Here is a 111,032-nt window from a genome sequence, read left to right on the forward strand (position 1 = left end):
ATGCTTACCTCCGGCAATGTTTTTTACCTCAATCGGAAAAAGGAGACTTGGAAATTTTCCGGGACGTGTTTTTCCACTGAAAACCACATTGATTAATAGAGCAGTAACAAGTGATGTTGCCGTGCCATGTCCAATTGCACGAAGCCCTTTAAATGTTTCGCATGGATATATAACACCGTCTTTGTTTCTATCGAAGAATGCAACATGCTTCTGAAGAACACTCTGACTATTGTTCATAAGGGGTTCTTCACTCTGATTACTGGAAGTAGCAGACATTTAAGAAAAATATACAAGTGTAGACACCGACAGACAGAAGAAAATATGGCTCGGTGGTTTGTCATTTTTAGTTTGGATATGATGTTTTGTAGATAAACTGAACAGTTGACCCACTGTTGTCAATAAAGACCTCTAGGTGGATGTAGTAAATATCTATAAAAGGCTAACCGATTTAATCTGGAGATTAGCACCTTTGTGTACTTTTTTTTTTCTTTTTTTTTTTATCAATTAAAAATTTAGGGATTACGAGTTTCCATTGATTATCATCACCCGACAGACTTTATGATTATACTAGTATAGTAACATATATAATGCTACCACGTTTTATTACTCACGTAATTCCTCGGCTCGGCTATTGAGTCCATAAAACACAATAAGATGAATCAAGATTAAGAAGAAGCTCCCTTGTCTCTTTTCTATATAGCTTGTGTGTTCTTGCATTTTGTATTTTGATTTGTATGCAATATATTCGAATAGGTCAGTCCATAAAACACATCAGTTTCTAAATACCCATTTTGGGTTTATTGTGTGATCTGTGCAACAGACTAACGAGTTGCAATGAAAACCTAGAGTGCTGAGATTTTCTTGTACTTAAGATCTAAAATAGCCACTATCAGAATCAACCTTGGAACGACCTGTCGATCAACCGGCGGGCAGCTAGCTAATATCATGCGCCATATAAAATTTCAATTGTTACGTGCAGTTTATTTTTTCTTTTCTTTTTTTGATCGGTAAAAAATTTGGTGCTGAGGAGTTTCGTACTCAGGTTATTGGTATCATTTTCCATTGACTTTACCACTGTACTACAGGGACACCGGTTACATGTGAGAATTTTCATACACTGGATATCTGGGCGGTGGGTATTAACTATAGAGATTAGTGTAGATCGATTAAGCCCCGTCCCAATCCTAACCGGACCATATTACCAATCATGATACGACATATGACTAAAGAAGGATTATTATATAATTATTGTAAACTGGAGAAAGGGAATAGGAGACACAAAGTAGAGGGAGAGAAGAGAGAGAGAAATTCTATTAATATGTGTGTGTTTACAAAGGTTTGGGACTCTATTTATAGAGTGTACATACTTGGTTTCTAAGTAATGGGGTCCCACTAAAGTGGGCATCTACCAAATAAACTTCCATTTATAACACTCCCCCCTAGATGATCACTGTATCTAAGCTAATTTCCTCATTAAAACTTTATCAGGAAAATTCAAAGGGACAAAACCTGACTGAAGGGAAAAGAGTACAATTATGAGAAAACTTAAAACAGAGTTGGACATGCATATGTTGCCTCGTTAAAACCTTGACAAGGAAAACCCAGTTGGACAAAATCTTGGCGAAGGAAAAAGAGTACAACGTGATAGTCCAGTAAAATACCTTTTACTATGATGCTCCCCTGATAGGTACTTCATTTAAGTCTTGGCTTTCAAATCTTCAAGTCGACACTTCCCAATTTCGATAAACGAATTTCTTGAATGCTGGAGACAACAATGCTTTCGTGAGAAATCTTCCAGGTGATGAAGTTTTCTTTTGCGTTAGTCTTCTAATAATCGTGTTCTCGAGACTTCATTTTTCTTTCAATACATTAAGTACTTGTGTCTTGGATTGCTAATTTCTTGGAGATGACTTGCAGAAATAGTTGATGTAGTTTCTTCAACACAGTGCCAAGATAGAATACCTTATCGTATGTGAACAAAAATCGTATTTGTGAGAAGGAAATCCAAATTATTAGGAGATGATTAAGTTGATTTGGTTTAATCAAATGTGGGCATCCACTAAACAACCAAAATTTATACAACTCCCCCTTGGATGACCATAATGTTGAATAAAATTTCCTTACTAAAACCTTGCCAGTAAAACCCGATGGGAAAAAAAATTTGGGCGAAGGAAAAAGAGCATAAATATCAACATTTTCAAAGAAAAATAAACGTCAATGAGATGTTTCCTCGTTAAAACCTTATCAGGAAAACCACATGGGACAAAATCTGAATGAAGGAAAAAGAGTACAACGGTTGACAAAAATATAGATGTTAACCCAACAATATGAGTTTTACAGCATACAAACATCAAACAAATAACTCTAGTCTATCTCAAAGAAGAGTTTAAGCTAGCATAATTCTAACTGCGGATTTAAGGAAAAAAATAGAATATATGCTTCTTAAGCGTGGATTTTTTTGTTATTAAGGACTCCTCAAGAGACCTGTAAATTTGATAACATCAACTAATTAATCCAGATTTTTGGTTCGTATCAAATTTCTAAAAACACATAAAGGATTGTTAAACCTGACATAATCGAGTCAGGTGGTTGCCAGAATATAATTTGAATCCTACAACGATTACAGATTTAAATATGTTGCCAATAACATTTCTTGTGTAAATGCAATATGAGCCCTTTAAGGACTACCACGCCAAATGCATCACATATGGAGAACAAAATTTTATTGAATCAATCCTAGGGTATGACCAAAAATTCAATCCTCAAATCGTTTTTACAACGAACATATTTCTCCTACAACACATTATAACTACGCCAACCAGTAATTAATAGGCTTGGGAATTGTAAGGTGTTGAGTCTTGGATCCAAAATCGCGTTGATAGAGAAATTAAACCAATCTAATTTTAGATTTGTATGCTAACCAATCACATTTGTCGATATTCCTCTGCAGAGGGGTTCAAAACCACCATCATTTAATAGCTACTGTAAATGAATATTCGACAATATTAACTCACTACGATCCTACACAATTCTCAAGTGTATGTACATCTTGAAAAAAATCACAGAGTTGCTGGTACAAGCGCCCGCGGGCATTATAATCTCCTTATCTTCCAGTGAGGATACGTGAATCATGAGAATGTGGATCTAATTTTAATAGACTCAATTGGAGCTACAAAGTTCATAGATGTGACTAGATTATCCTCTTCAAGAGGAAAAACCTTAATAAAAGCAAAATGAAGTATTTTCGTACATATTTGAGATGGCAACCTTTTTCAATTATGATTGGAGAGAAATATAACTTTTAAAGTTAGTGAACACCGACTTTTAGTGGTGTATAGTCCCCCTGATTATGGCGGAAATATTTTCATCACATATACAAAAGAAAACTTCATAAAGTATTATCCGATTAATTCGAGACATATACTTACCAAATAAAATTGTAGTCTACTTGACATACAAATTTAACATCAACCATGGATTGCATTGGTTACAACCAAAATATGCAAATAAAATCTCTAATAAATTTGTGAACGGTGAGATAATCATTTAAAAATTGTGGACACTTTCTTTGCCAAAAGAAAATTAAATCAAGATCAATATAGTCACTACAAGGACTAATGTTATTGGCGAACAATCCGGGTGCGCACCCATTGATCTTTGGTGACCGACCATAATTCAATTATAAGTGGAACAAATCCTAATTTTGGAGATTATTACCGAGAAAAATTAATAAAAATTAAATTTACTCAATATCTTTAAAGAATGCAGCAAATTCTCGTTTATCGGTATTTATTGGCTTATACCATAATAACGATATTTCATCATTTAGGGATCGATTGATATAGATGAAATAAATTCTGACCTAATTATATGTTTTTCTTTAAGAATATAAAGAAATCATATCGCTAGTTTTCTATGAAGAGATAAAATCCACTCTTCTTAGTTGAGAATGGTTTCATGTAAAGGAAAATGAAAACCAATGATTTATTATGAGATAACTCGTATATATTTGATCGTAAAAATTTGTTTGTAACGATCAATCTTTCTAAATAGGGAAAAATCAAACTACTATTTGCAAAATTTTAAAAATTATGCCAATCTATTTGGCCAGTGTTATCCCGCACAACGGAAGTATAAGCTAGCACAATGGAGACACGTTGGATTATGAAATTATGCATCTCTATGAAACAGATACGTGCCAAATAAGCCCTCGGTACCTACCAGTTTAATTAAAACTGATCCTTTGCCTATTACAGTTTCCAACGCGACGTCAAAGTACTTTGATGAATTCCTTTTTATTGGAAAAACTAAACTCTTGATATTATTCTCGGTTTTCAAACTTGCTTATACATAATTTAAGGTTTATTTGATGATCGAAATTGTTGATTATGGTATTACATAATGCAAACAGATGTTGGATTTAATTGATATCGTAGGGATATGATTTAATTGATAACTAGGGTTCTGTCAATGAATCTCAAATATTGAACTTACAAACTTTAAATATATTCTAAGGGAAACGATCTTAGTCACGAAAATTTTAACTGATAAGTAGAACAGATATTTATCTCTGCTGTCAGGTTAGAAAGAGGGACGAATATCACTGTAGAGAGACAGAAAGCCAATTTTAAGAATTATCCTTCCGAACAGGGATGGATCCAGGAAGTATAAGTTTTTTTTAAGACCCGAACTAAAAGCTTGCTCGACCAAAAAAAAAAAAAAAAAATGAACTTGTGGACTAGCAAGACCACCCAGGCTTTAGTCCCCTTTAGTCCAGGGATAGGTCCGTCCCTGATTCCGAACTGATAAGCACCATAGGTAATTTTAAGTCATTCGTTTTCATAACACAATCCTTTATTTTTATTACTTCATTTGTTATGGTGGTTGATATGAAGTTCAGATTCCCAAAATCGGATATATCAAGGTAGACAGTTGTACGATGGCCCGAAATTGGGGAAAAGAAGAAGGTGATGATACATCTGTTCATGTAAATTAATTTATACTCAGGTAGTCAGGTAACAAATTTAGATAAGTGGAAGGATTTGTTTGCAATTAAGTTTTATGACAGCTGTTTTGCTATCTAAAAGTCAAAACAATAAAGGTCTTTATTGAATCTCACCGTGTTTTTAATGAAAACAAATCATCCAATGGTTTACAGGCCGCTAGCTTATAATTCCATCACGCGCGGCAGTGCGGGATAGCATGGCTCAATCTATTTTCTCTTATCTTATAAAAATCAATGAAAAAATTCACAGAAATTGGTTTTTATGATTTATCAAACTCGTATCCACAAAATAAAAGTATTGTCGTTTTAGTTATCGCTTAGGAAACCCATTTTAAGGTTGACGGATGGTTTCTTGTATAAAAATAAATAAATAAAATAGAAACCATATATGTAAATCACATGATCCTTTTCTAAAAAACAAAGATACCAAATTTAATTGGCCGTAAGTTTTTCAATCATGCATATGATTAGATACCATAAGGCAATCGATAACACAATTTTTTTTGTGATTAGAATTTCATTAAAGGAATAGAAACTCTAAACCATCCTTCAATGAGGTTTTTATTTCTTTTTTCTTTCTCTATAAAGGAGATTAGAGAAGGAGGAAGATCGAACTTATTTGGTAAGTTAATCACCCACATCCCCATAAATAGACTTGGGAATATATAGAAAAGGAAATCCGTCAAACGATACAGCATGTTGGGTGTAGAAAAGGAAAAATAGCATTGACCGTTAATGGCTATCATTAACTAAAAGAAGAAAAATAAAATATTAATCACGTAAATAAAACAGTTAATATGCCAATAAAAATAAGCATACACGTCAGTGTTTGTTGGCGTTTTGATGTCCTTGTACTCGAGACATACTGTTTGAGATAACATGGATCTTGGTCCAATTAAATCTACAAAAGATTAAAATAACGTTAGTATTGATATCAAACGTGAACCAACATTTAACTAATGCTACATTCTTTGTTCACATGATAAAAGCCTGTAAAAAAAAGAACTTAATGTTGGAAACAGTGAACAAATAATGAAACCGAATCTCAAACAGTTGAGTCGCGTACTAGGTTGTTATCTTTAAGGTATTTCGCAACTATGTTTCTTTGATTGTGCTAGCAATTAAAAATTGTCGAAAACCTATGGGATAAAATAGCTGATACTCTCTTATCCGATTTCTCTGCACTATGAGAAATCGAATCACAATAATCTTTCTAACACTTGTTCAGAATCACAAAAACAGATTACTTTCTCTTTTCACAAAACCAGACTTATAACAGCTTAAGAGAATCAATTAAGATTAATGAAAATAAATTCTGATTAATTACCCAAAACTAATCTTCCGTAACAGTCAGAAAGCGGGTAGAATATAATACCAAAATTAATGAGAATTAATTAGAAAATAATTTCCTTAAAACGTTTTTGAAAACCAAAAGTCAAATCTGCAAAAAGTTATTTTTTTTAAGTCACCAGACCTCCAAGGCCCCAAGGAGCCGCTCTCCTGGACGTTTGGTAAATAGTATATATATAAATAATATACCTAGTCAAATGCAAGGGGTGAGACTTGAACCCAATCTATAGTGTGGGAGCCCAAAATAATACCACCACATTATTTCTCTAAGTTTGATTTAATATTACAAAACTATGTTTTAAATATATATATCTCCCAACACTTAATATGAAAGGTTAAGAAATCTCTCCGTTTTTTGTTCCGATCCGAATCTCTTGGTATTCTCCAACTAGTAGAGCAACTTGCGTGATAACATATTGTAAACTAGAGAAACGGAGAAGGAGACACAAAGTAGAGGGAAAGAAGAGAGAGAAATTCTATTAATATGTGTGTGTTTACAAATGTTTGAGATTCTGTTTATAGAGTTTACATACTTGATGCCAAATAATGGGATCCCACTAAAGTGGACATCTACCGAATAAACTTCCGTTTATAAGAATAATAAGATTTTCATTATGTTTTTACTTACCAACTACGTCGAAGAAGTTTGGTTGTGATTTCTTCACGTCACGTGTGAGAATTAATATTCTTTTGTTTCTCACGTAAAAGAAAAATTTGCTAACGGCCAAAGGTCGCACGATTTTTTGTCGTATTTTAATTGATGTTTTAGTATAATTTGAGTGATTATCAAATTATGAAACATTTTAATTAAGCTAAAAATGATGTTTATATCGTTTTTTTATTTATATATTTAGTTCATACCTTTGATTTTTTTTGAAGCATGTTCATACCTTTGATGTCTCTTTATTTATTTTGTACCCGTTTTTATAAGGAAAATTTCTTGTTTGGTCCTAGGCCCATATACTTATTTATAGTAGGGTCCAACCGGATTTTTTTTATCCGGAGGTCCAAAATTAATTAAAACATGGAAATGCTCATAATGCCCATTACTACCAAACGTGTGTGTCTACACTGCTTACAAATTTGAGTACATATCTGATACACTGCTTAAAAATTCGAGTACATATTTGCTACACTGCTTACAAATTTGAGTACATATCTGTCGCCCTTCTTAGAAATCTGAGTACATATCTGTCATACTGCTTACAAATCCGATTATATATCTGAATGCTTACAAATTCGAGTACATTTTTGTTGCACTGCTTCCAGGTAGAGTACAAATCTGTAAGAATCAATGATAAATAAATTAGAAAACGTGTTACATCACATACATTGTGATGATTATAATTTTTCTTCGACTGTATTGCCATGCTTCTGGAGGCAAAGCAAGGATCTTCTATTATCGTTTTCTTCTTAACTGCATATAGATTGACTCGCTTTACGTACTGCTAGTGTCAATGCCTGCAGACACACAAAAATTAAAACGTTCATCATAGGGGTCATAACTTATGCCCAAACATACAGAGTCTAATTTGAGGAACCATACAAACCAATGGAAATAAAACTCATAATGCACGACAAATGGTCTCCACCAATAAATCCAGAATTTAATGAACCTGAAAAACTGTGGGCTGCACGGTGATATTACTGACTGAGCCATCCTGCTCTGTCGCGGTCTCCACCAATAAATCCTGCAGAAATACATCGAAGTCTGGTCAACAAAAGCAACAATCTCATAGAAATCCAGTCATAATATAACTGAAAAACTATATTACTTCTGTGGAAATAAGTCGTGCAACTATGTTTTTTGTTTTTGCTAGTTTCTTACAGTTAATCGACAACCAAAAAACTAAACTGGAAGCACATAATTGGCATTCTTGATGCCCCTGCCATTAATCCAAAGCATCTAATACACAAACAGTTAATACATTAAGAAAAAGAAAAAAAACATTAGTATCAACAATGAGAAGACATTTACAGCATAAGCTGCGCTTTACCCCGAAGCTAACATTAGTAGTTTTCCTCAATCATAGCCATAAAGAATTTAAAAGGGGTGTAATTAAATTCAAATTACCATGGGAGGTTATCAATGATTTTACCTGTCGATTGTTACCACATGAGAAATTTTTTATCAGCAGTAGCTTAATCAAATCTAAGAAGAGCCGAATCTGAAACGCAGGAGAAATTAATTTAACATCTAAAACAAAAATGGTTCTAAGCAAGCACAGGGATTGCAATTCGGTGGATCAATGAAGGAACCCCAACCTTGAGTTTTACTGAGAAAAGTACACATATGTTCCAACAACAAAGTTTTCTATGTCACATTTGTTATGCAACTCAGATATGCTCACATATTAATAAATTTAATCTGCTTGCGAGGCTCTATTATTGTCATGGAAATATATACTCGATAGGATAATAAAATAGCAAAACCCAAACTCCTGAATCAGCTAATATCAATATAGAAGACAATGGTCATGGAAAAAATCAATTAATGTTCCACTGAAGAAGAATTCTTTTCACAGACATCTAAATCAATTCCTGAGTTCTACGCCATGTCTCCAATTTATGCTCATTTCCTAAGCTTTATCAAAACCATTGTTTCATCTGATGTGTTCAACTTAGTCAGCATTAACAACTGTCCAGATGATAAATAAGAAAGTTAAGTTAACATATTAACTGAACCAAATCTGTGAGAGCAATCATTCTACACCGGAAAATCCCTATTATTGTGGCGATTTTTCAATAGAATTTTTCTCATCTTTGGTCGACTCTTCCTGCAAAGTAAAAATAAAGAAATGGTTAACCATTTAGTTGTATATAGAGTTGATAAAAAAAAATCGACATTGGTGTCAGGGAGAACAGACTGGAGCTAAAATGCATTCTTAAAAACGACAATCGTTGCAAGATAGGAATATTCTTTGATAGTAATTAACTTAAGGTTAGTTATTTGTATACACGACTCATGGAGACTGTATTGGCTAATGCAAATCCATAGCAGTTGGGGCTTTAGTTCAATATTAACAGCTCAACACCATAGTACCAACTCCATATGCTCATCATCAACGGTCGGTTGTCTCCCAGCCAACTTTGATGTCGTTTGATACATATGGTTGAGAAGCAATACCAAAAGGCAGTACCAATGGAGTAACGGTGGTTTTGAGCAGCAAAAACAACACACGGAAAAATGAAACACCAATGAAAGCCTATTCTACACAGTAATCTACTTTTCATGGATTTCATAGGTACATCAGCGGGAGAAAAAGAAGCAATACCAAAAGGAGGGAAATTAAACCATGGTTGTACCTGCAAAATGGCGAGTACAAACCTGTATATGAATACGTACCGCATAAAACACATCAACAAAACTAGAATCTATTTCAGTATTTCACACACGTACTGAATCAAACACAACAAAAAGCATTTACTATCACTATGTGACATATGTACTAAAGATTCTTGAATTACAAATCAACTGCATGACAAGAATAGGTGACAGATCTATGAAAAATAAGAGAATCGAAAGACATATTACCGTATTTAACATACTTACTGAAGGATAAGACTAAAAAGGTGACAAAATTATGAATCAAACACAACAAAGAGCACTTCATATTAGTATCTGACATATGTACTTGTGGATAATAACATCTGAATCTACAAAAAAGCGTGGTTTTGAAGCGAAAAACAAAAAGATAATCAAATTAAGGAAGTTCTTTTCAGTATTTCATATATGTACCTATGATTCATAAGTAAAAATCAACTGCATGTCAAAAAAAACTTATAAATCTACAAATACAACAAAATCAAAACAGTTATATCTCAGTATTGCATATATGTACTTCTAGATCAAGCAATAAAAAATTAAAAAACTATAAATACAACAAAATTAAAGCAATTTTTATCAGTATTCCATATATGTACTGCTGATCCAAACAATTTGTAACAACAAACAAGCATGATCTGAACTATATTCATCAAAAACTACCAGTACATCATATATGTATTGATGGTTCATAAAGAAAAACAAAGTGAAAAAAATCTAAAACTAACAAAAAGAAACTAGTATAGGCAAATCTCATAACGAAATAAACAAAAAATGTGAGGATCCATCTAGATCTGACCTATTTTCACGAGAATAAACTAATCAAGCATGGAGATCGAAAAATCAAACATTAAAAAGGACCATATATATGTACAGATCGAAAAAATCACCAAACAATGCAATATCAAGAAAAAGAAAAAGAAAAAGAAAATAGGTTCCCATTCATATCATCACCATCATCATTCCCAATATTTCCAATCATTCATATTGTGTCCAGCACACAATACAACAATAACTTGATTGATGATGATAATTTCTTCCTAAATCTCATCAAATATAAAAATCTTTTTTGTTGAATACCTGGGGCTTAACTTGATTCATGTCTATGAACGCGAATTGAAACAGAAATGAGTTAAAGAGTGTGAGAGAACTTACACCGGAGTGAATCCCAGGGCGATTGGTAGTACTCTTGAAAGTAGTGAAAAGAGAGATACAACAGATCAAAAGAACAATGAGTGCAACAGATAATCGTTCTAATAATCCACGAAGTCTCCAGAGTTGTTTAAGATGTCGATTTCCTCTCCTTCCAAACACATCTCCTGCCCTGAAAAACAAGCAAATACTCAGATGAGATGAGATCAGATCTAATGAGCACTAGAATTATCCTAATACACAAAACTAGAAATTAAAGAATGAAGAAAATGAATGAAGAAAAAAACAAGATTTCCCGCATCAGTAGAGAAGAGGAGAGGGAGAGGGGGAGAGAGAGAGAGAGAGAGAAACTGAATCTGAGAAGAAAAAGAATATGGAGAGAAATTGGCTTATGTTTCTGTTATATATAGTAAAGGCTATTTTGGGAATTCTAAAAATGCACGTAATATTTACACACGTGTGCAGGACCTGGGCTTAAAAAATTAGGTCCATTTTTCTCTTTTCTTTTAATTATGGACCTACCGTTACTGGGCTTTAGTGGATGGACCTGCCACTAACTAAGAACACTAGAATAGTACCTATTGGTAATTCCTAGTTTTTATAACTCAGACAGACCTCATTTGAAGTCAGATTTCAATTCTATACATACTTGCCCCCGCAAGACATCTAAATTTCAAAATTACTATGCGTAAATTAGTCAAAATTTGAAATCCTATCCCACTTGTCTCCATATCCTCTGCCCCTAGTTACTATGAAAATTTGAGCTAAGCCTGGAAGAAAGAGGAACGAAATTTGGACAGAGTTTCCTTTGAATTTGATTTCATTATACTGATGATACTGAATATAAGGTTAGTGATTCCGTTAGTGTTCTACTTTGAGGGAGAAATTGAGATCAGTATATACACCAAAAAATTAGGTATTGTATAGGTCGATAATGCAGACGTTTGAAGCCGGGGCCGGTACGTCTCCACGCACTAGGAGTTAGTATATCTATGAGATGGCTGACCATGGTTAACCTTGGCTTTAGGCCGGTGCAAAAGATTTTCGAATCATTCATTTGTGGACTTATCTATCTATTATCCTTAGAGCCTGGACCAAAAAATAAAAACTAGCCAATCTCGGTCCGTCCCTGACTAAACTTCGATAAAATCTAATTCATGAACATCAGTTGAGTAACCAATAGCCAGATATCGTCTTCGTTGTTATTCTAATCACGGTGTATAACGATAATAAACCTTTGAACTGGGTTGTTCCAATACCGCCACGGGTGTCCGACACAGTGGCGTGTCCCGATGTCTAATACGACAGTTCTAAAAAACTATGATAGGGGACACAGCCGTATATGTTGAAGTACCGTCAACTTTTAAGATATATATAGAAATGTAAACGAGAAACCACACAACTGTATTTGTTTTGCACTTGTTTACAATTCCACAAGTGTATTTCTTCTAGCACATGCATGTTTTCCACTATAATCTTCCTTAGAGGTTGGTGACCTTTAGTTCTCAGCTGTTTCCTAGTTTATAGTAAGATAGAAGTATTTTAGGTGTGTCCGATTATGTGTGGTTGTGTCCATACAGGGTCACATGATACGGGGAGCCCCAAAAGTATTGGTGCAACCCAGCCTTTGAAGGCTATTTAATATATATATATTTTTTTTTTTTGCGAATCGGGCAACAAAATCGGTGATAAACTCGGCGACTTTTTTTATTGTCTGAATCTGAATTTCGGTGTTATTTCTTCATTAATTCAGGTGATTGTTTTTCAATTCTTCTTGTTTTCTGCTTCATAATGATTAATGTTCTTTAATTCTAGTGGTTTTAATGGAGTCGTCTTCTAAAATCAATTCAGTTAATGAACATAATTTAGAAAACTTAGGTCTTAATAATGGTAAAGGTTCAACCAACCATTTTCCTTCGATTGATTTACCATATCATCTCTTTGAAGAAGCTATTAATCCATGGAAGTTTTCTTTAATTGGAATATTAAATTTATAGATGCGACTGTGATTTTGAAAAAACAATGAAAACTAGTTGGTAACTGTAAACTCATTCCTCTTGGAAGAGGTTTCTTTACCATCAAATTAGATAAGAAAATGATCGTCAACATATCAAAGAGGGTGTATGGGAAGTTAATAATCAGATTCTTAAGGTTAGGAACTGGATTTCAAATTTTCATCCTACAAGTCAAAGAACATCAAAAGCAATGGTATGTTTTCCAGGTCTGAGTCTTGAATTATGGAAGGAGAAAATTCTATTTACAATCTTTAGAGAATTGGGAACACCTATCAAAGTTGATAATGCAACTATTAACTGTGAAGTTGGGTATTATGCAAATGTTCTGGTGGCAGTAGATTTTGCTAAATCCATTCCCCAAAAGATTTGGATAGGTACTAAGTATGGAGGTTTTTTCCAGGATGTTCTAATTCCTGATTGTCCTAAATTCTGTTATACTTGCAAAATTGTTGGTCACTTAATTACAGAGTGTAGAGTGGAGAAAGCTAAGAGTCAATCAGTTGAAAACCTACTCGGTAGAAAACAAGAGCAACTTAGCAAAAAGCTAAAGAGGTTAGTCGTACTATTGAAATGGTGCAAGAAAGTACTTCAAACTCTTTTCCCAATCATCAACAACTAACAATAGACTCAATAATTTCAAGTATTGTAACTCCATTTTCTCATCAGAAACACAGTACTTCAGATTCCCTTAAGACTGGTGGTAGATTCAAGTTTTTGGAACAATCTGAGCAAACAGATAATGACGATCTTAGTGTAGATGAAGATTTTATAGCTGAAATTGAGCCACAAAAATTGATTTATTTAGCTGATACTACAGAATTAAATAAAAGTGTAGTCAAATTTGTTGATGGTGGTTCTGGTAAAGTTACCACAGAGCCAGTTGCTTATACTTCTTGGACTTCAGTTATTAATACTTTAGAAACACAGCAATCTCCAGGTGAGATAGTTAAGAACTAGATGTCAGGGAAGAATACTTCTAATGGAAAGTTACATAATACAGTTGTTGGTAATGCTTCTCAAGGCAAGAATGATAAACCAAGCAATCCAGCTGCGGTTATATATAATCTCAGAAGAAATGTTGGTAAGGGAGGTCCAAAAAACCTCCATGTCACTCAATGAAGACTATTTATTGGAATATAAGAGGCCTTAGAAGAGCTAGGGCCCAGCAGAAGTGAAAATATTTAGTTAGTTAATTTGATCAAACTTTAGTATGGATTGTTGAACCAAACATAAAGTGTTCTCCTTCTTTTTGCAATAAATTGAATCTGCCAGGTATGCAAGAAATGGTGATTCATAATGAAACTGACAATCATAAAAGTAACATTTGGTTATTTTGGAGAAAATCAATATCTACTCCAATAGTTGTTGCAATAACAAGTCAAATGATCACAGTTGCAGTGGGTAATGTGTTAGTCTTTGGAGTTCATGCACATGTTAACATGGTGCAGAGAAGATTTTTATGGTCAGAAATGTAGTTAACTAGTGAGCTCAAGAAACCTTGGCTTATTTTGGGTGATTTTAATGTTGTCTTAACAGTGGAAGAGAAAATGGGAAGTAGATATCCTTCAAGAAGATCAATGCTGGATTTTAGTGATTGTTTGAACACTTGTGAGTTACTGCAAGCTCCCAAAATTGGACTGGATTTTTCTTGGTCTAACTGTCAGCAAGGTCACAGAAGAGTTTTGTGCAATCTTGATAGAGCAGTTTTTAACATGGAATGGTTAAATGTATGCAGTGATTGGGGATACAAAGTGGGAATTAGAATAGCTTCAGATCATTCCCCTCTACTGGGAGGTTGTGCTAATATACCAAAACCATGCAATGTTCCTTTAAGATTTCAAAAGATGTGGTTAGAACACCCTGAATTTATGAAAGTAGTTGAAGACAGTTGGTCTGCATCCTTAATTGGTGATCCTCCTTATGTGTTCATGCAAAAGCTGAAGAGATTAAAACCAACTTTGAAGGAGTGGAACTGGAATGTGTTTGGAAATGTTCATGTAAAAATCAAAGAAGCAGAGGGAAATGTAAAGGAAAAAATGCTCATTTCAGATAGAAATCCTAATGATGAAAATGCTATGCAAGATTTGGTTATAGCTGAGAATGAATTCAACTCTAGAGAAGTTCAATATAATACAATGATGAAGCAGAAATCTAGAATACAATAGATCAAGGAAGGATCAGTTAATACTAATTTCTTTCATTCTAATATCAAAATTAGGCAAACAAAAAACATAATATGTGAATTGGAAGATGAATCAGGTAATCTAATATCAGATCAAAGAAAAATAGCTGAAACTCTTGTTCAATTCTTTGAAAAGAGATTTCAATTTCAATAAGTTCAAATAAATAATTCACCCATAGAGGTAATTCCTAAAATGGTTACAGATACAGATCAAGCAATGCTTGATGCAATACCTGAAGTGGAAGAAATTAAGAAAGCAGTATTTGATATGTACTCAAACAGTGCACTAGGGCCTGATAGCTTCTCAGGCATGTTCTATAAAGCATGTTGGAATATAATTCAAGCTGATTTTGTTAAAGTTGTTCAATACTGTTGGAGAAGAAGATACATTCCAAAGGGCCTCAATTCTAATTTCTTGGTATTATTACCTAAAGTTCAAGGAGCAAAGAAGTCAAACCAATTCACACCAATTGGTTTAAGCAACTTCAGTTTTAAAGTTTTCACAGAAATTCTCTACACCGGAATGAGGAGTCTAGTATGCAAGTTGGTATCTCCACAACAAGTAGCTTATATTCAAGGAAAAAGTATTCATGAACAAATTATGGTAGCTTCTGGATTAGTTAATGAAATGAAAAAGAAGAGAAGGGGAAGAAATGTAGGTTTGAAGTTAGACATTTCTCAAGCCTATGACTCAGTAAGCTGGAATTTTCTATTCAAAGTTCTTCAACAGTATGGCTTCTCATCTACTTGGTGTGAATGGTTGAGAATTTTATTTTCCTCAGCAAATATTTCAGTGATGGTTAATGGAGGGCCAAATGGCTTTTTCTCAATGCAAAGAGGGATTAAGTAAGGTGATCCACTATCACCTATCTTATTTGTCTTAATGGAGGAGGTTTTGAGCAGAATTCTAACTAAACTTGTGGAAACAAATCAAATGCATCCAATGGTGACAAGAAATGGTATCTCTCCTACTCACCTTTTATTTGCAGATGATGTCTTCATCTTTATCAATGGTTCTAAAAAGAGTTTAATTAATCTGTTAAAATTGCTAGAAGAATATCAACAATGCTCAGGGCAGCAAATAAATAAGTTAAAAATAAAATGTTTTGCTGATGGATGTACTCCTTTAAGAAAATCTCAAATATCAAGCTTAGTACAGATGAAATTAACCAATTTTTCATACAAATATTTAGGAGTAATCATACATCAAGGGAGAGTTAAATCCAAAACTGTTTGGCCAATGGTGGAAATGTTACAAGATAGCTTACCTGCATGGATGGGAAGACTCTTATCTTTTCATGACAGATTGGTTCTAATTAAGTCAGTTCTTTGCAGTATTCCTATCTACAATATGGCAGTTTATAAATGGCCAAGCTCTGTTATCAAGGTGTGTGAGAAAATTATAAGAAATTGTCTCTGGTCAGAGGACAGTGAAGTAAGAAAATTTGAAACTTTGGCTTTGAATAAATTTTGTACTCCCTTTCAAGAAGGTGGATTCGGAATTATAAGATTATCAGACATCAACAGGGCTTTATAAATGAAAATGATGTGGAAAATACTTAATTCCAAGGAAGAATGGCCTTCGTTCTTTGCAGCAAAATATAAAAATAAAAATGGGTAATGGAGCATTCAATGAAAATTATCTTCTGTTTGGCCTGGATTGAAATGAGCTTGGAAGTCTCTTAAAGTGGATGTCAGATGGATTGTAGGAAATGGAGAAAGCATCTCAGTCTGGTTTGATACTTGGATAGGAGATTTTCCTCTCATAGAAGTTCTGGGATTCAACACTTTTGTCACCACCAATTTGCATATGAAAGTGAGTAAGCTTTTATATAATGGTGTTTGGAAAATTCCTACAAAATTACAACACTCATTAAATATACCATTACCAGTTGCAAATGGTGATGAAAATCAGATAATATAGAGTAGTGACTTAAAGGGTAAGTTTTCCACAGCTGCAGCAGTGCATAAGATCAAACACAAAGAAGTGAGAGCTCATTGGCTTTCTCAAATATGAAAATCTTTTCTTCATCCATCAATTGCAAGCAATGTCTGGAAAAATTCAACAAGATGTCTTTGTGGATGATGAGAAAATGATAAGTACGGGTTTTTCTTTAGCTTCCAAGTGTTGTATTTGTCAGCAAGATCAAGACAGCATGGCTCACTTACTATGGGATTATATCTTCAGTAGAAGCATATGGACATGGCTAGGTAACATTTTTAACTTTCCTAATCCATTCTCTTTTGTTGGCATTCTAAAATTTGTAAAAAATAAAAGCCCAATAGTTAAGGAGGCATGGCTAACTGCAGCTCTTTCAACAATGAGAGAGCTTTGGTTTCAAAAGAATAATATCATGTTTGATAATGGTAAGCCAAATGAGAATAATTTCAAGAAAAGAATTTTGAATTTAGTTCACTATGAAGGATACAGAATGCATGGTGCTAGATGGGGGCAGGTTTATGATTCAAACATTCTCAACTTCTTCAATTTAAGTAACAGAAGGATTAGATTCCAAGCCATTAAAGAATGTTACTGGTCAAGTCCTAAAATAGGTTATGTATTGTTTTGCTGTGATGGAGCTGCAGCTGGTAATCCTGGTATCGCAGGCTTTGGTATTATAACAAGAGGTTGTAACTGTGAAGTGATAGGGACTGTATCTGGAGGATTAGGAATAACCACTAATTATATAGCAGAAACTCTGGAAGTTATATAGGCCATTGAATGGACAATTAAGCTTCATTGTAGCAAGATTATTATTAGGTCTGATTCAAAAACTGTTGTAGAAGATTTTATTAAAGGTGCAGTGGCCTGGTGCTTCAAAGCAAGACGGCAAAAAGCTTGCAAGGCATTAGCTGAGATACATTATGAGCACTGCTACAGAGAACTCAATTTCACAGTTGATGATTGGAACAAAGTTACAAATGGGAGAAGTCATACAACATGTTGGAAGACCTACTAATTTGATACAAGTGGAAATTCCAAATAGGAAATACTACAGATTTTGTTAGGAATTTAGTTCTTCCGTAACTTCATTTATCTTTACTTTGTGTCTCCTCCTTTTGTAAACTATTTTAGCTTTTCTTATTAATAAAATGGGTTATTTTGTTTTTGGTACTCAGGTGTTGTCCAGCTTTTGAGTTTGGTCTAACATTTGTCCAGCTTGGTGTTTGGTACTTGAAATTCACGTTGACCCTGCTTGACTGTTTGTGACCAAATTTTAATTAATTTTTTAAACAAATATTACGTTTACAAATTTTAATTAAATTTTTTAAAATATAAATATCAAGTTTACAGATATACCCTGAAATAAACCTGGATCCAACGGTTCTAATGAAACTATGAGATAAAATAACAATTAACCCTATTGCCTTTACTCTTCTTCTTCCGTCTGGATTGCCGTGAATTCTCTTCTGCAAAAACACCAATATCATCTCACATATGTTCTTAATCTTTTGTTCTTCTGGAATCTACATTAACCTTATGGTCACGATTCAAGACACTCAGTTCGACCTAATTAATTTTCACTTCATCTTCTTTCTCCCCCATTGTTGAACACATCTGCATCCACTACTCTGCCACCCTGTTGATGATGAGCACCTGAATTAGGAATATTGAAATCTATCCAAACTGATTCAACCAAAACCTAATCAAACCCGATCAAAACTTAATCAAACGGATCCATTTTTAAAACGTTACAAATCATAAACTAATCGTCCCCTTTATCTGAATCTAAAACCTTAATTAAGGTCCATTAGTTTTTTATTCCAGCTGATTACGAATACAATTCTTAATCAAACTGATTCCCTTGGTTAGTTTTTAATATACTAATCCATCCTCTTGTAATCCTAATTCTTAGTGGAATTTGAAAGTTCTGAATTGACTTCATTTTTTTTTTCTTTTTGAGGAACAGTTACCACAACCCATGAATAGGAACACCATGGATCCACTACCGAGCATACCTCATATGTAGAAGTCCGACGAGAGCCCTATTAAGAGACGACCAAATTGATTGACCGTGACTTTGTCTTCTTCAATGCTCATGTGGAAAGATGGATGTTTCACGGGTTTGTATTTGTAGTGGTAGTCACAGAGAGACGGTGAAGTTGATTGTGGTGGTGGCTGGTGGTGATGTGTTTGGGTGAAGGAAGAGGATATGGATTCTGTCTATCTCTGATAATAATGTAAATAATAGTAAAGTGAAGGGCACTGTAGTAAATTAGTCTAATAATTAAAAAAATCACAAAATTGGTTAAAAAGACCAAAATTAACAATTCCTTGGTGAAAAAAACTTGTACATTTTGATACTGTTTAAATAGCCAAAAATTAAAAAGATATTGTTCAAATGGACAAAAATATAAAAATAGCCAGGATGTAACCAGTTTCATCCTACCAATTTTCAAATACTTTTTCTTATTTTTAATTTATATCAGGATGCATCCAGTTTCATCCTTGCTATTTTTTAAGTTTAAGCCGCGATGAATCCAGTTTCATCCTTGCTAAAAAAATTTGTCCATTTCACCCATACTAATTTTTACTCGTCCATTTCAACCATGTTTCAAATTTTTTTGGACAAATGACCCATTCTCCGTAAAAAAATTATGTTTTTTAAAACGGAAGTCAAAACTTAACCAAGTCAACGTGGGTCAACGTCAATTCCAAGTACCAAACGCCAAGTTGGACAAATGTTAGACAATCTCAAAAACTGGACAAAACCTGAGTACCAAAAACAAAATAACCCTAATAAAATAGAGTGATTAAGCAAAAAATAAATAAATATTTAATCTATTTTTTCTTTTGGCTAAAAGAAAAAGAGAATATAAAAATACAAGAACGAGAGCGACGGAACTGGGAGGTAGCTAGGTGTATCCTCCAGCTTTGGAAAATGAATATAATACATGTGACATATGTGTTTTATTTGCTTAACAAGAATGACGATTGAATTGGAAAAAGAAACTATTGAAGAAATGCAACTTGTTATCATGGGGTGCTTGTTACATCGGCACCTAGATTTAAAGAAATCCAACTTGTTGTTTATACCTAATCCTTGAACCTCAGTTGAGTAACCAATAGCCAAATATAATCTTCATTGTTATCCAAGTCATGGTGCATAACTATAAAAAAAGCCTCTGATGGAAAATTAATCAATTTTTTCTTTTGCAAAAGGAAAAGAATTCGATTTTTGTTAAAGGGAGAGCAAAATGCGATCCGAGTAGAGCAAAAATCGCAGTCGATTCATTAACTAGGTTCGTTAGGATTTATTTTTCCAACTCAGTCCAAAATACCCTTACTCACCGGGGACTCAGCGGGGACTCACTTGTATCTTTTTAAAAAGTTTGTTTATAGATGATTTTGAGTCAGAAGGTGATGTTAAATTATTGGATATGTTCAGTCCGAAACATTGCTGGATAGTATACAAATCCCTTTCCCACTCCGTATACCAGAATGCCAATGATGAGATATGAATGATCTAATAAGTCAGTTCAAAAAGTTTCAGAACCTATCTTAAAGAAGTTTTTGTACTTTCAGTTTTAAAATTATAATTTCTAGGGTTCATGATCAGTTTACATGAAAGAGAAGACGGTGAACAAGAAAAGGAAAGTTGTTTTTGAACACGCGTCAAGAATATGTGTGGCTAGTTAGGATATTTTTGACCGAGTTACAAAATTATATCGAGTTGGCCCTAGTTAATGAGTTGACCACGATTTTTGCGCTCCTCGGATCGCATTTTGCTCTGCCTTTAACAAAAATCAAGAATTCAAAGTCTATGTACATTTAAAGCGAGCAGCGACTGACTGGGAGGTAGCTGGGTGTATCCTCCAGCTTTCTCAAATGAATTTAATAATGTGACGTTTGCTTACGATGACAAGAATGACGATTGAATTTGAGAAATCAACTATTGAAGAAATCCAACTTGTTATCATGGGGTGCTTTTTATCATTGGCTAGTTTTAAAGAAATGCAACATGTTGCTAAACCTAATCCATTAACCAAATCAATGGATATCGTACGAGGAATAACGCTGTTCTCTATTTAACAATCTTCATGCCAATTTGGTTAAAAGAGTGGTACTGAACTTAGATGGATCATTAAAACCCAAGCCTCCAGTACCATTTGGGTTTCATTGCCATGACTTAACAAGGCAATGAAAGAAATGCAACAAGATGAAGACTCTGATGTGTTGGCTTTTTGCACCAATACTGACGTTGAATACTTTCAACTTGTTGAACAAGAGCCTAAGGTATTTGGAAACACCCATAGAATGATTGGCCATGGTGCCTAGAACAGCCTGAATCTGAATTGCTCTAGTAGCTTGAGAGATCATCTTCTCCTGCCAAACACTAAGCTTAGATGGGACCTTTTTTTCCCTATTTTACTGAAAACGATGTCACTGTAGTAAGTGGAATAAAGATGACGCTGCCGATGTCATTATAGTACACAGTTGTAATATTATCAGATGATAAAACTAAAGACGGTACAAATGCAAAATTACTAACTCTTCAGCAGCAAGACATGACGGTATTGCACGCCTCGTTCGCTGTAAAGATTGTCAGGTGATCATCGAAAACCTATATTTTGACTTGTTCTTAGTCTGAACACCTGACCTCCAACTCCAACTTTGGGAGGTGAATGGTCTTCACAAATATAGGATCGAGAAGATAATAATTCATATTATGATGTTAATAATAATTCTGGTTACACAGCTCTTGAATATATAGAGCAGAATATTATGATAAAGCAAAGATTCTATATACTAGGAAAGAATACATATTCTTAAATGAGGATAATATTAACACTCCCCCTCAAGTTGGTGCATAAATATCACACATGTCCAACTTGTCAAGAAAACTCAAGTACTTCTTGCTTGACACTCCATGTGTGAGAATATCTGCAAGTTGTTCTTCAGACTGAACCGGTGGCAGCTCAATAATGTTGTTGTCCATCTTCTCTTTGATGAAGAACCTGTCAACCTCCACATGTTTAGTACGCTCATGCTGAACATGATTATGAGCAATATCACGCGCAGCTTTGTTATCACAATACAGAGTAATAGGATCCTTGAGAGGAACCCCCAAATCCTTAAGGAGAATCTTCAGCCACAAAGTTTCACAAATGCCATCTTCCATACCTCTGAATTCAGCTTCTGAACTTGATCGTGTAACAATAATTTGTCTTACTTCTCCAAGTAACTAAGTTACCTCCCACAAAGGTAAAGTAGCCTGCAGTAGAACGTCTGCCATCTATTTCTCCTGCACAGTCAGAATCTGTATATGCCACAACCTTTCTATAATCTTCATTTTTAGAGAATAAAATTACTTTTCCAGGAGCAGACTTCAAATACCTAAAAATACGTAAAACTGCATCCATGTGTTGTTCACCTGGATTGTGCATGAATTGACTAACAACACTGAGTGCATAAGCAAGATCTGGCCTTGTGTGAGATAGATAGATCAATCTCCCCACAAGTCTTTGATATCTCCTTTTATCAGTAGAAACTTGATCAGGTTCAATACACAAATTTACCTTTTCTTCTAAAGGTGTATGGACTGGCTGACATGCCAACTTCTTTTAGAAGATCAAGAACATATTTCCTTTGTGACAAGAAAATTCCTTCACCAGATCGAGAAAATTCAATCCCAAGGAAGTATTTCAACGAACCAATATCTTTCATTTGAAATTCCTTTGATAAGTATCTTTGCAAAGATTTCCTCTCCTCTGGATCATTTCCTGTCACCACCATATCATCTATATATATATGATAAGAGCAGTAATTTTATCCTTCCTTTTATTTATGAACAAAGTATGATCAGAATTACTCTGACGATATCCAAAGTTCCTCATAGATTTGGTGAATCTGCCAAACCAGGCTCTTGGAGATTGTTTTAGTCCATACAATGATTTGTTTAGCTTACATACCTTCTTACCATGAGATCCTGGAACTGAAATACCAGGTGGGAGCTCCATGTAAACTTCTTCAGTTAATTCACCATGCAAGAAGGCGTTCTTTGCATCAAACTGCTGCAAAGGCCAATCCAAGTTTGCAGCAAGCGATAACAAGACTCGTACTGTGTTCATTTTCGCTACTGGAGCAAAAGTTTATGTATAGTCGATACCGTAAGTTTGGATGTACCCTTTAGCAACTAATCTTGCTTTATAACGTTCAATCTCAACATTTTCCTTGTATTTAATAGTGAAAATCCAACGACACCCCACAATCTTTCTTCCTTCTGGACAATCAACATAATCCCAAGTACCATTCTGTAAAAGATCCCTCGTTTCTTCTTCTATAGGTGCTCTCCATTTTGGATCATCTAATGCTTCCTGCACATTGTTAGGAATAAAAACAGTAGATAGTTGATTCACGAATGCCTTATTAGCTTTAGACAAACGGTGGTGAGAGACATACTGACTCATAGGGTACTTAACCTTACTAGAGATTTCAGGTTCATATATGGGTTTAGGAATACCTCTGTTTACACGTTGTGGAAGTTGTTTCCTTGATTCTTCAAGAACATCCATAGCAGAAAATTGGTTCGGTGTTTCATCTTCTTGAGGTAACGTAGACTCTTGAATCTCTTCTATCATAACTCCATCTTGAATCTCTATATCATGATCCAATATTGTACTTCTTGTTTCTTCCCTTGAAGAACCTTCATCAACAGATTCTCTGACCATATAATCAGAGTTGTTAATAACAGATACATCAATTTCTGATATATCTTCATCATAGTTAAGAGTCTGAATTTCCTTATGGTACTCCCCCTGAAGTTCAGACTCACATGAAAAATACATTTAATCTTCATGAAATACAACATCTAAAGTAACAAACATTCTTTTGGTTGTAGGATGATAACAACGATATCCCTTTTTTGTTGCTGCATATCCCACAAATACACACTTCAAAGCTCTAGGAGCCAACTTATCACGTTGGTTCTCGTGTATATGAACATAAACTACACAACCAAACACATGAGGAGGCAAATTCGGAACAGTTGGAGCCACAAATGCTTCAGCAAGAGCTTGATGGGGTGTTTGAAACACAATGGTACTAGATGGAACTCGATTTATAAGATATGTTGTAGAAGTAAGTGCCTCACCCCAATACATCAATGGAATATGTGCTTCTATCAATGAAGTACGTACCACTTCCAGTAAATGACGATTCTTTCTCTCTGCTACTCCATTCTGATGAGGCGTATTAGAGCAAGTAGTTTGATGAATAATTTTGTGTCCCTCTAAATAATGTTGAAGATAAGAATCCATATATTCACCACCATTATCACTACGAAGTACTTGAATCTGTTTTTTGTACTGAGTGTGAATCATCTTATGGAACTGTTGAAACAAGGCAGTAACTTTACTTTTGTTTTTCATAAGACACACCCACGTCATCTTAGTGCAATCATCAATAAAAGTAACAAACCATCTTGAACCACCAAGAGTAGTAGTTTTAGATGGTCCCCAAACATCAGAGTGTATGATCATAAAAGAAACTGGACTCTTATTGAATGATAATGGAAAACAAGCACGATGGCTTTTTGCAAGTTCGCATACTTCACAATCAAAACTAAAAATATCAATTTTTGCAAACATACTAGGAAATAATTTTTTCAAATAACCAAACGACGCATGTCCTAATCGTCGATGCTATAACAAATTTGAGATTTTTGTCTCTCCCCCTCAGAACCATGAGCAAGAAGAGTTTGACGCAGCTTATCCGAACTACTAGACACCAAATCCTTAAAACCATAACCAATCGTTTGCTTCGTTTTGATGTCCTTAAAAACACAAAAGTCAGGCCAAAATATTACTACACAATGTAAAGTATTAGTTATTTGGGAAACTGATAGGAGATTACAGACTAATGTAGGAACTATTAAGACAAAATCTAAGTTTAAAGTTTCACTGAGAGATATTGACCCTTCACCAGTAATTGGAGCTTGTGAGCCATTTGCAGTAGAGATTATTTTTTGTAAGGTTGGTTTAAGGGAAGAGATTTGTTTAGAATCACATGCATATGGTCTGTGGCACCAGAATCAACTATCCATGAATTATTCGAAACAAGTGAAGAAACATTTAAAACCTTACCATCGTTACCTGCCCTTGCTACTGATGCAGATGTTACCATGGAATCCTTTCCTTTATTTGTTGAAGCTGAGCACCAGAATTTTTCTTTATCTCCTTCTTCTTCTCAAGATGTTGATCCCACCAATCTGGATATCCAACCAGCTCGAAACACGTGTCAATTGTATGTCCAGATTGATTACAATGTGTACACTTAAGTGATGACTTTTCCACCTCAGTCTTTGAGTATCTCTGAAAAGACCCTTTCTGATTGTACCGGTTTCGAGTTGTCATAGCAGCAGGTTCAACTTTTTTTGATTCTCTTGCCATCGTTGTACATTGAATGGATTCACGACGAACAAGTGCATAACATGATTCTAATTCAGGAATAGGATCCTTTCTCAAGATTTCACCACGGATCTGCTCAAAACTTTCATCTAATCCAGCAAGGAAGATATGCACCCTTAGGCGCTGAATTGATTTTCGATAGGCTTTAATATCATTTGGATTCTCCATAACCACCTTGTCACGATGATCCAGCTCTCCAAAGATTTCAATTAGTTCCCCATAATAAATCGAGAGTGCTCTGCCATTTTATTTTGCCGAAAACGCTCGTCGATTTAGAGTAAATACCTGCATCTCATCATCTCCATCATAAAAGTCTTTGGATAATGCATCCCAAATCTCTCGAGCAGTAGGTAACCGAATATATCTCTTCATTATTTCTGGTGACATAGACATCAACAACCATTTCTTAACCTTTTGATTATCTTTGTGCCACTTCTCATATCTCGGATCTTCCTCAGTTGTTTTTTTTGTCTTTCCCATAATAAAGGAGCTTTTTTCTTTTTCAGCGATATGCATCTCCATGATTTGTGACCACAAATCATATTTTGTTTCATCAAGAACAATCCCTGCCTTGAATGTTGCACCTTCAGATTGAACGATAATAGGAGAAGATTTGTTTTCCATCTGCTCTTTTTGTTTTGGTTTATTTTGGTCAGATGATTCTGAATCACTACCCATGATTCAAGAACCCTAGCTCATAGATAACATCTTCACAAATATAGGATCGAGAAGATAATAATTCATATTATGATGATAATAATAATTCTGGTTACACAACTCTTAAATATATAGAGCACAATATTATGATAAAACAAGTATCCTATATATTAGGAAAGAATATATATTCTTAAATGAGGATAATATTAACAAATGTCATGTCACTCCACTAAATGAAGGTTCCTCTATTTATTTTTTCCTTTTTGCATTTTTGGTAGTGGCGTTATCATGAAATTTAGTTTAATACCTCAGGAGTCACCAACTTGCAAACGTGTTAACACATGCAGTAGTATTAAATTAGTAGCACCAGTTAAGGATAGCACAGTCAAACTAAAAACCCCTATTTATAGATGTGAAGGACTTCATACCATGCTTCAAAACAAATCTAGGTGAGAAACAAAAAAAGCATATGAATTCCTCGTATTTGAATATTTTAGTGGTGTTTCTTTACCTTGTCTTAATAGGTAATGTATGGTGGCTCCAATCATCAATATTAACAGTAACATTCCTAGTACTGTTAATCATCACAGAAATAAGCAGAAAAATGAAGAGGAGGCAGAATAGTGCTAGCTATTATAGACTACCACCTGGTCCAAATGGGTTACCAATTCTAGGAAATCTTCATATGTTAGGCAAACTTCCACATCAAAATCTTCATAAATTATCCCTAAAGTATGGACCTATCATGAGCATAAAATTAGGTCCAGTTCCGGGTATCGTTGTTTCGTCTCCAGACGTGGCAGAACAATGCCTGAAAACCCACGACATTAGTTTTGCTAGTAGACCAAGACGACGAGTGTCAGAAATCATGTTCTACAAAACTAAGGGTATTGGTTTTACTCCTTACGGTGCATACTGGAGATATGTCAGGAAAGTTTGTAGCGTACATTTACTGAATAATTCTAAGATTGGATCTTTTCAACCTATTAGAGAAAAAGAAGTGAGTATCGTTGTGGAGTCGATTCGTTTGTTATCCATGTCATGTGAAGTGGAAGTAGATTTGAGTGAAAAAATTGGAAGTTTAGTGGAAGATATAAGTCATATAATGTTTTTTGGATATAAGGATGGTGAAAGTTTCATTCCCATTCTGCACGATGTTATGAGAATTCTTGGAGCTTTTAATGCGGCTGATTTTGTTCCTTGTATTGGTACACTTGATCTTCAGGTATGCCTTCTGTGTAGTTAATGTTTGGACCATATGTGTTCTGTCATGTTATTGTATGTAATTGTGATGCACAAACCATTAATACCTTATATTTGGCTACACTGTTATCAGGGATTGGATCGTCGTGCAAAGGCATTAAGCAGACGTGTCGACATGTTTATCACTAGAAGCATCGATAATCATGTGAGAGAAAGTGTTAAACAAGAAAAACATCACAAAGACATCATTGACATTCTATTATCCTTGATGAGTGATGATAATGATACTGCTCAACATGAAGATGAAAAGCTAAGTAGTTCCTGCATCAAGGCCATCGTGTTAGACCTGCTAATAGGGGGAATAGACACATCAACTGCAACGATTGGTTGCGTTCACAGAACTCCTAAGAAATCCACATATTATGAAACGGGTTCAAAAAGAGTTGGAAACAGTGGTAGGGATGGATAGGCTAGTGCAAGAGACCGACCTAGTGAAGCTGGAATACTTGGATATGGTAATAAAAGAGACCATGCGACTTCATCCAGCGGCTCCATTGCTTGTTCCTCATGAATCGATAGAGGAAGTCAAGATAAACGGCTACGGCATACCTAAAGGATCATGTCTGATGGTGAATGTTTGGGGGATCGCTAGGAACCAACAAATATGGTCACAGAATGCTGAAGAGTTCTACCCTGAGAGATTCATTGAGGTTGATATAGATCTGAAAGGGAAAGACTTCAGACTTATACCATTTGGGTCAGGTCGTAGAGGATGTCCTGGTATGCAAATGGGTCTTACGGCTGTCCGGCTGATACTGGCTCAACTTGTGCATTGCTTTGACTGGAAACTCCCAAACGGGATGTCAACCGGAGATTTGGATATGAAAGAAAAATCCGGCTTATCAGTTCCAAGGGCTGAACACTTGATTGCAGTACCTAAATACCGCTTATACTCAAATACCCGCGAAGAGTGATACGACTTACGAGTACTCTTTTGTGTTTTTGTTCTTGTTGTGGCGTGGACTGCAGTCCAAAACGTTTGTAATCCAATAAATTAATATTGGCATAGCGATAAGAAATCCCAACTTATCACTTAGGATTCTTAAATTAGGGGGAATCTTGAGAGGTTTTTTCCCGCTTTTACTCGATCAATTAAGTTCTCTAGCTGATTCTTGTGAAAATAATCCTTTGTAAAATGAGAGATTAATTATAAAAAGTTTGATGAAAACTTCAATGTTTTTTACCTCAACCGGAAAAAGAAGACTATGAAATTTTCTGGGACGAGTTTTTCCACTAAACCCTCCTCATCTCTCTACTATGAACGTGTAAACCTATGTGTTTCCATAGATAATTATATGAAACAGATAGATAACGGGGCCGGTATAAAGTACTAAATTTATCTTTATACCTTACACTCGCACCTAATCCAAAATTTAGTGAATTTTTAAAATATTTACTCATGAATAATCTCCATCCATGTCCACTCACCGAGCGGGTGGATTGGATCGGGTCGGCGGATTGGATCACCATGCTCACCCCTAGATTAGGGGCAGCTTCACCTTCAATCTTCCCTTAAATGTTAGTTAGGTGACCTATAGGCATACTCTAGGCGAAGGGGAGCACGAAATAATCTGTTTGTTACATTTTAATTTGTCCAAAACCTTGTGATTGGAGTGGTTTCAATTGCATATATAGGCTAAACAAAATTAATTTTAAATACATTATAAGAGAGTTATAAACTGACTGAGAAATCACCAATAAGATTTCAATTTAAATTGGATTATTCGGTTTTATAATCTGACCCTTAATGTATGTTTGTAGATCGATGCTTCTGGGAATAACTCCTACCAATGATTATCCAACCCTGGATTACATGCTTATTCCAATCTTCCAAACGTTAATCTCGTGGTTGTCATGATGCATATCATTCGTAGCAATTTAATTTCCTCCCCATCTAAAATTGCGAAGATTTAAAGTGCCATTTAACAATTAACTAGATTACCGCGCGCGGTGGGGGCCGACCGAAGACTCCATCAAAATTCTTTTCGATTCTTTTTCTTTGCAACGGAAAATCTAATTAGGAACACATATATTTGTTACTAATTGTTTTTGTTTTGTATCACATTTTTTGTGCACCACACTTTTTCAACTTTTTGGTTTAATTTGAAGTAATTGAAGGTAAAATTGTGCGGATTCATCCAATTTGATGGAGTTGAAATATAAATGGAGACCCCAAATCATTGATTATCAAATCAATTTTGGAGAAGGACGATAAATTTCGATCCAATTTCGTCGAATTGAATGAAATTATATAAAAATATGGTAAATTAGATTTGGCCACGGTTTTTTCAAGGATTTTAGCTCGAAATAATTAATATCCAGCTTGCGCTTTGATCTAGTTGATGGTGCTTATTTGTAGTTGGGTATCATAACTCTTTGATTATGAAATCAATTTTGGGAAAAGACGATCAATTAATGTTAAATTGAATCAATCAAAAATTTAGAAAAAGCGTTGCATCTAATTGTATTTTTGGCCTCCATTGTGATCACATAGAAGGACTCCCTTCGATCGTCCAATCATGCCCACAACTATACAACGTTTAACTCGATGCAATCAAGACCAGCAAACGAACGAATTTATACAAAACAGAACATGTGATTCTAATTTTAGAGTTTTCTGGAAACACACCATCTCATATGGTCTGAGACCACATGACATTCTCATTGGAACTAACTTTCCTTTTTTCTGGCCAGGAAAAAAAAAATTAAAACTGTACTTTTGGTTTTCCTTTTTGTTAGAGGGAATGAATACTACATGACAGAATTTGACAATCAACTAAATGTCATGGTACCGAAGTCCTACATCTGACAAATCCAAGTAATTACCAAATTACAACTAAATATTCAATTATACTAAAATACTCACTCCGTTTTTTTTAATAGGCTGGTTTTGTTTTTAAAGAAAGTTAAAGATATTAAGAGAAACTAATCATTGAAAGTGGTCCTCATAACACTTGTCGATAAAAGAAGTGAAATGAAATGATCCAGATGACACTTGTTAGTAAAAGAAGTGAAGTGAAATGGTGCACATGACACTTGTCATGAAAAAAAGTTAAGAAAAAAGTGGTCCCAGAAAATTAAAGTAACATTTGACTTTCCCAATTAGGAAACCAGCATTTTTTTTTGTAACATTTATTTATAGAAACCAGCCTATTGAAAAAGAACGGAGGAAGTAGAAGAAAAAAATAAACACAATTTCCATCTTGATTTCTTTGAAGGAGCACAATTTCATACGCTCGCTCAATTTCAAGTTCACTAAAAGTCACACCCAAACACAAAATCCTTTTAGATTTCGAACCATCTTGCTTGCAATAAGAAAACATGTGTGGGAGTATTTTCTTAGTTTTCTTAGTCAATTACGCTTATTTGTGAGCTCTCTCCTGCTCCAACCGGTAAAAGAGCTCACCAGTGAATAATGCTTCAAGAGCTTCCCTCTGCAGTAGCCCATTCTTGTCCTTGCCAACAACATAGAGAATTTTTCATTCAAAGAAACTTAAAAACCAACTAAAGTAATCTGTAGGAACTCGGTTGGCTTTCAATAGACCCCATAACTCATCGGCTGTTAAAGCATTTGCATTAGTTTTTGAATGCTTTTGAAAAATCTCTTCAAACTTTAGAGGATCGAAGTTACCTTCGGCGTCATAAACACCACTGTCGCTGGTATGCTTACCTCTGGCAATATTTTTTACCTCAATAGGAACCCAACATGCCTCCACTGAAAAACATATTGATTAATACAGCACCACCAAGTGATATTATCATGCCTAATCCAATTGCACGAAGCCCTTGAAATGTTTCGCATGAATATATAACACCGTTTTTGTTTCTATCGAAGAACCCAACATGCCTCTGAAGAACAGTCTGACTATTGTTCGTAAGGGGCTCTTCAATCTGATTACCCGAAGCAGCCATTTAAGAAAAATATACAAGTGTAGCCAGAAAGGAAATGACAACGGCTCTGTGCGTGGTATATCATTTTGAGTTTCCATATCATGTTTTATAGACAAACTGGACAAGTGACTCCCTTTTGTGAATAAAGACCTCTAGGTGGACGACTTACCGACATGTCAAAGATTGAACCTCACATTTATGTCATGTGTGAGTTTATATATATCGATAAAATAAGGTAATCCATTCAACTGTGCTATCGTGATAAATCTTATCGGCCATATCAACATCAGTTGCCTATTTATCCTATCTTTTTGTTACATTATCGATCGAAGGTAAAACTTGATTAATTTTAACTTCGAAAAACTTGGTTAGGCTCATATAACTGTAATCGGAGTTGTCAATAAAATTATGTTACGCTATAAACGCATTCCGGTAATAGCCCTCTCTATTATTTCAGAAATGCAACACTACTATAGCTCTTTCGGTTTAATTTGACAAACAAATATCTTCTAAAGATATGGACATAACTCAGCTTAATGAAAAGAAATAATAGAGACTACGGCTATATTGCAATAATTGACTCAGCTATATATATATATATATTCACAAGAAGATGGACGTGGAGATGGCAAAAATTTTACCAAGATAAGAGATGATCTGACTGCTGAACTTGCGCTGAATTTGGAACCAGGACGGCAGGACCTATAACGCTTGAACCTTAGTATTGGACGTGTATATGTAAACTACAGTCCACCAACAGCTGCACCGTTAACACACACCTACGGCTAACCAACAAGAAAAAGTATTTCGGAGTTAAGCAGCTGAATCTGTATAAAGTCCAAGTCTTTAGTTTTACTTCCCGTTGTATTCAACCTATATTATTTGAGTCTTCTTGTATTATTTCTGAATTAGAATAACAACTCTGTACATGGAGTATTATAAATTGAATGAGAAAACAAAGAGTTTACACAGTTGTGTAAACTTAAAAGTATATCTAGATTCTTAATTATAAGATGGTATCCTTGTAGATCCTAGGAACCCTAAATTTATCTCTTCCGTTTCATCTCTGATACACAATCATTTTTTTTTATCTAGATTCTTCATCATCATCAATCCTTGTTTTATCATCATGCCTGGAACAGATCAATCCACGCCTCCTTCCCCAACTCATCACTCTGAATCATCCAATAACTCTAGGATTCTTGACCCTTATGTCATGCATTCCTCAGATAACCTTGCAACAGTTCTCTTTTCCCCTTTACTGCAAGGAGAAAATTATGGCGCCTGGGAAAACTAGGTTTTGTCGATGGATCTTTACCACCTCCGGAGGATGATCTCAAACATCGATGTTGAAAGCGCTGTGATGACTTGGTGGGAAGTTGGCTGCTGAATTCCGTCCACCCAGAAATTCGTGCAAGTTGCTTATACGCAGCTTCTTCACATGCGATTTGGAAAGATTTGTAGGTAAGGTGATGTATCTCAAACGCTCCAATAATGTTTTGTTTGAAGTCCGCCATAGCATCAATTAAGCAAGAGTCAATGCCGGTGTCCCTTTACTATACCAAAATTAAAACTTTATGGGACCAATATGATTCACTTGTGGCTTCTACTGAGGCCTGTATATGTGGCGCTAGGAAACATATGATGGAACGCCTCAAGAGAGATCGAGCAATGGAATTCTTGCAGGGCTTACATGACAGGTTCTCCAATCTGTGAAGTCAGATTCTCACAATGGAACCTTTTCCAACGGCTTTACGCATCTTCAATCTTGTGAAACAAGAGGAGGAGGAGGAGCATATCAGCCTCTCCACTGCCAGTCGTTGATTCAGCTGCCCTTAATACGTCTCGACATCTTCCATCGTCATCTCGTGCTCCAGCTAGTCACAAAAAGCGTCCAAGGCCTCACTGTGACTATTGTAACAGAGACGGACATGTTAGAGAAAAGTGCTACCGACTCCATGGTTTCCCGCTCAAAACAACACTCTGCCAATTGTTGCTGCTGCTACAGCCATGCCGAGTGATGTTGCTGCTGCTCAGGCCATTCAACCAGCGATTCCAGGTCTCTCTGCTGATCAGTATGCACGCTTACTGACTCTAATCAACCCTCCTGAACCTGCACAGCTGGAACCGCGTGCAAATTTTGCGGGTACAATTCTTACTACCTCTTTTATTACTCCATGGTTTATTTATAGTGGCGTTATGCACCACATCTGCAATTCTTTGCAATTTTTTACCTCGTATTCTCCTATTCAGTCGTTGATTCAAATGCAACTACCAGATGGTTCTTTTTCTATGGTTAAGCACATTGGCGAAGTCGTTTTCTCGCCCACTCTTAAACTGTCGAATGTGCATCCTAATTTCAAGTTTAATCTAATTTCAGTGAGTCAGTTAACTCGCCAATCAGATTGTGTTGCTTATTTTTTTGATAATATTTGTTTCTTTCAGGACCGTGTCACGAATCAAGTGATTGGTCAGGCTAATTTTCACTCCGGCTTGTATCACCTCCAAGTCCATCCGCAAATGCCAAAGACGCACATAGCCTTATGTAATAAAGTGTCTTTAGATGTTTGGAATTGCCGACTAGGACATCCTAGTTTAGATCGCTTCAAATTAATATGTCGTACTTTCAATTGCATGACTTCCAGTTCATCTAGGTTTTGTGATGTTTGTCCTCTTGCAAAACAGAGTCGCTTATCATTCAATAAAAATAAAATTTCTTCTACACGTTGTTTTGAATTAATACATTGTGACATCAGGGGTCTATTCTCGACTCCCTCTACCATAGGTGCTCGATATTTTTTAACAATAGTTGATGACTTTTCTCGGTGCACCTGGATTTATCTTATGCATGCAAAAAATGAAACTTTTAAGTTCCTCGAATTTTTAACTTCTTTCGTTGCAACACAGTATTCACACAATAGTTTTTGTGTCTCCACAAATAATTTTGTTCCCTTTTTGCCAATACTACAGCGAGTGCAATCAATCTCGTGACATCCAAGCTTGGTTTGCTGACAACGGCATCCACCATCAACGTAGTTGTGTCTCTACTCCTCAGGAAAATGGAGTGGTAGAACGTAAGCATCGTCATTTACTCAACGTATCTAGAGCTTTACGTTTTCAAGCACATCTGCCCATTAATTATTGGGGCGAATGTATTTTAACTGCAGCTCACTTAATTAATAAGATGCCAACTCTGATTCTTTCCCATAAAACACCCCATGAAATTCTATTGGGAAGATCACCTAACTATCGTCATTTGCGAGTATTTGATTGTTTATGTTTTGCTCGTTTTGCTAATATATCTTTCAAATTTGATCCCAGGGAAATTCCTGGAGTATTCCTTGGTTATCCATTTAATCACAAAATCTATATTATTTTAAACCTTGAAACAAAAACTACTTTTATTTCAAGAGATGTTATTTTTCATGAGCATTTTTTCCCATTTAAAGATGTTAATGTCACTAACAAGGATTTCTTGTTTTCCCCTCCACAGGAAGAGGCATATTGTGATGATAATGCAGCTTTATCACCTGCTTTACAGCCTCTCATCCCTGTGTCCAATTCTCATCCACGGACTGTTCCGTCCACTTCAATCTCTGACAACACTTTGTCAACAGGTGACTCTTCACCTTCCATTTCAGGTGACTCTTCACCTTCACCTTCACTTTCCACTGCTGAGCAGTCGTCCACAGCGCTCTCTCCTGCTGCTGTCTCTCTGCCAATGACGTCTGCAGATGACTCTTCAGCTTCCAATGCCGACCAGTTATCACCAGCAATCCCACCTGGTGCCAACTTGCCACTGATACCGACAGTTTCACCTGACATTTCTCAGTCTGCCAATGATCGACTGGATGGCACGATCGAGCGTCATAAGGCATGTCTTGTTTCCAAAGGCTATACTCAATAGGAAGGAATTGATTATCATGATACATTTGCCCATGTTGCGAAGTTAGTATCTGTCCGTGTTCTCCTATCTGTTGCTGCAATTAATACTTGGCATTTACATCAATTAGATGTTAACAATGCCTTTTTACAAGGCGATCTCAATGAAGCAATCTACATGAAACTTCCTCCAGGCTTTCAGAAAAAGTGTGAAACTCGTGTTTACAGGCTTAACAAATCCTTATACGGCCTCAAGCAAGCTTCTCGACAATGGTTTGCAAAATTCTCTTCTGCTTTACTTAATGAGGGATTTGTTCAATCTCGTGCTGATTATTCTCTTTTTATTTATCACTCTGGTACTATATCTATTTATGTTTTAGTATATTGATAGACACATTTTTGTGTCTAAATTGTCCTCAATGTCTGTTTTGTTGGAACTCGATTTTTGTACTAATATTGTGTTTTTATGTATTTTTAGGAAATAAATATTGTTGGAAAATTCGGCTCGAAAAGTTGCTCGGAACACCCCCGGAGGACACTTGTTATACGGAGCCCATATTTGGTTAAGGGGCACCTCAATTACTAAGGGGCAACCCAAAAAGGAAGCTGCTATTCGCACCCCACAGCTGGTTAGGGGGACACCATCTTCTTCATTTGAAACTTAAAAATTGGCGGGAAAAATGTGGCAGCTCTCTGAGAATGTTTCGATCGAAATTTGAAGATGTTCTAGGTGGACTAAAGGGCTGAAACTTCATGGGTAGTTGTGATATGTCATAAAAGAGCTGGTATGGGTGTTTGTTTCGATCAAATTTGGCTGGAAAATCCGTGACAAGGAATCAGGGAAGCCCGTGCATGAGAAGAATAGTTCACGGGTTTTGGAAGATTTATGCGTGTTCTGCTCGTGTATGATGACTCTAGCAACACTCTGGACCGTGAAGAAGATAAATGAGGAGATTTTGCAGCTGTAGAAACACGTGAGAAGCTAAAACAGGGAAGAAAATATTCCCAGAATATTTCTCTTCACTGCCGAGTTTAATGAAAATTTGTGAGAGTTATGGCGTGATATTTTGCTTCTGTTGAGTATATATAGGGTGAGGGGATCATAGAGAAGGGACACGGAGAGATTGGGAGAGAAAAAGAGCACCACAGAGCGAAAAATCAAATTTGCAGAGCTGCCATTTCTGCTGCTGCAAAACTGAAGAACACGAAGAACGGACCTGCACCAGCAGTCGTTTTTGAACAGTGACAACAACTCATTCTGTGGGTCGCAGTTTACAGGCAGACTTAAAAACGCAACAGCAACGGCTCTTTGTAACGGTTTTTGCAACAGTTATAAGCGTTGAAAACCCGATTTTTATTATAATTCTCCCTTATTCATCATTTGTAACCCTTTGAGCATAAATGAAATCAACTTTTGAGCGTGTTTCCAACATGATGAGCGGATAATTCTCTCGTAACCAAGGCAATGGAAGCTATTCACACCTGAACAATGGGTAACTATTTCATTTTCTCTAATATTTAATTATAATTCACTCAATCACTGCTTTTGCAGAGTTCTTAAAAATTTACATAATTTTCTTCATTAGTTGTGATTCAATTAGATAGGTTATGCTTTGGTTAGATAATCTATGCTTAGGGGATACAATTAATTTTTGAGAATATGTTTGATTATTTGTGGATTAAGAAATAAAGGATTAAAAGGATAATTAGAGTTATGAAATATTTGACATCATTCATGTGTAATAGTGGATTCTAGTGTCTTGGTTATTTTCCAATCACCTGAAATCAATTTTGAGTTAAGTTTTCTATATTTTTAAGTTCTATTAAGTCTAGAATTCATTGCCTTCACAAGCCTCAACGAACTCTTTACTACAACATCATTGAAAAATACAATCAAATTTTGCACTTTATATTTTGGACCTTTCTTTTGGACTTTGGACATTTGGACATTAATGTATTTTTAAACCCTACGGAAGGGTAGATTAAATATTAAACTGTTTGCAGAGAAGGACGGTGATTACGATATCACCTCGGCCCCTCGGGTTTGTACACAACATAGGATTTGTGGCCCGAGTCGACGACAACGGTTCATCCCCCGTCTGGAATGGGAGGTAAGTTTGTCGAAACACTCGTGAATCCCCTATCAGCGAGTTATTGTATTCCTTCGTTTGCATATATGCTGAGGAACTGAAAACGGCTGTTTTAAATTCCTAGTAAAGGGCAAGGACTGGCCATACAAGATAAGGTTTCGGATTTCATCACCGTTCTCATCTTACCCGCCTTAGGAAAACGAAACCAAACGCGAACCTAAGATTTAAAATTTGGAATAGAACGAGACCTATAGGGTAACGAGCTTAGTAGGAAAGTCGTTTGAAAAATATTGGTTACTCTTTTAGCATACTTCGAAGTTCATGATGGTTTCTGTGAGTTGAATGCGTGACTGCGCCGCCTTGTGATAACGGTGAGGCCTTGGGTATCAAAGCTCCACTGAGCTTCCCTCGCCAAAATTCAACTTACTTTGACTCGGATTGATTCCAGAGGGGTTTTCTTAAATTGTAACGAATTCCCTTTCGAAGGATTAGAAGATGGTCTAGAAACAATCTAAGTGGAGCCATCATGCTTTTTGTTTTCTAGAATTCAGTAGGTTTGATGTGGTGGAGTCAGCCTTGTTTGTGTTTGCATAGAACTTCCCTTCCCTTTTAGGGCTTTTCGTATTAGTTTTGTTTTTCTAGTGTATGCCCGAGGTCATTAGAGAATGGGCTTGGAAAAGAAACACTCTAGGTCGTCTGATTAGTGATAAACCTAGTAGTTCTTCTTGTGAAGGCGGGGAGCTCGAAGACTCTTTAGAGAGCCCCGTTTTTGGAAACTTCAGTTTTGAGAATCTGTTTCTTTGTGAAGAAAGTACTCCTAGTCCTTTGGTAGTGCCAGAAATGGCAACTTTAAAAGCTTTATTGAACCCAACTAGGACCTCTCGTCCGTCTTGTATCAAGTTAGCTGAAACCGAGGCAAATTATGAACTCAAACCTGGGACTTTACAGATGCTCCCAACCTTTTTAGGAAAAGAGAATGAGAACCCCTATTTTCATGTTAGGGAATTTGAGGAAGTATGTAGTACTCTGAAAATTAAAAACTTTAGTGATGATGCACTGAAACTTAGGTTATTCCCCTTTTCCTTAAAAGATAAAGCCAAATCTTGGTTGTATAGTTTGGATTCTGAGTCAATTGAAACCTATGAACAACTTACATCTGCCTTTATACATAAGTTTTTCCCAAGGAACAAAACATCGTCTTTTAGGACACAAATTTGTATTTTTGCTCAACAAGAGGGAGAATCTTTATATAGGTATTTAGAAAGGTTCAATGACTTAATATCTCAATGTCCTCATCATGGTTTAGAGAAGGTTAGGTTAGTTCAGATCCTCTACGAGGGTTTAGATTATTCAACAACAACCATGGTTGAGTACTTATGCACATGTGGGTTTGAGAATAAAACTGTTGATGAGGCAATGACATTTTTGAATGAAATCGCCAATAAGACCCAACAATGGGAAAATAATAGGGAACCCCAGAAAACAATTCTTCTAAGTAGAGGAAATGTCAATAGGGTAGAAGGATCCTATGAGTCAGATGCTAAAATAGCAGCCATAGCCAAAAGGTTAGAAGCGTTGGAATTAGGTCATTCTAGTGGTACTAGTGGTACAATAGAGCCTTTTTGGGAAGACCATACTGTTGAAGAGCAAGCCAATGCTCTTTATAACAACACTAGATTCGATAACCGTCAGAAGTTTGACCCTTATTCAGAAACCTATAACCCTGGTTGGAGAAACCATCCCAATCTTTCTTGGTCTAAGGGCCAGAATCAAGGTCAGCCTAGTAACTCTCAAGCTCCCCCAGGTTTTGGCTATCCTAAGAATCCTTCAGCCCCGGCACAGTTTCAGAACCCTTCGGATAAGAAGATTATGAGTTTAGAAGAGTCTCTTGCTTTGTTAACTCGTAACACTATGCAGTTTCAGCAATCTGTTGCTCAAGGTTTAGAAGAAAATAAGAGAATAGGTCAGGCTAACTCTCAGGCTATTTCCGAGTTGAAAACCCAGGTTAGTCATATAAATGAGTCTTTAAGAGAAAGAGGTAAGTTTCCTAGTCAAACTCAACCAAACCCTAGAGGAATTAGTGAAATGGGTGAAAGACCATCCGATCATGTAAATGCTATTAAAACCCTTAGGAGCGGTAGAGAGATAGACAACAAGGTTTCCATGCCTAATAGTGAACATGTTGTAGTTCACCCTTCTGAGCCAGAGAATGAGAAGACTGATAGAGTCTCCAAAGAGACCAATGAGGGTCCTGCTGAGCCCGACTTTGTTCCCAGAGCCCCGTTTCCCCAGCTGCTAGTTCCGACTAAGAGGGAGTCCAACTTTAATGATATATTAGAGGTTTTTAAGCAGGTTACTATCAACCTACCATTGTTGGATGCGATTAAGCAGATTACGGCTGATGCCAAGTTCCTTAAGGACTTGTGTACACGAAAGCGTAAGCTTAGTGTCCAAAAGAAAGCCTTCCTAGCTAGTCACGTGAGTTCCATTATTCAGAATACCACTACTCCTAAGTATAAAGACCCAGGATCCCCTACCATTTCTTGCACAATAGGTAAACACCGTGTTGAGAAAGCTTTGCTTGACTTAGGAGCCAGTGTGAATTTACTTCCATACCATGTGTACCTTAAGCTAGGACTTGGTGAGATGAACCCTACCCAGATGACACTCCAGTTAGATGATAGGTCCGTTAAAATTCCTCGTGGTGTGATCGAGGATGTTCTTATTGAGGTCGACAAGTTTATTTATCCAGTGGATTTTGTTATCCTAGTTACTCAACCTGTCCCTGACCCAGAGAACCAGATACCGGTGATTTTTGGTCGCCCATTTTTAGTAACATCCAATGCGATCATTAACTGTCGAACTGGTATTATGAATTTGTCTTTTGGTAATATGACTATTGAGATGAACATCTTTCACATTAGTAAGCTACCCCAGGAACTGGACGACTCGAGCGTAGAAGAGGTGAACATGATAGGCACCTTAGTAGAGGAGTCATTACCAAACACTTTGATAGAAGATCCATTAGAGAAATTCCTAGCTCACTTTGGGATTGATTTTGATGATGATGATGTGATTAATGAGGTAAATGCTTTGTTAGATTCAACCGCTTTGTTAGACACTAGTAATGGATGAAAACCTAAGTTCGAACCTTTACCCGTTCCCGAGTATACCCTAGTTCCTTCGTTGGAAAAGCCTCCCAAGTTGGACCTTAAACCATTACCAGATACCCTGAAGTATGTGTTTTTAGGCCCCTCTGAAACTTTACCTGTGATTATAGCATCCGACTTGGATAGTGATCAGGAAAGTAGGCTAGTGACTGTCCTTTAGAATAACAAGGAATCTTTAGGGTGGACCATATCAGACATTAAGGGTATAAGTCCTATTGATTGTATGCATCATATATATTTAGAGAGTGACACCAAACCTTCTAGGGAGATGCAACGTCGACTGAACCCTAATATGAAAGAAGTTGTTCGAACCGAGGTTCTGAAGCTGTTAGATGCAGGCATTATCTACCCCATTTCAGACAGTAAGTGGGTCAGCCCCGTTCAGGTTGTTCCCAAGAAATCCGGTATTACTGTAGTCCAGAATGATAACAATGAGTTAATCCCAACCCGAAGGACCACGAGTTGGCATGTCTGTATTGACTATAGAAAATTGAACAAGGTCATTAGGAAGGACCACTTTCCCCTTCCCTTCATCGACCAAATGCTAGAGAGATTAGCTGGACGTAGCCATTATTGCTTTTTAGATGGATACTGTTGTTATAATCAGGTTCCTATTGCCCCAGAAGACCAAGAGAAAACCACTTTTACCTGTCCCTTTGGTACCTTTGCGTATAGACGCATGCCTTTTGGCCTATGTAATGCCCCTGCGACCTTTCAGCGTTGTATGATGAGCATATTTTCTGACATGGTAGAACGGTTCTTAGAGGTATTTATGGATGATTTTTCAGTGTTTGGTTCGTCTTTCGATGAGTGCTTGCATCATTTGTCATTAGTTTTGACTAGGTGTAAGGAAAAGAATTTAGTGCTTAATTGGGAGAAATGTCACTTCATGGTTCGTTCAGGAATTGTTCTAGGGCATATCGTATATTTAAAGGGTATAGAGGTAGATAGAGCCAAAGTTGACCTTATTAAAACTGTACCGGTCCCAAAAACCGTAAAAGGTATTAGGTCACTCTTAGGGAATGCTGGTTTTTATCGTCGATTCATTAAGGATTTTAGCTTGATTTCTAGACCTCTTTGCAATTTGCTTGCAAAAGATGTTAAGTTTGTCTTTGATGATGCTTGTTTAGAGGCTTTCGAGAAGCTTAAAACTTTACTCACTACCGCCCCCATAGTCCAGGCACCCAACTGGAACCTACCCTTTGAAATCATGTGCGATGCTTCAGATTATGCTATTGGTGTTGTGCTAGGTCAGGGAGAAAACAAGTTACTTTATGTAATTTCCTATGCTAGCAAAACTCTGAATGATGCCCAGTTGAACTATACCACTACGGAGAAGGAACTGTTAGCCGTTGTGTTTTCCTTAGACAAGTTTAGACCATATCTCTTAGGTTCTAAGTTCGTAATATATACTGATCATGCTGCTTTGAAATATCTTTTGTCTAAGAAGGATACGAATCCTAGATTGATTAGGTGGATCATGTTGTTACAAGAGTTTTCTCCGGAAATTAGAGACAAAAAGGGTGCAGAAAATGTAGTAGAAGACCACTTGTCTAGACTTGTTGTGGATACCCTTAATGATTCCCTTCCTATAAGGGACAACTTTCCTGATGAACAATTGTTCTTTGTTACCCAATTACCTTGGTATGTGAATATAGTGAACTATCTTGTTACTGGTCGAATGCCCCAACATCGGGGTAAACAAGAGCGTTCTAGATTTTTAGCTGAGGTTAAGCACTTCTTTTGGGATGATCCTTATTTGTTTAAGTATTGTCCAGACCAGATTATTAGGAGATGTATACCTGAGAGTGACCAGTCCAGTATTATTTCCTTTTGTCATGATCATGCGTGTGGGGGTCACTTTAGTGCTAAGAAGACTGCTGCTAAGATATTGCAGTGTGGATTCTATTGGCCTTCATTGTTTAAAGACTCCCACAGTTACTGTGTTACTTGTGAACGTTTCCAGAAATTAGGAACCATTTCCCGTAGGAACATGATGCCCTTGAACACTATTTTAGTTGTCGAGGTCTTTGATGTGTGGGGTATTGACTTTATGGGTACGTTTCCTAATTCTTTTGGTAACCTATACATCCTTGTCGCTGTAGACTATGTCTCTAAGTGGATTGAGGCAGTTGCGTGTAAAACCAATGACCATAGGGTTGTGATTGATTTCTTGAAAAATAATATTCTTACACGTTTTGGTACACCGCGGGATATAATTAGTGATGGTGGGTCGCACTTTTGTAATGGACCTTTTAGGATTTTGATGAAGAAATATGGTATTACACATGAGGTAGCTACCCCGTATCATCCACAGACTAGTGGTCAGGTTGAGGTTTCCAATAGGAAGATAAAATGTATATTAGAGAAAACAGTTAATCCTAATCGGAAAGACTGGTCGTCTAGGCTTACTGATGCCTATGGGCTTACCGTACTGCGTTTAAGACCCCCATTGGAATGTCGCCTTATCGTCTTTTGTATGGCAAGGCATGTCATTTACCTGTCGAGTTAGAACATAAAGCTTATTGGGCTGTTAAGCAGCTAAACTTTTCACTTGACAAGGCAGGAGCCCATAGGAAACTCCAGCTCAATGAGTTGGAAGAGATTCGTATTGATGCTTACGATATTGCGAAGGAGTATAAGAACAAAATGAAACTTGTGCATGATAGAAATATTTTAAGAAAGTCATTTTCTCCAGGTCAAAAAGTTCTTCTGTATGATACCCGCTTGCATCTTTTCCCTTGGAAGTTACGTTCTTGGTGGACGGGTCCTTTTATTGTTCGCACTGTCTTTCCTCGTGGAGCTGTTGAGATCGAGACACCGGATGGTAGTAGTTCTTCGAAGGTTAACGGTCAGAGATTGAAACCCTTTTTAGAGCCCTTTTCCAATAGGTGATGTTGAGGAGGTCCCTCTGGAGGACCCTGTTTACCCTTGATTGACCATCGAGGCGATTGTATGTTGTATATTATTTTTTGATTTCTCTCTTCACCCAGGTACTATCTTTCCGACTTCTCTCTTTACTGATTCCTCATGATACTTTACTTTTTGGTATTGCTCTTTCATTAGAAACATTGAGGACAATGTTAGAGTTAAGTTTGGGGGCGGGGAAGAACTTTTTAGTTGTACTTTTGAAACTTCTAGCGTCACATGGTACCCGGTTAGCTAAGTTTACATACTTTTTCTCACTGAAAAGATAGAAATTGGAATGCTATGGATAACAACCTTTTGAGACATTAGAGAAAAAGACATTGAGATCCTTGAAATTCAGGAGAGAACTTGTTCCTTTTAGAGGGTAACCGTGATGGACCTAACCATACATGATGGAAAGGCAAGTAAGTCAGGAAATGCCAGAAAGACAAAGCAACCTCACAATATAGTCTTAGTTACTGGATTGCGACTCTCTCTCAGTAGAAACTTATCATCATCAACAAGCGGAGCGACATCAAAATCTATGAAGAAAGTTGAAGACGTTTAAGGTTTAGAAGCAACAATAGAAAAGAATAATTCAAAAATCAAAGTTGAAGACTTAGTTACAAGAAGTTGTAAGAACAAATGATATAAGTTGTTGGAATTCATGATACCAAGACATCTTAAGTTGCGAAGATCCAAGTTTTTAAAGTCCTTCTCTCATGGCCTTGTAAATTTTTGTCTTGTGATTTTTTGTACCCAAAAAAAAAAAATGAAAAATGAAAAATGAAAAATGAAAAATGAAAAAAAAAATGAAAAATGAAACATCATTACGTTCTTTTTGTTCAATAAGGCCAAACGGAAGTAAAAATTTATAAGTCAAGAAAGAAATCGAAGAGAAGAGTTAATTGTCAAGGTTCTATGAGGTTCGATAGTTTATCATCAACAGTTGAAGACCGAAGAAGACGTTGTTTCTACTGAGCACTATGAGAGAGTCGAAGAAAGATACATTTGGTTGCTTTGTTAGTCCGCTTTCAATCTGGCACAAGATCTTTCTAGCACTGGTTTAACTCATCACACGTAATTAGTCCAGCTGTGTAGCAGATGTCCCTCTCATCTTTATCTCTCTCCTAATCTTATCCAGTTGTAAAGCAGCGGACGCATCTTACAATGTTTATCCAGCTGTGTAGCGGATATCTCTTTATCTAGCAGTGTTGCGGATGTGTCTCCCCTTTTCTTCAGTCAGCTTTAGAGATGACACCTTTAATTTCTCTGGCATTCTAGTTACTTGGAGATAGGTTAAGAATATGTATGTCCTCATAGCTCTTTAGATACTTGTGACCAATTAGAAGTCATGGTTTTTGTGGGTACACCTCTGATAAACCCACCCGATATTAACTCGGTTTTATTCTTTTAATTTGCTCGAGACTAGCAAATAATAAGCTTGGGGGTATTTGATAGACGCATTTATGTGTCTATTTTGTTCTCAATGTTCTGTATTGTTAGTGCTCGATATTGTACTAATTATGGTGCTTTTGTGTTTGGATAGATGTTTTTGGAGAAATACATTTGTGTGGAAAAAGTGTTCGAAAAGTGCTATTTGGACCCCCGGAGAAAATTACTAAAGGCACCCCAGAAAAAGTGTTAAAACACACCCTCACTTTGGATTAGGGCACCCCCAGGCGCCCCAGATGTTAAAGGAGCCCATATTTTGTATAGGGGGCACTTCTTCTTCACGGTTTAAAAATGAAATTTTGTCGGAAAGAAATATACAGCAGCAACGATATTTCTGGGAAAGATTTTAACGAGTTCTGTTGGAGATTCTCAAAGGATTTGGACTTGATGTATCCTGTTTCGGTAAAACAGGATTGATATATGGTTTTGAAGAGTAGAACAAGGGAAAATTTCTTTCCTTTTATAGAACAGAGGAGGTGGAAATACTATCGAAATCTAGTGGAGATTTTCAATAGTATTGATTGGGAATGATTTGACACACCGAAGTAGGATTGCTGACTGGTTTTTGATCGACAAAATAGAATATTTTCGTGTATATTTGAGTCAACAGGGAAAGAATAATATCTCGAAGATTTGTTGTTACCTGCAAGTTAATGCAGTATATGGGAATATAAAATCCCCTGGGATTCGTATCTCTCAGTTTAGGGAAGTTCTGAAAGATTTTGAAAGCTCTTCTACGTGTGAAAATAAAGAGAAAATACTTGGGAGATACTTTATTAATCGTCAGAGGATGTGAGTATTAACTCGAGAGATATCCATCTGTTGGGTAGAAATAGGTGATGGGGGACACACAAAAGGTAATGAAGAGTAAGGGGTGAGAACAGAGTGTAGGAATTAGAGTTGGAGAGAGTTGTTGTTGCTGCCATGAGAGAAGAACACGAAGAACAATAGACTGCAAAAAGCAGTCGTTTTCTAGTGTCGAAAAAACCGTTACGTTTTCTTCCAGATAATACTGTTGTTTTGCGGCAGTTTTGAGCTATAGTTTTCTTGTAACAACTACTTTGTAACAACTCATTTGTAGCAGTAGGTTTTGTAACAATTATAACTGTTACAAACACACTGCTTTATATCTTTTCTTCAATAAAACACCTTTTTGAGCTATGGAAAATTATTTTGAGCGTGTTTTGAGTATGAGGAGCTAGACCCCATCGCTGAGACGACGGAGGAAGCAACTTTTCATGATTGTGGTAAATGAATTAATTCTTTTATTGACTTTTTGCATAGATTTAATTGCTTTATGATTTCTATTAATTATTTGTTATTTTGTTAGATGCCGCATGCTTAGTTCTAAATACTTTAGATGCGTCATGCTTTTAACTTACAAATAATATTTTACGAAATCTATTTTTGGCAAAGAACTAGAGTCACAACTTCTTTTGTTTGAGCTATATTTTCTAGAGTTAATGACTGAACCATAACAATATGAAAAGTAGTGGAATCCCGCGTCTCAGCGTCTCTTCATCTTGTGACAAATTGTGTATATATATTTTTCCTTATTTTCTTTATTAAGTCTTAAAACAAATTCTCAATAAATCTGAGTGAACGAATCATCTTACTATAACATCATTGAAAAATACCATCATATATGTTGATGACATTGTTATTACAGGTAACAGTGAATTGGCAATTCAGGATCTAAAACATAAGCTTGAATCCAAGTTTTCTCTCAAAAATCTTGGTCGCATACAGTATTTCTTGGGTATTGAAGTTTCTCGGTCTCCCAAAGGTATTTTTCTATGTCAAGGTAAATATATTCTTGACATTGTCCGTGATTCTGGACTTCTAGGTGCTAAGGTTGCTCTTTCTCCTATGGAACAACATCTTAAGCTTCTCCCAACTTCAGGTGATTCTCTTCCTGATCCTAGCATTTATCGACGTTTAATTGGTCGATTTCTTTATCTTCAGGTAACACGACCTGACATTACCTACTTGGTCAATTATTTAAGTCAATTTATGCAGCAACCATGTTCAGGTCACTTGGATGTTGCACACCGTGTAGTTCGTTATCTCAAAGGAACTGTTAGTCATGGCATTTTCCTTTCTGCAACTAGCTCTCTATCTCTTTCTAGTTATACTGATTCTGATTGGGAAGGTTGTCCCACTACTCGACGTTCCACTACAGGATATTTCACCATGCTAGGAAATAGTCCTATCTCTTGGAAATCTAAGAAACAACCCACAATCTCTTTATTTTTTGCTGAAGCAGAATATCGTGTTCTTGCCAAATTAACTTCTGAACTTCAGTGGTTACATTATTTATTCACTGATCTTCGTGTTGCTATTCCAAAGCCTATTCGAGTTTACTGCGATAACCAGGATGATATTCACATCTCAGAAAATCTTGTTTTTCACGAAATGACTAAACATATCGAAATCGATTGTTATTTCGTTCGTGAAAAGATTTTATCTGGTCTCATCAAACCAACTCACATTCCTTCAGCAGAACAACTAGCAAATCTCTTCACCAAACCACCAGGAGTGGATCATTTTCGACGTCTTACAAGCAAGTTGGGCATTCAAACTCATTCGTCAACCGCTCCAACTTGAGGGGGTATTGGACGTGTATATGTAAACTACAGTCCACCAACAGCTGCACCGTCAACACACACCTACAGCTAACCAACAAGAACAAGTATTCAGGAGTCAAGCAGCTGAATCTGTATAAAGTCCGAGTCCTTAGTTTTACTTCCTTTTGTATTCAACCTATATTATCTGAGTCTTCCTGTATTATCTCTGAATTAGAATAACAACTCTGTACATCGAGTATTATAAATTGAATGAGAAAACAAAGAGTCTACACAGTTTTGTAACTTAACAGTATATCTAGATTCTTAATTATAAGACTTAGTTTAATATTTAGCATTTCAATTGTTATTTTGTTCTACCAGACTTTTGTTTATGAATCATATATATTCCAAAAACTTATGGTTAGTTAAAACTTAAGCATTACATTCTAAATTACGTTTAAGTTCAACTAACAAAAACGTTCATTTAGTCATTGTATTCAACTGGTTCTTCATCTTCATCATCATCCTCAAAGTTAATAAACTTGTATTTCAATTCGTTTTATTCTTTTTCGATTAGACCTCTATAGTCTATTTTATCAAATTCCTTTTAGTACCATACACGAAATTGCACAAGTTCTATTTTTGCAGTGTTCATTGCTAGCTAGACTCCTACTCCTGTGTGTATCAGTGTAATATTTTCTTTGCGAAAGAAGGCTTTTTCTTAACTACGGTACCACCTATTCGAACGTAATCACTCCCTATAAAGAATTAATTATGGGTTCTTTATATAAAAAAATATTGTGGGTAGAAAAGTTTTCCCCTTATAAAAAACGTGCATGCCAGAGTAAATGAAGAGGTCCCAGACTCCTGCATAAATTAAGAAATTTGGTTCCTTTAATCATTTCATGATTCATGAACCCTGAGTTACAACATCCGACTAAAGAAACAATATATGATGAGATTTTCTGCAATGAAGTTCGGTTGTGATCGCTTTACGTTATATGATATTCGCTTTAGGTGACAGTTTACCTGATTATTTAAAGTCGAACTACATAAGTAAGCCGCCAGATACTGCAGCCTTAGGGTCTGTCCTCTGAAAGTCTTTTTTTTGTTGAGAAAAATCTTTTGACAATTAAATTGATTACTTTTGTGATTAGTTTGGTTGTTTGTATTCCAATTAGATTAATTATAAGTTCTCTTGTAATTAGTCTAGTTGAGTTTTCATATATTCCACAAGTTCTTGTGTTGAGTATATGAACGACTATACTAATCATGTTTTATTGGTTAATGTAGTCGTATATTCCGTAATGTTTTTCCTTATGTTGAGTATGTGAACGATTAAGTTAGTCGTATCCGTATGATTACCTTAGTCATAGCTCCATAAGTTTACTTATGTTGAGCACCTTCAATTAAATTGATCACTTTTGTGGTTTGATTTAGTTGCGTATTCCAATTAAATTAATCATGGGTTTTCTTGTAATTAATTTGGTTGAGTTTTGGATATAGAAAATCATTTTTATGTTTTTTGGTGTCCAATTTAAAAATCCTTCTTTTCTTACGAAATTAAGGTCTCTCTTGTTGTTCTTTCGGGAATGACATCAATTGGGGGAGAGTTCTTTTGAACTTGTGTTTAATGGTAATATCTTGCGGGGTGTGCGGATGTGGAATTTTATAGGGGTTATCTTGTATCTTAAAACTCCTTGATGAATGCATTTAGCTTCGGCTTTATTATTGCATCTAAATTAAGTTCGTATGTATTTTTCTTTTAGTCTATGAAATGTCTCTTGTTGAAATTTCATTATGATCTCGTTCTTGTACCTTTTCCAATTTTATTGACAAAAAGGGGGAGAAATATTGTAGTTCACACTACAAATACATATGGTTTTGTATCATTGTGTAAGTGGGAGTGGTTTCCATGATCGAGATGGAGTATTGACTAAGGGGGAGTGATACATATCACCATAGTATTATTTTTAAAGTCGTGATACAATTGGACTTTGATGTTACATAATAATACTATGACACTGTATAATAATGATCGAGAATCTCGATTTCTCTCATTGCTATAGCTACGGATCTTCAACAATGGTGATGCTAAACTTACAACCTTTGGAATCATTGGAATACTTGGAAGGACGGAGATTTCAGGGAACGTTGAAGATTAGACTATGGAATAGGATCCATTAAAGTTTATCTTTTTTGTATTCCATATGTATTAATAGTTTTGTTACTAAAATTGACAAAGGGGGAGATTGTTTGAGCATAGCTCGGTCGACCTCGAATGCGTTGCTATCTTAAGCATGTATGTCAATGTTAGTGATCAAAACTATGAGTCTTGATTTCTAGCCTACATAGATAAGTCTCGGACTAGGATAGAAAAGTGTAGTTGAGCTCAAGGACTTCATGGCGATTCATCATATAACGACGAAGATATACTCAAGGAACCGTGGAACTTCATCAACAAAAAGGTATGTGGAGACTTGAACTTATCTATCATTCAAAAGTCTATCTCTTCTATCTCCCACTTCTTATGAGACAAAATTCATATGATCATACACATTTGATATTTAGAGCCGAGTATATCTCGCCTATCTATATCTCGAAATCATGTGCTGGTAAAGCGTTTCGCTTTGATCAAGTTTATCTTCACCTAGTGACGAAAGTCATGAAAAGTTTCAATTACTTTGAGAATTGCTCTGACGCGAAACGGTCTGTGAATAAAGTCTATATAACGTCCTTTGAGAATGTCTTAATGATTGGAATGAGAGTTTAGATTACATAACCATGTATTCCTTAATCCTAAGTTTTCGAACTTTGTTGATTGAGAGAAACCGGAGGAATTGTCTTTGCCAAGTCCGCGAACTGACGAAAGTTCTTGTACCGAGAATTTCTGCTGGGATTTTCCAAAAACTCGTTTGCGTGTAAGTTTGCGAACTCAGTCCGCGAACCTAGTCCACGAACTGGCGAAAGTCTCTTTGCCGAGATTTTCTGCTGAGTTTGGAAAACTGCACCGGTTGTCTTAAGTCCGCGAACTTGTTTGTGAGCTTAAGAGGTTATGATCTAAAGATGTGCTCTGAACATGAAAATTAAATTACTAAGGAATGCTTTATGCAAACCGTGGCTATAAAGTTCATGAGATGATTCAATCGAATCGAATCATCTTTGTTTCAATTGTGTCTTGTGTAGTTACATAAGATCTCATAGCAATTGAACAACTCTCTAACTAGTTCATTTGATTCAATTGAACTAGTTATGGTGAAGAAGAACAAGGTTAATATGAAATGCTCATATGGTTAACCTTTTGGGTTATTATGTTGAACCAACATACACGTACACGTTTGGGCATGGTTTTCACAAACCCAGTAAACGTCTACCCAAGTGTGTGTGACAACCTAAGTTTTTGATCTAACGGTTGAGAAATATTAGCTTGAATCTAAATCAGGTTTTCATCTAACGGTGAATATGGATTGCTTTGTAACTAAGGAAAAATCCTGATTTGAAGAATATATAAAGGAGACATCTAGCATTGTGAAAAACTAATCCCCACACGTCTGTGTGATACTAGTGCGCTCGCTAGAGTCGATTCTCCTTTAACCTTCGGTTTTCTTCTTTAAAACCAGGCTAACGACTTAAAGACTTCATTGGGATTGTGAAGCCAGACCGATACTACTTTTATCGTAGTTGTGTGGTCTGATCTTGCATCTTCTATCATACGAGTACAATCTTTGATTGGCTTGAGATCGTGAGAGTTCTCCGATAGGCAAGATAAAGAAGTCACAAACATATTCTTCTCACTGTTTGTGATTCCTCGACAAGTTAGTCAGGAAGGATTGTAGAGAGGTGATTGATTAATCTAGGTTGTTCTTCGGGAATATAAGACCGGATTATCAATTTGTTCTTGTTCACCTTGATTTCATATCTTAAGACGGAACAAAACTTAGGGTTTATCTGTGGGAGACATATTTATCCTTTTATAGACTTTTCTGTGTGAGACAGATTTGTTTATTATCAAGTCTGCGATTTTGGGTTGCAGAAACTCTTGGTTGTGGTGAGATCAGCTAAGGGAATCAAGTGCTCAGTATCCTACTGGGATCATAGGTGTAGGAGTATAATTTTACCTTGGATCGGTGGGAGACTGATTGGGGTTCAACTATGGTCCAGTCCGAAGTTAGCTTGGAGTAGGCTAGTGTCTGTAGCGGCTTAATACAGTGTGTATTCAATCTGGACTAGGTCCCGAGGTTTTTCTGCATTTGCGGTTTCCTCGTTAACAAAACTTTTGGTGTCTGTGTTATTTCTTTTCCGCAATATATTTTATATAATTGAAATAATACAGGTTGTGCGTTCGTGATCATCAATTGGAAATCCAACCTTTGGTTGTTGATTGATATTGATTGATCCTTGGACATTGGTCTTTGGTACCGTCTAAGTTATTCCTTGTATTTGATAAAGACTCGCTATTGATTTTAGCTTGAGTAAAAATCAAATCAAGAGAGAGATATTAACTCCTTGAGATACTTTTATCTAGATTGAGTCTGATTGTCTAGTTGATTCTCTAGCAAAGTATTTCGGAGTTAGTCCATACAGATTGTTAAGCGAAATATTGGGTGGTGTTGTTAGACCCCCGCTTTTCACTACTTCACCTATACGCTGCAGAATTTCAAATGGCCCAATGTAACGTGGCACCAATTTACTTTTCTTACCAAATCTTTTAATACCAGGCCTTGGACTGATCCTTAAAAAGACTTGGTCTCCAACTGCAAGTTCCAGAGGTCTTCTTCTTTGATCGGCATACCTTTTCTGTCGACTTTGAGCTGTTCTTAGACGATCTTGGATAACCTTTATCTTCTCTGTCGTTTCTTTAACAACGGCTGGTCCCGTCATACTCCTTTCACTGACCTCTGCCCAACACAATGGTGTTCTACATGGCCTACCATATAAAGCTTCAAATAGTGCCATCCCAATGCTAGATTAGTAGATGTTATTGTAGGCAAACTCTACAAGTGGTAGTTGTTCACTCCAATTCCCTTTAAACTCCAACGCACAAGCCTTAAGCATGTCTTCCAACACTTGGATTGTTCTCTCTGATTGTCCATCTATCTGGGTGTGAAATGCACTACTCATACTCAGTGTGGTTCCCATAGATAGCTTAAATCTTTCCCAGAACTTAGATGTAAACAAGGATCTCTGTCTGAAATAATCGATATTGGGATACCGTGTAGTTTAACAATTTCTCGGATGTACAAATTAATGAGACTAGCAATGTTATCTGCCTGCCTCATCGGAAGAAAAATGATCTGATTTGGTAATCCGGTCAATGATCACCCACACACTATCTTTGCCCTGTTGTCCCTTCGGTAACCCTCTGACAAAGTCCATGGCAATTGAATCCCATTTCCACTCTGCAATTGGTAACAGTTGAAGTGGTCCTGCTGGTCGTTGATGCTCACCCTTCACTTTTTGACACGTAAGACATCTGGACACAAACAAATCAATATCCTTCCTCATACCTCTCCACCAAAACTGACGTCTCAAATCATAATTCATCTTTGTGCTCCCTAGATGAAGTGTGAGTACAGACTCATGAGCCATAGTTAAAATTTCTTTTAGCAAATCTTCATCATATGGTACACACAATCTTCCTTTGAAGTAAATACCTCCATTAGTCTCTAAAGACCAATTTACAGGTGCCTCTCCCATACTTAACTTTCCTCTTACTTCGTGTAAACTGACATCAGTTGATTGAGCTTCAATCACCTTCTTCACAATCTCAGGTACCACTGCCAAGTGATACAAAAATGACTTCTCATCATCAAAGTCAACAACAATATCCAGGTTTCTTACATCTTCTATCATCCTAAATGAAGCTATTGAACTATGGTCCTTCCTACTAAGTGCGTCTGCTACTACGTTTCCCTTTCCTGGATGATAATTCAGAGTAAACTCATAATCCTTCAAGAGTTCAAGCCATCTTCTCTGTCTCATGTTTAAGTCTTTTTGTGTGAACATATACTTCAAACTCTTGTGATCATAGAATACATAAAAATTCTCCCCGTAGAGATAATGCCTCCATAGCTTAAGTACAAACACCATTGATGCTAGCTCCAAGTCATGAGTAGGATAATTCTTCTCATAAGTCTTCAACTGTCGCGAAGCATAGGCGATTACCTTTCCCTTCTGCGTAAGAACCCCTCCTCATCCAATTCCCAACACATCACAATACACTTCATATCCAAGTCCCGGTTCAGGTGTGGTTAAAATTGGTGTTGATGTCAATCTGTGTTTCAGTTCTTCAAATGCTCGTTCACATTTATCTGTCCACTCAAACTTTACACCTTTCTTGGTCAAACGAGTAAGTGGTACAGACAATCTTGAAAAATTCTCCACAAATCTTCTGTAGTAACCTGCCAATCCCAAGAAACTTCTAACCTCAAATACATTTTTCGGTGGTTTCCATTCAACTACTGCCGCTATCTTCTCTGGATCGACAGCAATACCTTGACCAAAAATTACATGGCCCAAGAATAACACTTCTGATATCCAAAACTTACATTCACTTCTTTTGGCATACAACTTATATTCTCTCAAAGTCTGCAACACAATCTGAAGATGCTTCTCATGCTCCTATTCACACTTTGAATAAATAAGAACATCATCTATAAAAACTACCACAAACCGATTGAGATAAGGCCTGAAAACTCTATCCATCAAGTCCATGAAAGCTGCAGGTGCATTCGTCAATCCAAACGGCATTACAAGAAACTCATAGTGCCCATAACAAGTTCCAAATGTTGTTTTCATAATATCCTCTTCTCGTATTCTCATTTGATGATACCCCATACGAAGATCAGCCTTAGAAAAACACATTGCTCCCTTCAACTGATCGGACAAGTCATCTATCCGCGGTAAAGGATACTTATTTTTGATAGTCACTTGATTCGGCTTCCGGTAATCTATACACATCCTCATTGTCCCATCTTTCTTCAAAACAAACAAAACTGGAGCTCTCCATGGTGATGTGCTTGGTCTGATGAACCCCAATTCAAGTAGCTCATCAAGTTGTTTCCGTAACTCCTTCATTTCCTTTGGCGCCATACGATAAGGAGATAAAGAAATTGGTGCAGTTCCATATTGTACTTCAATCACAAAATCAATTTATCTCCTTGGTGGTAGTCCTGGCAATGCTTCTGGGAATACATCTGGAAATTCTCGAACAACTCTAGCATCCTCTGTTACCTTACTGACAGGATCCTCCTCTTCTAGAAACGCCAAACATGCCATATGTTCCTCTGTCTCATCTCGTCTCTTCTTACCTGGAAGTGATGGAGTCATAATCTTCCATCTCTCCCCTTGAACAGAAACATGATTCCCATTCATTGTCAGAAAAGAAATTTTCTTTTCAGAACAATACAATACTGCCTGGTTCTGTGTCATCCAAAACATACCTATAATAACGTCATATTCCTGCATTCTCATAGGTATAAGGTTGATAGACATTCTATGATTTCCAATGGTTAGCTCACAATCCTTACATACCTTACTAATACTAACAACACTTACAAGTGGAGAGGATACACTCAAATTAAACCCCAAAGAATCATAATTTAAACCTAAGCATGCAGCTAAGTGAAGGGATATAAACAAATGAGTAGCACCCGTATCGAACAAAACTTTAGCACGAGAACTGAAAATTAAGAAGTTACCCTTGATGACGGTGTTCTCTGCCCCTCCATTACCCTCTGCGACATAATTATGTTTTCCTTGCACATTAGGTTGCCTCGGTTGGAACGCTGGTGTAACGGTACGTGACTGATTCTGTGGTCTCCCGCCAACATTCTGATTACGTGGCTGATTTTGTGGTCTACCTCCAACATTCTGATTACGTGGCTGATTGTTATTTTGTGGCTTTGGCTTAGATGGAAGAGGACATTTTCTAGCGAAATGACCCACTTGTCCACAATTATAACACCCTGACCCGGTCCTGTTGTCCTTCTTTGCAACATAATCAGTACGTGGCCGCTTAGGTGTTGCTGGTGGGTTTGGCTTCACCTTTTTCCTCTTGTCTGTTTCTTCTCTTTCCTTCAGTATTTGAACCCAATTAGCTTTAACAGCTAATGCAGTTCTTAAAACCCTCTTATATGTAATATGTTGATGACTAACCACCTTATCTCAAATGGGTGCCTTCAAAGAACTCTCCAACTTACGTGCCTTCAACTCTTGTGTTGGTACAAGATGTGTTGCATATCTTTCTAGCTCTGCAAACTTTTTATCCAACTGAGTTACTGTCATATCTCCTTGATGTAAGAACATAAACTCCATACATTTTGCAGCTTTGGCAGTAGGCGGAAAATATTGTTCTAAAAATAATTTTACAAAGTTTTTCCAACTCATCCTTGACATATCCTCCATTCTCTGAACAGATTCCCACCAATTGTCTGCATCTCCATGAAACATATATGTAGCGAACCTGACTTTATCTTTTTCTGGAACTAACATAACCTTGAACTCCTTTTGTATATTCTGCAACCATTTTTCAGCAACTATAGGCTCTTCCGTTCCATGAAATATGCCATCAGGTCCTAAGAATTTCTTAAATCTTCGCACATCAACCTCCTGACTGGGCTTGTTCTGCCTTTCCATTGCAGTAGCCATAGTCTTCATGGAACCTGACAACTCCACCAAATTATGCTCTATAATCTTAGTCCTTTTATTTCGCCCCTTCATCTTCTTAAGTGGGCTAGAACGAGATGAACTCGCTATATTCGACATCTACAAATCAAATTCTCACACAGTTAGTCTTGTTAGTAATTGCTCATTACTAACAGTCCAATCATATACATATCATGTCATGTGGTTGTTTTTCTCAAAGTTCCAAAATAAAAAGAATGAACTTTACTTTCAGAAATTCAACAATAGAATCAACATTTCAGTCTTTGAAATCCCAACCATAAAAGAGTGAAATTTGCGGAAAACACTATATGCAAAACAACGGAAATACCAAAGCAAATCGAAACGTTTGCGCTGATACCAACTGTGACAGTCCAGAATATTTTTCGCTTCCGTTTGACCGTGGTGTTCAGTCAATCGGCAAGTTCCAAAACTCCCGAACTGCCATGTGGAGTGAAAACAGTTGAAACAAGAGTATGACATTTGTTTTTACTAAACAAGGCAAAGGAAAAGATATTTATTTACATTAACTAGTTAATAAAAAATGAACTAAGGAAACTGTACTTACATATCTTAACATTCACACACTCCTTTAGTTTGAAACAATAGTAATACTGGATTGTTATAACTTTATTACACAGTACCAAGAAAGTAGTTCATTTACAATAGCTTCATAACCCAAAAATGGTGAACAAAAGGATTACATACATTTTTACAGTAAACCAACAAGTTCCTAAAACACCCTATGAAACTACAGCATATCTTACTTCTGAACACAACAACAAGAAATGATTGTACCATTTTTCAAAACCAAACCAGATTGTACATGAGTATATATACGAAAAAAAAAAGTGAGTGTACTCACTTTATACCCCAAAAACTCTACGCACCAAGCCTTCACAAGCTTACTTCCTCAAGCCTCTCTCATACTCTGTAGAAAACAAAAAAAAACGAGTGATCCATAGCCCAGTAGAGGGTTAACGTAAAATCTAGTAATGCCCAAGTAAGGATAAAAAATGAGTTAATGAATCGTAAAGCATAGACAATTCATAAATTTGCTGAGCACGTATTTAACAAAGTTTCAAAGGCTTTAGAAAGCAATACTCAATGGAATTCATCTAAAGCATAAACAAATCGAAATATTCTACTGAGGGAGTTCATCTAGTTGTCGAGGTTTATCAGAAAACCACCCTATCGTCCCGGACGATCTTCTGTAGGTCACCATTAGTATGGATTCCCCCTATAGGGCCCGACAATCTCAGCAGTAGAATTACAACAGAAAATGTGCTCAACACAGTCGATAATTAATTCACAAACGTCATTATGTACAAGTAATGTTCAAAGCATTACAACTATCATTTCATAATCCATGAAAACAACTTACCTTGCGTAACATGAGGTTGAAAATACAAGGAAATATCTCATTATAATGCTGGGCATTAACTCATAACAAATCGAGTACACTAAATAAAAGATTTTTTGAAACAAATCCGTTTTAAACCCACGATACTCAAAAGTTTCTATGGAACTTATTGCAAGTAAGAATCCAATGATTCTCGATGTTTTAAAAACTATGAAATGCCTCATTTCAAGCAAATAGTACCAGAAAAGAGTAAATTCAGTTGCTATGAAAACGACAAATGAAAGTGTAAAACAGCACATAAATTTTCAGAAGTATCAGTTTTCATAACCTGTTTTCAAAATATTCTATAGGATTCGTTACTTAATGAAATCAAGTGTTTATTGACTCATTTTAAAGAGTAAAGGATAGTCTTTCACACAAAAATTATATAGAAAATTAATGAGTTCTATAGCTGTGTCAAAGTACCTCAAATAAACTGGGCAGAACTTACGTTTTTCAGAAACTGCAGTTTCAGCAGTCGACATTCAAAACTTTGTGCAAAATTCATCACACAATGGAATTCAGAGAATTTGGTACCATTAGAAAGATAGAAACCCAATTTTAACGTAAAAATGATAAACATAGGTGATGAGGTACATAACTATGTTTAAAACTCTCAACAAAACAGGACAGAAGTGTTGTCCTTCAGAAAATTCAGTTTTGGTACCCTATAATGGGAAATTCGTGCAAAATTCATCTTAAATCGGAATTTAGCAACCTTGGTACCATTAGAAAGCTAAGAGAGTGATATTCGACATAAAAATAATAAGAGAAGGTGTTGAATTACACATCCACATGAAAATTTCTTGAGAAAACAGGACTGAAGTACAGTTTCAGAAATTCAGTTAACAAACAAGTTCATGAGATTGGTTAAGGGTCTAATTGATGTTTCAAGATAAATTGATGAGTACTAAATACCCAATTCAACAAAGTGATGAAATAACAACTTCATAATCATGTTAAATTAATCATGGATTTGAAGAAAAAAAAGGGCAAGTTGGAATCATGAAATCAAAGTACTTTTAGAGTTCAAACCAAATCAAAGCAAACCCAATCAGATTGAAAACCAACATAATCAAATTATATCATGAACATGACCAAAATATAATAATTGAAAAAAATATTTGATGATAAAGAAACTGAAAAGTGTAAGAAATCCCCATACCTTTTGTGCAATACACGAATCCAAAGCAACCCAGTTGAGTTAGACAAGCAAACAATATGAACCAAGCTTCAAATTCCTAATTTTGTGACAAAATTTGATTTTCTTTTTCCCGTAGGAAGAAGAGAGATTAAAATTGAAAAGAAATGTCTGAATTCTAAAGAATTCAGTAGATGAAGCTTATCTATGAGGCAAAAAGTCCGAAATACCCCCATTTCCAACACAATTTCGACACACATCCTTAATATGTGTCTTTTTGCCACAAGTTTGAGCACAGGCAACAATATTACTAAATGTACACCCTACGGACAGGCTCACACTAAGAGAAACATAGTTTCTCAAGCAAATTTAACTAGGTTTTATGCACCATAACGATACATCTAGCTTTCCAATCTATTTGGATTGGCTCATAACCTATTATTTTAAATAAAAAGACTTGGGTACTACAGTAGCACACCCAAGTAAGAGAAGAAACAGATCTAAGACATGATAAAGGTTTAGGATAAGAAGTTCTTTATTGATTAACCATTCAAAGTAGTGAAAATACAAATTTATGAGTACAAGGAAACCCTAATCTCTCACTCTAAGCAAAGCTCTCTCTCCTCCCCAAGAATTCGATCCCTCATACATTGCCTAAGGACCCCTATTTATAGACCAATCAACCCTAATGGTGTATAACTCATTTTTCTTTGCTTGGATCTCGTGTAGATGCTTTATACTTCTCCCATGTCATTTTCCATGAAGTTTCCCCTTTCTTTCGCTGACAACTTTGGTTGTTTGTCGGGATAGCTGTCTCTTTTCTTGCTTCATAATTTACTTACTTCGCAAGTTATCTTTCTAGCCAAGTGACCTTACTTCGTCAATCTTTATTTCATGACTGGTGTCTTTCCGGGTACTCCAACTGATTATTCGCAGTTTAGATTCCTTATACGAGGTACTTCATTTTAGGATGCTTCGTGCTTCGTGTTACTAGTTAGTGGTGAGGTAATTCTGACATTTGATTTGACAAGTCCTTGACCGAGATCTTTAAGTGAGATACTTCAGTTCTATTTCGTGCTTTCCTGTGCGGCCACGTGGCGAACCTATTTTGTGTACCTACATTTTGCCTTTTCTTATTTCGTTCGAATCTTATGAGAATGGAATAAGAACCGTTTGATATTCCTTGGGTGCCACGTTCTCCACCTTCTTGCTTCCATGTGACCACGTTCTTCTGGTAACCGGCTATTACCAGTCGAGTTTCCTCGAACTTGTCGATAACTTGCTCTACCTGTAATCCTCCACTTGCTATAAATATATTGTTTTAGCCCTAATTTAGGTTTCTTTTCTCTTCTCCGTGAACTCAAGCTTATTACTTCCCTTGCTCTTGCTTCCTTTCTCCCAACTTTCTCACTTTTCCTTCATCGTTATGGCTCCAAAGACTGTCTCAACACCTACCGCACTCAAAACCTTGGAGGATTTCCAGGCAGATTTTCAAAAGATGGGTTTAACTTTAACCCCTGCCATTGATTCTTCTGTAACTCCCTCCATCTCTGCAACTCAAGACATGGAACTGAACTATAGATGGATTCAATCCGATACTTGGTCTGCAGACAAGATGATTGTCATTGTCGGTCAATTGAGAGCTGGGTTATCTTTTCCCCTCTACAACCCTTCTAACCCGGTTTTCCTTGAGATTTTGAATAAGCTCCAGTCTGGGGCCTTCCAACTTTATGGTAATGCAATTCGTATCTCCAACGAGTTTGCAATTCGCTCAGAAAATGGTGCTTCGCTGGTTGTACCAACGGATGAGGAATTCAACCCTCGCGACTACAGGGCAGACTCCTTCGCGGCTAACTATTCCGCGAGGTTTACAAGCACTAGGAAGCATCAGGAGTGGGGCATTGAGGTCACTCAGAAGACTATATATCTCGGCCTCGTCCGAAGCTCTTCTTTTAAATGTGGATCTTCTCAAACTGGAGCAGGACGAAGACTGGGGAGCTTTCCTCTAGTGGTAGGGGGTCTCTTGGTCTGGGGTGTTGACGATAACAGGATTCCTAGAGCGGGTCCTCTCTCCAAACATCATCACCTCTCCGGCTGCTCTTCCTGGAAGCTTCGCTGGTCCATGCCAGCTGAGGTATCATTTCTCTTAAACCTTCGTCTTGCCTTTAGCTTTATCGTCTCTCACATCTTTGTTCTTTTTTACTTAGTACGAGATGCCTGTTGTTGGTCTACTCAAAGATCACAAGGAAATGGGCGTCGCTACTGAGTCTCCTGTTCTAAAACAAGTAACCGCTTCACCCATTACTTTCTTTTCGACGTGATTACCTTAAATTCTAACCCTATATTGTTCGCAGGATGATGTTCCCCTTGTTAAGAAACCTTCTTCTGGGTTAACTAAGGGACGGAAAAGGCGTGATCATCCTACACCGCCTCCTTCTCCTGTTCAGGTATCTTTACTTCGTCCAAGTTATCATCTCGTGTATTTTGACCCTTTCATTTATCGGCTTTATAGAACTTGCTACTTCGCAAACTGATGCTCCACCTGCTCCCTCTTTGGGAGAGCCTAAAAGTTGACGCATGGTCATGGACTTGGCTGCTTTGACCGCAGTGAGGAGCTCTGTTGCTGCTCCAAGTCAACCTTTAGCTCATAAGCATTAATCTTCCCAGTCCCGTACAACTGCTTCCCCAAAGTTTGTTGATTCTCCTATTCCTCCTCCTCTAGGCGAGCATCTTGAGAAACCCACGGCGAAACCTTCTTGTGAAAAGGGGAATCAAGCAGCTTTGTCTGTGATGTTTAACCCCATCTATGATCCTTATATGAAGTTCCTTCAATATATATATAACAACGCTCACAAAGATCCTACTGCGAGGTCTCGTGCACTTGAATCTTTGGTGACTTTCAGTGCTGACGACTTTCTTTCTCAGGATTCCTCCGTATTATTGAATGCTTCTATGAATTTGACCCTCCAACAAAATTCTGCTTTAATGAATTTGGTGAGTCCTGCATACCTTTTCAACTGTATCTTTGCAGTATTTCGTGGTTTATTACTAAGTTTTGCTTCGTCGGTTCTCAGGAAGTCAATCGTCATATGGCCAGCTTAGTGGAGACTAGGTTGGTTCGAGAGAATATGTAGAAGGACGATGCCCATATCAAGACTTTGATGAAGGAGCTTAAAGAGGAGAAGGAGTATTCCAGAAATCAAGATAAGAAGATGGAGAAACTTTCGAGTAAGTCCCTCCCCTTGTAGATCCGTTTCTTTCCTTTCTCTTATTGTCTATTATTTTATTACTTTGTATTTCGTCAAGTGTGATGCATGAAACGTCACATGTATGCTTCCGAAGCGTCCGCCTCGCTTGAAGACATTCATGCCGAGAATTTTAAACTTTTGACTCAGAATGACAGCTATGTGTCTGAAAACTTTATTTCGAACGAGAAGGTCGAGAATCTCTTTTCGCGAGTAGACCGCCTATCTATCGATCCTGCTCGCAACGAGGAGCTGAATCTTCACCTTCATGACGAGAATGAGCGCCTTAAGTCAGAACTTCAGCGGCTCAATAATTTTCTTCCTACCTCGAGGCATCTTCATGCTTCGTCATTATCTGCCTATATGAGACTGGAGGAAGACAACGAGCGCGTGATTAGTAGAAAAAATCAGATGGTGGTTGATCTTCGTAAATCTCGCAAAAAAGTGGCTGGTTTAAACGAGGAAATTGATTGTCTGAAGAAAAAGTTGGAGTTTCTTCAGGCTCAGCTGTATAACCCTTCACGCTCGAAGTCTGTCAAATCTTCTTCCCAGGTCAAGCCCGCGGATCTTCGCAGGAACAAAGGTGCTCTCGTCATTCAACCTAGCCAAGATACTTCGAAGTCCGGTCACGGTAAAGGTTGGGAAAATGTGTACCACGAGCTATGCATTCAGCTCCAAGAATCAGATCTATAAATCTCCAGGCTGGATCATTTATATTTCGATATCCAAGAAACTTTGAACACCACTATCTTACAGATGGAAGGTAGCTCTGGTTGCAATACGAGATATCATTGGTCACGTCCAATTTCAGTTTTCTGATAAATTTTTGTTCTGTTTGCAGAGTCTGAAGAGCGTTACGAGAATCAAGTTCTTCGCCTTTCCCACGAAAGGGACGAGTCTCGCAGGGAAGTTTCTCTCCTCAAAGATGAGGTTAAAGATTTGAATACTGATATTGACGAGATGATAGTAGATTCTGCGAAAGTAGCGAAGTTAACTCGCAAGAATCTCCAGAGCCACCTGGTCTCTCTCTTCAACAACTTCTGCGATGAACAAGGCATCCCTCATCCTACCTTTCCTCTGGAGGTGTTTTTTGATGATGAGCAACCAAAGGACAATACAATCATCTTGGGTGAAGAGGAGAGATTTGATGAGAACGATGAAGATCAGAAGATCGAAGAAGAGACATCCAAAGAGGAGAAACCCCAAGGTGCCTTTTTTCCTACGAGTCTCCCTGGTCAATCCTCGGGTCCCAATGCAGATACCGTTCCTGGAGAGGTTGGTGCTGGCATTCCCGAAGTGTTAGTCACTGACGGCACTCCTCTTCAACAGCAATCTTAACTTCTTCTCTTTTATACCCTTAACTTCAACCTTGGTTATATTGGGAATAATTTCTCTGTCTGGGCGCTCCCAAGCTTGGGGGAAGGATATCTTGGGCCTTTATGTATTTCCGACTTTCTTTAAGTAATGCTTTTGTTGATCACATGATTTTCTTTTAAGAGTATCGCTTCTCCCTTAATTCATCTATCAAGCATATACTCTCTGATGGAATACTCAAAAGAATAACAAAATTTAAAGTATATACTTGCCTCTTATTATTTTGCGTGTTTCCGAGGTATAAAATGAGAGGGTGATATTTCACCATTTTGACTTCGCACATAAGCTTTAAACCTTGTTATCTTCCTCGTTGCGTATTCTTACTTTGAGTTCTCGCCTATGCCTCTTGTGTTGTTCTTGCCTTTTGTTGCTTATCTTTTTATATTGCCTTATCTTTCCCTTTCTTATCTGTTTTACATGTTTCATATTTCATGTGTTACTTTTCGAGGTCTTACGTTGCCACCTAATTAAGGTCTTATTGTGCCTCATCCTCTTTTGAAGGATCTTAATTCGACGAAGTATCAGGCGTTCATTATTCTTTCAAATAATAATCCATCCACCTCGTCTTAACACTTGTTATGATCCCCATTTCGCGACAATGTGACAGGCCTAGCCATTCCCATGAATGTTATCCCCATGGCATTGTCGTATTTTTTGGTCACGCAGCTCCCTAATATGGAGGGTGCCATCCCTTTATATTCCCCATGATTGCCCCTTCAAGGAGGTTAACCCTAACATGCATGTTGGTCTCCTCCCATCCAGTTATTACGACATTCAGTTGTTTTCGTGACTTCTTATCCCCTTCGCCGATATGGCTTGAGGTTGCGAAGTCACACCCTAAGTGAGGTTTCTTTGGGATCAAGTGCATTGTAGCCAAGACTTGTCATACGGCCATGGTCGGTAATGCTCCAGACGTCCCAGACACCCGCAGCTCAACCGAATACGACTGCGCCTTGGTCATACTCTGCACTCCTTACCGAAGGTCATCATAAAAAGGACCCTCAGCGGATAGGTCTTATCATTGCCCCTAGCTTCCTTTATGATAATTTTTCACGACATGCGTTAGATGCAATCATAAAGCCGAAGCTAAATCCATTCATCAAGGAGTTTGTAAAGATACAAGATAACCCCTATAATATTCCATAGCCGCACTCCCCACAAAGATTTGGCAATTAAGCACAAGTTCAATTAAGAACTCTCCCCCATAAAATGTCATTCCGAAAGAACAACAAGAGCAACCTTAATTTCGAAAGAAAAGAAGGATTTCTTTGGACATAACAAATCACATACAAGTATGCATTTGAAATACAAAAGTATTCAATTAAACTAACCACAAGAGAACCCATGATTAATTTAATCGACAAATGCTCAAAATAAGTGAACTTATGGAGACTTAAAAACAAACAATTAGATTAATCACAAGAGAACCCATAATAAATCTAATAGAAATACACAACCAAACTAATCACAAAAGTGATCAATTTAATTGGTCATGCTCGACATAAGAAAACTTACAGAGCAACAACTAAATAACCAAACAAGATGATTAATTTAGTTGAATATGCTCGACATAAAATATCTCACGGAACAACAACATAGCTAATCATAAGAATAATCAACTTGGTCGTTCTATGCTCAACATAAGACACTTTACGGAGCCTCACAGTAATACATAAAATATGGATCAGGGAAGATCAATACTGCAAAATACACAAGGATTCATTCTATTTTCCATCACTATTTGCATAACGACATTCAATAGACATAATCCTTGCAAACAAAAGATTTTAACCTATCTTCCATCAATAATTGACATAATAGGCTTAACTTTTGTATATGTCAAAAGTCTATTTATTCTTTTATCAATACATGCATATCGACATACGAAAGACTTTACTTTTGACAAGGTATGGGATAATCATAGTTCACGGACGTAAACACACATATCCCATAAAAAATTTGCAATATAAAATCATAAAGATTAATACTGCAAAAATCATCTTCCAAACAAGTTTAGAATTTAAACCAATAAATCTAAAAACAAGAAGATGAAAACGTTGGACATAGCTATGTGTAATCACAATAATGGCTATTCCAAACTCTAGTTATTCTTCTAACAAAAACAAGAAAAGAAAAGATTTACTAGGAAATAAGACCTTTGAAGAATTCTTTATCATCCCTGAACTCCTTGTTGTCAACAGCCATTGGAACATAAGATTCATTAAGGTAGGAGTTTATATCAAAAAACCTTCTCGGCTGATGCTGTCGAACCAGGGCCTTCTGAATCTCATGAGTCTTATAGACAAAAGCCTTTATTTGTTGAATCTACTTTCGCATCTCCTTCAACTCTTCAAGAACACCAGAAAACTTCTGAGAGTTTGAAGGAACGGCTCTTGAACTAGTCCAGAAAGGGAAATTAATCACACTTTTAAACAACAGATTGATTGCGTGATTAAAATTTTACAAACAAATTCCGTTATATTATATGAAAATATATTGGACCCACCATTCAACGTAAACAACCTGTCATTCTCAAACATTGTATTTACTAGGTGTGTGACTTAACGATGACCCATTAAATCACGTAATATATCCGTTAAATATTTTATGTTCATATCGCTATTAGTACATGCCTACGTTTCTAAAAGATTTAAACCGGTTAGCCTGTGTGCCATAAAAACCTTTCACTGGTCCGGTCCCATTTTAACCAGCCACAAAACAATGCTTAAAGATAAGAAAGTTCACGGCAAAAAGGGTAATTATATTTCTCCTTCCTCTCTTGAACTTCTCTGTTTCGGTCCCATTCTTCTCCCACAACCCAGATTTCTCAATGAATCCAAAGATGGTTAGCAGTGTTTTTCTCATTAAAAAAGACCCTTACTTCAAGTATGATTCTTCTTCGTTTTCTCTTGTTTAATTTGGATTTGATTAGATTTTTTTGGTAAAATTCTAGGGTTTTCATAGCAAAATCAGATTTGATGTATAATTCTTCTATGGTTTTCATAGAAAAATCAGATTTGATTTATAATTCCAGGTTTGTTTATGATTACGTTGTGTTCTCGATTTTAATTTTCGGTTTTGTTCGGATTCGTAAATTGAATTTGGGATATCTTTTTTGGATTGGTTGAATTTAGGCGGAAATAATAATGAGGATTGTTCAGGAAGGAGCTTTTAAAGCAAAGGTGTTGCTTCTGCTGCTGTTGTTGTTGAATCGGTTGACCTGGATCTCAGTGCTTCAACTTCTAGTCTCCGTAGAAACGCACTACTTGAGAAACTCAATTGAGGAGGTTAGTCAATTAGTATTTCTCAAATAGATAATGGTAGTGTTCATTTTTGTCTGACTCAATCGGGTTCATTTGTTAATTAGGAGCCCAGTCTAGGTTTTGGATTATTTATGTTATTTTACTCAATCTGACTCATCTGTTAATTGGGAAGGCTAGTTTAGGTTTGATTAGTCATATTTTCTGACTCAAATATAGCACAATCAACATTATACTCAAATTAGTCATATATTTTAATTGGAAGGCTATTTCAGTGACCTGACCTGACCGAATAGGAGCAAGGTTTTGTATCAAAAACAGCCATGAAAAATGTTTTCAAACCTTGAAGAGGAATTGCAGGGGCGGATGTATGCACAGGCTTCCCCTGACTTAAGCCAGGGGTCAATCAAACAAATTTTTTTTGAAGGTAGTAGATAATAGCTTAGCCCAGCTACACATAGAGTCGAGCCAGGGTAGGAATTTCTGTCAAGCCAGGGTAGGAAATTCTGTAAAGCCAGGGTAAGAAATTATGCCACTATGCGTAAGAGAAGTTCTTTTTTTTTCAATTAATTCCACTGAAACTCAGTATATGTGGTAATGGTTTTGTGAGTGATGTTTTCTATTGAACGCACTCATAGTGTTAGATAAAATTACTCATCCAACTGATTTTTCTTTGATGTGTAAATTTTTTTAAGTGAATTGCTCATCTGAATTACAATTAAAATGTCTCTTTATGCCTAAAGTAGCATCATTGGTTTTTTTTCTTTCTTCGTAGTGGTGTTTGAAAGATTATCAGTTGAGTGGATGTTACCATTTTTGTTTTCTTTGTCTTAACTAGCTAGTAGATTTTGAAATTTATGTTTCTAAGGATGAAGTAGTGCAAAATAGTGGGTCATTGAAGTTGCGTATGTCTAATTTTGGAGAGCTCTGCTTAGATGACGGACATTATATCATGAAAGTAAGATGTTTCTGTCGTTTGTGCTAAAGCCAATGCCAACAGGACTTCTAGTGCCCTCTTGGAAAGACGATTACAACTTAAATTATGAGCTTAAATTACAATTGCAGTTATATCTCATTTTCAACATTATCTAAAACTTCCATCCATACTTATTTATGAATCATTTGGTGTATGATACAGTCGGAATCATCCGAGAGCTGATCAAGATCTGAAAAGTGGACACTGAACGTTTCTTCTGCGTTTTTCCTAGTCTTGGCACATGATAAAGTGAGTTTAAAGGCTATTTGTCGATGGAGACAAGCTTAACGTACGGATTCATGTGACCATAAATGTTGAAATGTTTAGCTTATGTCTACATATTGCCATATCTTGGTTAGTACATGAGTCGCCTAGTGGATTCTAAAGTTTCTCAGCTGAATAACTATTAGTTTATGTTGTTGCAGACACATCGGCTGATATCTATTTGTTTATTACTTGTTATTTTAACAGGTTATTTCAGAATATTTCACAAGTTGATCCCGACAGTCTGGTGGTTTTGGGTGGTTCAAGTGCCGAAGGTGTGTTACTAGACATGATTAAGACTGCCTCAAGCATGATTGGCCAGATATCACCCAAAGAGCTTTAGAAGATGACCCAACTGGCTACCTCATTTCAAGGTAAAGTTCCATTTCCATCTGTTACTTCATCTCAAGCCAAATCCAATACCAACAAATACTTCCACCACCCTCTTAGATAGACACAAAAAAGTGATCTTTGCATTTCGAATTTTTAATAGAGAAAAAATGAAGACAGTGCAAGGTTTAGTAAGGAACTCATGTGTCTATTATTGTCCTTAGGACTTCCGATGTTCTTTTAGTTGCTAAATTTTGATTCCCATGGCATGTATCAGATAGCTGATGAGGTTTGTGATGTAATTTCAGGAGGAACAATTTAGAAGGGAAGGGGTTCTGATGCAATATGCCAGCTAAAGCTTATGTATCCGATTTTCCTTGTTTACTTCATGGTGATGGTCCAGCTGCCAACAACACGTTCGTCGTTTTAAGTTTGCTTTTTGAGGAACTTCAGGAAAGAACCGGCTGCATGTGCATATGTTGATAGAGCAAAGCCGCCAAATGATGTCGAATATGACTGCAAGATTGATGAATCATGAATGGAGTACTTGCAGATGTTTGAGGGTGTGGTGTGATTAAATGGCCAAAATCTAACATAACTCCAGGAGCAGAGTGACCAAATTAGAGTGGCTAGGTGATAATAGATTGAATTCATTTTTAGTGTTCAATATGTGATTTCGGGTAGCCAGAATTTATTTTTAAAATTGTACCAGAGATTCTACTTTTTTGAAAATTAATAAAAATGTTATTTTGATTGAACTGTTGTTTTAGGATTTATTTTTTAATCACCTCAAGATTCAGCTGAACCAAATATAAGTTTTAAATAGACCACATCTCAGAATTCAGATCTGAAACTGAATGAACATCATATTACCAAAATCTGAATTAATAACCGCGACACTAAACGCCTCCTTTATAATAGGCATCAACCGTTATTATATTTGACATACAATAACCGTGGTACTAAATCATAGTTTTTGTGTGTGACTTTAAACCACAAATATTATTCGTCATACTTAATAACGTTTTATATTCGTCATTTATAAAAAGACAACCAAATAAATAACGGTTCGAATAACAGATGGAAACCGTGATAAATCATGTTATATAACAGACTTCAATCGTCATTTATAGCCCCTTCTGGACTAGTGTTGGCTTCCTCACATTCCTTCTTTTTCTTTTCAAGGTAGGAGGTAACGGAGATTTCTCTTTTTCCTTCATGATTGATGGCTTAACAATCATATTAACATCTTTTCCATCAGAAGACATCATGCTTGGAGTATCCATACGAATGAGTTTGTGAGAGGAATTCACAAATTGAACTCAACAAGTAGTCTTTAGATAAAAAGAAGTTTTGAGGAAGGAAAAAGAATGTAGGGTTTCGAAACCTTTAAACAGGTTCGTACACTTACAACTCACAACCATATAAAGAGTAGAATTGTCGATAATAACCCTCCTTTGTTGATAGACAGGGAAGAACAAAAACTAAGAAAAGAAGAAAGAAATTTTTTCTTAAAGCCTGAGTGGTACAAAATCATTGTCTCTTTTGATCAGGCACATGAGACAAGATTTTCAAAACAACACAATCAAGTTGCGTTGCGGTGAACAACAATTTGTCCACCATTTTCCCCTTGAGAGGAATCCACAGACCTTTGTCTATCAAAACGATTCGACCATACTCTCTTCTCTAATGGTCTTGTTTATCCTTGGAAACTAACTTCTTAGATGAAGATAAGATCCTACATACCTCAGCGGTCTTCTGAGCAAGTTTAAGCTTATTTGCTAGTTGATTTGCCCTTCGTTGAAGTTTGTTGACGTGCCTCAATTGGTGTTTGTACTTGTAACACCTTTAAAATTCATGACCCTTTAGATAACAATACGAGCACGTCAAACTAGGATAAAAGTCAGGCTTCTGAGATGTGCACGCAGCTAGACACATGGTGGAACCTGAAACATTACAAACTGAGTTTCCAAGAAATGGGTCAATTTTTTCTTCCAGATTAGTTGGGTTTTCTTCTGAAAGAATATTGAGATTGATGTATGTATTACCACAGTTAAAAAATCAATATTTTCACCAAGAAGTACAATACTTGATTTCTCGTCTTCATTGGAATCATAGTTATCAGACATTTCATCAAGAGTTGCAGCAAGACCTTTGTTCCCGGTGTATTTTCTACGATTTGGGCACTCGTTTTCAAAATGACCAAATCCCTTACACTTAAAGCACTGAGGAATATCCTCATCATCAGTTTCATATGTTTTCCTGTTTTTAGGAGGAATACGGTTATGAGGTTTAATTGATGCTTTAGGCTTATCTCTGGAGAACCGTTTACTTCTCATCAACATAAGATCCCTAAACTGTCTTGTGATCATCGAGACTGACTTGTCAAGATCTTCATCTGATGAATCTGTCTCAGAGTGATCATCTTCAGAGATATACACTTTTTTACTCTTATCAAGTAATTTAGTGTCTTTTTGTGCTTTGAACGCAAAATCCTTAGTTATGGATGAATGTTCGTGATCAAAGATCTTAAGCTTCCCAACCAGCGTATTTCTGGAGAGATTATCAAGGTTATTTCCCTCAACAATGGCGTGCTTCTTAGAGTCGTATCTAGATGGCAGCGATCTGAGAATTTTCATCACAATGTCCTTTTCAGGAATGGTCTTACTAAATGCAAAAGATGCATTAACAATTTCAGACACTTTGTGATTAAACTCATCAAATGTTTCTTCATCTGCCATACGAAGGTTTTCCCAATCGGAATTAAGGTTTTGAAGCCTAGCTTCCTTTTCACTGGAGTTACCTTCGAATACGGTTTCTAAGATATCCCACGCATCTTTAGACCTCGTGAAATTTCACATATGGTGCTGAAGATTTGGGGTAATGGCATGTATAATGGCATTCAAACCGTCGGAATTTTGCTTTGCAGCATTTATCTCGGCAGGGGTGTATTCACCAATAGGCTTGGGAACGTTTGCATCTCCAACTGCCACGACGGGAGCATTATAGCCATTAACAACATATACCCATGATTGAAAATCACGTGCTTGAAGGAAAGCTAGCATAGCAATTTTCCACCATAAGTAATTAGAGTCATCGAAGACTGGTGGTACGTTAATTGAGATAACACCTCTTTCCATAGAGTCATATCGCTACAAACACAGACATGCAAGGTCTTAAACGTGTTTGCCTGCTCTGATACCAATTGAAAAAGTGGGGGTACAATAACCACACCCAATATTTCGCTTAACAATCTGTATGGACAAACTCCAATATACTTTCTAGAGAATCAACTAGAGAGTCAGACTCAATCTAGATAAAAAAAGTATATCAAAGAGTTTTTATCTCAATCTCTCGATTTGATATATACTCAAGCAAATAGAAATCTGCGAGTCTTTATCAAATACTAACTTGGATGGTACCAAAGACCAATATCCAAGTGTCAATCAATTTAAATCAACAACCAAAAGATCGGATATTTTAATTGATTGAACAACGCACAACCTGTGATATTTCAATTATATAACAAAATATAATGCGGAAAAGAAATAACACAACCACCAGAATTTTGTTAACGAGGAAACCAAAAATGCAGAAAAACCCCGGGACCTAGTCCAGATTGAACACACACTGTATTAAGCCGCTACAGACACTAGCCTACTCCAAATTAACTTCGGTATGGGCTGTAGTTGAACCCCAATCAATCTCACACTAATCCAAGGTACAGTTATGCTCATACGTCTCTGATCCCAGCAGGATACTACGTACTTGATTCCCTTAGATGATCTCACCCACAACTAAGAGTTGTTACGACCCAAAGTCGAAGACTTTAATAAACAAATCTGTATCACACGGAAAAGTCTACGGTAACAGATAAATCCGTCTCCCACGAATATACCTACGAGTTTTATTCTGTCTTTTGATAAATCAAGGTGAACATGAACCAATTGATAAACCGGACTTATATTCCGAAGAACAGCCTAGTATTATCAATTACCTCACAATAATCCTAATCGACGCAGCGAAAAAAGATATTGTGGAATCACAAACGATGAGACGAAGCATATATTATTTCTTTTATATCTTGCCTATCGGAGATATCAATCTCAATCCAATTATTACAATTGTACTCGTACGATAAAAACAGCAAGATCAGATCACACAACTAAGAAAAAGTAGTATCGGTCTGGCTTCACAATCCCAATGAAGTCTTTAAGTCGTTAACCTGGTTTAGAAGAAGAAACCAAAGGTTAAAGAAGAATCGACTCTAGCATAGCACAACTAGTATCACACAGAAGGTGTGGGGATTAGGTTTCCCAGTTGCTAGAGTTCTCCCTTATATAGTCTTTCAAATCAGGGTTTGCAATCAATGTTAGCTTGGTAACAAAGCATTCAATATTCACCGTTAGATAAAAACCTGATTTAGATTCAAATTAATATATTTCAACCGTTAGATCGAAAACTAGCTTGTTACACACAAATGAAATGCATGTTTCCAGGCTTGTGTAACCGTACCCAAACTTGTACATTTTTTGGTTCAACAATAGTCAACCAAATGGTTAGCCGATCACTTTCATATCAACCATATTCTTCTTCACCATAACTAGTTCAAGTGACCCAAATGAACTAGTTCAAGTGACCCAAATGAACTAGTTAGAGAGTTGTTCAATTGCAAGGAAATCTTATGTAACTACACAAGACACAATCGAAGAAAAAACGATTTGATTCACTCAAATCGGTTCATGAACTATATAGCCATGGTTTGCATTTGCACTCCTTAGTTTATATAAGAATAAGTTCACAAACATCGTTTTTAGATATAACCTACTCAAGTTCACGGACTGGGTTCGTGGACTAAAGTTCCCGGACGGATTTCACAAACTCCAGCAGAAATTCTCGGGTTTGAGAACTTCGCCAGTTCGCGGACTGGGTTCTCGGACTGAGTTCGCGAACTTAGCTCATGCACTACTCCGGTTCACTTGATCAACAAAGTTTGCAAACTTCGGTTCAAGGAATAAGGACTTATACATATATGTGCTTCCACGACAATGCTTATATCCTCCAATGGTTATATAATCTAAACTCTCATTTCAAACATTGGAACATTCTTAGAGGACGTTGATATTCTATAGTTGTTATTCACAAACTATTTTTCGTCAAAGTAAGCAAAGTGATTGAAACTTGTCATGACTTTCGTCACTAGGTAAAGATGAACTTGGTTAAAGCGAAAGCTTACCAGCACATATTTCGAGAAATAGATAGGCGACATAAACTCGACTCAAAATAGCAAATGTGTATAATCTAAGTCTATATAGCAAAAAAAAATTTGTCTTAAGATAGGAGATAAATAGACTTTTGAGTGATAGATAAGTTCAAGTATCCACATACCTTTTAGTCGGTGAAGATCCACCGGTTCCTTGAGTAGTCCTTCGTCTTGTATGATGATTGACATGGAGTTCTTGAGCTCAACTACACTTTCTATCCTAGTCCGAGACCTTAGCTATAGTAGACTAGAAATCAAGACTTATAGTTTTGATCACTAACATTGATAAACATGCTTGAGATAGCAATGCATGCGAGTTCGACCGAGAAATTCTCTAACAATGCCACTCTTAAACGTCAGCCGATAGAGAAGAACATGGATGTTTAAGAGGCCAAAACGATGGAATATTGCTAAAAACGATGGAATATTGCTAAAAAAACGTCCATATCCTCTTAAACGTTTATGTTTTCTTTTCGAGAGTGGCATCGGTTAAGAGAACATGTGACGTAGTAACAAGTCATCGTTATTTGTTATTTGTTTTTACTACGTTATTTTTTCTTAGTAGGCTAGTGTCTGTAGCGGCTTAATACAGTGTGGTGTTCAAATCTGGACTAGGTCCCGGGGTTTTTCTGCATTTGCGGTTTCCTCGTTAACATAATTTCTAGTGTCTGTGTTATTTCTTTTCCGCATTATATTTTGTTATATAATAGAAATATCACAGGTTGTGCGTAGTTCAATCAATTAGAGAATCCAACCTTTGGTTGTTGATTATATTGATTGCCACTTGAACATTGGTATTTGGTACCGTTCACGTTGTTTCACATAATAATCAGGCGGATTTCTATCTGTTTGATTGGTTGATTACATTGTGAAACAGAGATACAACTCTTGGATATATTTCCATTGATTGAGTCTGACTGTCTAGTTGATTCTCTTGGAATTATATTGGATTTTGTCCATACAGATTGCTAAGCAAAATATTGGTGTGGTTGTTAGACCCCCGCTTTTTGAGTTGTTAATATGATTGTTAATTAAGTCATCAATCATGAAGGAAAAAGATAAATCTCATGCACCTTCAACTTTGAAAAGAAAAAGGAGGAGTGTGAGAAAACCAAGTGTTGTTCCGTCTAATCAACAGAAGTTCTCTGGGGTTCTTGAAGAGTTGAAGGAAACAAGAAAGTAGATTCAGGACATAAAGGCTATTGTTTTTAGGACTTTATAAATTCAGAAGGTCCTGGTTCGGCGTCAGTCTAAAAGGTTTGTTGGAATTAACTCCTTTCTTAATGAACCTTATGTTCCTGTGGCTGTTGACTACAAGGAGTTCATGGACGATAAAGATTTTTTTAGAGGTCTTAATGTCTAGGAAACTTCTTATGAGAATTTATTTTTGTGTTTTAAGAAGGATAACTAGGGTTTGGAACAGCCATTATTGTGAGTACACATAGTTATTTCCAACGATTTTCATCTTGCAGTGTTTTTAGATTTATTTAAATTCTAAAGTTTATTTGGAAGATGATTTTGCATTATTAATCTTTATGATTTCATATATTGCAACTTGTTGGGATATGTGTGTTTGTGTACGTAAACTATGATTGTCCCATATATGTCAAAAGTTAAGTCTTTCATATGTCATTATGGAAATATTGATAAAAGATTGAATGAACTTTTGACAAACAAAAGTTAAGCCTATTATGTCATTATGAAAATATTGATGGAAGATAGGATGAACTTTTGTTTACAAAGATTAAGTCTATTATATGTCTCTATGCAAACAGTGATGAAAGATAGAATGAATCTTTGTTTATTACGCGGTATTGGTCTTCCCTGATTCACATCTTTGTGTAAATACTGTGTGGCTCCGTAAGTTCTCTTATGCGAGCATTTCCGATTAAATTAATCATGGGTTCTCTTGTGGTTAATTTAATTGATCATTTTGGATACAAATTCATGCTTCATGTGATTTGTTAATATCCAAAGAAATCCTTCTTGTCTTGTGAAAGTAAGGTTGCTCTTGTTGTTCTTTCGGGAATGACATTTTATGAGGGAGAGTTCTTAATTGAACTTGTACTTAACTGCCAAATCTTTGCGGGGAGTGAGATTGTGGAATATTGTAGGGGTTATCTTGTATCTTTAAAAATTCCTTGAAGAATGCATTTAGTTTCGGCTATATGACGGCATCTAAACAACTTGATATGTTATTCTCTTTTTCTCATGAAGTGTCTGTATGGAAATTTCATTAGGATCCCACTAGTTTTCATACCTTTGACAATTTTTATTGACATAAAGGGGGAGGATTAATGTGTAGTTCACACTACAAATACATATGGTTTACGGATCAATATGTAAGGGGGAGTGGTTTTCATGTGAGATAAAGTATTGACTAAGGGGGAGTGATACATATCACCATTGTATTGTTGTCAAAGTTGTGATACAATTGGACTTTGATGTCGTGTAATAATACTATGACACTGTATAAAAATAATTGAGAGCAATTGTTTTCTCATTGTTATAGCTACGGATCTTCCACAACTATGATGCTATGTTGAACACATTCAGAATCATTGGAGTACTTGGAAGTGACAAAGATTTCGAGTAATGTTGAATAACCAAGGAAATCAAGCATTGGGATTGAGAGCTACAAAGTTTATTTATTTTGCATTCCATATGTATTGATATTTTTGTCACTAAAATTGACAAAGGGGGAGATTGTTAGAGCACTTCTCGGTCGAACTCGCGAGTGTTGCTATCTCAAGATTGTTGTCAAGTTTAGTTTCCAAAACTATAAGTCTTGATTTCTAGTCTACATAGATAAGTCTCGGATTAGGATAGAAAGTGTAGTTGAGCATTAGACTTCACGGTGTTCATCGATTGAAGACGAAGAACTACTAACGGGAGCTTGTGGAACTTCATAAACAAAAGGTATGTGGAGACTTGAACTCATCTATCACTCAAAAGTCTATCTACTTTATATCCTATTTGAGACAAAAGTCGTATAACTATATATACTTCGATTATACACATTTGATATTTCGAGCTGACTATACACATTTAATATTTCGAGCTAAGTTTAACTTGCTTACATATTTCTCGAAATATGTGTTGGTAAGCTTTCGTTTTAACCAAGTTCATCTGATATTCTTGACGAAAGTCAAAAGATGATCATGTGAAAATTGCCTGGTAACATCTTACATGATTTGTGTGAGACAGTCATTTGATGTAGGCTCGGAATGTTTCATATTGATCATTCGATCACTTGAAAATTTCTTTAAAGCTAATAGTTTTTGTGAGACAGCTATTCCCGTCTTCCAACAATGTTTCAATGGTTGAAATGAGAGTTTAGAACAATCGGATTTAAGCATAGTATACGTACTTGCATATATGTAATCCATGTCCGTGAACCATGGTATGCACACCCGTATGCGTACTTGTTGGTTTTGAGAAAGTCTGGGAACCTGGTATGCAAACTGGTACGCGTACTGGCGTAAGGTCCAGGTCTGGGAATTTCTGCTGAGTTTGGATGGTATGCGTACCAGTTCGCATACTGGCGAAACCCAAACTTAGTCCGGCCATTTAGGTACGTATACCCGTACGAATGCCTAAGTGGATAATGTTCTAAAATCGATTTTTTCATGAACTAATACATTTATATAATAAGGAACGCAATCTTTTGCAAACCGTGGCTATAATGTTCATGACTTGATTCGAGTGAATCAAAATCGATTTTGCTTCAATTGTGTCTTGTATACTTCCATAAGAATATAAACAATTGAACAACTCTATAACTAGTTTTATTTGAGTCATTTGAACTAGTTATGGTTAAGATGAATAAGGTTGATATGAAAGTTTTCATATGGCTAACTTCGGTTAATTATTGTTGAGCAAACAAGGAGTACACGTTTAGGTACGGTTACTCATATCTAAATGAAGGTACATTTCATTTGTGTGTAACAAGTTAAGTTCGATCTAACGGTTGAAAGATATTATCTTGAGTCTAATCAGGTTTTCATCTAACGGTGAATATTGAATGCTTTGTTACCAAGGTAACATTGGTTGCAAACCCTGATTTGAAGACTATATAAAGGAGAACTCTAGCAACTGGGAAACCTAATCCCCACACCTCCTATGTGATACTAGTTGCGACTAGAGTCGATTCTCCTTTAACCTTAGGTTTTTCACGAAACCCTGTAGGTTAACGACTTAAAGACTTCATTGGGATTGTGAAGCCAGACCCAACTATTTTCTCTGTAGTTGTTGTTAGAGCATTGCTCGGTCGAACTCGCATGCGTTGCTATCTCAAGCATGTTTGTCAATGTTAGTGATCAAAACTATAATTCTTGATTTCTAGTCTATTATAGCTAAGTCTCGGACTAGGATAAAAAGTGTAGTTGAGCTCAAGGACTTCATGGATATTCATCATACAAGTAGAAGAACTACTCAAGGAGTTTATCTGTCATTCAAAAGTCTATCTACTCTATCTCCTACTTCTTGAGACAAAAAGTCGTATGCTATATATATAGACTCAGATTATACACATTTTGTATTTCGCGACGAGTATACCTCGCCTATCTATATCTCGAAATATATGTTGGTAAGATTTTCGCTTCGACCAAGTTTATCTTTACCTAGTGACGAAACTCATGATATGTTTCAATCATCTTGAAAATTGCTTTGACGAGAAATGGTGTAACAACTGTATATAACGTCCTCTAAGAATGTTTCAATGATTGAAATGAGAGTTTAGATTACATAACCAATGATGGACATAAGCATTGTTGTGGAAACACATTTATGTATAAGTCCTATTCCTTGAACCAAAGTTTGCGAACTTTGTTGATCAAGATAAACCGGAAGAATGGCTTGCTGCCAAGTCCGCGAACTCAGTCCGCGAACTTCCGAACTTCTCATCCCGAGATATTCTGCTGGAGTTGACAAACTAGTTGTGTGAGTACCAGTCCGCGAACCGACGGAAGGTCTCTTGCCGATATTTTCTGCTGGAGTTTGTAAACTTTGCCGGTTGCTTAAGTCCGCGAACCTAGTGTGCGAACTTAAGAAGGTTATATATTTGAAGATGATTTCTGAACTTAAACTTTTAAAAGACTAAGGAATGCAGTTTGCAAACCGTGGCTATAAAAGTTCATGAACAGATTCAAGTGAATCAAATCATCTTTTCTTCGATTGTGTCTTGTGTAGTTACATAAGATTTCCTTGCAATTGAACAACTCTTTAACTAGTTCATTTGAGTCATTTGAACTAGTTATGGTGAAGAAAAACATGGTTGATATGAAATTCTCATATGGCTAACCTTTTGGTTAACTATTGTTGAACCAACAATGTACACGTTTGGGTATGGTTAACAAACCTAGAAGCATGCAGTTCATTTGTGTATAACAAGCTAAGTTTTCGATCTAACGGTTGAGAAATATTAGCTTGAATCTAAATCAGTTTTTCATCTAACAGTGAATATTGATTGCTTTTTTACCAATGCAAAACCCTGATTTGAAAGACTATATAAAGGAGACATCTAATATTGTTCAAAACTAATCCCCACACCTTACGTGTGATACTACTTTGCGTACTAGAGTTGGTTCTCCTTTAACCTTTGGTTTTCTTCTTCTAAAACCAGGTTAACGACTTAAAGACTTCATTGGTATTGTGAAGCCAGATTGATACTACTTTTATCGTAGTTGTGTGATCTGATATTACATCTTCTATCGTACGAGTACAATCAGAACGATTGGCTTGAGATTTGATATCTCCGATAGGAAAGATATAAAAAGTAATCACAAACATCTTCATCTCATTGTTTGTGATTCCACAACATCTTGCTTCGCTACCATACGATTAAGATTGTTGTGAGGTGATTGATTAATCTAGGTTGTTCTTCGGGAATATAAAACCGGATTATCAATTGGTTCTTGTTCACCTTGATTATTTTCAAAAGACGGAACAAAAACTTTAGGGTTTTTCTGTGGGAGACAGATTGATCCTTTGATAGACTTGTCTGTGTGAGACAGATTTGTTTATTGTCAAAGCCTGCGATTTTGGGTCGTAGCAATACTTGGTTGTGGGTGAGATCAACTAAGGGAATAAAGTGCGCAGTATCCTGCTGGGATCAGAGGCGTAGAGAGTACAACTGTACCTTGGATCATTGGGAGACTGATTGGGGTTCAACTACAGTCCAGTCCGAAGTTAGCTTGGAGTAGGCTAGTGTATGTAGCGGCTTAATACAATATGTATTCAATCTGGACTAGGTCCCGGGGTTTTTCTGCATTTGCGGTTTCTTCGTTAACAAAAAATTTCTGGTGTCTGTGTTATTTCAGTTTCCGCATTATATTGTTTTATCTTTATAATTGAAATAATACAGGTTGTGTGTTACATCATCAATTAGCATAATCCAACCCTTGGTTGTTTATTATCATTGATTGATCCTTGGACTTTGGTCTTTGGTACTGTTCAAGTTATTCCTTGCGTTTGATTAAAGACTCGCTGATTTTTATTAGCTTGAGTAAATCAAAATAAGAGAGAGATATTAACTCCTTGAGATACTTTTACCTAGATTGAGTCTGACTGTCTAGTTGATTCTCTAGAAAGTGTTTCGGAGTTAGTCCATACAGATTGCTAAGTGAAATATTGGGTGGTGTTGTTAGACCCCCACTTTTTCAATTGGTATCAGAGCAGGAAAATACATTAAAGACCTTACAAGTCTGTGTTTGTAGCGATCTTATTATGGACGAGTCTATCTCTAATAACGTACCAGTTAGAAATTACCAGATGATTCTAAAAGCTTGGAGTCACCTGAGAGAACTGTCACATCTAAGTCAATATCTAAACATTCTCTTGATGTAAAAACTGTTGATTGGGAAACTCTCCTAGAAGAACAGTTAGATGAACTTTCTGATGAAGGTGATTCAGATATTGATAGAGATGTTGATGAGGAAGTCTCAGAGTATGTTAAGTTTTTACATTAGTGGAATATGAAGAAGATTACTACTTCTCATCTCTTACCTCTTCTGACTCCTCTCTGTCGAGAAAACAAGAAATTGGGAAGATGTTATGCAAGTGTTTATTTTTCGAATCGTTTTTGCGAATCGATCCTCAAGGATTCTAAGGAAAACCTACGTATGAAGTCACTTGAATGTGATAATATTTATCAAAAGTACTTTTTGTTGGAAGAGAAACTTGGAGAATCTGAAGCAAGGCTTAACTCTCAACAAATTAGTTTTGATGACAGAGAAAGTGCTTGTCTCGCTCGAGAAAAGCACCTTGAGGCTGATTTAGCTACTGCTCTTGATAAAATCAATATGTTGGAAGATGACTTGAAAAAATTCAATACTAGTTCAAGCAAATTAACCACTATGCTAGGAGAAAGTAAAAATCATCGTGATACACGAGGATTGGGCTATAAGGGAATAGATGCTCCAAGTAGCAAAGAGGTAAAATTTGTCAAGGCTAGTGATTCTTCTCAACAAAAGGTTTCCACTGATGGAAAAAGTGAAATACCTTCACCGGTAGTTAAGGTTCGAAAGAGCAAAGTATATCAACCTCCAAAGTCAGCACATACATATCGAGGTAAGCACATTCCTTATGTTTGCCACTATTGCGGAAATAAAGGTCACCTGGAAAAGAGATGTCGTTTCCGTATAAGGAATGAGAAACTTCATGATGTTCTTGTTTGGGCATCACAAGAAGTTGTGAATCCAAGATCATACGTTAAGACTAATCCTCTTAACGTTACAGGTTGTAACTGTCCAACCTTTAGGAGAAGGAATCAGTGCTGTGATAAGCCTAGATTTGCCAATAAACGTCATACGAATCCTTTTCACAATCGTAATAGTTATCAAAAGGATAACTTCGTAAAGACGAAGACAGGATCTGATACTCCCAATTGGAGAAAGACTAACTTGCAAAAGAATAATCAATCCAATTCTCTTCCGGAAAATCTTGAAGAGAGTAATGGGAAGAAGGTTTCGGTCGTTCCTAAACGCATTCAAAAGTGGATACCAAATAAATTCAATGATGTTTTGAGTGTGAAAATGAATGATCTCCCAGAAAGTTCCATAACTATGGAGAAAGCAGTATCCATGATGGAACTTAAAGAGTTCTTTGGGAAGATGGATTTGGATGTTAAAGGTTCTAAAAGTGATCTCTTTCATGATAATCAAAAAGTCACTTTTGGTGAGCAAGACATTGTTCACCTCAACACAACTTGAGTTTGTTGTAAGTGTATCCTCACCAAGGAACGCCCTGTTATGTATATGGTGAGGGAAGCACGAAAATTGGGGCGCACAGATTATGTTTGGTAAGGATGTAGAATTCAACTGGATTCTTCTAAAAATGTATGTCTATAAACTTGAGCAAGTTTTATGTTTTTATTAATTGTTTGAGTACTTATAATGATCCATGTACCTTGCTTATCGTTCATTTATACCTAACTTGATCTGTGTTTAAGGTTTTTAAATGTTTAGGTTTGATAGCATTAGTTCGGGATGTTTGGACTTCATGGTACACATACCAGGTATACATAACATCATTTAAAACCAAAATACAGGGGTTTAAGTTCGCAAACCCCGTCTGGATACTGCTTCTGGATACGAAAACTCGTTTGCAAACCCGTACGCATACTTGACGTCGATATTCGGTAAACTTGTTTTGCCTGTAACTTCTTCGTCCGAACTCGGATTGACCTCATTATTTTTGCACTCTCTTCCTCTTTGAATTCTCTTCAAAATGGAGACGAGAAACATTGAATTTGGATGAGTTAAGATTGGTATTTGTCCTGTCTCTTCTTTTTGAGTATTTTGCTCCGTTTCGTTGCACTTGTTCCACTTCTCTTGAACTTTGGCACTTGGATACTTGGAGTAATACTTTTCTAAGATAATTTGTAGCTTTTAAAAGAATGTTGTTGGTGAATCACAAAGAAGGAAGTTCAAGAATGAAAGTAGTACGCAGTGCTATGGAATTCTTGAATGTTCACAATCATCTTTTGTGAACTATGGTGCATAGTCGTTATTGACTTTGTATGTTCTTCTTTGATTAAGAAAATCTTTTTATACGCCTTTGGTATCTATTATTGGTGTAAATCCATGCGAAAAAGATTGATTCTACCCTATAAGGACAAATCATCTTGTATGTGCATTACGAGTTTGTGTTGTTGTCTAGGAAACTTCTTATGAGAATTTATTCTTATTTTTGAGAAGGATTACTAGAGTTTGGAATAGCCATTATTGTGATTACACATAGCTATGTCCAACGTTTTCATCTTCATATTTTTAGATTTTTTGGTTTAAAATTCTAAAAATATTTGGAGGATGATGTTTTTGCAATATTTAATCTCTATGATTTGTTATATTGCAACTTGTTATGGGATATTGGTGTTTACGTCCGTGAACTATGTTTGTCCCATACCTTATCAAAAGTAAAGTCGTTTGTGATAGATATTCATGTATTGGTTAAATAATGAATGGACTTTTGACAGATACAAAAGTTAAGCCTATATTGTCAATCTTTGATGGAAGATAGGTTAAAATCTTTTGTTTGCAAGGATTATGTCTATTGAATGTCGTTATGCGAACAGTGATGGAAGATAGAATGAATCCTTGTGTATTCCACAGTATTGATCTTTACTGATCCATACTTTGTGTAATATTGTGAGGCTCCGTAATGTGTCTTACGTTGAGCACTAAACAACCAAGTTGATTATTTTTGATTGTCTTTGTTGTTTCTCCGTAAGGTACTATATGTCGAGCATTATGAACTAAATTAATCATCTTGTTTGGTTATTTAGTTATTACTTCATAAGTTTTTCTTGTGTTGAGTATATGAACGGTTAAGCTAATCATTCCTTATGGTTAAACTTAGTCGTAGCTCCGTAAGTTTACTTATGTTGAGCATAATCAATTAAATTGATCACTTTTTGTGTTTAATTTGGTTGCGTATTCCGATTAAATTATTCATGGGTTTACTTGTGATTAATTTGATTAAGTTTTTGGATATAAAAGCCATTCTTATGGTTTTAGTGTCCAATAAAAATCCTTATTTTCTTTTGAAATTAAGGTCACTCGTTGTTGTTCTCTCGGGAATGACATCAAATAGGGGAGAGTTCTTTTGAACTTGTGCTTAATGGTCATATCTTGAGCGGTGTGCGGCTGTGGAATTTTAGAGGGGTTATCTTGTATCTTTAAAATCTATTAGCTTCGGCTATATGATTGCATCTAAATAAGATGATGTGTGTTCTTTCTTTTTAGTCATGAAATGTCTCTTACGGAAATTTCATTATGATCCCGTTCTTGTACCTTTGCCAATTTTATTGACAAAAAGGGGGAGAATTAATATGTAGTTCACACTACAAATACATATGGTCTTCGGGTCATTATGGAAGGGGAGTGGTTTCCATGTGAGATGGAGTATTGACTAAGGGGGAGCGATACATATCACCATAGTATTATTGTTGAAGTTGTGATACAATTGAACTTTGACGTTGTGTAATAATACTATGACATTGTATAACAATGATCGAGATCGATGTTTTCTCATTGTTATAGCTACGAATCTTCAACAGCGGTGATGCTAAACTTACAACCTTTGGGATCATTGGTGTATTTGGAAGTGATGAAGATTTCGAGGAATGTTGAAGATTAGACATGTGGAATAGGAACTACTTAAGTTTCTTTATCTTTTTTGTATTCCATATGTATTGATAGTTTTGTCAGTAAAATTGACAAAGGGGGAGATTGTTAGAGCATTGCTCGGTTGAACTCGCATGCGTTGCTATCTCAATCATGTTTGTCAATGTTAGTGATCAAAACTATAAGTCTTGATTTCTAGTCTATTATAGCTAAGTCTCGGATTAGGATACAAAGTGTAGTTGAGCTCAAGGACTTCATGGTGATTCATCATACAAGTAGAAGAACTACTCAAGGAACCGGTGGAACTTCTCAACAAAAAGGTATGTGAAGACTTGAACTTATCTGTCACTCAAAAGTCTATCTACTCTATCTCCTACTTCTTGAGAGAAAAAGTCGTATGCTATATATATAGACTCAGATTATACACATTTGGTATTTCGAGCCGAGTATACCTCGCCTATCTATATCTCGAAATATGTGTTGGTAAGATTTTCGCTTCGACCAAGTTTATCTTTACCTAGTGACGAAAGTCATGATATGTTTCAATCATCTTGAAAATTGCTTTGGCGAGAAATGGTGTAACAACTGTATAACGTCCTCTAAGAATGTTTCAATGATTGAAATGAGAGTTTAGATTACATAACCAATGATGGACATAAGCATTGTTGTGGAAACACATTTATGTATAAGTCCTATTCCTTGAACCAAAGTTTTCGAACTTTGTTGATCAAGAGAAACCGGAAGAATGGCTTGTTGCCAAGTCCGCGAACTGCCGAACTTCTCATCCCGAGAAATTCTGCTGTAGTTGACAAACTAGTTGCGTAAGTACCACTCCGCGAACCCAGTCCGCGAACTTGCGGAAGGTCTCTTGCCGAGATTTTCTGCTGGAGTTTGTAAACTCTGCCGGTTGCTTAAGTCCGCGAACCTAGTGTGCGAACTTAAGAAGGTTATATATCTGAAGATGATTTCTGAACTTAAACTTTAAAAAAACTAAGGAATGCAGTTTGCAAACCGTCGCTATAAAAGTTCATGAACCAATTCAAGTGAATCAAATCATCTTTGCTTCAATTGTGTCTTGTGTAGTTACATAAGATTTCCTTGCAATTGAACAACTCTCTAACTAGTTCATTTGAGTCATTTGAACTAGTTATGGTGAAGAAGAACATGGTTGATATGAAATGCTCATATGGCTAACCTTTTGGTTAACTATTATTGAACCAACAATGTACATGTTTGGGTACGGTTAACAAACCTAGAAGCGTGCAGTTCATTTGTGTATAACAAGCTAAGTTTTCGATCTAACGGTTGAGAAAAATTAGCTGAATCTAAATCAGGTTTTCATCTAACGGTGAATATTGATTACTTTGTTACCAAGGAAAAACCCTGATTTGAAAGACTATATAAAGGAGATATCTAGTATTGTGCAAAATTAATCCCCACACCTTACGTGTGATACTAGTTTTTGTACTAGAGTTGGTTCTCCTTTAGCCTTTGGTTTTCTTCTTCTAAAACCAGGTTAACGACTTAAAGAATTCATTTGGATTGTGAAGCCAGACCGATACTACTTTTATCGTAGTTGTGTGATCTGATCTTGCATCTTCTATCGTGCGAGTACAATCTGATTGATTGGCTTGAGATTTGATATCTCCGATAGGCAAGATATAAAAAGTAATCTCAAACATCTTCGTCTCATTGTTTGTGATTCCACAACATCTTGTTTCGCTACCATACGATTAAGATTGTTGTGAGGTGATTGATTAATCTAGCCTGTTCTTCGGGAATATAAGACCGGATTATCAATTGGTTCCTGTTCACCTTGATTATTATCAAAAGACGGAACAAAAACTTTAGGTTTTTTGTGGGAGACAGATTGATCCTTTGATAGACTTGTCAGTGTGAGACAGATTTGTTTATTGTCAAAACCTGCGATTTTGGGTCGTAGCAACTCTTAGTTGTGGGTGAGATCATCTAAGGCAATCAAGTGCGCAGTATCTTGTTGGGATCAGAGGCGTAGGGAGTGCAACTGCACCTTGGATCAGTGGGAGACTTATTTGGGTTCAACTACAGTCCAGTCCGAAGTTAGCTTGGAGTAGGCTAGTGTCTTTAGCGGCTTAATACAGTGTGTATTCAATCTGGACTAGGTCCCGGGGGTTTTCTTCATTTGCGGTTTCCTCGTTAACAAAATTTCTGGTGTATGTGTTATTTCAGTTTCCGCATTATATTGTTTTATCTTTATAATTGAAATAATACCGGTTGTGTGTTAGATCATCAATTAGCATAATCCAACCCTTGGTTGTTGATTGTCATTGATTGATCCTTGGACATTGGTCTTTGGTATTGTCCAAGTTATTCCTTGTGTTTGATTAAAGACTCGCTGATTTCTATTAGCTTGAGTAAATCAAAACAAGAGAGAGATATTAACTCCTTGAGATACTGTTACCTAAGTTGAGTCTGACTGTCTAGTTGATTCTCTAGAAAGTGTTTCGGAGTTAGTCCATACAGATTGCTAAGAGAAATATTGGGTGGTGTTGTTAGACCCCCGATTTTTCAGTTGCCTGATCTGATCTTGCATCTTCTATCGTAGCAAGTACTATCTTCTCTAGGATTGGCTCGAGATTTAATCTCCGATAGGCAAGATAAAATTAGTCACAAACATATTCGTCTCATCGTTTGTTATTCCACAATATCTTATTTCACTACCATACAATTAAGATTATTGTGAGGTGATTGATAATTCTAGGTTGTTCTTTGGAATATAAGTCTGGTATATCAATTGGTTCCTGTTCACCTTGATTTATCAAAAGATGGAACAAAACTCATAGGTTTATCTGTGGGAGACAGATTTATCTATACAATAGACTTTTCTGTGTGAGACATATTTGTTTATCAAGTCTTCGACTTTGGGTCGTAGCAACTGTTAGTTTTGGGTGAGATCAGCTAAGGAAATCAAGTGCGTAGAGTCCTACTGGATTCAGAGACGTAAGGAGCGTAACTGTACCTTGGTCAGTGTGAGATTGGTTAGGGATCAACTACATTCCAGTCCGAAGTTAACTTGGTGTAGGATAGTGTCTGTAGCGGCTTAATACAGTGTGGTGTTCAAATATGGACTAGGTCCCAGGATTTTTCTGCATTTGCGGTTTCCTCGTTAACAAAATTTCTGGTGTCTGTGTTATTTCTTTTCCGCATTATATTTTTTTATATAATAGAAATATCGTAGGTTGTGCGTAGTTCAATCAATTAGAGAATCCAACCTTCGGTTGTTGATTATATTGATTCAAACTTGAACATTGGTCTTTGGTACCGTTCAAGTTGTTTAATAATCAGGCTCAAGGATTTCTATCTGTTTGATTTGCGATTACATTGTGAAACAGAGATACAACTCTTGGATATATTTTCATTGATTGAGTTTGACTATCTAGTTGATTTTTTTGGAATTATATTGGAGTTTGTCCATAAAGATTGTTAAGCGAAATATTGGGTGCGGTTGTTAGACCCCCGTTTTTTTCAACTTGCTAGCTAAGTTACTTATATATGATGTTTATCTCGAGATTATGGTTTAACCCATATAATCATCTGTAAAAATAAAGGGGAATCTCAACCCTTAAGGACATACACGAAAATAAACCAGCAAACCCTAAAAAGAATTAGAAATCATTGTAATCGATAGACCAGTAAAATATCTCTCCCTACGGTATTCGTCTGTGGATGTAGGCAAAACTTGCCGAACCACGTTAAATTCGTGTCTTTGTTATTTATGTTTGTTTTATGTAAAACCCTAGTTTTCATCAACACCAGATGGATTGTGTTTTGTGCCTGGAAATATTTCTGGGTATAAACATTTGCGCTGGCTAAGGGGAATCTGAGAAAAATAATCATATTGTTCCGTTGATAAAAGTAGCACAGAAAACTTTAAAATCTTTTTCGTGAGAAAGAAGTTTGGACGTCGTCAACAATGACTGTTGATCGCAATTGCTACAATCCATCTGATCGCAGCTGCTGCAGTCCAGTTAATCATAGTTACTGCAGTCCAGTTGATCGCAACTGCTGTAGTCCAACTTCGCAGTTCGAGGTTTGCTGAAACTATTACCTTCAGAAGCCATTGAAATCGCATCACTACAAAGTTCAATGAAACTGTTGCCTGTGCTTTCGGTCCGCGATAAAAGATAGAGCGAAAACATCATCAAAATTGTTGCCAGGATGTACGATCTGCACCATGCACAATCCAAAGTTCGAAGAAATTCGTTCCCCTATAACGAAGAGGATACATATTTGAGTTTCTAGTTTCTCGGAATTACGACCACCATATTCGTAGGGTTGTTTAGCTACCTATCCTTAGTCACTTGTATCATGTGTCTGCGTTAACTACCTTTAAAACACTCGTGAGATGGAAAAAACCCTAAGAAAAAAAAAAAAACTTCATGGAGACGTCACAAAAGATTCGTGAGAAACGCCAACAGGCCACAAAATACTGTTGTTGATAGTTCAGAAAGATTGTTGGAAAAGGTTCGAAAAAAAGACGACAGTTCCGGAAAACTACTGGATTTTTCATCCCCACTTAGGCAAGCATCAAGATGTTCACACCCAAGTCAAGCCGCTGAAAATCGAGCCGATGCAGAAGCAAGCCGGATTTTCCCACCCCACTCAAAAATCCTAACGCTATTTCCACCCTCGTGGAGCCGTGAGCCAAGCCAAACAAGAAAATTTTCTTTCAACCCCAATTTTTTACACCAACGGATATTTGCACCCAAGTCCAAGCAAGCGCCACGCGTACCGCCACGTGAGCAATATTAGCGGCGCCACATCAGAGGCAACTAGGAATGCACGTCATCGCAATGTATTGCCACGTCAGCAATATCTAGCCACATGAGGGGCCAAATCACCTCTCAGGATAACCCACGTTTGCAGCAAGATCTGACATGTCATATGCCACGTCATCAGTACTTCACATCACCTCAGTAAAGATGAGCCACATCATCTTTGTTAAGTCAGCAACTGCTTTTGCCGAGTCAGCATGACGTCAACAGTGTTGCTCACCCATATTAAGGTCTTTTTCACCCATGTCAGAGAGGTGTCATTCACCCTCGTCAGTGTCTTGTTTAGCCATATCAGTGTTTCTGTTCACCCACGTCTTAAACTTTGTTCACCCATGTCAGGGTGTTGTTCACCTTCTTCGGGCAGCAGTTCATCTTCTCCGGCCAACTCCGGCGCCCTTTTTTTTAAAATTCGGATTTTTTAACCCAACTCAGGATATTTACGCCCAGAAGATCTTTACGCCCAATTCCTTTCCTTTTGGGATGTTTCCACCCCACTGTTGGGTTTGGGCTTTTCCACTCTTTACTTTGGGTTTGGGAAGTCGGGCATTTTTTTTCTTTATCGTGCATCCGAATTGAGCGATTTTTGGCTCGTTGCGACCGTATTTCAATTTCCCACATCAAGAAGGTAACAATTTCTACACGTAGAGAAAGAAAGAATATTTTTGGAGAAATGACATCAAAAATGGTCGTGTTCGCTCACCAAGCGAATCCATTGAAAAATGGATCACGTCATTAACATGTCAATGTCGCGTTGTCAACCGGGTATCACGTCAGCTAGCACCTTTCCATATCAGTTTCCACGTTAGCAACTTTCCACCATGTCATATGCCATATCATTAGAAGTTACGCCATGTCATCTGCTCTATTCCCGTCAGCAATCCATTCACCCCGACTTACTCCACATGACTATCAATTTTGTTTCTTTGATAACTTCTTCATCGTGCATTCGAATTCAGTGATTTTCGGCTCGTTGCGATCATATATAAATTTCCAACATCATGGAGGTATAATTTCAATATTCGGAGAAAATTTATTTTTGAATTTGGAGAGGCGACATCAAAAAAGGTCGCATTTAATCACCAAATGAAGCCATTATATATATGAAATCCTCAAAGTTTGTGAATTTTGTTGTATTGATTTTTGTCCACAACATGGCCGCGTGCAAAGTTCGTGAGTGCTGATTCGATTCGTAAACCTCGACATGCTCCTGCAGCCTAGCTGATCGTAGCTGCTGCAGTCTAGCTTTGCTCATAGTTCCTGCGGTCCAGCTGATCGCAGCTGCAGCTTTGCTCGCAGTTGTTGCAGTACAGCTGATCATAGTTGCTACAATGCAGCTTCGCTCGCAGCTCCTGCAGTCCAGCGTCCAGCTTCGCTCGCAGCCCCTGTAGTCCATCTATATGGTTGTCGCGGTCCAGTTTATCACTATTGTTGCAATCCGGTTCCGCTGCAACTGTTGCGGTCTAGTTTTACATCACTGTTGTTATTCTGATACATATAACAATTGACGACATATAAATGTCGTTGTCATATCCAGTAGCACACCCAAGACTGTCGGGAGGTCCAGCGCCACACAAAGTCAGCTACCATCCCAATGATTGAAAGGTCTCATCAATGGTTGTCGCCTTTTCGCTCACAACTGCAGCAGCCTGTAGTTGACATCAATTTAGTACCAACAGCTACTGCTACCCAGTTTGGTTGGAAAATATTGTCTTCCCGAAAATTTATGTTTCGCTTGCAACAACAGTCAACACAGATTCTAGCTCAATGACTGCTAGGGTATTTCATCTTTTCCAACAACTGCCACCAGTCTAGTTCTACACAACTGTTGCAGTTCAGTTTCGCATCTACTACTGGAGCCCCAGTTTTGATTCAACTATTGCAGCCCAGTTTTGCATCAACAATTGTTGCTCACTTTCAATAATTGTTTTCGCATTTGCAGTCAAGTTTCACCAATAACTGTTCGAGTCATCTCTCGCTCGCAACCATTGCACTCCAGTTTCAGGAAACTACTCCACTCCAGTATCACTATTTCGTTGTAGACCAGTTCGGCCTTCAGTCTAGTTATTTTCTACAACAGTGGTTCGTGCTCACCTACTGCCCTTCGATTATCCAGTCACAATAACTTAACTTGGCGGCGTCTTGGTTATGATTTCCGCAAACAGCGAGGGAAGGAACAATAATCCACACTTGGGCGCGAATTTTGTCATTTACCAAGGGAAACGAAATTTCTTAACCCCACAACAAGTTGGAAGTTAAGAGGGCCCATGTTTGTACCATGAGTAAAAATGCTACATATTGGGTCAGATTGCTACTTAAACCACCATTTGGGTCTCGTTCAAGTTTGTCATTAAGCCAACCAACTCCGTATACAGGATAACCGAATATGCGGGTCGTTCAATGGTCAAAGTCAAGGAACGGTCAATGGTCAAAGCCATGTTGCCAGTCGTGTTTTCAGCCACGCTGCCAGCCTGTTTCCAGTTATGTTTCCAAACGCGATGCCATCCAGATTTCAGCCATGTTGCCAATCGTGATGTCAACTAGCCTCCACCCATGTTGTCAGCCATCCAGTCTCCAGTCATGTTTCCAGTCAAGGCAGTCTGCCAGTCAAAGATCGGCAGCCACAGTCAATATTAAAAAGTCAACCCTGTCAGTCAAAGTCAAGGTCATTGGTCAAACCCGTTGGCCAATGACAATTTGGCCCGTTTTACTGATCTAAAGCAAAAGCCCTGGAAGAAGTTTCTGGATGACTTGCTGGCCAAGTTGCTGGAGGGAAGTTCTGGAATATTCCAGATGACTTGCTAGCTAAGTTACTTCTATATGAAGTTTGTATCGAAATTATGATTTAACCCATATATTCAGTTTTATAAATAGAGGGGAATCTCAACCTTAAAGGAGATACATGAAAATACACCAACAAATCCTAAAAGGGATTAGAAATCATTGCAATTGATAAATCAATAAAGTATCTTTTCCTATGGGGATTCGTCTGTGGATATAGGCAAAACTTGCTGAACCACGTTAAACTCATGTCTCTCTTATTTATGATTGTTTTGTGTAAAACCCTAGTTTTCATCATCATCACCAAATCGATTGTATTTTGTGCCTGTAAATATTTCTGGGTACAAACAATGATCATAAAAACATTCCCCGTACTTATTAAGCTTACTAACAATGAGATTGCGGAATACTTCTGTAATAGAAACATCATTCTGATTCCCCGAACTATTTGCCAGCAACACTGGAAACGTCCTAGTCCTCAAATTTATTACAATCGTTGCTATAAATTGCACCTATTTTGGAACAGAAATATGATTTACAATACTGACAGGGCTGACAGAATTGTCCATCTGTTTTAGGTTGAGTCGATGATACACATCCATAATACACAACCATAATAGTAGTAGAATCTGAACACCAAATGTTGTTTGTTTAATTACTTGGCAGTTGCTACTACGCATATATAGAAAGCCATGCTATATACTAAAACACTTAATGGTATGTATATTAAAACATCGACAAATTAATAGACCAAACAACATTATCATTTCAGCGAAATTATTAATTTATCGAGTTAAAATATAGCTTATACGAATCTAATCTAATTAGGACGAAAATTTTATTATTTTAACGAAATAATTAATTTTTGAAAAATTAATTTGTCAAAGTTATACTGTATATATTAATGACTTAATTCACATATCCGATCTACCATATATACTATCTTTTTTATGTCTCCTACTAACCGTGCATCGCTCATCTAGTTACTGGATACTAACATGGTACCAATGTATGCCAATGTCTATTTGAATTAATTTAACGGCCAATTGATAAAAATTATTGTAACTCGAAATTGATAAGCTTGCAATTTAGCATTGAAACTTCCGACCGTTGATCAGATCGACATGAGAAGACTTTCACTCAATTATTCACGTCAACTCCATTTTTCTATTGAAAAACTGTAACGAAAATATAATTAAAATATGCAGAAGCCTCGAATAAAACTTTTAGGCAGATAGTAAGTAAATGGTTTTTTTATTTATTTATTATTATTAAAAAAAAATGGTTTATTCAAAGTCGTCGGACAGTATAATAAATATGAACTTTGTCATATATGGAATAATTGTACCTAATATATAGATATTTTTTTTAGAAATGATAGGTGCACCAAGAAAAAGAACCCACCAAAGTTGACTTTCTAAATTTATAGATGAATCAAAGTTTGGTCACCGGCATTCGGGTGACTTATGATCAATTACCATGTTAACTATCAGAATATCCCTATTCCGCATATAACTTACCCATGTATGTTTCAGAGACTATATATATATATATATATATATAAACTGATCAAAACATAACCTTTTATCTCGCTCGCTTTGCTTTTCATCCAAAAACAGATTCCTCTATACAACCATGTATGCTAGAGGATATGGTAATGATTATCGACCTCATCCGGAAATGATGTACGCTCCGCGGAACCCAGCCTATGGCCAAGTCGATCGTTTTGGGCAGGTAGTTGAAGAAATGAAAGAGATCAAAACACTACTTAAAACAGTCGTTGAATCTCAACACCAAATGTCAGAGACTCTAAGACGCAGTATTAGTACTGGGGATGGCCATTATTACCGACATGGCAAAGGAGAACATAGAGCTGTCCGAGACTCGACATCATCGGGTTATCCTAACCACCACCACCAACAGCAACAGCAGCAGCAGCACGGTACGTAATAATTTGCATGATCCATATCTGAATTCTGCTCAATAGCCTATAATCTCTTCCACTTGGTGTATATTTTATAGCTTCAATACCACTGCCAACAAAGGATGTCGTCGGCAATATTAGTACTGCTACATATAAATCAGCAGCAAAAATAAAAAAGCCATCGTTATCATCTGTTAAATATGAGGAGATCACAGATGTGGTGCCAACTGATGGTAATGGGAAGGATCAACACCAAGTTCAACATCGTCAAAGACAGGCCCGACTTAACAATTCTACGGGACAGCCAGCAACCAAACAGAAGATTGTCTCTCGTAAGCTGATAAATAAACTTCTCCTAAGCAATTTTATTATCATTAATTATTTATTTAACTCGCCTAGATTAGGGCATTCTGTTTTGGTAGTCATTCTCTCGGTTTGCTTAGAAGCTTTGATAACAGTATTAAAATTGATTTAAATTTAAATAAATTAATCTGAATTTTTTTTTTAATGCTTATTGGTTTAATTGTTGCTCTTGCGGGAATTAAGAAAAAAGCGTTGAGGCGATTAACAAAAACCATGTCTTAGATGGATACGAGCCGCTATACGACGCAGCAGTAAAAGGAGACTGGGAAAAGGCTAATGAATTTTTTCAGAAGAATCCAAATGCAAAAACGGAATTCATCTCTGTGGATTCAGAAACGGCTCTGCATGTAGCTGTAATCAATGATCGACTGAAGTTTGTAGAGAAGATTGTAGAACTCATGCCATCGGAAGCACTAGCATATGCAACTAAACGGCGTGGTAATACAGCACTTCATTATGCTGCCGTTCATGGATGCTCTAAAGTTGCTGCAGTGTTGGTCAAGAAGAACCAGCACTTGCCTCAAATACGCGATCAAAAAAGAAGGGTGCCCCTCGAAGTTGCTCTTCAGTCTGTTGTTGCGGGGCAAAAAGAGACAGTTGAATATCTTTACTCCGTGACTAAAGACGTTGGCCACCCAAGTCCATTCGCTCCCCGGGAAGGGGCAAAGCTACTATGCAAAGCTATTGATGCAAGTTTCTACGGTGAGTAACGAAAATTCACATATTATTGATGCTACAATGGCACATTTATTGGTCGAGACCGGGACATGAGAAAAAAAAAAGAAAGACCCCAAGCCCCATAAATCAACTTATCAACACTTCTTTTGTTTGTTCATTTTCCTGAAAGTCCAAATGTTTTGTTTGTAGATATGGCATTATCTATTATCAAAAGGTTTCCGAATTTGGCTACTGAAGTATCATCGTTACATGATGTATGCGGTTTAGAGATGATGGTTCAAAGGCCATTTGCATTTTTAAGCGGTGCAAAGCTGACATGGTGGCAACAATACATCTATCCATGTTAGTAATCGCCCTAAATATATCAATGCGTCAAGGAAACAATATTTTTTTTCTTTTTTTCCTGTTTATTCCATTGTTACCTGTATCATTGACTTATCATTCTCAGAAGTATATCTAAACGCAAATGTGGTGGGTGGTACAGTAATTCAGGTGGACATGCGTCCTACACATAATTATGGTGCACGGAACACTTTCAAATGCTTAGAAGGTACCGAAAGAGAAGAAGAGAACCTTTTAGAGAGCAGCGAAGTTATCGAAGTTCTATTTGAAGATAATTGTTTAGTAAGTTCAGAAGTCTCCTCAACTGGTGATCGTAAAGGGAGAAAGAACATGCTCATCTCAGCCTGTCTCGTGCCCTACATAAGACGAGGTCAGCATTTTTCCTTAAGATGTATATAGCTCAGGTTTAAACTTTATTTTCCATAATTATAAGATTTAGCTCTAGTAATTTGTTAAACTAGGTAGGATATTACAAGCAAGACTATTTCTTATGAGTGGCATGTTTTCGTTGTTATTTCAGTGTATCATATAAAGCACTTATACAACCAAAAGTTGATGCACAAGCAAGCCGTTGCATTAGTTAATGAAATGTTGGGGCAACTCGATGGAACAATGGACAGAACTCAGATAGTAGATTATTTCAATAGAAATCCGAACATCATAAAGACAGCTATAAGGCATGGCAATGTAGAATTTGTAGCACAATGTCTTGAGAAGTTCGATTACCTGGTATGGTACAGTTTTGCAGGAGAAACGCTGATACAAATGGCTATCGCTGAGCGAAATAAAATGACATTGAATCTCATATTTAAAGCTAGCGGAAAAAATAAGACTGCCGTAGTATCTAGAAAAGATAAAGACAATAATACTATCTTGCATCAAGCTGCAAAGTTAGCATCTCCTGTTCAACTTAATCTGGTCTCTGGTTTAGCGCTCCAGATGCAACGAGAATTACAGTGGTTTAAGGTAAGGTCTTTCGTTCGACATGATAGGGCAATTTTCTTATTATTTATTCTGTCGTGTTCTTTTGCCAAGCACTAATTTAACATTTGTGGTCACTTGAACTTCACTCAGGGTGTTGAAAGCATTATACCCGTGGAAGACAAGTTCAAGAGGAACAAAGATGGGAATACAGCTCAGTATATATTTGCAGAACAACACAAAACATTGTTAGACAAAGCAGAAGAATGGATGAAAGATACGTCGGGATCGTGCATGGTAGTGGCCGCCCTAATTGCTACCGTAGCATTTGCAGCAGTTTTCACCGTCCCTGGGGGCAATATCAGTGATACAAATAGTAGTAAGAATGGTGTCCCGGTTTTTTTGGGAAAGACCCCATTTACTATCTTTGCAATAGCAGATGCCCTGGCTTTATTCTCTTCGGTCACATCTGTTCTTATGTTTTTAGCGGTATATACTTCTCGCTATGCTGAAGAGGATTTTCTCAGGTCGTTGCCCCAGAAAATGATAATAGGTTTGGCAACTCTCTTTATATCAATGGCCACCATATTGGTAGCTTTCGGGGCATCGCTATTTCTTGTGCTCGGAGACAAATTCACGTGGGCTCCAATTCCTATAGCTGTTTTTGGTTGTATTCCAGTGACCTTGTTTGTGAAGTTACAGCTACCATTGTTTGTTGAAATGGTTCATTCAACATATTGGGGCAGTCTCTTTCGGAAATATAAACATATCCAAGCAGTAATTATGAATAACAATAACTATAAGGAGGACTGAATCGATAAACAATTCAATCCTATATTGTTTCATGGATCTTGAACAGTACTGTTCAAGTTATTAATCTGCTTATAGCTATATTTCTTTTCTGTATTTTGTGTTACCAAACAAATATTTACGTACTGGAATGTTGCATTAATTTTTTGCTACGATTAGCTTGTTTATACACACACACGTAAAAAGAGATCTTATGGTTCTGACATTAAGGTAACCCCCGGTATCGTAGAAAAGGGCCTCCTCTCAGTCAGCCTAGCTCTACTCAATTCGGAATTGGGAAAAGCCTCTGATGATCTTAGGTCTCTCAAAACACAAGTGGCAGACTACATATGAATTATAATTTTTCTTATTTTGTTTCTCTTATTTTCTAGGAAACCTCTTGTGAGAATTTATTCTTACTTTTGAGAAGGATAATTAGGATTTGGTATAGCAGAAATTGCGATTACACAAGCTATTTCCAATGTTTTTCATCTTGCATGTTTTTAAATTTAATTATTTAAATTCTAGAGTTGTTGGAAGATGAACTTGTAGTATGTGATCATTATTGGTTTAATTATTGCAAAAGTCTTATGAAATATATGTGCATTTGCGTTTTTCGTGCATCGAGGTGATATTTCATATATGCTCAAAAGTTAAATCTATTATGTTTTTATAAACTGAAAATGGAACAAACTCTTTGAGAATTTTACCGCTGTGTTGATCTACTTGTGATCACACTTTTGTGTTATATTGCAACATACACTCAGTAAGATTTTTTTATATTGAGTCATACCAATTAAATTTATCTTCTTGTTCGTAACTGGCGTTGAGATTAATTTAAGACGATATTGTGGATACAAATCCATGTGATTTATTAATGTCTGACAAAAAAAATTTCTTTTCATAAAGAAAGGTCACTCATGTTGTTTTCTTGGAAATGACATCAAGTGAGGGAGAACTTTTAAATGAACTTCTACTTAATTTCTATATCATTGTGGGGTGTGGCGCTGTTGAATTTGAAGGGATGCTTGTATTCCCGTATATCGTAGAGAAGGGAGTCCTCTCTGTTAAAGATGTAAAAGATACATATTTTACAATAAGATATAGTTTGCAATAATTTGTTTCAAACCAATTAGGTTTGTGTGGCTCGTTTTTGTTAGGTATAGCGTAAGCCTTAACCACACAAGATTGATCAGCATATGGGAAAAATGAGGTTGAAACTGAAACTGAGGTTGAATTGAAAATGAGATGTGGAGCCCATACAGGACACTGGGTCTCTTCTTCTTGTTTTCAGTAAACGTGAATTATTGTTTTCAGTAAACGTGAATTAAAACATGAATTTCGATGGCGAAAACATTTGTTGTCACGTTTATGTAACAAAACATATATAAAGTTGGAAAGAAATAGAACAAGAAAAATATCTACTCTGTCGAGGTATGTCATATGTGCATGTATATATATGTGTGTTCTGGGTTATTCTACTAATACGATTCACTGAAACTATCATTATCCCAAGAAATTAGGCAGCCATGGCCAACAAAACCTCTTTCTTAACCTTCTCTAGTACTACCCTTTTGCTTTGGCTGGATTCTGCAACCAACCTCGTAACAGTTTATCTAAATACTAGCTGTTTCGTATGTATTCTTGCATCAATAGTTTTAGTAGTTCTTATTATCAAGTTTGGGGCAAACTCCCTTGGGAAACAGCCATCTTTATCAGCATCATTTTCATTACCTCCAGGGCCATCACCTTGGCCAATTGTCGGCAGTATACCAGATCTACATCGAAATAAACCAGGATATAAATGGATATTAGGTCTAATGAAGGAAATGAATTCTGAAATTGCATGTATTCGTCTTGGGAACGTTCATGTAATTCCATTGACTTCTCCGGAGCTTGCTCGAGAATTCTTGAATAAAAAAGATGTGATATTTGCATCCAGGCCTAAAAAAATGGCTACTAATTATTTGAGTCGTGGGTACTTAACTGCTATTGTTACACCGTGGGGAGACCAATGGAAGAAAATGAGAAGAGTTGTGACTTCTGAAATGGTCAGCCATGCAAGACTGAAATGGCTTCTCGAGAAGAGAAATGAAGAAGCTAACAACCTTGTGTTCTATTTACACAATCAGTGCACTAAAAACGCATCGAATGGGGGTGAAGTGATTGATATAAGATTGCTAACGAGGCAATTCAGTGGGAATGTAATTAAAAAAATGATTTTCAGCAAAGGTATTTCGGCGAGGGAAGAAAAGATGGAGGGCCTGGTATTGAAGAGATAGCGCATGTTAATTCAGCTTTTGAAGTCCTGTATTACATTTATGCTTTTAGTATACAAGATTATATACCCTATTTGACATGGTTAGATTTAGATGGTCATGAAAAAATTGTCAAGAGAGCAATGGGGGTCGTGAATAAGTATCATGATCCAATTATTGAAGAAAGGATTCGACAATGGAGAAGTGGAACTATGAAGAACAAAATGCCTGAAGATTTGCTAGATGTGCTTATTTCTCTTAAGGACAAACATGGGAAGCCATTGTTATCAACTGAAGAGATCAAAGCTCAAATAACGGTAAGATTGTTGATTTACTATAATTTCCTTCCATTTCTCCGAATAATAATATCAGTATGTGTATAGTCAGTTTATTTTTCTCTGTGTGATGTTATATATCTTGGCTCTGCCCCCATGACAGGAAGTAATAATTACGGCGGTGGATAATCCAGCCAATGCAGTTGAATGGGCCATGGCGGAGATGATAAATCAACCGGATATCCTCAGAAAAGCTGCAGAAGAAATCGATATGGTAGTCGATAAGAGCCGTTGGGTACAAGAATCTGATATTCCAAAACTCAATTATGTAAAAGCTTGTGCTAGGGAAGCACTTAGACTCCATCCAATAGCTCCCTTTAATGTTCCGCATGTATCGAATTCAGATACCGTTGTGTCGGGTTATTTCATCCCAAAAGGAAGTCATGTATTATTAAGTCGAATATGTTTAGGCAGAAACCCTAGAATTTGGCAGGAACCACTAAAGTTTAACCCGGAGCGTCACTTAATGTCAGATGATGTTGAGATAGTGATAAGCACGGTATGTGCTACATTTTATACCCATTTTATATTAGCTAAGACTCGGTATTTTGACTAATAACTCTATTTTAGTGCTTTTGTAGAAAGTACAGATGAATTCCGATAATCCGGAGAATAATGGCTAAATAGAAGCTAAATGGTGTTTGCGATGAAAAGCTCCAAAATTACTCACTGCTTCTTTATCATGGGAAGCCAAGTTACTATGCCTCCGCACAATTCACCCACCTTGCGGCTAGATGATGGTACAGTGGGATAGTCACTTGCAAGTCCACTAAGATCTTAAGAAGTGTGCACGTGAGCTGCTGAGGTCAAGAGGAGTAAACTCTATCTTGGTGTACACTAGGCATATTTATCCTTCATTGTTTATGTCGAGTTTTCTACTAGAGATTCAAATGGAAATTCCATTTCTCTTCTTCACGAGTCCCATACGTCTCCAACAACAACAGCGACTAGCAGATGTAGTCAAACCGAGATGGAGACGTCAAGATTGAACAGGGAAAGAAACATCTGGGGGTAATGGCTTCTCTGTTTCCCACAGTGGGATTACAATTGATGTGGGCCGCTATATTAGTCAGTGGTGTTGAAGATCAGTTCAGGCCTGCAGAAATAAATGGAGAAAGTGTTGCTGTAGCCGGAGGCAGGAAAGCATTGGATAGATGGACTTGGAGTCTACTGTGGTGCAGTTTGGAGGCTGAATGATGTATTCGGAGTTGGCTAGTGACCTGAGATGAATGGCAATTGCGTTCGAGTTCGATACCGAAATCAGAATCATCAGCTCCTCTTGAAGTTGAAGGGAAATGTCAGTTGTATTTGAAGGTTTGGGTCTTATTCCATCTGGGATTTCAAGAAACAAACCGTGAGCTTGTCTGCTACAGAAAGTGGAGATGACTGGTTTTACATGGGATGTTTGATGTGAAAGGAGATGATTAATGGCAAGCAGCAACAATGGCAGTCGACAGTGAAGAAAGGCGCTGGTGGAATTTTGGTTCGAAGTGAAGTAAGGATCTGTGTGTTTTCCCACAACGATTGCACTGAGAACTTGGAGATGGACTGAGGTTGCAGCAACAAAAGTTCTCTGTGGTGAGAAGTTAGATGGCTAGAGGATCGGATAGAATAGTAATTGGTAGCGAGAATCGAAGTAGTTGGTGCTGTGGATTTAATGACAATAAGAATGAATATCTGGTGGCGTTTGGGTTGCTTTATGAATTGCATATAATGCTGTCGTAAACAACAACACTGGATTTGGGGTTGATATGGACTGCAAATTAATCAGAGAGAATAGAACTGATGCCATGGGTTAGCTGGTGGTACTGTCTTCTGTGGGTCTTGTCTAAAATGAAATGGTAATTCAATATGTGGAATTGGTGAGGAAGATGATGAGACTTAGAAGACAGGAGAACTGAATCGGTGTTGGCTGAGATGGAAGCTAAATAAGATGGTTGTAGTGTATGCATGCAATTGGAGATTGGCTGATGGAAAGTGGTGTTGTGCTTCACCTTGGGCCGGAGTTGGATTTGGAGTATTGGATTGGGCCTTGGCTATTGGCTAGGTCTGATTTTTGGACTTCTCGCAACACCAGGTATTTATACTTCAACAGAGAAACCAGAAGGGGGCGGCTACTGGGATTTTTTCCCTTGCCTTTGGTACGGATACAGAGAGGAAAGACAGAGAAGAGGGGAGGAAGAGGGAGGCGGCACACAGCCGTTTAGGGTTTGAACAACTGTTTCATTCTCTGTTTCAATTTTGTTTAGTTAGGGATTTCATTTAAATTTATTTATGGCTTTTAAGAAAGTCATGTCTAGCTAAACTTCTTATTAGGGTTTAGATGAAAGCCATTTTGATAATATAAACTTTACGATGATATTTCTAATAATGATTCATTGAGTAGTAATTTCTCTTCATAAAGCTTGGTATTATTCGATTATGTGATTTTCTTGATTATTTATGCTTTTCGATTGATATTTCGTGCTTTGGTAAAATCACTTGACGTGATATGCTTTAGGATTGATAGGTAATGCTTTAGAATCACTACCCATGAAGCGAAGGAAGTTACATCAGAGAAACTATATTTTAGAATTTAATATACCATCTTCCGAGACATGAGATTTATTTCGATATTTATCTTGAGTAATAAATAGAAATTAGTAGAGTTTTATATGATTGAATTGGTGGAAATCGAAAATCCTAATAACCCATTCACACTTTATTCATTGCTAGAATTATTATTATTTTATTTTGTTCCAAAATTCTGAAAATCATTAAAACATCATTTTGTCGATTAGTTACTTTTGATATTAGTTAGTAGTAGTATTTCACACTCCTCGTGGGAACAACCTGTATTTGCCATTATCTACTAGTTAGACACTGTGCACTTGTAGTATATTTATTGATATACTCTCTGATTGATATCTTTTTGTACATAATTTTATTTTGTTTTTCTTTTAGATTTCTTTTGGTTCTTTTTATGCATTTTATTTGATTTTTTTTTAGGTACCTTAGCCTGAAGTGCTGGGGGCGAAAAGAAATTATGCACTGGCAAGGATTTTGCAAGAGCCACTCGGAAGATTTATTAGAGGTTTGCTTAGCTCATTTTGGGTATGATTTTGATGATGATAGTGTTATTTGTGAAGTCAATGCCTTGTTAGACTCCACGCCGTTGTTAGACACCAATAAATAGAAGCCCAAACTAGAACCTCTAGTTTTGCCCGAGCTTCGACTAGTTCCATCAATCGAGGAAGCTCCGACTTTGACCCTTAAGCTATCAAGTTATGATTGTTTTCATCTTGGAGATATTATTAATGAAACTGTTGTTTCTGAGAATGGGTCAATTAGTCATGATATTATTGCGCCATTGAGCCTTTGTTCCACGGATGAATTTGAGCCAATATCTGTTTGTATGTCTGATTTTGTTGAATTTGAACCAATATCCGTCGAAGTTATTACCGCTGATTTAGAGCCTGATTTAAGGCATGCACCTCAGCAAGAAACTATTGAAAAATTTATATATCATTGTGTGAATGATTTACATTTCCGGACAGTACATGACTTGCTTACTAAAGATTATTTTATATGGGGAATGGATTCACATATATTTTTGGATGAATATAGTGTTTGCAGCTGCATATTTTCAGCCGACCGGACTAGTTGGGATGATCCTCAACTTTTCATACTTTATATATATGATTGGATATCTATTTTGGGGTACCAGCCCCACCTTGTTTCAGAACATTCTACTGACAGCAGGGAAACAAATACATTTCACTTCTTGGAGGCATCCCATGCTCATGCAATACGGTAATATCTTTCCTTATCTCTTTTGCTTCAAATGGTAACAGTTTCTCCTTGTTCGTGCTTTTAATTTTATCTTTAGAACATTGAGGACAATGTTAGATTTAAGTTTGGGGGTATGGGAGAAACTCTTTAGTTGCAGTATGAATAAATAAACTCCAGAGCTTAGAAATTTATGCCTATTTAGGATTGCACTAACTAATCTAAGTGGATGGAAGCATTTTGATCGTCGGAGTTGAGGAACCAATCTGATTAGATGGCAACATCTAGAAGAGTCTATTCATAAAAGCACAGAGCTCAGGTGTTAGAAATAAAATGATAGTTTCACCATATCTCGTTGAGTCCTTTTCACTTCTATTTTTATTTTGTTTTTAAACTATGTTTCTCTAAGTGATAGGTGGGGCCCGCGATTCAAGTTGTTCCCAATGCTAGGGTGAATTAGAGTGATTGAGATACCATGAAAAAAAAACAAAAAAAACAAAAAAAACAAAAACAAATAAAAAAAAAAAATTGAGACCAGACCATTTGACCAAAAGGAATAAATTCAATAAAGTCGACCACTGGTACCCTTGTATATGCTAGTTCTGTTGACCTAGAGTTAGGTTATCGACCACTGGTTCCCTTGTATATGTCAGTGTGTTGATATTAGTCAGACTAGTATCTCAATCCATTAGGATAGTTCATTTTGGCGGAGGCCTTCAGACAGATATGGGAAACGCCGTTCACTTAGTAAACATCAAAACCATCTATGTTTTTCTATATCCATTTTCTTGATCTATCCATGTGATTAGTTTTTGACTCCGGATATTTGTGTACATAGTGCAACTATCTGAGTAGAGCTCTGTCACTTATATATGAATTTTAGTATGCTTGAGTGCAAACTCGTGTACATCAATTGGAATTTCGCATCAGGGTACTTCCTCTTGTAGTCAATAAGTATGTCAACCAAGGAGATTCTTTAATGCCTTCCAAGGTTCGTTGTAGATAGCTAGGGTCTGGAGTATTAAGGTTTTGTGGGTATATCTCTAGTAAGCCCTCCCGAGACTATAACTCGGCCACTAGGGACACCTAGGGGTTTAAAGGCTTATTGCATACGCTAAATGCAATCGACGATGCCTGCGACAGTGAGTTAGAATTTTATTTTTTAGTTTTGATTTGCTCGGGACTAGCAAAATATAAGTGTGGGGGTGTTGATAAGCAAGGTATGTGCTACATTTTATACCCATTTTATATTAGCTAAGACTCGGTATTTTGACTAATAACTCTATTTTAGTGCTTTTGTAGAAAGTACAGATGAATTCCGATCATCCGGAGAATAATGGCTAAATAGAATTTTCCTTCAGCATCGTAAACACCGGTATTGCTAGTATGCTTGCTTTTGACAATATTTTGTACCTCAATCGGGAACAAGAGATTGGGAAATTTACCTGGACGAGTTGATCCACTTAGAGCCAGATTGACAAAAACAGCAAGAGCAGTTGATACTCCTAAACCCAGTCCAATAGCACGACACCCTTGAAATGTTTCCCATGGATATATTACACCATCTTCGTTTCTATCGAAGAACGCGGCATGCTTCTGAAGAACATTCTGATTATTGTTCATAAAGGGTTCTTCTTTGTTGTCAATCTGATTACTGGAAGTAGCAGATAAACTTGACATGTAATAAGAACAAAGAAGTAGAGGCACAACGAACAAAGAAAATAAAAATGGATTTCTAGGAAGGATTGATATCATTTTAAGTTTCGCATGTATTAAGATTAACGATAAGAAAAACTTGAGAAAGATGCTGTACAGCTATAGTCAACTTTGGAACCACCTGTTCTTAACTGGCAGGCAGATAATGGCCGGTTAACTCTCATGCACGATTGATTGTATAAACATTGTGTGCATTATTGTGAAAGGGTATCTTATTGCATAGAATTGTCAAGGATGGTTTTAAACAAACCGCCTATCTAGACAATTCCTTATCACAGATCACCTAATTGATGAACCCTTTTGGAAATGATAGGTCGCACATGAAAATTATGGGACTCATCATAAAAACATATGTGTCTAGACGATTTTGGACGAGGTTTTTGCAGCTGGACGCTAAGAATTTTTGTTAATGCCTTGGTATAACCCCATAAAAGCATATTTATGCATTAGAGATTATCTAAAAGAAATTAAAGAATCTAGTATCAGGAAAGACAAAATCCCCAATTTACACAAAACTCCCATGTGGCTAATTTTGGGCATAACCCCATTCTTTGCGGAGAGCTCCCACCGTTGCACCGCATAGCATGTGAATTACAGATGAGTTTTCATTTGGTTGTCATCACGTCGCACATCAAATATGAAAAGCTCAACACAGGGGGGAAAAAAGTTGAAATACAAAATTGTATAATAGACTGGCTCAGTCGTATGCGGTTGTACAGTAAAACTTTTTTAAAATAATACTCAGTTTTGTTAAAATAATGAAAAATTTCAGTTCTGATTAGGACCTTAGTGCTAAAATAATAAATTCGATAAAATCATAATATAATACATTTCAAAAGTTCCCTTTAAACATTAATAGGTCCCAAATATTATACAAAATAATAATTTCATTAGAAAATAAAAAATAATTCTCATACACATAAAATTTTCTCACAATATGATTCAATGTTGGTTTGTTTTTCTCTGAAGTTCATAGCAAGTTGTATCTCATTCTTAATAGTTCGTAGTGCACTCATAAGACGCGGAGTCGCATTCTTGTATTGCAATAAGAAATGTTGTAGTGTGATTGATGCTTGGAGTGCATCTTTTCTTGAAACCGGTTTAAAAATCTTTTTTCATGGAAATTATTAATTTAAAAACAAATGCATACTGTTCTAAAAATATTTCCGTTAATGTTTTTTTATTTTATTTTTTTATTTTCCATTTTTAAAAGTCAATTTCGTATTTATCTATTATATATATAAAATAATAAATAATAGGATTTACGTGGTCTCATTATTTAATTTTTTTTTCATTATTTAATTTTTTTTTCATTTTATTTAATTATTATTTTTTCGATTAAGTAATATCTCTTCAAAATAATAGGATTTAGGTGGTCCCAAACCTATTATTTTATGAAAATTTTACTCTAGTACTCTTGTAGGCCTCAGTCTAGACGGTGGGCTAATGAAATTTTTTGTTATTACTTTTGTCACTCTTTTAGCAATACATTTCGCGATTCTTGAGATGATGCTCCGTAAATGACCAGATCGATAAACTGGACAACTGACCTTCTAGTTCATCTTGTGTTTATTGGGTAAGCTGTGCAATACGGGACTCTCTAGATTGTGAATTACAAGCTGCAACAAAATCTGAGCTAGATACTTTCGGGACAACTTTGGAAAGTCTAGATTGTGGTTGACTCTCGTGCACGATTGACAATTTGATGCAAGAATTTTCATATTATATAATACACCCAATATGTTACTCCCTCCGTTCCATTTTAGATGATGTTTTATGGTCTTTTGTATGTTCCAAAATAGATGAGAGTTTAGCTATTTTCTCTAAATTCTTACCGATTTACCCCTACTTTGGAATCACAACATCACATTCATTGTCCTTGTTATCAGTGAGAGATAACTAATTTAATTTAAGATTTTAAATATATTCTCTATAATCTTAGGATATTTGGTCATTCCAAGTGAAATTACATGGGGATCCATAATTTATACTAGAATTTAAAAACAAAATATTAGGAGGTTTAAAATTTTAGGATGGCATTAATATGGGCAGATTTGGAAAAACATTACTCTCTTTGATGTTTCTTAATCTGCGTGAAAAACTCGACAACGTCGTCTAAATTGGAACGGAGGGAGTATCTATAACCCAATCGTGCATGACACTCTTTAACCATTTGTTGGTCGTACCAAAGTCTCTACTTCCATCCCACTAAAAGAACCATCATTTGGGGTATACCCAAAGATTTTGGGGCCTCTTGAATAAGACAAAAACACAAGTGGAAATAGTGTTTCTAAGGTGCCCCTTATTCATCCATTTTTCATAATGGCAAAAATGCCCTTATTATTTATATTTTTAAATAATTCTTAAATTCAAATCAAAAAAATATTTTCTTAAAAAAAAATATTTTATTTTATTTTTAACTTTAAAAAAAAATTGTTAAATTTTTCTATTTACGAGTCTAAGTTCGACGGACAAGTGATACGCCGAACCTAAACATACGTAGGTTCGGCTGATAATATGTCAGCCGAACTTGTGTTTTGTGAAAACATACCTAGGTTCGGCAGATTCGATAAAAAAAATAGGACATCCGAACTTAATATTATTCTTCATAAAGTGAAGTTCGGCTAACATCTTCGTGCTTAATTATCAGCCGAACTGCTCATCGACACTTTCAGGATGAAAAAAAAGAGAAGTTCGGCTGATAATTTTGATTTTATTGTTATCCGAACTTTGCTTTGTAATTGTCGTAAAAAAAATCCCATGCAATAAGAACAGAAAAAAAAATATTCACAATTTTCATAAAAAAAATATTCAAAAAAAAATTAAAAATTATACATATGTGTGCCCCAAAATTTCAATGTATGCCCCAACTGAGGGTTCCACTAAAATGCTCATTTTATGGGCCTAACCCCACATCGTTTGCGGAGAGCTCCCAACATTTTTTTTTGGCCTATACACATTTTTCTGCATTCTTAAGACAATGACTGGTAGATAGGGTTGTGCAAAAAAAAAAACCAGAATGACGGATTTCATCCGTATCTGAACGTAAAATTGCGGGTAAAACCCTATCCGCAAGAACTATGAACCGGACACGGATGAGATTCTCAAATCAGCACGTTTACACGGATTGGATGTGGTTTGACTTTGCAATTCGCGGATAAATCCGCACAATAAGGCAGTAAGAGTATTTGATATAACTATTAAGGATGGTATTGGAAGTATGAATTTTATTTGATGTAACAAAGTGGTGAGGTTACCGATTGCTCAAGTATTGACAGTCATATCTCAGAAATTAATTTGTGAATGATTCAAAATTCCACAATTATTCTAAAACAGCAAAACTTGATTTCTAAACGTCTTCCTGAATAAGCGCTTGATTTAAATTGTTGACCTTACTAATAATTATTATGTTATCTCCATCTAGATTTTGGAAGAAAGCAACACATTTTTTCTATGCTTAAAGCTAGGGATGGGCATGGGCCGGTATGGACCGGTTTTCGCCTCATCCGCATCCAATCCATTGCACTACGGATTTTAAATTTGGCATCCGCATCCAATCCATATCCAATGGATGCACAGATGGACGAATTGGATGCAGATAATCCAATGAATTTATTTTAGTTAAAATTTATAGTAAAGAAAATAAGCCGACACAAATGACTCCTTATAAACCTACATATCCTATATATGTATATAAATATGTCATGTACAACATCCAAAACAAACATCTTAAAAATTCCTAAATGATCCATAGTATTTTCTAGAACTATATAAATGCCCTTAATTTAACGGATATGGATGTCCAACGGATTTTCAAGGTTGCATCCGGGCCCGATCCGTTGTCCGTTGGATTTCAAAAATTCCATCCGCATCCAATCCATTAACGAACGGTCCGGGCATCCATCCGCAAATGAACGGTTGCTCCCGTTAAATCCGCGGATTACGGGCCAAATGCTCACCCCTACTTAAAGTTCAATGTGCCTAATGTGAAGCTAATGGGTCCAGAGCTCATTTCCAAGACCAACAGGATTGATGGCTAAATTTTATAACCCAATGAAATATTTTATTTTCTGACTAAATTCGCGGTTAACCCGCATCCGGTCTGTATCACCCGCTGATCCGCGGATGTAAAATCCGTGGGTGATTAGGCCAGACACGGTTGGATTTTTCAAATCCTCAACTTTGACGGATTGGACGCGGGTGACCCCTAATCCGCAACCGTCCGTCCATTGCACACCCCTACTAGTAAATGACCTCCACTTTTGAGCTCGACGCGAGTTATTTGATATCTCATGCCTAGCATGAGATTTCTCTCAAACCTACAAAGATCCATACTCGACAAACGTTAATAACTGTGATGTACTTGTTCACCTTCAGGTTTTATGCCCAACATGACAATGCGGTAGAGACCACATTGCCATGGATAGAGTTTTTCCCAGCATCAATCCATTCTTTATGGTTGGGAGGAGCAGTAGCGGAGCAAGAATATCGTACTATACGGGGCTAAATTTTTTATTTATCGAAATATGAAAACTTCGGTGGAATAAATGTTGAAATTTGGTGGGCTAAATATAAAAAAAAAAAGAATGACAAAAAGAAAGAATGATCTTTTGGGGACCATGATTTTTTTGGGGGTCATGGTTTTATTTTGGGTAAAGACATTAGAAGTAAATCTAGGTCACCCCTTATCTAAATATTTATATTAATACCTAAATCACCCTCCTGATTAATTTTGGGTGATGATTAGTTAGTGTAATGATTAGTGAGATGATTAAGTTAAAGATAATTAGTGAGATTAAAAAATCAGATGGTTTTTTTTTAAAGAAGTAGAATTATTGAGAGAGTAAAGTTAGAGAAGATGAAGAAGGAAAACATGAAAAATGATGGATTTTACCAACCACAACCGGAGGAAGGGTATTTGGGTACCCAAGTAGGCTTCAAACTTAGATAATGTTGGTTGAATTGCTCCAAACTTTCAAAAAAAAATGAAATTTTTTATGTAGATTTGGGCCAGTTCGGTTACCATATGTCAAGAACATGTAACCGAACACACCTGAAAGTGTAGTTCGGTTACGTTTTCCAAACACGCAGGTTACCGAACTCGCTTATTAATGGAGGTTTTGGTCGTACAGTGTAATGTTTGGTTACTTAGGATAAAATGGTAGGTAACCGAACTTTGAACTTAACAGTTTATTTGGGTACATCTTGTGTGTTCGGTTAGTTCGCAAACTTCAACGCAACCAAGTTCCCAACCGAACTGCAGGTTAAAAGTAACCTAGTGTTAGAAGTTCAATTAGTTCGCAAACTTCAACATATTTTGCGAATCAACCGAACTGGGCTTATATATGCATATATGCAATTAGGCAAACGTTCGGTTACTACGAAATTTATTTCTTGGCGAATTAGGTAGAGATCGGTTACGAAGTTTCAAAGGTAGAGTTCGGTTACAAAGAAAACTTAACATTTTTGCGAACGAACCGAACTTGTGGACTTCTCATTATTTTCGTAAACTAAAGTTCGGTGATATCCTTATTTTACGAAGGAACCGAACTTATGGACTTGTGTTGTTCTAATACAAGGAGTTCGGTTAAAAGTCTTTTTTTGCGAATCAACCGAACTCTGAGTTCGGTGAAGAAAAAATTAATTCTTGATAATCGAACTTTTCTCTGAAAAAAAAAACCTCTAAACCTCTCTGCAACTTCCATTTTCAACTCATTTTAATGATTACTTCTCATTTATTCAACCAAAAACGAATGACAACTAATGGGTTTGTGAGAATATATTTTTTAATGTTTTAAATTAAGCTATATATATATAGTGGTGGTGGTGGTGGTAATCGGAGGTGGTGGTGGTAATCGGTGGTTGGTGGTGGTGATAATCGGAGGTGGTGGTGGTGGTAATCGGCGGTGGTAGGCAGTGATGGTGGTGGTAATCGGTGGTTGGTGGTGGTGATAATCGGAGGTGGTGGTGGTGGTAATCGGCGATGGTGGGAGGTGGTGGTGGGAGGAGGTGGTGGTTATATATATATATATATATATATATATATAATATAGGTGGTTATTGGGTTGGTTTTAAATTAAATTAGGTTAAGGATAGGTTAGTCATTTCAATGCTTTAGGACACCCCTTATAACTATAGGGTAGGTGGCCTGATAGGACCATGGTCCCCCAAAAAAACCATGGTCCCCAAAAAATCGTTCAAAAGAAAGTTGTTACAGGGCCTACGGCCCATCTAGATAGTTAGGGTTTTCCCTATGGTTGTATATAAAGCCTCACTATGCTATGTAATACTGATGTATCTATCAATAAGATCTCTCTTTCCTTTTCTTCTACTTATTGTCTTCTCTTGATTTCCCCTTAAACACGTTATCATCACGACTCTATCGACTGTGCAAATTATTTTTAATCGTTTGAGAACTGTGATGGATTACCTCTTGAAGATTCGCGTGGTTCTGTTCTTATTGAAGATTAGCGTGGTTCTT

The 111,032-nt window shown here is 36.6% G+C and overlaps 6 protein-coding genes, 2 long non-coding RNA genes and 3 pseudogenes across 8 annotated transcripts in view; 7 read left to right on the forward strand and 4 right to left on the reverse strand.

The window, feature by feature from the left end:
* LOC113335514 (probable peroxygenase 5) overlaps positions 1–318 on the reverse strand; it is an 892-nt gene extending 574 nt beyond the window's left edge. Inside the window, exon 1 of the mRNA XM_026581549.1 lies at positions 1–318. This exon is cut by the window's left edge and continues 574 nt beyond it. Coding sequence (XP_026437334.1) covers positions 1–276 — 276 coding nt within the window. The 5' untranslated portion in view covers positions 277–318.
* A 7,419-nt stretch (positions 319–7,737) lies between these two features.
* On the reverse strand, positions 7,738–8,404 carry LOC113335652. Its single transcript, XR_003353439.1, has 3 exons — positions 8,184–8,404; positions 7,972–8,046; positions 7,738–7,816 (listed from the first exon to the last, which is right to left on the reverse strand). It is a non-coding gene; the product is annotated as an uncharacterized LOC113335652 (long non-coding RNA).
* A 6,818-nt stretch (positions 8,405–15,222) lies between these two features.
* On the forward strand, positions 15,223–15,879 carry LOC113335562. Its single transcript, XM_026581594.1, has one exon. The coding sequence runs from the start codon at positions 15,223–15,225 to the stop codon at positions 15,877–15,879; it is 657 nt and encodes a 218-aa protein (XP_026437379.1).
* A 1,198-nt stretch (positions 15,880–17,077) lies between these two features.
* On the forward strand, positions 17,078–17,743 carry LOC113335563. Its single transcript, XM_026581595.1, has one exon. The coding sequence runs from the start codon at positions 17,078–17,080 to the stop codon at positions 17,741–17,743; it is 666 nt and encodes a 221-aa protein (XP_026437380.1).
* Positions 17,744–26,700: 8,957 nt separating this feature from the next.
* Positions 26,701–27,768, forward strand: LOC113335565 (cytochrome P450 CYP736A12-like). Its single transcript, XM_026581597.1, has 2 exons — positions 26,701–27,321; positions 27,433–27,768. Exons 1-2 carry the CDS (start codon positions 26,701–26,703, stop codon positions 27,766–27,768), a joined length of 957 nt encoding a protein of 318 aa, XP_026437382.1.
* Positions 27,769–27,829: 61 nt separating this feature from the next.
* LOC113335566 (cytochrome P450 CYP736A12-like) lies at positions 27,830–28,273 on the forward strand. The gene has a single exon (XM_026581599.1). The coding sequence runs from the start codon at positions 27,830–27,832 to the stop codon at positions 28,271–28,273; it is 444 nt and encodes a 147-aa protein (XP_026437384.1).
* A 2,353-nt stretch (positions 28,274–30,626) lies between these two features.
* Positions 30,627–104,515, reverse strand: LOC113335764 (annotated as a pseudogene).
* On the reverse strand, positions 38,427–38,526 carry LOC113335833 (annotated as a pseudogene).
* LOC113335766 lies at positions 65,944–68,735 on the forward strand. Its single transcript, XR_003353469.1, has 5 exons — positions 65,944–66,033; positions 66,282–66,434; positions 67,546–67,737; positions 67,855–68,021; positions 68,286–68,735. It is a non-coding gene; the product is annotated as an uncharacterized LOC113335766 (long non-coding RNA).
* On the forward strand, positions 93,006–96,618 carry LOC113335762. Its single transcript, XM_026581789.1, has 7 exons — positions 93,006–93,399; positions 93,480–93,713; positions 93,928–94,446; positions 94,612–94,764; positions 94,907–95,134; positions 95,285–95,730; positions 95,839–96,618. The coding sequence occupies exons 1-7, from the start codon at positions 93,093–93,095 to the stop codon at positions 96,496–96,498; spliced, it is 2,547 nt and encodes an 848-aa protein (XP_026437574.1). The 5' UTR covers positions 93,006–93,092; the 3' UTR covers positions 96,499–96,618.
* LOC113335763 lies at positions 97,982–100,839 on the forward strand (annotated as a pseudogene).
* Positions 104,516–111,032: the final 6,517 nt, after the last annotated feature.

The sequence above is a fragment of the Papaver somniferum genome, unplaced genomic scaffold (assembly GCF_003573695.1).
Source record: "Papaver somniferum cultivar HN1 unplaced genomic scaffold, ASM357369v1 unplaced-scaffold_15, whole genome shotgun sequence".
Taxonomy (NCBI): Eukaryota; Viridiplantae; Streptophyta; class Magnoliopsida; order Ranunculales; family Papaveraceae; genus Papaver; species Papaver somniferum.

What these genes read in the sequence shown, in the direction of transcription:
- LOC113335563 (XM_026581595.1), top strand. Translation starts at nt 17,078, where the DNA reads ATGTCTGGAAAAATTCAACAAGATGTCTTTGTGGATGATGAGAAAATG.
- LOC113335565 (XM_026581597.1), top strand. Translation starts at nt 26,701, where the DNA reads ATGAAGAGGAGGCAGAATAGTGCTAGCTATTATAGACTACCACCTGGT. An exon ending in TTGGTACACTTGATCTTCAG is followed by an intron (nt 27,322 to 27,432) that starts GTATGCCTTCTG and finishes CACTGTTATCAG; the next exon opens with GGATTGGATCGTCGTGCAAA.
- LOC113335562 (XM_026581594.1), top strand. Translation starts at nt 15,223, where the DNA reads ATGGTTACAGATACAGATCAAGCAATGCTTGATGCAATACCTGAAGTG.
- LOC113335762 (XM_026581789.1), top strand. Translation starts at nt 93,093, where the DNA reads ATGTATGCTAGAGGATATGGTAATGATTATCGACCTCATCCGGAAATG. An exon ending in GCAACAGCAGCAGCAGCACG is followed by an intron (nt 93,400 to 93,479) that starts GTACGTAATAAT and finishes TATATTTTATAG; the next exon opens with CTTCAATACCACTGCCAACA. An exon ending in CAAACAGAAGATTGTCTCTC is followed by an intron (nt 93,714 to 93,927) that starts GTAAGCTGATAA and finishes GCGGGAATTAAG; the next exon opens with AAAAAAGCGTTGAGGCGATT.
- LOC113335566 (XM_026581599.1), top strand. Translation starts at nt 27,830, where the DNA reads ATGCGACTTCATCCAGCGGCTCCATTGCTTGTTCCTCATGAATCGATA.